Raw genomic sequence first — 144179 nt, forward strand, 5'->3', positions numbered from 1 at the left:
CAATATATTCACATACCTCATGATAGATGTAGCAACGTTACTTTCAGATACTTTTGTTCTCTTCTATTTCTTGCTGTTGTTTGTGTTTTATAGCATATACTCCCTAGTACTTAAGGAGTTGAACAAAATTTAAAGATTTCAGCAAGGATAGCTGACAATTTAAATTACACCCTCTCTCTTCCCTGCTCTCATACCTCATTTGTTTATATGTATGATTGCGTATTTTATTTGTTCTTGCTCTTCTAAAAATGCTTATATAAAGTAGAATTTAACACAGAGAATTGGGATTTGTGAAACTTAAATTCTGAACACACTTTAGTCACTACAACTGTAGTAGCATGAAGTCCCTTAAGTCATTGTGTCTGATTCTCCTTCACTTAATACTGCTATTGAGTGTCGTCAAGTCAGATTTTGACTCATAGCGACCACATGTGACAGAGTAGAGCTGCCCCGTAGGGTTTTCTAGGCTGTAATTTTTATGGGAGCAGATGGCCAGGTCTTTCTCCTGTGGAGTTGTTGGGTGGGTAGGTTTGAACCATCAATCAACCTTTCAGTTCATAGCCAAGTACTTACCCTTTATGCCACTAGGGCTCCTTGACTTAATACTTAGTAAATATATTAAACCAGTTGAACTCTGGATAATGTTATCTGGAGTAATTACCTAATGATTTAAAACATGTCAAAGAGTAGAACATGCTTCAGAAATTCTCAGAATGACTAATGAAAAGACTTTATCCATTCTATTTTATCATTCACCGGAAACAGCGAATTCCACCCTTTTCTCCATCAATAATGTTCATATATCATCTTTCATAGCTCTTCTCCCTTAGATAAAATTCTGAATGAGTCTACACACCTGTCACTGCATTTTGATACTAAATTCCATTTGAAAAACTCACGCAGGAATAAATCATATTGAATGAAACAAAGGTGAAGCCCTTTGTTTTCAGTTACTCTTCTGAATTTCTACACTGAAAAAGCAGGAATATTTGTTCTTGTCCGTACCAGGTGAAAACAAAATTATGAATGAAAAAAATTAAAGGTTTTTTTTAAATAAGATTCTGAATTGTTTATTAGAACTCTATCTGAGATTGAAATTAAATGCCATAAAAGGAAATCGCTAAATTGCTATTAAGTTTTTGCTACTAAAGAAGTGTAAGTGGCTTTGCCAGTAAATAGAATAATAAAACAGCAACTTTTACGTTCAGAGGTTTTGTGGCATATACAATCATAACTTCCTTTTCATAGGTCTTCTGATTCCGGTACAGTGGTATCCTCTGTAGGTTCAGTTGTTATCACTATAGGAATATTCTCAGATATCCAACCCTTGGGCGTCCTATTAAAGGACCTTCTGCCTGAAAGGGGATTGGTCAAGGCCATGAACCTGGGATCTGTTAGCATTAGTAGTTCAAAATCTGGAATCTTGAATTTAACCATTTTTGATGCTTTTTCAAAACCTCCAAAAGGGGTGGCGACTCTGGGAAATAAAAAGAAAAGTTAATTAATTAAAAAATTTATTTATCAGGAAATAGAAAACAATTTAATTCATGATTTTATGGCTATATTGTTATGTTCTTAGTAGTTATTAGTTTTGCTTACGAGGCAAACATTTCTACTTAAGGTTCATGCCTTTATGATAAAACAGGTATTTGTTATTAAATTAGTGTAAAGCCCCTTTGTTTGAACTCTTAATTTTGGACTATTCTGTGTACCCTGAGCTCATCACAAACATTTCTTGCCTCTGTGCCTTTGCAAACAATGTTTCTCCTGCTTAAGATATGCCCTCCCTAACTTCTCTCCACTTGTATATGTCTTGTAGCCTATAGATCCTAACTTCCACTCAACTATCCCAGCCCACATTTTCTTAGCCAAATCCATACAGCATCAGTTGTTTTATGTCAGTCATTTGCTGCTTATGATATGGTACTTTGTATTGTCAGCTTCTCTTTTTAAAAATATAGTTTTGTTTGGGTCATCTGTGAATTATGAACTCTCTGAGGGTAAAAAGTACTTCTTTTGCATCTTTGTATCTCCACTGCAAAAGCTTCAGGTCTTTCCGTTCATCTTCTGAATGAAGTCCAACCTCCTTATTTTGTCATTTAAGGCCCAACATAACTTTGTAGCTTTTTTTGATTTATGCTTCAACTTACTTATTATTTATTCAACATTAGGGATACAATCATGAGCCAAAGATAAGAAAGAAGACAACTTTACTACTGAGTTGAAGTAAGATGAGCTTATAGAAAAAGAGATGATCTGACTGATTAAAAAAAAAGAAAATTCTCTCTGCTTTGTGGAGAATAGCCTAAAAGAGGGCAACAGTGAGTGCACAAAGTCCAATTTGAAGGCTCTTACGGTAATCAGGTAAAGATATGGTGTTGATTTGGACCAGGTGGTAACACTGGAGGTGTTGAGAAGTGGTTGAATATATACTGAAGACAGAGTGAACAGGACTTTGCTGATGGTGGGAAGTATGAGGTAAACAGTAGAATCAAGGATAAGTCCTAGGTTGTTTACTTGAGCAACTTGGTGTACAAAGATGCCATTTACTGAAATGAGGTAGATTGGAGAAGGACCTGGTTTGGGGGCTGGAAATCAGGAGTTTGATTCTGACATGTTAATTTTTGTATGCTTGTTAGACATCTCATGGGAAATGTCCAATGGACTGGCTGAAATTCAGGGAAAGAGTTAGGCTTGGTAATATAATTGGCATTGTCAACAAGTAGATGACACTTAAAACTTTGGAACTACATATAATCACAGCCCAGAATGAGTGTAAATAAAGAAGGTAGCACTCCAGCATTTGTTGTTGTTGTTAGGTGCCGTCAAGTTGGTTCCAACTTATAGTGACCCTATGTACAACAGAACAAAACACTGCCCGGTCCTGCACCATCCTCACAATCATTGCTGTGTTTGAGTCCATTGTTGCAGCCACTGTGTCAATCCATCTCATTGAGGGTCTTCCTCTTTTTTGCTGACTCTCTGCTCTACCAAGCATGATATCCTTCTCCAGATACTGGTCCCTCCTAATAACATATCCAAAGTACATGGTGCTAAGGAGCATTCTAGCTGTATTTCTTCCAAGACAGATTTGTTCATTCTTCTGTCAGTCTGTGGGATATTCAATATTCTTCACCAACACGTAATTCAAAAGCATCAATTCTTCTCTGATCTTCCTTATTCATTGTCCAGCTTTCTCATGCATTTGATGTGATTGAGAATACCATGACTTGGGTCATGCACACTTTAGTCCTCCTCAAAGTGATATCTTTGCTTTTCAACATTTTAAAGAAGTCTTTTGCAGCCGATTGGCCCAGTGCAATACTGTCATTTGATTTCTTGACTGTTGCTTCCATGGGTGTCGATTGTGGATCCAAGTAAAATGAAACCCTTGACAACTTCAATATTTCCTCTGTTTATCATACTGATGCTTATTGTCCAGTTGTGACGATTTTTGTTTTCTTTATGTTGGGGTGTAATCCATCCTGAAGATTGTATTCTATGATCGTCATCAGTAAGTGCTTCAAGTCGTCTTCGCTTTCAGCAAACAAGGTTGTGTCATCTGCATATCACAGGTTGTTAATGAATCTTCCTCCAAGCCTGATATCACATTCTTCTTCATATAGTCCAGCTTCTCGGATCATTTCCTCAGCATACAGATTGACTAAGTAAGATGAACGGATATAACCCTGATGCACACCTTTTCTGATTTTAAACCGCATAATATCCTTTTGTTCTGTTTGAACAACTGCCTTTTGGTCCATGTACAGGTTCCTCATGAGCACAATTAAGTATTCTGGAATTCACATTCTTCACAATGTTATCCATAATTTGTTATGATCCACGCAGTTGTATGATCCACATACAAACTCCAGCATTTAGGGTTTGGAAAAAGGGGAGAAGCCAGCAATGAAGACTAAAAAGATAAAAATCTGGAGAACTTGATGATCTAAAAGTCAAGTTACAAAAGTATTTCTTGGAAGAGGGAATGATCAACCATTATCATATAGTATTGAGATGTTGAGTAAATTGGTAACTGAGAACTCACCACTACAGTGGAGTGGTGGCATACAGTCTTGACCAAAATGAACTCAAGAGAGGATGGGACATTAGGTAATAGAAACAATTAATATAGACAAGTCTTTCGTGAACATTTTTACTATGAAGAAAAAGCATAGAAATTGAAGATAATCAGATGGGGCCTGAGTAAAAGAAAGGATTTTTATTTAGGATAAGAGACTTTTTAATATGTCTATATGCTGAAGTGAAGTGGACTTGAAGCACTTACTGATGAAGAATAAAGACTACAGCCTTCAGCATGGATTATACCTCAACACAAAGAAAACAAAAATCCTCACAACTGGACCAATAAGCAACATCATAAAAAACGGAGAAAATATTGAAGTTGTTTAGGATATCATTTTACTTGGATCCACAATCAACACTCATGGAAGCAGCAGTAAAGAAATCAAATGACATACTGCATTGAGCAAATCTGCTGCAAAAGACCTCTGAAAAGTGTTAAAAAGCAAAGATGTCACTCTGAGGACTAAGGTGCGCTTCACCCAAGCCATGGTATTTTCAGTCACCTCATATGCATGAGAAAACTGGACAGTGAATAAGGAAGACCAGAGAAGAATTGATCTGTTTGAATTATGGTGTTGGCAAAGAATATTGAATATACCGTGTACTGCTGGAAGAAAGAACAAATCTGTCTGGGAAGAAATATAGCCAGAATGCTCCTGAGAAGCAGAGATGACAAGAGTTCACTTCATATACTTTGGACACGTTACCTGGAGGGACCAGTCCCTGGAGAAGGACTTCATACTTTGTAGAGGGTCAGCGAAAAAGAGGAAGACCCTTAATGAGGTGGATATGCACAGTGGCTGCAACAATGGACTCAAACATAGCAACGATTATGAGGATGGTGAAGGACTGGGCAGTGTTTCGTTCTTTTGTTCATAGGGTTGCTATGAGTCACAACTAAGGTGATGGCACCTAACAATATGCTGATAGGAATAATCCATTTTTGAGAGAGAAAAAACAAATAATGTAGGCAAGAAAAGAGACAACTGATAAAAAGTTCTAGATTGGGTGAGAGAAGATAAGGATCAGTAAACAATTGGAGGAACTGACCTTAGAAATAGGATGGGCAATTTACTAGCTGTTAAAACAGAAAAGACAAAGAATATGGGTTCAGATATACAACAGTTGGTAGATTCATTGGTGGAAAGATGAAATAGGTCTCTTCCAGTTGCTTCCAGTTTCTCAGAAATGTAGCAAGGGTGGTCATCAGTTGAGAGTGAGGACTGGAGTAGGGTACTGGAAATTTGGGGAGAGAGGTGTGAAATTGTCTTCTACGGGATTGGAAGAAGGAATTGGCTAGAAAATGTGTTGGATTGCCTGGCAGTGCTGAAATTAAGGTGAGACAAAATTGTGTGCTTTTCTTTAGCGACATTCAGATGCTCAGGTGCAGGTACAGAGTAGATGGATAGATTTGACCAGACTTGGAGCTTTATCACTTGAGTACCACAGTTAAAGAGAGGAGCAAGAGACACGAGGATGTGTACAATGGAGTAATAATAGTGATGGACTGTGGAGTCTGGGAAGGAGCCCTGGTGCCATAGTGGTTAAGCACTCAGCTGCTAACTGAAAGGTCGGCGGTTCAAATCCACCAGCAGCTCTACAAGAAAGATGTGACAGTCTGCTTCCACAAAGATTACAGCCTTGGAAACCCTATGGGGCAGTTCTACTCTGTCTTCTAGGGTTACTATGAGTTGGAATCGACTCAATGGTAATGGGTTTGGGTTGGTTAGTGAGTGGAACTAAAGAATTATTAAACTGTATTTTTTTAATATAATAATGAAAAGTAGAGATGCAAGGGGATAAAGAGTAGATTTTGGAGGTGGAACAGGTATTGATAATGACAAACTTTAAGGAAAGCCAACAGTGACTGAGGAGTGGTTGAAAAGGTGATTCTTAAAAATGATATAGTTAAGGACTTACTTGAAAGGGCAAAGAGTTCAGTGGATCATTTAAATGCATGTTGGAGTCACCAAAATGTGATTATAGGAATATTGCTGGAGAGGAGTGTTCTTTTGCAGTATACTCCAGAAGAGTATTCTCAAGTGAGGCAGATATTAAAATCTTCAATGCCTGAGGAGAATGACCACGGAGTGAATAGATTACCCCAACAATGGCCGTAGCAGATGGAACCGTGTCATATTAATATAGAATCTCATGTTTCCTTGGCCCATGATTTTATTTTCAGTAGTTTGCTCCTCTCTGAATAGCAGTACATTTCATTTTCTATTGAATCTTTTCTCAGGATGACTGACCTTATTGTGTTCCCACCTAATTGCTATGCAAGATATGGGTGATAACAGGTCACTGACTGGCTCAGTAACCTCAATCTGATGTATCTTAGCAATCAAATTAGCACAGGTTTTCCCATCCAGGGCCTAAAACCATTATTCTGGAGGTAAGAGAGATAAATTTGGAAAAGAACTTGTTAGATCATCGTTCAGGTACTTTATGATTACTTAATTTCATTAGACATAGTAATGATGAAAGCTAATATATGTTGAGCACTACTATGAGTTGGACTCAACTTGATGGCAATGGGTTTATGTGGCTGCAATGTGACGGCTCACTTTTATATGGCCTTTCTAGCAGTGGTCTTGTAACTCCAAGCAAATGATTGGGTGGTACTATGTAAATGAGGTGCTTGTTGTCCACTAAGGGGATTGGACAGTTTGCTAATAATGCAAATAAGGTACATGGTACCCTTGTGGGGGTGGGAGCATGCAAATAAGCTACATGAAACCCTAATGAGGGGATTGGTTAGCTTTGCCATCTGCTAGGCTTAAAAGACAGCCAGTCCCAGAGCAGAGGGTGGACGTCACTACCACCAAGAAAGAAGAGCCTGTAGTGGAGTGTGTCCTTTGGATCTGGGGTCCATATGCTGAGAACCTCCTAGACCCGGGAGACAGAGAGCTGTAACACAGGTGGTGGCACAAGGTGGCAAGAAGATGTGGCCAGCATGGCAGAGAACCGGTAGCAGCAGAACCAGGAGACTGGCAGGAGGTGGCACGGTGGGCTTCATAGCCCATGGAGAGAGAAAACTGAGCATTTTCAGGCAGGAGGATGCTGGCAGAGTGGGGTGCCTCTGGGTACTTTTCAGCAGAGCTAGGCTCGCAGACCCATGGAGCTAAGAACTGAGGCCTTCAAGCAGGAGGCTTGCTGGCAGTGTGGGGTGCCCCTGAGCACCTGTCAGTGGAGCTAGGCTTGCTGACCCATGGAGCTAGACAGCTGTACACCTTTGAGCAGGATGCTTACTGGCGGAATGCGGTGCCTTTGGGCACTTGTCGGTGGAGATAAAGAGCTTTGTAATACTTTCCCAGGCAGGGTAGAGGCCAGCCCAACCTAAGAGGCCTGAGGGGCTGAGCAGCCAAGGGTCAGGGAGAGGACTGCCTGTGGGCACAGCTGAGTAGTTGTCCTAACTGAAGAACTGCATCCTGAGTTGTTTCTGATCCTGAATTGTAACCTGTTACTTCCCTAAATAAACCCCACAATCATGAGTATTATCTGTGAATTCTTTGTGGCCATTACAATGAACTACTCAACCCAGAAGAGAAGTAGAGAGTGCTTTGGGAGGGATGGCTGAAGTCAGAATTGGTAAAAAGGCTGGAGAGAGGAGGTATGTCTGCTGTCTACTTCATATGAATCAGTTTTGGGCTGTTGATGGTGATTCTCCCCTCATGAAGTTAGAGGAGGTCAGATGCCCCCACCACACCATTTTTACAGTGCCAGACACTGTTTTAAGTGCTTCTCAGACTCTGTTGGTATATGAATCATCTGGAGTTATTGTTAAAATGCAGATGCTCATACAGTCAGTCCAGAGTAGGGCCTGTGAATTTGCATTTCTAACACGCTCCCAGGTGACGCTTGTGCTGTTGGTTTGTGGACTACACCTTGAGTACCAAAGCTTTACATGATTGTCTCACTAAGTCCTCACAAAATCCTACTAGATGGTTCTATTTATATTCCCATTTAACAGATGAAACTGAGGCAAAGGTAAGTTTAATGGCTTGCTCAAAGTTGTTTACCTATCAAATTGTGGAACCAGGATTTGATGAGGCAGCCAGATTCACCTGAGGCCTGCTTCACTAGTCACTATCCTATACTGCACCTCCCTAGAGAATTATTAAGGGATATTCATCCTTCTCAAATCACTTTCTAAGTACAACAGTGTGTTTAGGAATCTCAATCCACTTGAGCTGGCTGAATAATATCAAGCCAGGTTGCGGCCACATTCATGACAAAACTAGCTGATTGAATGTCCTACCTTTTATCATCTGATTTAGCACGTTGAAGTGTCTTTATGACTCAAATGTGATTCAGTACATAATTAACAGTTCTTATTCTTGAGTGTCCACAACGGAAAATATTTTATCATTTCAGAAACTTGCCATCGTATACCAATAGTTTTTGTTCATTTGTTGAATCATACAGAAAATTATTGATTGCTTGGTATGTCTAGGCATTCTACTGTGTGCTAGGGTCTCAAAGACTAAAAGACTGTAAACTCAACAACAAAAAGACAACCCTATTTAAAAAAATGAGCAAAGGACTTGAATAGATATTTCTCCAAAGAAGAGATACAAGTAACCACTAAGCACATAAAAAGATGCTGAACATCATTAGTCACTAGGGAAATGTAGATCAAAACTGCAATGAGATACTACTTAATACCCACTAGGATGGATATTGTAATAAAAAAACAAAAATAACAAGTGCTAGCAAGGATGTGGAGAAATTGAAACCCCCATCCATTGCTGGTGGAAATGTAAAGTTGCAGCTGCTGTGGCAAATAGTTTGGGGGTTCCTCAAAAAGTTAAACAAAGAGTTAGCATATTACACAGCAATTCCACTCCTAGGTATATACACAAAAGAGTTGAAAGCAGGTACTCAAACATACTTGTACATCAACGTTTGTTGCAGCATTACTCATAATAATGAAAAGGTAGAAACAACCCAAGTGCACATCGATAAAGGAATGGATAAACAAATTGTAGTACATACATACAATGGAATACTATTCAGCCATAAAGAGAAATGAAGTCCTGATACATGCCACCACATGGATGAACCTTGAAAACATTATGCCGAGTGAAATAAGTCAGACATGAAAGGACAAATACTGTATGATCCTATTTACATGAAATATCTGGCATAGGCAAATGCACAGAGACAAAAGGTGATTAGTGGTTGCCAAGGGTCAGGGAGAAGGAGGAATGGGGAGTTATTGCTTAATAAGTAATGGGTTTCTGTTTGAGATGATGAAAAGTTTTTGGAAATAGATAGTGGTGATGGTTATACAACCATTGTGAATGTAATTAGTATCCCTGAATTGTACAGTTAAAAATGGTTAAAATGGCATATTTTGTGTTATATATCACCACACGTCTGCCAGTTTGTCATGTTGCGGTGATAAGCATGTTGCTGTGATTCTGGAAGCTATGCCACCAGTATTCCAAATACCAGCAGGGTTGCCTATGGTGGATAGGTTTCAGCAGAGCTTCCAGACTAAGACGGACTAGAAAGAAGGATCTGGTGGTCTACTTCTGAAAAAGTGACCAGTGTAAAACTTCTGAATAGCAGCAGAACATTGTATGATATAGTGCCAGAAGATGAGCCCCTCAGGTTGGAAGGCACACAAAATATGACTGGGAAAGAGCTGCTTCCTCAAAGTAGAATCAACCTTAATGGTGTAGACAGAGTAAAGCTTTTGGACCTTCATTTGCTGATGTAGCACAACTCAAAATGAGAAGAAACAGCTGCAAACATCCATTAATAATTGGAACTTGGAATGTACGAAGTGTGAATCTAGAAAAATTGGATGTCATTAAAAATGAAATGGGATGCATAAAGATCGACATCCTAGGCATTAATAAGTTGAAATAGACTGGTATTGACCATTTTGAATCAGACAATCATATGGTCTACTATGCCAGGAATGACAAATAGGAGAGGAATGGCATTGCAGTCATTGTCAAAAAGAACATTTCAAGATCTATGCTGGAGTACAACACTGTCAGTGATAGGATTATATCTTTAAGCCTACAAGGAAGACCATTTAATATGATTATTATTAAAATTTATGCACCAACCACTAATGCCAAAGATGAGGCAATTGAATACTTTTACCAACTTCTGCAGTCTGAAATTGATCAAAAGTGCAATCAAGATGCATTGATAATTATTGGTGATTGGAATGCAGAAGTTGGAAATAAAGAGGAAGGATTAGTAGTTGGAAAATATAGCCTTGGTGATAGAAATGACGCACAGATCACATGATAGAATTTTGCAAGACCAACATCTTACTCATTGCAAAAACCTTTTTTCAACGACATAAACGGCGACTATACACGTGGACCTCACCAGATGAAAAATACAGAAATCAAATTGACTACTTCTGTGGAAAGAGATGATAGAAAAGCTCAATATCATTAGTCACAACAAGGCCAGGGGCCGACTGCAAAACAGGCCATCAATTGCTTGCATGCAAGTTCAAGTTGAAGCTGAAGAAAATTAAAACAAGTCCACAAAAGCCAAAGTAGGACCTTGAGTATATCCCACCTGAATTTAGAAATCATCTCAAGAATAGATTTGATGCATTGAACACTAATGAATGAAGACCAGGTGCATTGTGGGATGACATCAAGAACATCATACATGAAGAAAACAAAAGGTCATTAAAAAGACAGGAAAGAAAGAAAAAACCAAAACGGATGTTAGAAGAGACTCTGAAACTTTGTCTTGAATGTAGAGTAGCTAAAGCAAATGGAAGAAGTGATGAAATAAAAAAGCTGAACAGAAGATTTCAAATGGCAGCTCAAGATGACAAAGCAAAGTATTACAATGAAATGTGCAAAGACCTGGAGTTAGAAAACCAAAAGGGAAGGACACGTTCGGCGTTTTTCAAGCTGAAAGAATTGAAGAAAAAATTCAAGCCTCAAGTTGCAGTATTGAAGGATTCTATGGGAAAAATATTAAGAAGATGGAAGAAATACAGTCACTGTAACAAAAAGAATTGGTTGATGCTCATCCATTTCAAGAGGTAGCAAATGATGAAAAACTGATGGTGTTGAAGAAAGAAGTCCAAGTTGCACTGAAGGCATTGAAGAAAAACAAGGCTCCAGAAATTGAGGAAAAATCAGTTGAGATGCTTCCACAAATGGACGCAGTGCTGGAGGTACTCACCCATTTATGACAAAAAATTTGAAAGACAGCTACCTGTACAACAGATTGAAAAAGATTCATATTTGTGCCAATTCCAAAGAAAGGTGACCCAATAGAGTGCAGAAAATTATCATGCAAGTAAAATTTTGCTGAAGGGGTTGCAGCGATACATTGACAGGGGACTGTCAGAAATTCAAGCCAGATTCAGAAGAGGATGTGGAATGAGAGAGTATTATTGCTGGTGTCGGATGGATCTTTTGAAAGCACAGAATACCAGAAAGATTTTTACCTGTGTTTTATTGACTATGCGAAGGCATTTGACTGTTTAGATCATAACTAATTATGTATAACATTGTGAAGAATGGGAATTCCAGAATACTTAATTGTGCTCATGAGGAACCTGTACATAGACCAAGAGGCAATTGTTTGAACAGAACGACAGGGTACTGCGTGGTTTAAAATCAGGAAACGTGTGTGTCAGGGTTGCATCCTTTCACTGTACTTATTCAGTCTGTATGCTGAGAAACTGGACTATATCAAGAAGAGTGCAGCATCAGGATTACTGGAGACTCATTAACGACCTACGATATGCAGATGACACAACCTTGTTTGCTGAAAGCGACGTCGGCTTGAAGCACTTACTGATGAAGATCAAAGACTACAGCCTTCAGTATAGATTACACCTCAACATAAAAAAAAAAAAAAGGAAAACAAAAATCTTCACAAAGCTGGACCTATATGCAACATCATGATAAATGGAGAAAATATTGAAGTTGTCAAGGATTTCATTTTACTTGGATCCATAGTCAATGCCCATGGAAGCAGCACTCAACAAATCAAATGACGTATTGCATTGGGCAAATATGCTGAAAAAGGTACTCTTTAAAGTGTTGAAAAGCAAAGGTGTCACTTTGAGGACTATGGTGCGTCTGACCCAAGCCGTGATATTTTCAATTGCCTCACGTGCATGCAAAAGCTGGATAGTGAATATGGAAACCAAGGAAGAATCGATGTCTTTGAATTATGGTGTTGGCAAAGAATATTGAATACTCTGGACTGCAAGAAGAACAAACAAGTCTGTCTTGGAAGAAGTACAGCCAAAGTGCTCCTTGAAGTGAAGTTGAAGAGACTGTCTCAAGTACTTTGGACATGTTATCAGGAGGGACCAGTCCTTGGAGAAGGACACCATGCTTGGTAAAGTAGAGGGTCAGTGAAAAAGAGGAAGACCCTCAACAAGATGGATTGACACAGTGACTGCAACAATGTGCTGAAATAAAGCAATGATTGTGAGGATGGCGCAGGATGGAGCTTTGTTTTGTTTTGTTATACATAGGGTCGCTGCGAGTCAGAACCGACTCAACAGCATCTAACAACAACCTGTTATATATATTTAACCATAGCAAAAAAAAAAAAAAGACAGTAGTAGATCTTAACCTCAATGAACTCACAGAGAGGTGAAGAAATAAACTTGAGCGGAAAAAAAATGTCATGGAATAAGGTAGTTACTCTAAGGGAAGTACGTCTTGAGTGTAGAGGAGCTTAAAGCTTCTTAAAGTTAGAGCCTGTGATCAAGACCAGCTACACAATTTGGAAAGCCCAGTACAAAATGATAATACAAGGCCCTTGTTCAAAAATTACTAAGAATTTAAAGATAGTGACAGCAGAGTATTCAAACACGGGGACCTTCTAAGTGTAGTGCCCCACTCAACTGCACAGGTTGCATGTTCATTCTCGGGGTTTTAGAATGGTTATCCATTAGATTCAAGAGCCTGGAGTTCAGCATTGCTAGATTTAAGGTGAATTTCGTCAACTAATCATGTATGTATTAATTTTAAAAATGAATTTTAATCGTATATATACATATATATATATTTTTCCCCCTGAATTAAACTGAAGAACATACATACCTCTGCCTCTGAAATTCAATATTTGGGTTTGGCCTTTAGTGGAGTATGTTTTCCCATTTTATCCAGTTCTGTTTTGTTTTTTCCTCCCATTTGGTGGGTCGGTTTCTTCTCTTGAAAATGAAAACATTTCCTTCCCTTCCATCACCCATCCCCTACCTCCTACTGCTGATCCAGTGAAAGGTTGCTGTTTGGCAAGAGTTTCCTTTTCTTTTCTTTGGCACCATTGAGACTGTATCCTGTTTATTTGAATTTTCATCACCCTCAGCACACAAATTAAAGAGTCCATTAGTAGAGATGTTAAACATTCGAAATGAGAGACCACTTGTAAAATTTTTAAGATTTCTAAAAATAGTTTCACATTTTAGTCAAAGTTAGTGAAGCAAAAAAATTTCCACTGTAAGGTATGGAATATGCTACTGCATATGCATCTCTCTAATTCCTAACGGAAATTCTTAAAAGGTAGATTTGACTTACAATATTTTTACGCTTTGTTGTCTAGGTAGTGACTGGTAAACTTGTTTTTTTTGACTCACAATTAAGACATGCTTTTTTGTTTATGTTGATTGGTCGATAATGGGTACTACATATGTAAAAATTAATAGTTCTGAACATAAAATGCATCAATAATAATTACTGATTATTCTATAAGGTAAAGGAGTAGGTTAAATGTAGTGAAATTAAAATAATTTATTTTACTAAATAATGCATCTATAGGTACTTAACCATATAATCATAGAATTTAGTGCAACCCCTTATTTTACAGATGAGAAAATTAATATAAGGAGACCTGCCCAAAGTTACATATTCCCAAGATTGAGTATATTAGTAGCATTGCAAAAGTGAGTCTTTACCTAGCTTAAAATCCTCTGTTGCCATTTTCATTAAAAACGAAAATGTTTTTCACCTGAGGATTTTGTTCCCTGTATTTTTTTTTTTTTTTTTTTTATCATGATAGCAAAAACTTGGTATCACATTCCAGCAGTGTCACCCAGGGTAACTGAATTACCTGTTAAAGCTCCTGTAATCAGGCAATTCTGACCTTCCTTCGGGCTTGAAAAATTTAGGATATAAAGCCTCTAAAAGCTCTGGATCGCTGCTAATGGCCTGTTCCCAGGGAGACTGGTAGTACTTAGGGACAGCGGTGGTGTTGAATCTTTCAGGAGGAATTTCCTTCAGTGGTCCAGAATATCCTTTGGAAAAATATGACAAGAATAAGTAAACACAGGTGACTGAATGTTTTTAGGCTCCACCTAACATCTTACCATGTTTAGTTTTTCATTCTGGGGTAAACTTATGAAGACTGCATTCTTTTTATAGTCCTCAGAAAAAAATAAGCTGAAGGAGTTAGACATTTTAAAACCCCTTTAAGCTTATGGAATGCTAAAAAGAAACCACTTAATGTTTCATTTTTCCAGACTATACAGCTATTTCTTCCTTGACTATCTTAGTACATATTTCTTCATGTAAAACTAAGACTTATGTTCACCTCATTTTAAAAATTTATGTCCTTTACGTTAATTTATACGAAACTTTAGATACCACAATTAATTAGTTAATTTAAAAATATGTATTGAGTGCTTACTGTGGTCTAGGCTGTGGGGAAACAGCAATGAAGACAAAATCTTTCTCCTCTGGGAGTTGACTCTTTAGAGATGTGTGAACACCTTGCCCATCTTAAACTGCTTCCCAAAATCAAACCCGTTGCTGTGGAGTTGATTCCAACTCATAGCGACTTTATAGGACAGAGTCAAGGAGCGCCTGGTAGATTCAAACTGCCGACCATTTGGTTAGCAGCTGTAGCTCTTAATCACTATGCCACCAAGGTTTCCTTAAATTGCTGAGTGGTCTGTAAAATATTTAAGCTTCAAAAGGGCGAAGTAACTGGTTTTCTCTACCTTATTCAGCCCCTGGTCTCCTTATTCCCTGATATGTCCATCCCTTGTTTACTTTGTTCCTAACGATTTCTTACCTAGCTTTTCTGCGTCTGGCTTCACTTCTTCAATTCATCCATCACAAGAGCTAGAAATTTTCTGAAAGTACCATTTAAAAATCACACAGATTTCTGGCACAGAACTTTAAAACATTTTCACGCTTATCAAGTGAAAACTCCTCAAGCGTTTCCAAGGTGCAGCTATCTACTTCCCCTGTATACTCCTATAGCATCTAATTTCGTTGTGTCCTTGCAGGTCGCCCTTCTACCATATCAAAACCCTTTGCTATTTGATCAGTCCTACTTTTGGGTTCCCTGGTCTTCTTTTCCTTTCTCGAAAATGTTCTCAATTTTTTTTCTGTCCAACCATGCCTATCTTCTCTTTACACTAAAAAGTGTATCTCCTCCAAAAAAACCTTTCTTGAAAATTCCACCTCTAGGCAGTTATTCGAGGTTTATTTTGTTTTCTTCTGATTGCCTCTGGTTTCTAATGGTAATCTTTTTTTGATAGTCTTCTTTTCTCTGCTCATAAATACTGTTATATAAGTCTCAGGTATGGCCCACAAATCCAAATTTTTAGCAAAACTCATTCAAATTTTATACAGGTAGTCTGCAAACTGGACAATGCTCTTGAATTCCTTCTGCCCTCTCCTATTACTACTGCTCTGGTTCAGGCCAGTCCAGCTCTTCCTGGCTTTCACACTGGCCTCATATGAATGTCCTTTAACTATCAACCCCCCTCCCAGGCACCCTCCACACTGCTGCCTAGATGATCTTTCTCAAGGCCAACTTAACTATGCCACTTACTGCCCCAGTTCACGTTGCTATCATAGCTCCCCAAGATGAAGCCTCAATACTCAGCACAACACATAGGGCCCTACCCACCTTGTCCAGCCTCATCCGCTGCCATTCTTCTCTCACATTTTATGCTCCAGGAGTATGAATCTACTTGTAGCTGTCTTCATGTTTTGTGTCCTCTTATGCCTCCCTACTTGGTCCATGTTGTTTGTTCCCCGAATCTGGAAAGCTCTCCCTAATTCTAGTCATCTTTGAATTCCTATTTTAAGTCTTAGTTTGAGGTCATCACTTCTATGTGGCCATTCCTGTCTTCCCCAGGAAATCAAAGTTCCTTCCCTGTGTCTCCTTTTTGTACTTTATAAGCAGCCCCTGGATTATGAATGAGTTCTTTTCCTAAATCTGTCTTTAAGTCACATTTGTACAGAAGTTGGAACAGTTAGATGCAATTCGTATCTAACATCAGTTAGTCAAATGTTTGTCTTAGCATACAGCATATAGTGTACCTTTCTGTGCCTAAAAAAGTTAAAGAAGTACTTCCAGATACACTAAAACATCTTTAACATAATAATAATGGTTTGTTTTTTTAATGTAATTTTTATTGTGTTTCAGTGAAAGTTTACAAATCCAGTCAGTTTCTCACAGAAAAACCCATAAACCCCTTGCTACACACTCCCAATTACTCTCCCCATAATGAGACAGCCCGCTCTCTCCTTCCACTCTCTCTTTTCGTGTCCATTTCGCCAGCTTCTAACTCTCTCCACCCTCTCCACTCCCCTCAAGGCAGGAGATGCCAACATAGTCTCAAGTGTCCACCTGATCCAAGAAGCTCACTCCTCACCAACATCCCTCTCCAACCCATTGTCCAGTCCAATCCGTGTCTGAAGAGTTGGCTTCGGGAATGATTCCTGTCCTGGGCCAACAGAAGGTCTGGGGGCCATGACCACCGGGAATAATAATGTTTTAATGCATGTTTCAAAGTAGCGCCCGTTTGTTATTACGAATCATTGTATGTACCTCAAATTTTTAATATGATAGACTTTATGGGGGTTGGTTCATATCTCTGGGTTGTATGTGAGTCAGATGTTCGTAACCTGGGGACTGCCTGTATATATAACTCCATTATCGTAATTGCCACATTTTATGTCCTATTCTTTTCTTAGAGTTGATCTGAGGTGTGCGACATAGAAACTGGAAATTTTTTAATTTTATAATCTATATTTTTTAATACAGATTAAACCCTGGTGGCCTAGTGGTTAAGAGCTACAGCTGCTAACCAAAAGGTCGGCAGTTCGAATCCACCAGGCACTCCTTAGAAACCCTATAGGGCAGTTCTACCATGTACTATAGGGTCGCTGAGTCAGAATTGACTTGACAGCAATGGATTTTTTTATGGGATATTTTTTAATACCTGGAAATCCCTAACACAATTATTTTTATTTTTGTGTATTTTCTCCCAGTTTTTCTTCACTCACAAATATAATCTTTACATAACTCTAATTCGAGTATACATGCAACTTCGTATTTTATTTTTCTCCAATTTTTTCCTGAAATAAACTACATGTTCATAATCATTTTAAGGGCTTCTTAATAACCTATTGAATTGAAGGACTGTATTTACGTAATCTTTTCCCATTTTGAACATTCAAGATTTTCCAATTTCATTATTATAGGTAGCCTTACTAGTAAATTTTTCATATACTTACTTTTTTTGATTTGCTGAATTATCTATTTATTAATTAATAAATAAATATGTATTTATCATATAAATTATCTAACTCTCAGAAGTACTACAATTAGCAACACCATATGTCAACATTTCTTGTTTGAATTTTAAATATATATTTTAATATAACTGATTTCAGTTCAAAGGAACTTCATTCCTATAGTATTATGGCATCATAATACTGAGAAAAGCTGGCTTTTGGAAACATATTTGGTTTATTAATAAAAACTTAATTTGGCTAAATTAGAATAAGCTATAGTTTGCTTGTACTTCCAGCAATCAAGAAAAAAGGAAGGCCTCATTACTTTTGCTTCATGGCAAACTACTTGATAACCCCCAAACTTGGTTGAGGACTTTTATATAAAATGCAATGATAGATACACTGTTAATCCCAAATGCTAACTCTCCCTTTTCTTAGTACTATATTACACAGACATGTGGTAATATTTGAGAATTTGATATTTATCTTTAAATATCTGTATGATTTTATTCTTTAAAATTTCTCTCTCTATATAGATATGAATAGATATGTACAAATATATTTTTGACAGTAAATAAAATGCAGTATGATATTAAATTATATATACACAGAGAAAGTGAGACTATGAATATAATTTGAACATTTGTCTTATCTCCTGTCTTAGAGTCTGAATTCCTTGAGGGTAGAGATGAATTTTTCTATTCCTTTTGGAATTCTATTGTATATTATCATGATCATATAAAAGAATCCTAAATGAGGAGATTACCAGGTTGTATCAACATAAACTTTTCCTTATGTCCTCTCTCCTATTAAAATAAAAAAAAAAAAAGCCAAACCAAAAAAAGAAAAAAACAAAAAACCCACAAAATTAGATAGCAAGGGATTGCAATACAGTGGTTGGAAATAAAAGATAATATACGTATTTTATTACATGTCAAAGATGTCAGAGTGGATGGAGACAGGATTAAGTTTAACTGAACATTACATGTTAGGAACTATGCTTATATTGTCATACTTAATTCTCACAATAGTCCTGTGCAGAAAGATTTGTTTTCCATCTTTTACAGATTGAGGAAGCTGAGGCCCAAAGAGATTTATTTTCTTTCCCAACCCAGTAGTAAAAGAGCGTTGGGTGGGAAGAGCAAGAGGGTTCAATCCAGATCTGTCTGATTCTCAAGCTTGTTTCTCTCCTCATATGCTTAGCACTGTGTATGTAGAGCCTGTTATCTATTTTTCTGCCATAATCTTTGGTCAGAAGCTACTTGGGAATTTCATTATAATTCTTCATTTTAGAATTCTGTTAATTCTAATCACGTGCATGGTCTCCTTCAATGATAACTTATTAAACCTATCAATATATTTTTCTCACTGTGTTCAATAAAAATGCCCTTATAAATCTAAGTTCAGCACTGGCTGACATTCAACTTATTTTTATATAAGACTTAATATTATACGGCTGCTTTGACTTACATGTTTTCAAAAACAATATTGCTATTTGAGAAGATTTCTAGAAGTACTTTTGCTAAATTTACTGTTTTTTATACAAACTATTATATAAAACCCATTACCTTTGAGTCGATTCCCACTAATAGCAACCTTACAGACATTGCTAATTTCGAAATAAAAGTACTACTTTAAATTTAAAAATCAGCTTTATACACTACTGAGGAAATACCTGAATTTTCAAGGATATTTTCCACACCTTATTTGGAAAAGGTGTTATCTAAATAGATCAGATAATTTTTCTGAAAGGCATTGTATTTTAAAATCTAACAACATTTCCAAATAATATATACTGACTGGACTGGATAAGGGTTTGCTTTTCTTTATTTATTTGTTGTTTTTGTTGAAAATATACACAGCAAAACATACACCAATTCATCTGTTTCTGTGTGAACCATTTAGTGACATTGATTACAGTCTTCAAGTTGTGCAACCATTCTCACTCTCCTTTTCTGAGTTGTTCTTCCCCCATTAACAAAAACTCACTGCCCCCTAAGGTTCCTGTCTAAGATTTCAAGTTGCTGTTGATAATTTGATCCCATGTAGACAGCTCTTGAAAGACCGTAATGCTCAAAGCAGACATTTTTCACTAGTTAAGCCAAACTATTGTTTTGTTTTAGAAGACTTCAGGGGATATTTTTGGTTTAAGGCTTAAAGATTAACTCGAGGCAGTAGTTTCAGGGGTTCATCCAACCTTCATGGCTCTGGGAAGTCTAGAGTCCATGAAAATTTGAAATTCTGTTCTACATTTTCTCCCTTTTGATCAGGATTCTTCTATAGAATCTTGAATCAAAATGTTCAGTAATGGTAGCCAAGCACCGTCCAGTTCTTCTGGTCTCATGGCAAAGGAGGCATTAGTTCATGGAAGCAATTAGTCACACAATCCATATCCTCTCCTATTCCTGACACTCCTTCTTCCTTTGTTGCTCCGGGTGAATAGAGAACAATGGTTGTACCTTGGATGGCCGCTTGCAAACTTTTAAGACCCAAGGAATTATGCAATGAAATAGGAAGTAGAACAGAAACACTAAATAAGTTATTAGGCCAATTAATTGTGGTATCCCATGTAACCATGACCCTACACTTTCAAACCAAGAAACCAAATCCCATGAGGTTTTTGGTTGCAACATAAGCAGCCCTAGCTGCTACTCTTTTGTTTTTTTAGTCATTGTGGATTTTCTTTTCTTTTAAGGAAATAAACAAACATACACTCTTAAGGAACAGCATCCTAAGTTCTCATGGGGAGCAGATACTAACTGAAGCAATCTCCACAAGTTTACTTCACAGGAGGCACCTTAAATTTGGTACCAGAAGACCAAGGTTGGATCCTTGAACAGTATGACCTCATAGACACTCATAACCTTAGTTTCTTAGTTTGTAAAATCAGGATTGTAATAACTGTATCACAGAGTTATTGTGAAAGTAAAAAAGACAATACATATCAAAACAACTCATAAAGCCCTATACAAATACAATCTCGATATAATTACAAATGACTTAATTTAAAAAATAAGAGGTGATTGCTGACAAATACAAAGAATCATTTGAGAGAATATATGGCTACTACAAATTCTGGAAACGCTGGTGGCGTAATGGTTAAGTGCTAAGGCTGCTAACCAAAGGGCTGGCAGTTCAAACCCACTGGGCGCTCCTTGGAAACTCTGTGGGGCAATTCTATTCTGTTGGACAGGGTCACTATGAGTCAGAATTGACCCGATGGCAATGGGCTTTTTTTTTTTTTTTTTTAATGAATGTTTTGGAAACCCTGGTGGCATGGTGGTTAAGAGCTACAGCTGCTCACCAGAAGGTCAAATCCACCAGCAACTTGGAAACTCTATGGGGCAGTTCTACTCTGTTCCACTCAGTGTCGCTATGTGTCCTAATCGACTCAAGGGCACTGAGTTTTTTTAAATAAAAATTTTACGTGCCTCCTCTGAGTCTTTATATTTATCTTGAATTTATCCAAAAAAAGTTATTTAATGAGAAAAGCTGTGTCGTGTAAATACAACAATAAAGGCTTCAAATGACTTGAATCATACCTTTAGGTACACAGCAATTTTATTTGTAAGTTATTAGTTACCTGGTGCAATGTTTTCTGGATTTGGGGGGCTTCGTGGATCCGGAGTGTTGGGAGGAGTCGTTGGGGCTTGCTGTAAACCACCTTCCAAGTTGCTTCCATCCAGTTTCTCATTCTGCATAGCAATCCTGTGCTGTATATTTGATCAAAAGTAAACTCTACTGAAAACTCAAAAATGTAGGCACACTAATAGAAGATATCATTTATGCAAGTCTTCATTTGTATATTTGAAATTTTAACACAATGCCACTTCATAGTTTCATGGGGACTCAGTAGTTTTACCTGGTAAAACGGTTGAGCAGTTGAGTAAGAAATTATACTGATATCAATCTAAGAAATGTCTTATGATGACAATCCACTTGGTAATAATCAAAGCTCATATTAATTAAGCTTTAATATGTTCTGGGCACTGTGTCTAATTGTTCACAACATCCGTATGAGATAAATCTATTAAATTTTAAATGTTTACTAATCTGGTAATATAGATCCACATATTTGGCTTAGTCACTTATATTACCATTTTATTTTATAATTGGCCTTTAGATTCCTTAATATGCCTAAAGTTTTAAAATTTAATCTGAAATTTGAACAGCAGTCATACACGCCAAAGAATTTTTGCTTTTTAAGTTTCATGGGCTTGTAGAAGGAGAAATTTGTGAATTCTAGAAAATAAAATGCTTCAGAGAGGCATTTGTCATTTAAGTTTTAGGTGAATGTATCTTACCGTTATAATTTAAGATTTATTATATGGCAATAATATAGGACTTAAAAAATCAGATCAAACATTCAATTTACATTTTTAAAAGAGAAAAACAGACATTCTAATAGGGCATGTCCTTAGAAGTATGACTAAGTCTTACCCCTATAACAAAACTTGGCTTTAATTATACATGAGAAATGTGTTTATTTTAAAACAAGGCAGTATGTTTAAGAAATGTATAAAGTTAAATTATCTTTTGGCATTCAGAAAAAAATTAATGAAGAATAGAGCAAATAAAGGCCAATTTGACTTTTTTCTGTGTGACATATGCAGAAAATATTTATTAATGCTTTTTCATTTCTGTGTTTCTTTCTAAGATACTACGGTGAAGCACAACTTTACATTTTAATACTTACTTAACTTTATAGAAACTTGAGAATAAAAAACTATTATGCCCTAAAATTCAAATACTTATTCCATAAATCAAGGGCCTCACCTGATAAAAATATGAAGTGAATAAAACTTATCCCCATTTTCTGGCCTCACCCACACACGACCACTCCCAGATGACTTGCACTCATACTACTCTGCAGCATTCCAAACAAGTCTGCTTTTAAACCACTAAATCGTAGTCCAAATATATCCCTTTGTTCTTTTGCCCACTTTATCAAAACTCTCCTATAATCAGAGCAGATAATGCCAATGATAACTTGAAATCTTCATGAATAGATTACATTTGTAAAACATTGATAATCTGACTTGATTTGCAGACCTTCCAGTATTTGTTGCAAATACAAATTCTTCCTACTAGATAGGTAGGTCTGGATATGAGGCTAAATATAATATATATATATACACCAAACCCGTTACCATCGAGTCAATTCCAACTCATTGTGACTCTTTAGGACAGAGTAGAACTGCCCCAAAGAGTTTCCAAGAAGCACCTGGTGGATTTGAACTGCCGACCTTTTCGTTGGCAGCCGTAGCTGTTAATTACTACGCCACCAGGATTTCCAATACATATATAAATAAATAGATATATATTTTCAAAGAATAGTTTGAAAAAATATATATATATTATGTACATATATACATACATATATTCTCAAAGAATAGTTTTTTTTTTTTTTAACTAAAGAATTAGGTCTCTAATAGAATTTTTTTTTAAAAAAAGTATTTTGGAGAAGACCTAATAGTTATCCCTGACTGAGGTTTAATTTATAGCAAGAAAATTTAAACTTTAACATTTTTCAGCATATCCAAACACAAACCCGCTATCGTGTTTACTCTTGATTGCATACTGAATGCATACTAAATGCCTTGTACCCAGTCCTACCTATCTAGTCTCATTCTTGTCAGCTTTTAAAGTTACACTCCAGGCTTTAGTCAAACCAAACCATTTGTAGTTCCCCCAATATCATTTGTGCTTTCCTAGCTTTGATTTTTTGATCATGGGAGTCCCCTCATTACCATGGTCAAATCTGTATTAAAAACTACCCTTTCAGTGATCCCTCTCCCTAAATCAAGTTTTCTCTTCTTGGCACTCTGATATCATCTGGTATAGTTTGCCTTTTTAATCATTGTTTGTGGTCTGTTTTATTTACTAGCTTTTTAGATACATAAGGACAGAGAATTTCATCTGACTTCAACTTGTCACTTACAAAGTCTCATTCCGCACCTTATATGGTACAAGTAGTGAATATTTGCTGAAAATCTAGTGGATAAATCATCAAATCCAGCTGATTCTTTTGTTACTTTAATCTTTCTTACAATTTATCTTCTTTTTCACTTTACTCTTACGTGCATGTCTTCATTGTTCCTAATAGTCTACCTTGTGTTCATTTTCCACTAAGCATTTCCCTTCTAGTCAATGTTTCTGAGTATGAAATTACTCCAGTCTTTAGAAAATTTTCCTATTGTATATTGAATAAAACCGAAGCTCATGCCCAGTAATCAATACCCTCTACTCACCTAATAAATGTTACCTTTCATGCTTTCTTGAATCTTCCCACACTCCAGCTCACTGTTTCTAACATACGCCCTATCCATTCTTATACCATCAGTTGGCCCATGCTGTTTCATCTGCTTGGAATACCCTCCTATTCTTTATCAAACCAAATCCTAGGTTTCCTCTAAGACCCATCTTAAAGAGTCCCTCTTCCTTTCCACTATCTTAACCTCCTAGAAAGGCCTGCCATGTTTCGTATTATCGTACCACTTCAATAAGTCCTGTCCTACCTTCTCGTGACCTTTCTTGTTTGTTCCTGTTAACTGTGTTTTCTTGTTCCATTTATGTTATTTTGGGTCTCCATCTGGTTTATAATCTGGTTTAAATCTAGTTAGACTGCATCATTCTTTTTTAGTTCTAAGATAATATTAGGAGCCCTGATGGCCCAGTAGCTAAGTGTTTGGCTGCTAACTGAAAGGTCGGTGGTTCAAATCCACCAGCCTGAAAGAAAGATGTGGCAGTCTTTTTCATAAAGATTATAGCCTTGGATACCCTATAGGGCAGTTCTACTCTGTCCTATAGGGTTGTTATGAGCTGGAATTGACTTGTTGGCAGTGGGTTTAGTTTGGAAGATAATATTACACTTAAAGACTATTCTCAAGAATTGATTGCTGAAGATATATTTCAATGCTTTTCATTTGAATTTAGCTACTATCTTGAGTGTTTGACATGATAATTGACTAAATTTGTATCTTTAAATTTACTTCTGAATCTATACCAAAACAAAACCCAATCCCATTGTCATCAAGTCGATTTGTACTCACAGCAACCCTGTAGGACAGAGTAGAACTGCCCCATAGGATTTCCAAGGAGAGGCTGATGGATTCAAACTGTTGACCCTTTGGTTGGCAGCCATAGCTCTTAACCACTATGCTACCAGAGTTTTCTGAATCTGTACCACCTCTTAGAAAAGAATTTCCTGCCAACTCTATTTTTTTTATAATTATAAATAAAACACAGTTGAGATAGATATAAAAAGTTTAAATGTAAAATGTATGATAATTATCTTTCTTAAGTTCCCAGAATGTGTCCATGCAATGAATTTCACCTATACTTACAAATCATCCTACCTACATTAATTAAAAAAAAAAAAAATCATAATAGTGACCTTTGTAGCCCTTTTTTGTGGGGACAAATGAGCAGGAAAATCAGCTCTTTCTGGTTAGTCATCAATTTTCAGGAGACACCCTGCACCTCTGTTGTTATTATCAGGTATGAAAATAAAGCCTTATAATGCTTAGGTAGTGACTTATTTTAGTCATGACATAGCCTTAAATTATAGCTTTCCATCATGCGTGATTCCCTTTAGGAGAGGTTGGAAAGACAAAAGAAAATGTGTTTTTTCTCATTTCATTTAAGCTGGCCCTAAACAAAGCTAGAGCAGTATCTTATGGGTTTTAAACAGATAAGCTACATGACTTCTGTTGAAATAGCAATATAAATAAAAGATTTTTAGGTCTGTTTTATAATTCATGCCAAATACACAATGGAAGTTACTTTTTGAACCAAATATACATCTAAAATTCCATTATATTTAGTTTACTCTTATTTTGGGATTTCTTTTTGTAGTATGCTTTTCCTTTACCCAGTTTTAAGAGTTGTAGGTATTTCAAAAAGTCCATAGTCAATAAATATATAAGTAATCAGTTTATGAACTAAGCCTTCAAAATTGGTTTGTGTAGCAAGCAATGTTTATTTGTTTTTAAGAAAACATATTTCCTTTTGTTGTTGTGTGTCAGAGCTTTGTATGACTTGAATTTGTCAGTGACCCTTAGCTGTAAAATAAGCCCACATCTGTTCTGCATGCTAGCCAAAGCTCCACTTATATTTTCTGTTTTTAAAATAATACTTAATATTTGAACAAATGGCATCAATTACTAGGGCACTGGTTTATATCTTTATGATGTCCTCAACATTATAATAAGAAAGACCTAAAGATAAGTTAAATAATTATTTTGACAATATAGCTGAAGGAAGTCAATAAAAATAACAGCTCATTCTAGAAAATATAGTCAATAAATGACATAAATGCAGTATAAGTCATATAAAGATGACTCTAGAGCTAGGTTATAAGTAAAGAGCTCCACTTTACCTTTCGATATTGTCTCTCCATCATTAAACAGAAGCTGTATTTATGTATCATTGAGCTCCCAACATAGTATCTGGAATACAGTAGGCACTCAATAAATATTTTCCAGAAATATAAATGGATGACTGGGAATAGAGCTGGACCCAACATTGTTGTGAAAATTCCTGTCATATTAGGAATGCTCCAGATTGCAATCTAGTGCCTTGACAAATGAATGCATCATCACGTAGTGTAGCTCATCGTCTTCCTCAATGATTTATTGTTCAGGTAACCTTTAGAATTAAGATTAGAGACTACATAGATCATTAGAGCTGGAAGGTACCTTACAGAGTATTTGAATCCATGCCCTTAATTTGTAAATGAAAAAAACAGGTCCAAAAAGGCAAAGAAATTGGTTCCAAATCACATGGCTGGTGGGAGAGCCAGGACTGAACCCTGGTCTCCTCGTTCCCAGGCCAGGATTTACTTCAATTACACCATTATAGGTGTCGGTGCCAAGAACTCTTGAATTCTGAGAGCTAGGTTTCAGTCTTCTTTAATATGATGTTGCTTAAGTCAAATCAATATACTGCCTTGAATATCACTTTTTTTTTTATTAGACTTGAGGATATAATATGTAAGTCCATGAAACGTGACTTCTTTGCATACATTATTATTGTTTATTGCTCTGAGTTATTTATGAGCATTTAATTTTTTTTTTAGGAGTCCCTGGGTTTCAAAAATGGTTAAGCACTAGACCACTAGCCAAATGGCTGTTGGTTCCAACCCACCCAGTGGTGCCTAGGAAGACAGGCCTGATGATCTGCTTCTGAAAGGTAAGAGCCTTGAAAACCCTATAGAGCAGTTCTGCTCTGCACACATGGGGTTGCCATGAGTTAGAATTGATTCAGCAGCCTATAACAACAGCAACAACAACAAAATTGTTTATTTCAATCTGCCTCTTTTGGGCTATTTCACTTATGTAGTGCCCAATCTTTTAGGAAGGAGCCCTGGTGGTACAGTGGTTAAGCACTCGGCATCTAACCTAATGGTCGGCAGTTCAAACCCACCAGCCACGCTGTGGGAGAAAGATGTGGCAATCTGCTTCTATAAAGATGACAGCTTTGGAGACCTTATGAAGCAGTTCTATTCTGTCCCGTAGGGTCGCTATAAGCAGGAATCGACTTGAAGGCAACGGGTTAATCTTTTAGAAACACTGAAAAATTGTGAAGATATGTACTTAAAGGTTTTACTTGTAACTAGAACATTCAATCATGGGTATATAAGATTATTGAAAACATTTCGAAATACTGGTAATGAAAGGTATGTAGTGTTCACAAGGACATTTTAACTTTCATTGTACCTTCCTCCAGAACTGCAATTAAAGCATTATTCTTAGAGTATACGAAATGGAAATCAAAGCTATGGGAGCTGGCATATTCATTTGTTTCAGATGTCTAGACTTGTAGATGGCTTTTCAAAGAATTTCCTTGAGCCAGCTTATTTAATTCTTCTCTGTTGTTGTCATTGAAAGAATATGATTATATAACCAGACGACATCAGATGGGGTAGGAATTATTTTAGGCTTTTACTGTATTAGCCACAGACTTTTTCTGCTGAGAGGATACTGGGTGTAAGTAACATAACATTGTTTATTCATGACTTCAAATGAAAAACCCTCTCACAAATGTAAATATTGCAGTTGACTAAGATTTGATGTCTACCTGAATTAATAATAACTAGATTTAATCCATGAATGTTGAAGGATGTTCATTAATATGAAAAAATATTTAATTTAAAATGTTCTCTCAACATTTACTGTTAGCCAGAAACATAACAATAACAGGGGAAATTGAAATTTTGGGAATGAATACAATTTTGGTGTTTGTGGGTTGCATGTTAGTTTCTATAATGTGTTTTAGTAACTATGATAGAATATCTAAGTGAAACAAGTCTGTTTTCTACAAAGAAGTTAGCTATCTAGACAAAATAGCTTATTAGTAATGGCAGCTGGTAAGTTTTCAGGATTAAATTCTTAAGTAAACTTACAGACTTTTCATAACTATAGGAAGAAACCCGCAGTAAATAAATTGAATATTTGTTGCAGCCTCTATCATCTCTTTAGGTTTACAAATACTGCTCTATTTCTTTTTGATTCTTCATGACTTGTGTTTGATTTTTAAATCTATTGTCCCAAAGCTGGTTGCTTTCCTATTGTGAACTTCCTCTAAGATCTCTCTAGGTGACGGTTTAAATTAATACAATACGAATACAATGTGTATAATACACTGTAATTTATGTATTTGTTTATTAGCTTTCAGTTGAGGAAAACCTTTCTCCAAAGAGTTAAGTCCACTGGCTTTGTGGTCAGCGGGTACCAGATTTCTCTATACTATTTGGAATAAATACTTTGTGAGGAGATTGAACAGTGTCTGTAGTTTCCAGGCATGTTTCAGTGCCAGGATGTATTCAGCCAGTGAAATATTTGCACTTACTTTGAGGAGCTATGTGTTCTTTGGAAGTGTTTCCATCCCAAACATTTAACTAGTGGTGATAAGACCGTGGAAACATTCTGTACCACCTCTCTTCACTCCCTCTCCCTCCTCTTAGCAGAACAGACTGGTTCTTCATGCCAAATCTACAAGCTTGCCATGTATTTATTGAACTAAAAGGATATTCATATCAAATGTTATACTTCTTTTGTTTACCCACCTAAACTATACATTAGCATAAAAAAATTGTCTAACAGAACCAACTGAAAGAAAATATGTAAAATACTTGTTTGGGGTTCTAGTACAACACATAAATTTAGAAATACTGCCCATTCATTTAGACACCACCTGGTCAGGTTATACCTACGTTAATTTGCGCTTTAGTTTCATACTGAAAATTTTCATATGTGTATTTGTCAGATCTTCTTTGACGCATCTTAAATAGCCTGGCACCGCGGTTACCAAGGTGGGATAATTCTTCCAGCATGATGTCTCTGGGGATGCTGACTTTCTTGCCCAGGTCTATGCCATCTAAATCTGTAAAACAATATAAATGTGCATGAAAACCCCAAGGAAAGCATTTTTATCCTTTTCTAAATTTCATAATTTATTACATGTTATTTGCTAGTGTGGTAATTAAGATAGCGGCTCTTTCATCAGACACCCTTGGTTTGAATCCTGGCTCTATGGCTTTCTAACTGCCTGACTATAGATAATACTACTTATTTTCTCTAAATCTCAATTTCCTCATCTCTAAAATGTGGCTACTACTACTACTAATACCTACCACATACAGCTGATAGCATGATAAAATAAGAGGCTTTATATAAATCATTTACCATGATTATCTGGCACATAGAAAGAGTGAATGAACATTCACTGCCATTATTATTAATATTTAGTCTTTTCCTGGAGCCCTGATAGCACAGTAGTTAAGAGCTCCATAATGAGTGACTTTTCAAACAGTGCTGTCAGTAAGCTCTGTTTTGCTCCCCATATTTTTATGTCTCAGCTTGAGCTGTCCCTATTACTCGAAATCCTATTTTACCACCCCCACTCCATCCCAGTTCCCTGTCTCTGTCAAAATACCATTCATTCTGCATCCAGCACCAAGCAGCCAGTATACAGTAGGCAGGTGATAACTAATGAATGAACAAATCCTTCCAAATCCAGTCAAATATCATTTCTGTGCCTCCATCCCTAAAATCTCTACTCATAATTATTCATGTCCTTCTCTGTATTTCCATAACAATGAAATCACAATTACTTGATTCTGTTTTATGGATCACATTTTACTTTAGGCATTAACCTTTTAATTATTTAACAAATGAGTATTATTTTCTATTTGCAGCACTGAATGCCTTTTCCAAAGTCAAAAAGAGGAGAAAGTCCTTCACTCGCTCCTTTAATATAAGTGAGGATCTGGAATTATTCTCTGTAACCGACTGGGTCCTTTTGCCACTGTGGATTGCTATTAAATATATAGGGAGAAAATGAGCCATTAAAGAAATAAATAGTAATTTTGATTGAAGCAACAATCTTTGATGATGTGACACCCAATCCAGTGCCGTCAAGTCGATTCCGACTCATAGCGACCCTATAGGACAGAGTAGAACTGCCCCATAGAGTTTCTGAGGAGTGCCTGGCGGATTCAAACTACAATTAACCATAATTACTAGACTTTTTGGGTGCTTAGGGGGTAAAACAATAGGATTCCTTATTAAATTTTCTCCCTATTTTGCTTTGAAAAAATCAGTTTGTTTACATGTTTTGGTGTTACATGGAAAGGGGCTCCACTATTCATAAAAATCATAATATCAAAACTTCTGCTTCAAGGAAGATACAGTAGACATACTTTCCCCTATTTATCCACTAAATACAACAAAAAATCCTGGACATTATGTATAAAGCAAGCATAAAATTCTCCAAAAGACAGAGAGAAGAAGGCAGACCAGGTTAAATAAAAAAATCACTGATCATACCAAGAACTAGGAAGATCTCAAACTGAAAGAAAAAAGACCATCGATAGATGCCAACGCTAAGATGACAGAGATGTGAAAATTATCTGACAAAGATTTTAAAACAGCCATGATAAAAATGCTTTAACAAGCAATTAAAAATGTTTTAACAAAAAAAAAAGCTTTTGTAAAGAAATAGAAAGTCTAAGAAATAAAAGATATAAAGAAGAACCAAAAGGAAATTTTAGAACTGAAAATATAATAACCAAAATAAAAAGCTCTGTGGATGAGCTAAATAGCAGCAAGAAGGAACAAAGGGGAGAAAGAATCAGTGAACATGGAGATAGAACAATAGAAGTTACACAATCAAAACAATGGAGAGAAAATAGACTGAAAAAAAAAAATGAACAAAGCTTTAGGGACCTTTGGGACTATAACAAAAGAAATAACACCTGTGTCATTAAAGTCTCAAAAGAAGAAGAGAAAGACTGTGAGACTTACTTAAAAAGTACTCGAAGAAATAATAGCTGAAAACTTTCTAAATTTGACAAGAAACATAAGCCTACAGGTCCAGGAAGCTGAATGTTTCCCAAACAGGATAAACCCAAAGAATTCCACAAGACGAATCATAACTAAACTTTTGGAAACAAGAGAAAAAATATTGAAAGCAGCCAGAGAAAAATAACATTGTACCTGTAGGGGAAAAACAATTAGAATGCTAATGGATTTCTCATCAGAAACCATGAAGGCCTGAAGAAAGTGGCACAATAATTTTTAGGTGCTGGAAGTAAAGAATTGTCAATCCAGAATCCTTATACCTAGCGAAAACACATTTCAGGAACAAACGGGAAATCAAGACATTCTCATATGAAGGAAAATTGGGAGAATTTGTCGCCAGAAGACCCATCCGAAGAGACTGGATAAAGGAAATTCTCTAAATAGAAAGTAAACAATAAAAGAAGGAAACTCAGAACATCAGGTAGGAAGAAAGAATACAGTATGCAAAAATATGGCCGAATACAATAAGCTTTCCTTCCTTTCTCCTGAGTTTTTTAAATTATGTTTGATGGCTGAAGCAAAGCTGGGTTGGTACGGAAAACACAATCAATGTAATCTACAATATTAACAGGTTAAAGAAGAAAAATCGCACGATCATATCTTTGGTATCCAGGGCTAGGCAAAGAGTTGTTATATTTGGCATCAAAAGCACAATCCATAAAGGAGAATTTGATAAATCAGACTTCGTCAAAACTAAAAACTTTTGCTCTGAAAAAGGCCCTGTTAAGAGAATGAAAAGACAGCAGGGGGACAATATTTGCAAAGCACATTTTGACAGAAGGCTACAATATAAACAGAACTCTCAAAACTCAACAGTAAAAAAAAAAAAAAAGCAAACAATCCAGTTAGACTATGAGCAATAGACAGGGAGAAACATTTCATCGACAATTTTCAGAAGGCAAATAAGCATATGAAAAGACGTTCAACATCATTAGCCATGAGGGAGATGTAAACTAAAACTACACTAAGATATCACTATTTGCCTATCAGAATAGCTAAAATAAAAAAATAGTGACAACACCAATTGTTGGGGAGAGTGTGGAGAAATTGGATCACTCATATGTTGCTGGTAGATATGTAAAATGGTACAGCTATTCTCACCCACGTGTCTGTCAGTTTGTCGTGCTGTGGGAGCTTGTGTGTTCCTGTGATGCTGGAAGCTATGCCACCAGTATTCAGATACCAGCAGGGTCATCCATGGAGGACAGGTTTCAGCTCACTCTTCTATGCCAAGAAATATGGAAGACAGATACCTGGCCAACTGATGGAAAAGATCCGTATTTATGCCTATTCCCAAGAAAGGTGATCCAACCGAATGTGGAAATTATCGAACAATATCATTAATATCACATGCAAGCAAAATTTTGCTGAAGATCATTCAAAAGTGGCTGCAGCAGTATATCAACAAGAAACTGTCAGAAATTCAGGCCAGATTCAGAAGAGGACGTGGAACCAGGGATATCATTGCTGATGTCAGGTGGATCCTGGCTGAAAGCAGAGAATACCAGAAAGATGTTTACCTGTGTTTTATTGACCATGCAAAGGCATTCGATTGTGTGGATCATAACACATTATGGATAACATTGCGAAAAATGGGAATTCCAGAATGCTTAATTGAGCTCATGACGAAACTTTACATAGATCAAGAGGCAGTTGTTCGGATAGAACAAGGGGATACTGATTGGTTTAAAGTCAGGAAAGGTGTGCATCAGGGTTGTATCCTTTCACCATACCTGTTCAATCTGTATGCTGAGAAAATAATCCAAGAAGCTGGACTATATGAAGAAGAATGGGACATCAGGATTGGAGAAAGGCTCATTAATAACTTGCATTATGCAGACGACACAACCTTGTTTGCTGAAAGTGAAGAGGACTTGAAGCACTTACTAATGAAGATCAAAGACCACAGTCTTCCACATAAAGAAAACAAAAATCCTCACAACTGGACCAATGAGCAACATCATGATAAACGGAGAAAAGATTGAAGTTGTCAAGGATTTTATTTTACTTGGATCCACAATCAACACCCATGGAAGCAGCGGTCAAGAAATCAAGATGCATTGCATTGGGCAAACCTGCTGCAAAGGACTTCTTTAAAGTGTTGAAAACCAAAGGTGTCACCTTGAAGACTAAGGTGCATCTGACCCAAGCCATGGCATTTTCAACTGCATCATATGCATGTGAAAGCTAGACAATGAATAAGAAAGACCGAAGAAGAATCGACACCTTTGAATTGTGGTGTTGGCGAAGAATATTGAATATACCACGGGCTGCCAAAAGAACGAACAAATCTGTCTTGGAAGAAGTACAACCAGAATGCTCCTTGGAAGCAAGAATGGCAACACTGCGTCTTACGTACTTTGGACATGTTGTCAGGAGGGATCAGTCCCTGGAGAAGGACATCATGCTTGGCAAAGTACAGGGTTAGTGGAAGAGAGGAAGACCCTCAACAAGGTGGATTGACTCAGTGGCTTCAATAATGGGCTCAAGCATAATGGCGACTGTAAGGATGGCGCAGGACTGCACATTGTTTCATTCTGTTGTGCATAGGGTCGTTATGAGTCGGAACCCGCTTGATGGCACCTAACAAGAAGAACAGCTAGTCTGGAAAACAGTTTCATAGATTCTTTAAAACTAAACATGAAACTACCAGCAATTACACTCCTAGACCTTTATCCTAGTGGAATGAAAATTTATGTTCAAACAAAAACCTGTACATTAATGTTCATAGAGGCTTTATTCTTAATAAAGAATAAAAAATTAAAAACCATAAATGACGCAAACATCCTTGGTTAAGGACATCCATACCATGGAATGCTGAAAAGGAAAAAAAAAAAAAAAGAACTATTAAGACACACAACACCTGGATGAATCTCTGGAGAATTACATTGAGTGAAAAAGCTAATCCCCAAAAGTTACATACGGTATGATTCCATTTATATGACATTTTTAAATGAAAAAAAAAAAAAATAGAAATTGAGAACAGATTATTGGTTGGCAAGGATTAAGAGAGGATGAGGGCAAGAGGAAGGTAGGTGTGTCTATAAGAGGGCAACATGAGGGATCCTTGTGGTGATGAAAATGTTCTGTGTCTTAACTGTATCAATATCTAGGTTGTGATATTGTGCTACAGTTTTGCAAGATGTTACCACTGGGGGAAACTGGGTAAAAGGCACATAGCATTACTCTGCATTTTTTTTTTTAATAGCTGCATGCAAAACTGTAATGATCTTAAAATAAAAAGTTTAATTGAAAAATGTTTATAGCCCTTCCTAAAACCCTGGTGACATAGTGGTTAAGAGACCAGGTGCTAACAAAAAGGTCAGCTGTTCGAAACCACCAGGAGCTGCTTGGAAACCCTATGGGACACTTCTATTCTGTCCTACAGGGTTGCTATGAGTCAGAATCAACTCAACAGCAATTTTTTTTTTTTTTTAATGCAATGCAGAGCAGGTTTGTCTGGTTTCCTTATATGCCAAAAAAAAAAAAAAAAGCCTTGGTTTACAGTCCACAGGGGTGATAGAATAGCCTATGCAAGAGGAATAGAAGGAACAGAATAGAGTAAGTGAAGGTAGTTTACAACTGTTTCTTCAGGGACTATTCACCTTCATTTATTTCCAAGTGTTGGAGTCTGTGTCACTGTGTTTTTGGAACACGAAGGGAGGAACCGAGTTGCTTTTCCATGTGTCTGTGAATATTCCTCACATACAAGGGTGACAGGGATGGGCTCTTTCACCCTTATGATTCCGGAATCAAAATAGCAAGTGCCCTTTAGATCCCAAAGGATAGAAGTGACAAATCATTGCTTATAATAATTTGGTATAATATCTGGGGGAGGAAATCTCCTTAAAATATACCTTAAAATATTCAGTTGGCAGTGCAAAAAAAAAAAAAAAAAAAAAGAGAGAACAGAATACATAACACTGAAAATCAAAACCCACAAATTTTCTTTATCAAACCTTCTCTAGAATTACACACAAGTAATTTTTTTTTTTTTTTTTAATCTTTTACAGGAGCCCTGGTGGTGGAGTGGTTAAGAGTTTGGCTGCTAACCCAAAAGTTGGCAGTTCGAATGCACCAGCCACTCCTTGGAAATCATATGGGGCACTTCTGCTCTGTCCAGTAGGGTCACTATGAGTTAGAATCGACTCTACGGCAACGGGTTAATCTTTTAAAACAAATTTTGTTTTTTCCTGAAAAGCTTTTCTGACGGACATTTTCTGGAAATACCAAAGTCCCGGAGGAGGCAGCACCAGACAACGCAGAGATAACAGTCTTCACAGTAATGGAATCTTTCTCCTAAACAAGATTTTCAATAAGCAAAGCAAAACATGAAAGCAGCTTTGCCTCCTTTTTTGGTTACCAATTTGAGTGATTTGAGTCATAGTGAAGTTAAATGAAAACAGGACTAGAAAGCAGGAATAGCATATTACTGTCAGTTTCTGTAAGTTCTAAATTTCAAGCTGCGACGTAAGTTTAATTTCTGGGCCCTAAGACAAAAATTTGAGAACGTGTTCTTTCTATACCTTTCCTCTTCCTAATGGCCCCAATATCAGCTGCCTCTACCAACATTTAAAAAAAATAACTGTGTGACCAAAGTGAATGTCATCATCTTGATCCCTGCCTGAGATTTACAACAGTCTTCTGGAGTGTGTTTGACGGGAGCTAATCAATCACCTTTGTAATTGATTCAGAAACATGCATGTGACCTGACCTAGAGCAATGAAAGTGAATATAAGGAATTTTCTCTGGGTATGTTGTGCCAAAGATGCTTTCTTTTCCTGCTGGATGAAAACAAAGTATATTACCCAGGGAACTGCTAGAAAGTCCTTGGGGTTAATGATAGAACCAGCCTTGGAATGAAGCTTACCACCAGGAAATCAGAGTAGAGACAGATGAAAACCAGATCCTTGGTGGCATATTTGAGCCTCTGTATCAAGCCTTACCAGCATCACCTCTGAACTTTTTAGTTACATGATCCAGTAAATTTGCATTAGTGTTCAATTTAGTTGATTTTTTGTTTTCTGTTAATTTCAGCAAAAGCATCCTAGCTTATAGGTATTTCCTCCAAATCTTTTCACTGATTTAGGTCTAAAAGATATATTGAGATATGAGTCACAGAGAAACGTAAAGGAAGGCAAGCCCAGAAGCCTAGAAGTGGGGACTCCAAAGAGGAAAGAGAGAAGAGAGAAAAAGTATTAAAAAAAATGTGTATGCTCCTGGCCACAGACACATTTGGGTTCATAAGGCACATTTACCCCTCTTTAGCAAAGCACTGCAATCATTATTCCAGCTGCTACAAGGAGCAGATGTGCAATGAGAGCCATGGGGAACTTACCTGCCCTCAATGGCTGGGCACACAAGGAAATGAACAGCTGCTACAATCCACTGTCACTAGTATATTTACACTACCAAAGAGGAGAATAAGGCAAAAAGGAAAAGGAGAAGATGCTCAAAATAATTGACGAACCCTTAACTTCTTTTTTAACTCCTCAGATTCCATTCTGTTTCCTTTAAGCCTAAGTTTTCTCCCTCCTACTCCCTAGGTAATAGTTTGAGTGATCATCTGAAGGTATTATGAATCTCCGGGGCAAGAAGGAAACCTGGAGGAACAGGGGTTAAGAGCTTATCTGCTAACTAAAAGGTTAGCAGTTCAAATCCACCAGCTGCTTCTTGGAAACCCTGTGGGGCAGTTTTACTCTGTCCTATAGGGTCACTCAGCATACAGATTGAATATAAAAAAAAAAATTTTTTTTAAATAGGTATGGTGAAAGAATACAACCCTGACACACACCTCTCCTGACTGTAAACCAATCAGTATCCCCTTGTTCTGTCTGAACAACTGCCTCTTGATCTATGTAAAGGTTCCTCATGAGCACAATTAAGTGTTCTGGAATTCCCATTCTTCACAATGTTATCTATAGTTTGTTATGATCCACACAGTCAAATGCCTTTGCATAGTCAATAAAACACAGGTAAACATCCTTCTGGTACTCCCTGCTTTCAGCCAGGATCCATCTGACATCAGCAATGACATCCCTGGTTCCATATCCTCTTCTGAAACCAGCCTGAATTTCTGGCAGTTCCCTGTCGATATACTGCTGCAGTTGTTTTTGAATGATCTTCAGCAAAATTTTGCTTGCGTGTGATATTAATGATATTGTTCTATAATTTCCACATTCAGTTGGATCACCTTTCTTGGGAATAGGCATAAATATGGACCTCTTCCAATCAGTTGGCCAGGTATCTGTCTTCCATATTTCTTGGCATAGATGAGTGAGCGCTTCTTGCACTGCATCAGTTTGTTGAAACATCTCAATTGATACTCCATCAATTCCTGGAGCCTTGTTTTTCATGATTGCCTTCAGAGCAGCTGGGGCTTCTTCCTTTAGTACCATCGGTTCCTGATCACATGCTACCTCTTGAAATGGTTGAACATCGACTAATTCTTTTTGGTATAATGACTGTGTGTATTCCTTCCATCTTCTTTTGATGCTTCCTTCATCATTTAATATTTTCCCCATAGAATCCTTCACTATTGCAACTCGAGGCTTGAACTTTTTCTTCAGTTCTTTCATCTTGAGAAACACCGAGTATGTTCTTCCCTTTTGGTTTTCCATCTCCAGCTCTTTGCACATGTCATTACAATACTTTGAGTTGCCCTGTTCAGTTCTTTTACTTCATCAATTCTTCCTTTTGCTTTAGCTGCTCAACTTTTGAGAGCAAGTTTCAGAGTCTCCTCTGACATCCATCTTGGTCTTTTGAACAAATAATATGAGCAAATAAGACAAGCAAATAATATGAGCAAATAATACGAGAAGGTGGACTATATGAAGAAGAATGGGGCATCAGGATAGGCGGAAGACTCATTAATAACGTGCAGTATGCAGATGACACAACCTTTCTTGCTGAAAGTGAAAAGGACTTAAAGCACTTACTAATGAAGATCAAAGACCACAGCCTTCAGTATGGATTACACCTCAACATAAAGAAAACAAAAATCCTCGCAACTGGACCATTGAGCAACATCATGATAAACAGAGAAAAGATTGAAATTGTCAAGGATTTCATTTTACTTGGATCCACAATCAGCAACCATGGAAGCAGGAGTCAAGAAATCAAAAGAGGCATTGCATTGGGTAAATCTGCTGCAAAGGACCTCTTTAAAGTGTTGAAGAGCTAAGACATCACCCTGAAGACTAAGGTGCACCTCACCCAAGCCAAGGCATTTTCAATTGCATCATCTGCATGTGAAAGCTGGACAATGAATAAGGAAGACCAAAGAAGAATTGACGCCTTTGAATTGTGGTGTTAGTGAAGAATATTGAATATACCATGGATTGCCAAAAGAATGAACAAATCTGTGTTGGAAGAAGTACAACCAGAATGCTCCTTAGAAGTAAGGATGGTGAGACTGCATCTTACATACTTTGGACATGTTGTTCAGGAGGGATCAGTCCCTGGAAAAGGACCTCATGCTTGGCAAAGTACAGGGTCAGTGGAAAAGAGGAAGACCCTTAATGAGGTGGATCGACACAGTGGCTGCAACAATGAGCTCAAGCATAACAACGATTGTAAGGATGGCTCAGGACTGGGCAGTATTTCATTCTGTTGTGCTTAGGGTCGCTGTGAGTTGGAAATGACTCAACAGTACCTAACAACAACAACATAGGGTCACTATGAGTTGGAATCGACTGAATAGCAACAAGTTTGGGTTTTGGTTTGGGGCCAGAAGCACTGGATGCTAAATTCAGTGATGTGCTGAAGCTGGCTTGTACTGGCTTACAAGAACTGATTGATAAATTTTCAGGAATTCTGTGAGCTGGAAGATAAATAGAGCCAACACAAGCATTATAAAAATTAAATTCAATAGGCATAATAATTAATTAAAGTATATTTAAAAAGCAACAAATACTCAAAACTTACCATTCTTTCATTCTTTTACTACTTTTTACTATTATTTAAGCTCTTAAGTTTTTTTTTTTTTTTTTTAATATCTATCGTATCTGTATGGTGGAAATAATATATAATGGTGTCCTACTATGCATCTCTTCCCAACTCTGCATTCAGTGCTGCCTTGTTGGTAACTTGAAATTGACCATGGTAACCTGAAATTACACCATAGAAAGGGGCAGATTCTACAAATTAAGGCATTTCTTTTCCTCTCTGATGATCTGGTTGTTAAATATTTACTGGCACACTACTAGACACATCTAAATTACTTCCATCGGTGCCAGGAACATGTTAAGTCAACATTCCTTGTGTAAACAAACAAAAGCGTAAACTAAATTCTTCAAGATTTGTTTTCTTTCCCTTCCAATAGTTAAATCTATCATGTGACTGGAGCAGGAGTTCCATAGCCATTTGTATGAGTTGGAGAATCTAATGTATGAGCACTCTCATTACTTCCAGAGTGAAGAATGCTGTCAACTGAGCACATACAATCCAAGTTCAGCTGTTCCCTGCCCTTTACGGCAAACCCCTGCGCAGAGTCTTAACTGTGTTTAATCTTGATGCCTGATAAATGATATGTCTTATTCAGGGTACATACGCTTGCTCTCATGGCTTAAAAGTTTGTCTTTGTGGCATTAGATCATCCCTTGAAAATAATATTGCTAGGCATACTTTCCTATTGGTGTCGTTTACAGTGATCTAGAACTTTCCATTTATTTATAGGAATTAATCTATTAAATGTTGGTGCTGGTTCAAGGAAATCAGTGATTGTTTTTGAATAGCTTAATGTCTAATTATAGAGTGATACAGACATGTAACTTTAGGGTCTTGATCATAATCAAAGTAATTTCCACAAAAACTCACAATTTTTAATCCATTAGAAATATTAAATAATTTTTACCAGTATTTCTTCTCAGTTTTCTCAAATGCACAATATTTAAATTAGGGTGTGAAAACATACATTAACAAGCACAAATATTTTGACTTTTGAAAGTACCTTTCTTCCACTTTCATACTGTGGAGCCATATTATTAGGATTAATAGAAATCATATGGAAATTTTCATTTTATTTGGAGAATACCAGTGATCTTTGAAAATGAGATCAGTTCTTTCTTCAAACCTTACTTCAGTATGTAGTCATATGAGCAGACATTGGACTTAAAGTCTTCCAAAAGGAAACACACTTTTAAACATTTATTTCATAGATTAATATTCTGATATTTAGTCAACAAAGATTTATCCATCCATCCATCCATCTTTTTATTATAATCTACGTATCTAAGTAGTAATTTTAGATTTCAATTGTGCAATTCTCGATAATTATTAGAGTAAAAGATCACCATAAAATGGGACAAATATTTACAAAGTGGGATATATATATGACCTTTTCCCCATCAGGTAGATGGGTTAAGTTTTATGGGATTGCTTTACATATGAAGCCTCTCAAATTGGCTGACTAGAAGTGAAAGATATCAGAGGCCAGCCTATGCATACAACCTTAACCCCACATTGTGTTCCCAGCTAGAGTTCTGGTATATTGCTTCCAGAGCTGCTTGCTGGAACACACTTCTTAGTTTTTTAAGGCAACTAAAGAGAGCAGAAAAGGATAAACAAGGAAGAAGTCTTTATGCTCAACCATTGAAGGACTATCATTAGCCACCATCTTGGGCCCCCTCCCACTCCTCCCTGTGCAAAAGAAGAAATTAATAAATGCTTCCAAAAATATTTATTGAGTATCTACAATGTGCTGGGCCCTCTACCAGATCCTAGGGATATAAAAATGGAAAGAAAAAAAAAAAAGATCCCTGCTTACAAGAATTTATAGCTAATTGGGGTGATGAATGAGTGAATTATAGACAAAGTGTCTCTGAAAAGAAGAATTTCAATCAGACTTGCATACTTTGGAACAAATAAGGCAATGATCTACTGGTGACAGGATATTTGATGCTACGAAATGTGTACACAGGGAATCCTGTATTTTTTATTTGAAATTTTAATCCTGCCAAAGTTACATATTTGATTACATCCCTGAATGCCATACATAGTTTGCAAAGATACCCACTTGCAAATAATTGTGATAAAAATTCTTTTAAAACTGTTTCCCTAGGATCGTTGGCAACTGCAATTCTGGTAAAAAGGGCAAAACCACTGAAGGGAAGCTAGCTGAGGTTTATTTGCTTCAGGGTTGTCATGGATTGAATTGTGTCCCCCCGCCCCCCACCGCAAGAAAAAAGAAAAAGGCGTCAACTTGGTTAGGCCACGGTTCTCACTATTGTGTGGTTGTCCTCCATTTTGTGATTGTAATTTTATATTAAAGAGGATTAGAGTGGGATTGTAAAGCCTTTAGTAAGGTCACATCCCTGATCCAATGTAAAAGGAGTTTCCCTGGGGTGTGGCCTTCACTACCTTTTATCTTACAAGAGATAAAAGGAAAGCAAAGCTAGCAGAGAGAGGGAGATCACATACCGCCAAGAAAGCAGCACTGGGAGCAAAGCACCTCCTCCGGACCCAGGATCCCTGCGCCTGAGAAGCTCCTGGACCAGGGGAAGATAGATGACAAGGACCTTCCTCCAGATCTGACAGAGGGAGAAAGCCTTCCCCTAGAGCTAATGCCCTGAATTTGGACTTCTAGCCTACTATACTGTGAGAAAATAAATTTCTTTTTTGTAAAGCCATCCACTTGTGGTATTTCTGTTATAGCAGTACCAGATGACTAAGACAAGGGTGGTATCTCTATTTACTTAGAAGATTTAGCAAAGAGATTTTCTGTGCTCTTGCACAGGACTCTTCTGCCTGTTTATAAACAGCTGTCCTCTGTGGACTGAATACATCCATAAAACATACCTTGCTCCATAATGCATACATGTTACATAAAAGATGAAAGTGAAGATTTATTTTGAATAATGCCTGAAAAGACCAAAACATGACCAATAACCTTTCTCACACTGAATAGCCTGTGAATTTTTAAAACTTAATTTAGTCTAATATGATGTTGATGAAATGTTTATTGTCACTACAGAAAAAAAGTTTATTTTGAAACCCATCTGGGATTCTTCATTTTCCTGTTTCATATCTCTTGCCCTTGATTCTAGTTCTAAGATTATTTTATTAACGTTTCCAGAATGTGTTCTTAATTAAAATAGTATCATGTAATAGCTGTGAGAATCTATAAACATTTAAGAAATGATATTACCAATCTACTGACTTACACAAATTGGAAGAATTGTCTACTATTGTTTATAATATGTACATCTAGAGTATATTAGAGTGAAAAAGGCAAAAAAGAAAACTAAGATGATGGAATAGTATGGGTAGAATTAAACATGGCAGTTTCAAATTTGGTGTGAAATTGAATTTAGCCTTATTCTCTGCTGCTGCTTTTCTGGAGGGCCTTATGAGAGATTTAGAAATTGATGGGATGCTTAGAAAAATCTATGAATACACAAGGTCTGGCTCTATGCCAATTTTCAAACAAAACAAGTAAACTTTCCTTGCTCTAGTTTTTTTTTTTTTTTTTTTTGTAGTTCATCTATTAATTTTTCTGGAAATAAAACTTATTTCACACACACTTTTTTTTTTTTTAGGGTTTTCTTGGCTGTAATCTTTTCTTTTTTAAAATTTTTCTTGTTCTTTAAGTGAAAGTTTACAGTTCAAGTTAGTTTCTTATACAAAAATTTATGCACAAATTGTTATGTGACCCTAGTTGCTCTGCCTTTAATGTGACAGCATACTCCTCCTTTCTACCCTGTATTTCCCGTGTTCATTCAACCAGCTCCTGTTCCTTTCTGCCTTCTCATCTCGCCTCCAGATAGGAGCTGCCCATTTAGTCTCCTCTATCTGCTTGATCTAAGAGGCACACTTTTCAAAAACAGGTATCATTTAACATCTTATAGTCCAGTCTAACCTTTGTCTGAAGAGTTGGCTTTGGAAATGGTTTAGTTTTGGGCTAACAGAAAGTCCTGGGCTATGTCTTCTGAGGTCCCTCTAGTCTCAGTCAGACCATTAAGTCTGATCTTTTTTACTAGAGTATGAGTTCTACATCCAACTTTTCTCCTGCTCTGTCAGGAACTCTCTGTTGTATTCCCTGTTGGGGTGGTCATTGGAGGTAGCCAGGTACCATCTAGTTCTTCTGGTCTCAGGCTGATGGAGTCTCTGGTTTATGTCACCCTTTTTGTCTCTTGGGCTCATATTTTCCTTGTCTTTGGACACACACACATTTTTTAATAAAATAATTATAATTAAGACCAAGGGAATGATTTTAAACCTGATAGACTTATACTTAGTCCAAACTTACTAGTATCTTTCAACAGAATTTCAAGAGATATAACTGATAAACCCTCTGCTATGTTTCAAAAAACAAGCAAAAAAATCTGTTACCGTCAAGTTGTGACCCTACAGGACTTAGTAGGACTGCCCCATAGGGTTTTCAAGGAGCAGCTGGTGGATTCAAATTGCTGACCTTTTGGTTAGCAGCCATAGCTCTTAACCACTATGCCACCAGGGCTCCAAACACTCATTATCCGTAGCATCACTCTTCCTTTCTCTGCCTCTCTCCCTCAAACACAAGGTACATGATGAATTATTACTCTCAGTGTGGCCGAGTATTCCAAACAGTTCACAGACAGGAGACACAGAATAGAAAAATCACCTTCTTAGTTATCTAGTGATGCTATAACAAAAATACCACAAGTGGATAGCTTTAGCAAACAAATTTATTCTCTCACAGTCTAGGGGGCTAAAAGTCTGAATTCAGGGTGCCAGTTCCAGGGGAAGCCTTTCTTTCTCTGTCAGCTGTGGGGGAAGGTCCTTGTCATCAATCTTTCCCTAGGTCTAGGAGTTTCTCAGCTCAGGGACCCCAGGATTCCCAGGTCCAAAGGACATGCTCCACTCCTGGCTCTTCTTTCTTGGTGGTAGGAGGTCCCTCTCCTTTCCCCTCACTTCTGTCTTTTATATCTCAAAAGAGGTGGACCCAAGATACATCTTAATCCTGTAGATTGTGTCCTGCCTCATCAACATAACTGCTTCTAATCCTGCCTCATTAACATCATGGAGGTTGGGATTTATAACACATAGGATTACTACATCAGATCACAAACTGGAGAACAAACACACAATATTGGGAATCATAGCCCACCCAAGTTGACACACATTTTTGGGGAACACAATTCAATCCATTACACCTTCCTTTTAAAAAATCTCATATAAATTTAAGATAATACTAAATATTAGAAGAGTGTCATTTCAATAATATAGAATCACACCTGTAGCTAGAATTCTGTGGTTAGGTAAGTAAATAGATTTTGTGATAAGTATTACCTAAAAGGAAATATTGTGAAAGAATTCCCTCCCTTCCTGTACCCTAATCCTCCTTTTGAAATAAGCAAGACTTAATTTAGTCATAATCTTAAATGTTGTATATGTTCATTTTCAAACAGGTCTTAACTACTTAGAGCAAAATATATGATAAGTAACCAATTTAATTTAAAAAACCTGAGGAGAAAACCATACGATTCTTCTTTTTAAGGCCAGTGAAACCACTGCAAACTCGAGGGCCATAATCTAAGTCACCTTCTAGCTAGGTCATGGCTAGAGGCCCACTTGAGGCCCATTAAGATTTCATCAAAGCATCACAGAAGTAATTCTTCCAAACATTACAGAGAACTTATTTACAAAGCTGTTTTCAAGCGTAGTTAGCATTTGTGAATCATTGGATCTCTATGCAAATGATCCTTTATCTGGGCATTTTATTCATAAAGATACTCGATACTATCAAAACAGGAAATTTCAGGATTAAAATGATGACTCCAGGAGAATATATATAAGTTTTTTTTTATATATTTATATATATTTTATATTTTCACTCAAAGAAAGGGAAAAGAAAGTTATTTAAAGGGTAGCCCCAAATGAATGCATGCATTTCAAGTCTTCCCCCCATCCCTCTTATTCATGTTATCTAAGATTTGTAAACAGTTATGTGAGTGGGCATTATGAAGAATCACCTTTATAATTGGTAACTCCCACTTAATTAATTTAGATATTTGGGGAGGCCCACTCCCCCAGTAATTATCGTATCAATTATTCTAGCACACCCATCCAGCCTGGCCTTATTTCTCCTATTTACTCCCCACCCATAATAAGAACGTTAATATCAAAGTTTAAAGAAAACTAACAAAAAAAATGGGTTTCCTGTTTTCAGACCACAAAGTCTAAATTCTTTCCCTGAAATCACAAAAACAACCTGCCCAGTTCTCCTCTGTGTGCTGGGGAAAGCTGTTGATCAGTCATGAGGAGAAAGAAAGAAAACATACCAAAAAAAGCCTTCCCGAAGCCCAGATGAGAAACCTCAGGTGACAAGCAGCCTTATGAAGCACTGTGGTCTTCTCTGTTGGTGAAGCTCTTATTCTAAACTATCAGCAATAGTTGTGCTTGAGGTCAGGAGATACCAAACTCCCTGTTTTCTTATGATTATTTTAATTTCATCCCTTTTCCCCAACCTTTCTGGATAGGTGCCAATTGTTCTAGAGTGCCTCTTCTTATTTCAATCTTATTCCCTTCTTCTTTTTCTCTATTAACTTACTACTTCCTTTCCCTTTAGCCTTCCCTATCTCTCCCTCTTCCTTCACTCTTCAAGTTCCAAATGAGTTACTAAGTGAGAGAGGAACATGAATGGGGCTGGAGAATGTGGACAGGTTCAAGGCTAAACTGAGTAGGGCTAGTAAGTTTTTAGGGTACTAGTGTAGGCCACTTTTCTTGCCCCTACACTTGATTCATGCACGGATAATGGCAAAATATTTTTGTGTTTTTATCTGTCTTTTAGAATACCACTTGTTAGATGGTAGCAACTATGCTTCAGATATTTCTGTTTAAAGCATAGAAGCTTTGTATCACAATAGTAATACAAGACATCTGTATTACTGATGATGATGATGACCATGCTCATGATATGATGACGAGGATGGTAAATCTGAGAGTGATGCTGGGGGATACTTTTTAAAATATTTTTAGAACTGAGGTGTGTTTGCTTCTGTTAGATAATTTGACACCAAATCATACTTGTTGCTGTCGAGTCAATTCCTACTCATGGTGACCCCATGTGTTGCAGAATAGAATTGTGCTCCATAGAGTTTGGAAGCAAATTGCCAGGCTTTTCTTCCTAGGCACTCTGGGTGTGTTCTAATCATAAACCTTTTGGTTAGTAACTAAATATTTAACCATTTGTACCACCCAGGACACCTAACACCAAATTATAACTGATGCATAAAAAAAAAAAAACCCACTGCCACCGAATGGATGGCAACTCATAGCAACCCTACAGAACAGAGTAGAACTGCCCCACGGGATTTCTAAGGAGCAGCTGGTGGATTCAAACTGCTGACTTTTTGGTTAACAGCCGTAGCCTTTAACCACTACACCACCAGGGCCCCAGTGAATCCATAATGAGCAACAATTTATGGTAAATTTAGTGGCACCTGAGAATTATTCACCCTTGTGTTCATTCTATCTAGTTAAACTGTTAAAAGAAAAATAATAGTAGGCCAATAGTAGAAACTGACTGAAGTTTATTTGATATACTATTTGTAAATTGAGGCAACACTTCCGACTAGAGTCGAAAATGTTCCAAAGAAGAAAGATATTTCACAGGTTTTTATACTTCAGTTTATCACCAGGAATTATACATTGCCGTGCAAACAGGGCCAGAATAGAATTAAAGAAACAATTTGTGGTCATGAAGGATTCCATACAGCATTGTCTTGAAAAACAATTAAAATAATTACTGATTTACCCTACTTCATAGCTTCTAGTCTGACTTTTGGATCTGCTGCTTGTGGAAACTGGCTGCACACAGATAATTCTACAAAAGAGAATTGCCTAAGGTAAAATGTTCTTTGCTAATTGAGCTAGACTATCCTTTGACTTATGGGGCCCTGGTGACTGTGTGCTTAGGAACTCGGCTGTTAACAAAAAGGTCTACAGTTTGAATCTACCAGCTGCTCCTAGGAAACCCTATGGGGCAGTTTTACTCTGTCCTATAGGGTCGCTATAAGTCGAAATCGACTTGACAGCAACGGTGTTTTGTTTTTTTAATTCTTTGACTTGAAGGAGGCCTGGTGGCCCAGTGGTTAAACATTCAGCTGCCAACCTAAAGGTCTTTGGTTTGAACCCATCAGCCGCTCTGTGGGAGAAGGATGTGGCCATCTGTTTCTGTAAATATTAACAGCCTTGGACACCCTATGGGGCAGTTCTATTCTGTCCTATAGTGTCACCATGTGTCGGAATGGACTCAATGGCAACGGGTATTATTTGACTTAAAGGATAGTTTTAGGAGACCAGTTTCGGCTCAGAGTCTATAGTTCAAAGATTATCAGATGCTGATAGTTTGGGTAGGTCATTTTCAGCCTTCACGGAATCCAGAAACCTGCATTCCATGAGAGTTAAATATTAATTCCTCAGTACTGTAGACTATATGGGAGCCCTGGTGGCCTAGTGGTTAAGTGCTATGGGTCCTAACCAAAAGATTGGCAGTTCGAATCCACCAGGCATTCCTTGGAAACCCTGTGGGGCAGTTCTACTCCGTCCTGTAGGGTAGCGATGAGTCAGCATTGACTTGATGACAATAGTAGTAGTCTATATGCATTCCTTAGTAATTCTTGAAGGTTATTTCTCCTTCAGGTGGAATGATTACTGTGATGTAAAACTCCCCTTTCTGGTTCTTATATTTCCCCGATGATACACCTCAAAGGAGGCTCACCAGCTGAAGTCTCTCCCCAGCTACCAGAACTGGACTGAATTTTCACCTCATGTTTAGAGAACAACTCATGTAGCTGAACCATTGACATATTTCATTTTCTGTCAGGCTAAACATTTTTGAGAAGCAATAAAAGTAAAAAATAAGTGAATTATAATACTGGGGGAAAAAAAGAGAACCTGATGCATAAGGAGAGAGGGAGGTGGGAAAAGAGGTTTGAAAATGTCCTTATAAGTTCCTTTTTAAGAACGGTTCAGTCCGAATTTGACTAAATAAGTCTTATAAATAAGATCAAAACAGTGGCATGCTTTATTCTAAATTATCCAGATTTTTACTGCTGTGATGTGCTTGGGAGTTTGAAGGATTATTTCCAAAGTGGTTTCTCTGTAGTCCATGTATCATTAGAAACAGTGACACGCCTTCTAGCTCCAGATTTCTAAACGCCATGCCTTACGCAGTTCTACACAAGATGTTAGAAGACACAAGAGAGGAAAATGAAATATTTGAGCTGTTTCAGAAAGTACGTAACCATTTTATCTGAGAGCAATTAAGAAAGAGTCTGTGACTATCCCTCCATTATCTGGGCTGCTTGACATCCAAACAAAGGCAGAGCATGTGACTCTACTTAAGGGGACTGGAAATCTTCCAGTGACTTGGGAGGGAGGGCTTCCATAGACTTTACATGGCCAGATCTTGCTGGTGGTGAGATAGTAGCTTCCCCACCCCACACCACCCCCACTTTTGGCAGGCATATAATAATACTTTTCTTTGTATTTCATAAAAATAGCAGTTTTCTTTAAAAAAAAAAAAAGAGAGAGAGAGAAAAGATATTCTTACTCCTGTAGGTCTGTGTCAGGGCCAGCAGAGACTAGAATCCAACACCTGATTTAGTTGGGAATTAAATTTATTACTTGATTATGGTTATGATGCTTATGCCCCTGGCAACTATAAAATGATGACCAAAGTCCAGTCTTGAGGTAAACAGTTCGGTCTGAATCAAGCTAATTATCTGATTTTTGCTTTATTGACCAGAAAAACTACAAAAACAATTTTCAGGCAAACTACCTGAAACAGGAAATACAGAAATTAAAAAGCAATAAATAAATCAAACTTAAAAGGAAACATGGATTTTGGAATTTGGGATTAATATTAATTCAGTTCTGGGATCTGGTTCAGAATTCTCATTTTATTCCAAGTTGGTTTGATATGGTAGTAAAATGGAACCGAGTTGAATCCAGCACAGTAATACTGTATTCCAGAAAACAAAACTTAACAATAGGACTTTTTAGATGTGACTATTCTGTGTGGGTGGGAACAGAGGGGCACCTAAAGTCAACTTCGGTGGGTTTTATTCAGCTTGCTTCATGGAAGGTGAAACACAAAAACACTCTACCCCTGCTCCCCGCTGCCCCCACCAGATCTCAGGGCTCTAGGTTTCAATTCTCTTAAGGTGAAAGGTTACATTCCTTGTCAGTGGAGGGGAAATGAGGAAGCAACCTGAAAATCTCCACAAATATATCTAGAATGGCTCAAAGCAGCTCTTAAAAGAAACCTGGATCTTCTTAACTCTTAAAATTGATAATAGCCCTTGGCTCATGTACAGAGTTGAACTTCCTTTTTAACAATCAAAATGCAATGTAACAAGCTTTGCTTTTTAGGGTTATTTGGTAAAATTTAAAGAAAAGAACAGAGTGGATTAACACCTCGCATCTAATTCATATTATTATTATTTTTTAGTAATATGCTTTGAGACGACAAAAATGTTCTCTACATCCCTGGAATTTAATTAAAAGTAGATTTTCCATGTTCCCCTCCCCCAGAAAATATCTAGGTAAATCAACATCAATGACTGGATATAAAGACTGGTTTCGGGGTTAGGGAAATAAGCAATGAATACGAATTGCAACTTAGCAGTTTTTGTAAAAGAAGGAAGAGTAGAACATATTTTCAGTGATTTATATAACAGGAAGTAAAAGAAGTCAAGATGGACCGGTGGGATGGACAATGAGGATAAGATTGTATGAGACCTATCTTCAAAAAAAAAAAAAGAACCGAGAACGATATTAACTTATAATGTGAAAGGCAAGCCAAACAGAATGTACATCAGCTGTCAGATTGCTTCATTCCTTACAGCAGTTGTTCATCTGAAAATAGCTGTCAAATGAGAAAGGATGACTACAAAAGGATTAGAGGCCATAGACATTTCTACACACCCTAGCACTCCAGCTTCATTCTGACTGAACAACAAGAGTTTAGAGAAAGTAAACTACGGAATATTGAATAATGTTAGAAAGGCTCCGAACAATATTAATGCTAAGAAGGATTTTTATCAATACCATTTCCATGGATTTCCTTCATGATGGCTGATGCTTGCTGTTTCCTCTGCTTCACCATGGTATTATGGGATAGCATGGTATTTTGTTCCCTGTTAAAAATAAAGGGACGTTATTGAGGTGATAGAAGGAGCTCATTTGGAGCATATTAAGAGAGCATCTTTGTGCTTTAGTAAGAATTTATTGTTGTATTCTACAGAAAGACTCTCATTTGTAGTCCTTGTCTAGGGACAGAGCTTGCTATTCATTCACAGGCAACGCCACAGTGAACAGACGCTGATACTCGGAGTTTCAGACCCAGTCTTACCTGTACGTTAACACAAAGATTATCATACAGTGAGAAAACAGTGAAATAGCTGGCCTCCTCTCCCCGCCTTCTCTCTTTTCCACTTTTATTTTAATTTTTTATTGTTTCCTAGTTCTTGCTGGCCTTTATTTGTACCAGCATCACAGTATGTCAATTCCAGCAAGTATTAGAATAAAGAAAAGACACCAGATTACAGCAGAATTCCTTGGTGGTGGCATTTTAATATTGGCACCAACAGCTGTCCTTTAAAGAAAAGAATGCCCATTTTCTGAGTCACAACTCTGAACCTCCTTAGACAACTGACTAATAAAACATTTTAGGAAACATTATACTCACCTTACTGTTAGACCTTGCTTTTCAGTAGGGATGAATCCCAATTTGTGTAGGAAAGACTCCGGAGATGGAAAATGGATGGCACTTGGGCCCGATGGTTTTTATCCTTGAGCCTGGGACGGCATGGTCCCTAGATCTGATTCAAAGTGGGGACTAAGCCTTTCTGAAAAGACTGGCATCCAGCTGACATCAACTGACTATATATAGCACCAAATACTTCAGCTACTCATATCTTCCTGGCGAAAGAAAAGAATAAAGATTAGATTCTCTCCATTATGTTTCTAGTTTATGAGGTGGTTGAATTGAACGGCCATTCATTGGATATGCAATAGGTTTTTATTGAGCACCTTTTGTTCGAAGCTATAAATGATTTGAAATTTATTAAAGGTATAGCTCTATGCTCTTTACAGTTTAATTGAGGAGGTGAGAGACACATACATCAATTAGAACCAAATGGGATTAAGTGAACAACACCCCTGGGTGGCGCAAAGAGTTTGCAATCGACTACTAACCTCAGTGGAAACCCTGGTGGCGAAGTGGTCAAGTGCTATGGCAGCTAACCAAAAGATCGGCAATTCGAATCCACCAGGCGCTCCTTGGAAACTCTATGGGGCAGTTCTGCTCTGTCCTGTGGGGTTGCTATGAGTCAGAATCTACTCAATGGCAGCACGTTTAATGGTTATATTACTTAAGATTAAGGTCAAATGGGAGTGACAGAAAAAAAAAATCCAAAACAGTAGTTTGTTTCTCTCTCACATAAACTTAGTCCAGAGGTAAATAACCCAGGATTGGTGCAGGATGACATAATCATCGGGCTCAGCCACCTTCTAACTTTTTGCTCAATTATCCCTAACATGCAGAATCCTTCAACTTAAATGGCTGGTCCAGCTCCAGTCAGCATGCTCACGTTCCAACCAACTGGAAAAAGGAAAGAAAAGAGAAAGGCACGCAGTCTCCCCTTAAGAACACACCCTGATAGTAAGTGCTCATACTTCTTCTGTTTACATCCCATCAACCTGAACTTAGTTGCATAGCCATAGATAGCCCAAGAGAGGTTGGAAAATGTAGTTTTATTCTGGGTAACCATTTGCCCATTTACAATTCAGGAGTTAACTTTCTAGAAAAGAAAATGATGGTTATTGGGTAATGGTTCTCAGTTTTTGCAACAAGAATCTGACGTTATCGCTCATCTATCGCTTTATATCACCTATCTATCTGGTATCTTTGTTTTTTTCTACTAAAATATTAATCATATGAAGACTTTGGTCTTTGTGTCTTCAGCACCTTGAACCATGTCTGGTAAATGGTTGTTGTTGTTAGCTACCATTAAGTCGGCCGGCAACTCATGACGACCTCATGCACGATGGAGGAAAATGCTGGCTGGTCTTGCACCATCTCCAAGATCAGTGGCAGATAAGACCGTTGTGATCCGTAGGGTTTTCATTGGCTGATTTTCTGAAGTAGATCATCAGGCCTATCTTCCTTAGCACTCAGTATTCACTGAGTGAATGAACAAAATGAGTGGGTCAAAGGTTAATTATGGCGTGTATTAAAGATTTGGCATGGATTTGGAATTCTCTTCCTGTTATGTCAAACCCTTGAAGAAAAATAAGGTAGTAATAAATGAATAGGCATTTGAATACGGAAAGGTGGTGTCCACTTACGGGGGGAGTTATATTGTATGAGATTGAAATAGATTGTACATTTTGGTGCATTATTATAGGATTGATAGTTCAAGGTGGTAGATGGTAGGTTTAAGATAACTTACTGCCCTTGCTTCTGAGTACAGTCATTTGCCTTGAATTTGTTAATTAGCTACCGATGAGAAAACATTTAGCCAATCGATGAATTTAAATTCTCTCTCAAGATCCCTTAGATGTAGACACATAAAGATAAGGACATGTTACAATTTTATACCTTCCCGATATTTGGTAAAAGTTTGATGAATGTTAATTGTTCCTTTTGCTATTATTATTCCTGAATTATGAAAGGATTTAGAACTTCAGAACAATCAACTGCTTTATTCAGTAAAAAATAAAAATATATTCAGAAAGTCCCAGTTTTCCTATTTGGTCATCTTCATATGTTTTCATCCTATGTTATATACAGTTCTAAAGGTTGAAATGGTGTCTTTAGTAGACAATAATTCTTACATTAATTTTTGTTTCCAAAATGAAAAGAGATATTTTTAAACATTTTTAAAGCTTTAAGGGGTGCAATATCTTCTTGTTTTTGTCTATTTTTCAAATATCTTATACTTTAAAATTGTTTTGCCTCATTTTTAAAGCTCATGGATATATATATTCCTGCTAGTGTTCTCGTTTCTGAGTTATTTTTTCAGAACAAAAATTAAGACCAAATCATTAGTATTGTATTTTTAAGACAGGGTATACTATCCATGTGTTTCATGACACAAACGCTGAACTTTAAACAGAACTTTAGTGGTTATTTTTTAAAGCATTTTCACGTGGTCTATTCTGAAAGCCAATGCATTTTAATTTTAAATTGAGTCACCGTTAATACTTTTCTATTTCATCTGCACAGAGATCTGGCCCCAGACAAAATTAAGACTTTACCCAAATTTGTCATCTTACAATCTCCCTTTGTCTTCAGCCCCCACCAACCCATCCTGAGAACTGCTGTACTACCCTAGGGAATCAATCCTGTCCTTGAGGCTTCTCCCTAACCCCAATTTAAGCAAGGTAGTACTTTATCAGGAGCCCTGGTGACTAAATGGTTAAGAGCTCAGCTGCTACAAAAAGGTTGGCGTTCGAATCCACCCAAGGGCTCTGTGGAAGAAAGACCTGGTGATCTGCTTCTGTAAAGATTACAGTCAAGAAAACCCTATGGGGCAGTTCTACTCTGTGAGTTGAAATCAACTCCACAGCACGCAGCAACAGTGCTTTGTCTTTTTCTCAAGGACCTATGTATTTAAACGGATCTGTCCTAGAGAGGAAAGATGAGAGATCTTCACTGGTGGTTCATTGGTAGAATTTTCTCCTTCTCATGTGTAGCCACCACTTATTTTTCAGTGGATCACAATAGCCACTTCACAACCTATCATGGGAATGGTGCAGGACTGGGCAACATTTTATTTCATTGTGCGTGGGGTTGCCATGAATTGGGGCCAACTAGACGGCAGCTAACAACAACAACATCAAAAAAATAATGGTATTCTAATGGTAGAACTTTGTGCATTGGAAGGTTAGTGATGAAGAAGTTTTTGGCAGCATTTTTCACTACTCCTATAACCAGATTATTCTCTCTCTACTGGGGCTGGCCACAGTTGCATTTCCAGCTCTCTTACTATTTGCTAAAGGAGAAAAAAAAGACCAAATATGGTAAATTTTCCTGCCATGTTACTGCCGAATAAAAATCCACACCATTAAGACCCATGAAAGGAGCCTTATTTAGCCAATGGTAAACATGAGCACTTTAGCCAAGCGGTAAACACAGTCTATATTGATCCTCTCACTGGATATTTGTTTTTAATTCTGTTTCTCCTTGACCCATTTATAGTCTATATTAGGTGGCTGTGGGCAGTTAGAGATTAGGACAGGATCCGGGAAGGCCCAGGATGTGGGAACTGGCTGTCTGCTAGGTGGGCAGACAACACATCACCGTTGTTGAGCTTCAGCTCTGGATTGATGCACATACACCTCAAATAAAACAGCTACCAAGCCAGTGTTGAGTGGCAAATCTGAGGACAATCAGTTCTTTACCAGCCTTCAGGGGTTCAGATATAGTACTAACTCTGGGAGAAAATAATCCGTTTGGTGATAAATGTGGTGTAAACAACTCACAGCTGGTAAGGCTGTCTATGGAAGCATGAGTTTTGTTTCTTGCAAAAAGCCCTCTGCTTTCTCCTTAAAGGCTAACTGATTTGCTGTGTCTTCCATGTTTTTTTATTTTATTTTTTCACAGTCAAACAATTTAATAGAGTGGCTGTACAATTTTATGTTCCCACCAACAATGTACTTGTAACTCAGTTTCTCCATATCTGCACCAGCACTTGGTGATGTTATAAAATTTTTTGGTTTTCACCATTTTGATAGGTGTGCACTGAGAGATCATTGTGATTTGTAATTTCCCAAATGGCTAATAATGTTGGACAATTTTTCATGTACTTATTTGCTTTTTGCATATCTTCTTCAGTGACATGTCTGTTTATGTGTATTTTTCAGTTGGATTGCTTGATGTTTTTACTTTTCAGTTTTGAAAGTTCTATATGTATTCCAGAAACCAGCCCTTTCTCTGACTTACGGTTTGTAAATATTTTCTCCCCATCTGTACACAGACTTTTCACTCTCTTTTTTTCCCTAAAATTTATTTATTTTGTTGTGTTGTTGAGAATATACACAACAAAGCATATACCAATTCAATATTTTCTACGTGTACAACTCAGTGATACTGATTACATTCCTCATATTGTACAGCTATTCTTAATCTCCTTTTCTAAGTTGTTCCTCCCTCCTTAACACAAATTCACTGCCCCTTAAGGTTCCTGTCTAATCTTTCAAATTGCTGTTGTCAATTTGATCCCAAATAAATAGTTCTTAAAAAAAAGCATAATGTTCAAGGCAGGCCTTTTTTTACTAGTTAAGCTAAACTATTGTTTGGTTTTAAGATGACTTCAAGGGCTAAACTATTGTTTGGTTTTAAGATGACTTCAAGGGCTAAACTATTGTTTGGTTTTAAGATGACTTCAAGGGCTAAACTATTGTTTGGTTTTAAGATGACTTCAAGGGATATTCTTGGTTTAAGATTTAAAGATTATCTGAGGGCAATAGTTTCAGGGGTTCATCCACCCTCTATGGCTCCCAAAAGTCTAGAGTCCATGAGAATTTGAAATTCTGTTCTACATTTTCCCCTTCTGATCAGGATTCTTTAACGGAACCTTTGATCAGTGTTCAGTAATGGTAGCTGGGCATCATCCAGTTCTTTTACCCTCATAACAAAGGAGACAGTTGTTCATGGAAGCAATTAGCCACACGTTCCATATCGTCCTCCCATTCCTGACCCTCTTTCCTCTTCTGTTGCTCCAGCTGAATAAAAACCAATTGCTGTGCCTTGGAAGGCCACCTGCAAGCTTTTAAGACCCCAGGTACTACGCAATGAACTAGAAGGTAGAACAGAAGCACTAAACACATTATTAGGCCAAATAACTGGAAAGAAAGTGCTATGAAACCATGACCCTAAACCTTCAAATGAAGAAACTACATCCAAAGTGTTTGGTTGTACATAGCAGCCTCAGCAGCTAGGTTTTTTTTTTTTTTTTTTGTCTTAGTAAATATATGTGTCATACAACCTTTGCTAATTCAAATTTTTACAGGAGTACAACTTATTGACAGCAATTAATTACAATAATTGGCTGTCCAATACCCTTAATCAATGCAATATTTCTGTTGCCATTAACCCCCTTTTTCTCCTCTCTCCCACCTCTGGTAACCACTAATAAACTTTGTTTTCTATACATTTGCCTTTTCTTGTCTTTTTATGTAAGTGAGGTCACAAAATATTTGTCCTTTTGTGATTGGCTTATTTCACTCAGCATAATGTCTTCAAGCTCCATCCATATTGTACCATGTATCAAGACTTCATTTCTCCTAATGTCTGAGTAGTATTTCTTCCATAAGTTTTATTTTCCTATATTGAGAAGGATTCAGTTTACAACTGATCTCTTATCTAGGCCATAACGAGAGCAGAATAATTGTAAATAGTGCTGTGGTGATCATCCTACCAGCCAAAGTGGGACAGTACAAGACAGAATAAATGAGTTTGCAATTGGTCTCATTACAGTAAAGGCCTAAGGGCAACAACAACAATGGTAAGAGGAACAATTACAGCCACTAATAGTTAATATACCACCCATCTGTCAGTTTGATGTACTGCGGTGGCTTGTGTATAGCTATGATGCTGGGAGCTATGCCACTGGTATTTCAAATACTAGCAGGGTCACCCATGGTAGACAGGTTTCAATGGAGCTTCCAGACTAAGACGGACTAGGAAGAAAGGGCTGCTGATCTACCTTCAAAAATTAAACTTAAAAAAAGACAAACTCGTTGCTGTCAAGTCGATTCCAACTCATAGTGACATGAAAACCTTACGAATCACAACTGAATATTGTTAGATATAGTGCTGGAAGAAGAACTGAAACATAATGAGGATCCTGAAGACGACGCAGAACCTGGCAATGTTTTGTTCTGTTATACATAAAGTCCACATGAGTCAGAGCCAAAAGACAGCAACTAACAACAATTTAGTCAATGTTTACTAGCCATGGTTAGCAGATGAGAAATCTGAGGTTCTGAGAGACTAAAATCACCAAAGCATCATACTTGTATGTTACAGAGATGGAATAAAAAATTGGTTCTGTCTGACCCAAAGGCTTTTGAATGTTCACTATACAGTGCAGAAATTTCTGTCTTCCTTATCTTCTCTGAATATCTCTGTAATTATATCTACGTGACAAAAATAAAGCAGCAGAGTTGAAGACTGTCAGAATAGTTATTTCAATGTGGCTCCTTATTGATTTCCTTTGGAATTTAGCATCCCAACACTAGGTTTATTTTGGCCAAGGTATTTTTTAACTTACCACGTTTGCGGCTCTTTTCCAACTAATGTTTTTCTGGTTTGCAAACTTCTAGAGATCCTCATGGTGTCTGTTCTCAGGGTGCTTTTCTTTCCTTCAGCTGTGCAAATACTAAGGTTATTAAAATGCTGAACATAAACAAGTGGAAACATATGCCATTTGCTGTGCGGACCTCTCCTTCCTTTCCTGGCCCGAGTACCACATCATCACAAACACACTTACCACCGTCATTGCCAAAAATAAGCATCAAATCCAACCCTATCAAAATGATCAATTTATATGGAAACCCAGTGTTTTACCTGTCTGCCTTTTTAAATTTATTTCTTTTACTTAAGCACTTCCTTCTAGACTCTTAAATTAAGCCTTAGGGTAAGTCGGGGAGGAAATGAGGGGGGGCGGTAAGCAGAGCCTAATAATCAGCTTTTCAAGGACAGACTCTTACGTAATAGGGTTAGGAACTTGGAAAGAAATAGTTTTATATGCCGTAATATTAAGAAACAAGTTGCCAAAGCAAACCCGCAAATCATTTTTTTTCCTTTGCTTGCAGAATCCCAGCGTTTATTCAGAATTCGTCACATTTCCTTTCACAATTCTAGCCAGGCTGTATTTTTCCTATAGCCTGTTGAAACATTTTCTTTGACAGTTATCTCACCTGCAAGAAAATCCACCCCTTCTCTTACGTACAAATTTAGCATTTAAAAGTTCATTAAAGAAAATACAAAGATTTTTAAAAAAAGAATGTGTGACCCAGAAATGTAGAGGTAGAAGCTGGACCTCATAGCTACGTAGCATATGCCAGAGCACCAGCAGTGTGATTATAAAATAAGGACAATCATCGTATTGATTTTATAAGGCTGTTGCATGGCTTGAATAAGCGAATTTAGCACCAACCACCAACCCACTGCCGTCTAGCTGATTGTGACTCATAACAACCCCATAGGGTTTCCAAGGCTGTAAACCTCTGTGGAAGCAGATTGCCACATCTTTCTCCTGTGGAACCTCTGGTGGTTTTGAACTGCTGACCTTTCAGTTAGCAGTTGATTGCTTTAACCACTGTGTCACCAGGGCTCCTTGACATTGCCTAGTATGTAAGTGTATAATAAATGTTAGCCATTAAAAAAAAAAAAAAAAAATTTATTATTATTATTTTATTATTGCCCTCGAAAAATTTAGTATAATCATGTGAAGGATTATATCATCAAAATATGTGACGTTGCTTTAAATAATAATGGCTTAATCAGTATTTACAGATGAGACAGAGAGTCATGCCTCATGCCGAAGGTCACACATATGTCATGCCGAAGGTCACACATGTGTCATGCTGAAGGTCACACATGTGTCATGCCTAAGGTCACACATGTGTCATGCTGAAGGTCACACATGTGTCATGCCTAAGGTCACACAAATAGAAAAAATAGAATGGTTCCTTAAATGGAGAAAGACTTGGATGTGACCTGAGTTGTGGTATCAATTCACACATATCAATAAAGCATGTGCTGATAGGAAGAGGGATTGCTACGAAATACAGCATCCAGAAAGGAACAGTGAAGGGGCTGGTGTACTTGATTAGCAGATACCCTACGTGGGAGTGATTTATCAGTGTACCAGAACCTGATGCCATTAATGAAATTTGCATTGTATAAAATCTGTGTTGTCCTTGTTCTGCTCCTGTACTCTCCATACAAACTTCCACTGATCTACTGATGCCCCATGTATTTTGCCTGAATTCAAACTCACTTATTTTCTTTTCATTAAACTATGCTACATTTTAAGAGTAAAAATTTGGTGTCTAGTAAATGTTTGCTGAATAAATGAATGAATTAATAAGAAAAAGTAAAAAAGAAAAAATTGGAAAAGAACCAGGAGAGCAAAGTTCAGGAGAAAAGAGAATTTTAAGGCACTGTCAAATTCTGCACAGAGGCCACAGAGAATAACATATGGAAAAGGTCATTGGATTTGGCAAGAAGTAGGCCACTGGCAGAATTTAGAGACACTGTAGTAATTTGTAGTAACATGGTTGTTACAGAGCCCAGATAGGAAGGATTTAAGACAAGAATGAGTGGATAGAAAATGTAGGCATCAAAGGGAAACTATGCATTGAAAAGGACTGATCACGAACTAAAGGAGAGATATAGCTCATTTGTTAGAAAGGAAAGCAAGTTGAATGTGTATGTTTTGAAAGAGGGAACTTGTGAACTTTTTTGGAGATAAATGAGAACCAAAAATTGATATATAAAACAATAATAATTCTGATGATTTCAGATTTGAAGTGGTATACTTCCTGATAGGTGTGAGTCTGTGATGGCAAATCAGTGGAAAGAAATCTTCATAGAAAGGAAGTATGTGACATGCAAAGTTCAATAGGAAATATGTGTTGAGGTTTGGCATCAGGGACAAGTGGTGGCCCACCAGGAGGTATTTCAGTGTACTATCACCAGGATAAATTTAGCAGAGACATGGATCTGGGAAGGTCTAGAAATGCCAATTTCCCTAGATCATCAGTCTTAGTGAAGCTGTGCCCTCATCAGTTCACTGAAACCAGTTTTGAGACAGTCTCAAGTGGACCTCCTAGATGCTAGACCCTGACCTCTCTCCTGGCCTTTGTCACCTGGACTTACAAATTGCTACTAGAACTTCCATATTTGTGTCCTACAAACAGCTCAACACTTACATGTCCCAAACTTGGTTCATTACCATTCCTCTCAAATGTGTTCTGCATTCTGAATTCCTGGTCTCAGAGAATATGGCATCACTACCCACCCAGCTGACCAATCCAGGAATCATTCTAGAATCCTCTGTAAGGCATCCTAGAATCTCCTTTCCCCCTTTACAATCTAATCAAGCACTTACTTAAGTTACTTTTAGGCTGAGGGAGTGGACGTCTACCTCAACTCCACCCCTCTCAACCAAAGGAAAACCAAAACCAAACCAGGTGCCATTGATTCCAACTCATAACAACCCCAAATGAAGAGGAGATAATAATCTGATTTGTTAGATCTCAAGACACAGATCTGGCCAGGTTAGATGATGACCATGATCAAAACGTGAGAGTTTGTACAACTAGGTGCTGCTTTCATTCTTTCCTCTCTTATCACAAGCATGCAGTGACTGTACTCCAAGCCTTCTTGCTCTTCTCTTCTGTTTTTCCTTTTATGTGACTGACAAGACTATATTAAAGATGTTTGGGCTTGGGATTGGGAGGCTTCAGAAAGCCAAAGTTTTGCTAACAATAGTTTTTTCCCTCTGCCAGGTAATTTTCTTTCCTTAGTGAGTCTCTACTGATTTTTCTACAGCCTCTTTTTCACAAATATTTCTACCTCCTTCAAACCTTCACTGCCCTTCCCAGGTAGAGCTTGACTTGAACTTGGGCTGCTCACTTTTCTGGGCTTTCCTTGTGTTATGTTCATATATTTAATACATCTATTATTGCACTTAATCTCTAACAACGCTCTAAAATTTTATTCCCTGGTATATTGTGTCACTTTGTGGTGCCACTACTTAAAATACTACTATCTTATTGTAGACATGTGACAAATATTTGTTGAATAACATAGCGTAGTGTTTGGCACACAACGGGAATATAATGTATATTAATAGCTTTCTTCACCACTCTTAAGTTACTCTTCCGTTTTCCATTGTTATCGTCTGATCCCATGATATACAGTTGTGAGGAAAAGAGTGGTGGTGGTTAGGGAGTCTTTAACTCTCTTATTATGTATCAACCCTCTTGAAGGTGAAATGGTGTGCATGTTATGCAAACACAGCTTCAACACACCTCAAATAAACAAGTATCTTAAGTCAAAAATGCATCTTCAATATGTCCTCTTTCTTGAAACGCTTTCTCCCTTAATTCCAGCAAGCCATATATTCCTGGTTTTCCTACTCTGCTCCTTCTCAGTTCATTTGTTCATCAAGTATTTATTGAGAAACTGTAATATACTAGATATTATTCTAGGCACTACACAGGAAAAAAAAAAAAAAAAAAAAAAACTCCATCCTGTGGAGCTTACATTCTAGTGGTAGAGAAAGACACTGAACAAAATAAACACAAAAATATTCCGAATGTTAGATAACGATAAGTACTAAGAAAAATTAACAAAGCAAGTGTTGTGGTTTTGGTTATGTGTCAACTTGACTAGGGCATGATTCTCAGTGATTTGACAGATATTATGTAATCATCTTCTGTTTTGTGATCTGATGGGATCAGCCAGTCAGTGGAAAGGGGAGTTTCCTTGGGGGAGTGGGCTGCATCCAGTATGGTGTTATGGCAAAGCTCACCCTCTCTCGATCCTGCATCTTACTTATCTTCCTCTGACCTCTGGCTCTTGGGATGTGACCCAGCAGCCTGCCGTCTGACCTGCAGATATTAGGATTTGCCAGCTTCTGCAGCCCCATGAGCCAGCAGCCTACCATCTGACCTGTCAATTTTGAGTTTGTCAGCCCCTACAACCACGTATCAGAATCCTCCATCCTGACAGCTGATCCATGGATTTAGGACTTGCCAGCCTCCTTAACTGTGTGAGCCATTTCCTTGAAATAAGTCTCTCTCTATATACATATTTTTGGAGCCCTGGTGGTATAGCACTTAAGAGCTGAGATTGCTAACCAAAAGATTGGCAGTTTGAATCCACCAGCCACCCCTTGGAAACACTATGGGGCAGATCTACTTTGTTCTATAGAGTCACTATGAGTCAGAATTGACTCGATGGCAATGGGATATATATATATATACACACACTTCACTAATTTTCCTCCTCTAAAGAACCCAGTGTAAGGTATTTGGTACCAAGAATGGTTCTAGAGGAAGCAAAATTGTAAGGCTGAGTTTTCTGAATTGGTTCCCAAATCTAGCTAGTCTTAAAGGAACAATGACTCTGCCTCTAGTAGGAAAGAAAAAAAAAAAAAAGGCACTGCTTATTCATGATGTGAGGTGTCAATAACCCTGTATAACCCAGTGCCATTGAGTCGATTCCGACTCATAGCGACCCTGCAGGATGGAGTAAAACTGCCCCATAGAGTTCCCAAGGAGTGCCTAGCAGATTCAAACTGCCGACCCTTTGGTTACCAGCCATGGCACTTAACCACTACACCACCAGGGTTTCCAAATTTCTATTGAGGTGTCAATAGAAATATGCAAAGTATCATCACCTGTGGATCAAATACGTGTAAGAGACAAGGTTCTGGGTGATTGCATATTTATTATTTTTCCACAATTTTGTCAGAATGAGAAATATAAGAAAGCTGGTTGGTTGACCCTACTTTCACTAGGAAAAGTGATCAAAGAAAGGGATGAACTCAAAGCTTCGGAGTCACACCTCAAGTGCCACATACAAGCTCTGAAAGTTAGTACTTGTGTCCCGAAAGAAAGCCTTATTTCTTGTAGTAACAGAGCTGATATTGCTGAAAACCAAACTCAGGGTCTTATTGTAAGAATGGCTGAATTAAAATACCAATTGAATTCCCAACCTTGAATGGTGTCTGAAGTTAAAGTGAGGGCACTGATAGGGAAGAAATGGCATCCTGGAACTTGGGATGAGGACATATACCAGCAGATAATCAGGAAGCTGGGGATATTGAACCTCTAAATTCCATAGAATCACTCTTGCTAACAGAACCATCCATCTTACATCTGAAGAGATTACTCCATCTTTGTCTGCTAAACCACTCTCCACATTAAAACCATTATTCCTTCTACCACTATCTGATGAGATTAACACAGATGTGTGCTAGACTTAAGTCCCAGAGAACCCCAAGAGGTGAAGTACAAAGCATAACCCAGGAGGAGGTATGCTACACTCTGAAAGAACTGCTTGGTTTTTCTAATATATACAAACAGAAACTTGCGGAATATGGTGTAGGAGTGGCTATTAATGGGTGTGGGCTACTAAAGGTGCAAGGAGCTTAAAGTTGGATCAGTCTGAGTTTATTGATATGGGCCTACTAAGCACATATTCCTCATTCAGTGTTTCAGCTTGAGAGGTTAAAAAAGGCTCTACTAGTTTATTTGGTTGGTTCACTGAAGAAAAAAAAAAAAAAAGCATGGATTAAATAGTGGCCTACATTAATCAAGTTGAAATGCCAGACCTGCCTAGAAGAAGATGTCCAAAGGCTTATGGAAATTGGCATGTTCGTGTGGATTTATCAGGTTGGATCCACAAATTCACCCATGGAGTGCCCAGGGGACACACCTTTTACCAAAACAATCAGGAACAAATTTGTGAAGGGAGCCCCAGCATCCTTGAAGATGGCTGTGATTATTATTTTATGTAAGTCAGATTTGACAGCAGCAACTGCTTTAATTGAATTGAGACACCTAACTACAATGAAGCTAACTAGACCCCGTGGTGGTAGGGGCCAAGTAGTGACACTTAATTGACAAAGTCAGGGTGGACATGGTTACTGTATTGGACAGCAGAGTCAAAGCAGTAATCAGAACCGTCTGACTCATGAACTTATGATGTTAGCTACTTAGTCATAGTGTCCCTAGAAGTGAAATAGATGTGAAATCTACTAAATATTTACTTGAACTCTATAAGCAGAAGAATTCTAGGTTAAGTGAACCACAGCCTAATTTGAATTGCCAGAATAGAGAGTCATAGCCTCTCAGTCACTTCCCAGAATTGAGCCAGTTTACAGACTCACAATCCCTTGAATGAAGGAGAGGCCAGGTCCCCTTGAGGAAGGACCCCACTATACTGCCAAAAAGTCATACTGTTAATCTTTCTCCCAGCCTTCCTCAAAGGGATCTACAGCCTTTTACGAGAGTGATGGTTTATTGGGGAAAAAGGAAATAATCAGACTTTTTGCGGGTTACTAGAAACTGGCTCTGAACTGACACTAATTTCAGGAGACTCAAAACATCACTGTGGCCCACCAGTCAGAGTAGGGGTGTATGGAGGTCAAGTTATTAATGGACTTTTAGCTCAAGTTCAGCTCACAGAGGGTCCATTGGGTCCCCGAACCCATCCTGTAGTGATTTCCCCAGTTCCTGAATGCATAATTGGAATAGACATACTCAGCAACTGTCAGAACCCCCACGTTAGATCCCTAACATGTGAATATAAGTAAGTATGGTAGGAAAAGCCAAGTGGAAGCTGTTAGAATTGCTTCTACATAGGAAACTAGTCAACCAAAATCCATACCACATTCCTGGAGGAATTGTAGAGATTAGAACCAACATAAAGGACTTGAGGATGCAGGAGTGGTGATTCCCACCACATCCACATTAAACTCACCTATTTGGCCTGGGCGAAAAAAGAAATAGATCTTGGAGAATGACAGTGAATATCGTAAGTTTAACCAAGTGGTGACTTCAATTGTAGCTGCTGTTCCAGATGTGGTTTCATTGAGCAAATTAATACGTTTCCTGGTAGCTAGTATGCCTTTTTCTTGATTCTGGTTTTAAAGAGAACACCAGAAACAGTTTACCTTCTGGTGCCAGTACTGCCGTTGCCAGCAGTACACATTCACTGTCCTTACCTCAGGGATCCATCAACTCTCCAGTCCTATGTCATAATTTAGTCGGCAGGGAATTTTATCTCCTTTGCCTTCCACAAGCTGACATGCTGGTCCATTACATATAAAATTATACTGATTGGACCTAATAAGAAAAAAGTATCAATGACTGTAGACTTATTGGTAAGACATTTGTGTGCTAGAGGGTGGAAAATTAATGTGACAAAAATTCTGGTACCTTCTACCCCAGTGAAATTTCTTAGGGTCCAGTGGTGTGGGGCATGTTGAGATATTCCTTCTAAAGTGAAGGATAAGTTGTTCCATCTGGCTCCTCCTACAACTAAAAAGGAGACACAATGCCTGGTGGGCCTCTTTGGATTTTGGAGACAACATATCACTCATTTGGGTGTGCTACTCCAGCTGTTTATCAAGTGACTTGAAAAGCTACTAGTTTTGAGTGGGGCCCAGAACAAGAAGGTTCTGCAATAGATTCAGGCTCCCGTGCAAGCCACTCTGCCTCTTGGGTCATATGACCCTTCTGATCCAATGGTGCTTGAATTGTTAATGGCAGATAGAGATGCTATTTGGAGTCTTTGGCAGGCCCCTGTTGGTGAATCAGAGTGCAGACCCTTAGAATTTTGGAGCAAATCCCTGCTATCCTCTGCAGATAACCACTCTCCTTTTGAGAAACAGCTTTTGGCTTGTTATTGAGCATTAGTAGAGAACGAACACTTAACCATGGGCCACAAAGTCACTAAGTAGCCTGAGCTGCCCATCGCGAACTGGGTGTTGTCTGACCCATGGAGTTATCAAGTCAGACGTACACAGCAGCACTCCATAATTAAAAGAAAGTGGTGTATATGAGATCGGTTTCAAGCAGGACCTGAAGGAACAAGTAAGTTGCATGAGGAAGTGGCCCAAATACCCATGGTCTCCCCTCCTGTCAAGTTACCTTCCTTCTTCCAGTCATCACCTATGGCCTCAAGGGACATTCCTTAGAGTCATTTGACTGAGGAAGAAGAAACTCGTGCCTGGTTTACAGATAGTTTTGTGCAATATACAGGCACTACTTGGAAGTGAATAGCTACAGAACTGCAGCCCCTTTCTGGTACCTCTCTGAAGGACAGTTGTGAAGGAAAATACTCTAAGTGGACAGAACTTTGAGCAGTGCATCTGGTTATTTTGCTTTTAAGGAGAGATGGTCAGATGTGTGATTGTATAGTGATTTATGGGTTGTGTCCAATGGTTTGGCTGGATGGTCAGGGACATGGAAGGCACACGATTGGAAAATTGGTGGCAAGGCTTTATGGGGAAGAGGTATGTGGATAGATCTCTCATGTGAATGCTTAGCAAAGGCTGACCTCGGAAAAGGAGGATTTTAACGATCAAATGGAAAGGATGATGCATACTGTGGAAACCAATCATACTGTTTCCCCAGCCACTTCCTTCACTGGCCAATGGGTTCATGAATAAAGTGGTCATGTTTCATGGGCTTCACAACATGGATTTTCTCTTCTCAATGCTGACTTGGCTACAGCCACTGCTGCATGCCCAATGTGCCAGCAGCAGAGAGCAACACTGAGTCCCTGATATGGCACCATCCCTTGAGGTGATCGGCCAGCAACTTGGTGGCAGGTTGATTACATTGGATTACTTCCATTACGAAAAGAACAGTGTTTTGTTTTTATGTGGGTAGACATTTTCTCAGGATAGGGATTTGCCTTTCCTGCATGCAATGTTTCTGCCAAAACTACCATCTGCGGACTTATAGAATGCCTTATCCACGCCCATGGTATCCCATTCAACATTTCCTCAGGTGAAGGGGCTCACTTCACAGCAAATGAAGTGTAGCAATGGGCCCATGCTCATAGAATTCACTGGTCTTACCATGTTCCCCATCATCCTGAAGCAGCTGGATTGATAGAACAATGGAATGGCCTTCTAAAGACAAAATGACAGTGCCAGATACGTGGCAACACTTTGCAGGTTTGGGGACAGTGCTCTCCAGGAGACCGTATATGCTCTAAACCAGTGTTTAATACATGGTGCTCTTTCTACCATAGCCAGGATTCACAGGTCTAGGAATCAAGGGGTGGAGATGATAGTGGCAACACTCAGTATTACCCCTAATGATGCAGCCACAAAATCTTTGCTTCCTGTCCTGGTGAACCTACGCTCTGTAGGTCTAAAGGTCTTAATTCCTAAGGGAGGATGTCCACCTCCTGGAGACACAACACAGATTCTACTTAACTGGATGTTAAGAATGCCAGCTGGAATCCTCAAGAAAACTACTGAAACTAATAGAAGAGTTCAGCAGAGTATCAGGATACAAGATAAACATACAAAAATCAGTTGGATTCCTCTACACAAACAAAAAGAGCATCGAAGAGGAAATCACCAAATCAGTGCCATTTACAATAGCCCCCAAGAAGATAAAATACTTAGGAATAAATCTTACCAGAGATGTAAAAGACATATACAAAGAAAATTACAGTACACTTCTGCAAGAAACCAAAAGAGACTTACATAAGTGCAAAAACATACCTTGCTCGTGGATAGGAAGACAACATTTTAAAAATGTCTCTTCTACCAAAAGCGATCTATATATTTAATGCAATGCTGATCCAAATCCCAACTACATTCTTTAATGAGACGGAGAAACAAATCACCAACTTCATATGGAAGGGAAAGAGGCCCCAGATAAATAAGATATTACTGAAGAAGAAGAACAAAGTGGGAGGCCTCACTCTACCTGATATTAGAACCTATTATACCACCACAGTAGTCAAAACAGCCTTGATCTGGTACAACAACAAATACATAGACCAATGGAACAGAATTGAGAATCCAGACATAAATCCATCCACATATGAGCTGCTGATATTTGACAAAGGCTCCAAAACAGTTAAGTGGGGAAAAGACATCTTTTAAACAAATGGTGCTGGCATATCCATTTGCAAAAAAAATGAAACAAGACCCATACCTCACTCCATGCACAAAAACGAGCTCAAAATGGATCAAAGACCTAAATATAAAATCTAAAACGATAAGATCATGGAAGAAAAAATAGGGACAATGTTAGGAGCCCTAATACATGGCATAAACAGTATACAAAACATTATTAAGACTGCAGAAGAAAAACTAGATAACTGGGAGCTCCTAAAAATTAAACATCTATGCTCATCCAAAGACTTCACCAAAAGAATAAAAAGACTACTTACAGACTGGGAAAAAGTTTTTAGCTATGACATTTCCGATCAGCACCTGATCTCTAAAATCTACATGATACTGCAAAAACTCAACTACAAAAAGACAAATAACCCAATTAAAAAATGGGCAAAAGATATGAATAGACAATTAAAGAAGACATTCAGGTATCTAACAGATACATGAGGAAATGTTCAGGATCATTAGCCATTAGAGAAATGCCAATGAAAACTGCAATGAGATTTTATCTCACTCCAACAAGGCTGGCATTAATCCAAAAAACACAAAATAATAAATGTTGGAGAGGCTGTGAAGAGACTGGAACACTTATACACTGCTGGTGGGAATGTCAAATGGTACAACCACTTTGGAAATCAATTTGGCGCTTCCTTAAAAAGCTAGAAATAGAACTACCATACGATCCAGCAATCCCACTCCTTGGAATATGTCATAGAGGAATAAGAGCCTTTACAAGAACAAATATACGCACACGCATGTTTATTGCAGCACTGTTTACAATAGCAAAAAGATGGAAGCAACCAAGGTGCCCATCAATGGAGGAATGGATATATAAATTATGGTATATTCACACAATGGAATACTACGCATCGATAAAGAACAGTGAGGAATCTGTGAAACATTTCATAACGTGGAGGAACCTGTAAGGCATTATGCTGAGTAAAATTAGTCAGTTGCAAAAGGACAAATATTGTATAAGACCACTATTACAAGAACTTGAGAAATAGTTTAAACTGAGAAGAAAACATTCTTTTGTGGTTACCAGAGGGGAGAGGGAGGGAAGATGGGAGAGGGGTATTCACTGATTAGTTAGTAGGTAAGAACTACTTTAGGTGACAGTAAAGACAGCACACAATTCAGGGGAGGTGAGCACAACTGGACTAAACCAAAAGCAAAGAAGTTTCCTGAATAAACTGAATGCTTCGAAGGCCAGTGTAGCAGGGGCAGGGGTTTGGGGACCATGGTTTCAAGGGACATCTACATCAATTGGCATAATTAAATCTATTAAGAAAACATTCTGCATCCCACTTCGAAGAGTGGCGTCTGGGGTCTTAAACACTAGCAAGCAGCCATCTAATATTCATCAATTGGTCTCAACCCACCTGGACCAAAGGAGAATGAAGAACACCAAGGACACAAAGTAATTACAAGCCCAAGAGACAGAAAGGGCCACACGAACCAGAGACTATATCATCCTGAGACCAGAAGAACTAGACGGTGCCTGGCTACATCCGATGCCTGCCCTGACGGGGAACACAACAGAGAACCCCTGAGGGAGCAGGAGAGCAGTGCGCTGCAGACCCCAAATTCTCATAAAAAGACCAGACTTAACGGCCTGACTGAGACTAGAAGGACCCCAGTGGTCATGGCCCCCAGACCTTCTGTTGGCCCAGGACAGGAACCATTCCCAAAGCCAACTCTTCAGAAATGGATTGGAATGGACAATGGTTTGGAGAGGGATGCTGGTGAGGAGTGAGCTTCTTGGATCAGGTGGACACTTGAGACTACGTTGGCATCTCCTGCCTGGAGGGGAGATTAGAGGGTAGAGGGGGTTAGAAGCTGGCAAAGTGGACACAAAAAAGAGTGGAGGGAGAGAGAGGGCTATCTCATTGAGGGAGAGTAACTGGGAGTATGTAGCAAGGTGTATATAAGTTTTTGTGTGAGAGACTGACTTGATTTGTAAACTTTCACTTGAAGCAGAATAAAAATTATACACAGAAAAAAAAAAATGATGGATTACCAAGAGACATGAGGAAACTTTTGGGGAGATGGAAATGACTGTTGTCTTGATTGTGGCGATGGTTTCCCAGGTATGTTTATGTGTCAAAACTAATCCAATTTTATACTGTTTATGTGGGCATTTATTATACTTCCATTATAAAGTTGGGAGGTAAAAAAAAAGTGAGAGGCAGCACTGCATTGTGATTACTAGTGGCATGGATACTGCAGTCTGGGTTCAATCCCCAGCTTCAACACTTATTAGCTGTGTGACTTTGGGCAAGTTATTTAATGTTGCTATGTTTCAGAGTTCCCTCATCTATAAAAGAGGAATAAACAATAGCACTGACCTCAAAGTGTTATTCTAAGGATAAATTAGTTAATATACGTAAAGCACTCAGAACAGAACACCATGTAGTAATTGCTACATAAAAGTTTGCTATTATTACTACAATTTCAAAATTAATCACAATGAAAACAGTACCTATCAAAATATTTTAATTGCAGCCAGATTCATGCTATGAAAGAAGTCATACATGAAAAGAGAGAGTAGAGGGAGGGAGCAGGCTGCCTCATTAGTGGGAGAGCAATTGGGAGTATGTAGCAAGGTGTATATAATTTTTTGTGTGAGAGACTGACTTGATTTGTAAACTTTCACTTAAAGCACAATAAAAATTAGAAAAAAAAAAAGAATGCCACCTGGCCACTTTGGACTCCTCATGCCTCTGGATCAACAGGCAAAGTAGGTAGTTACCCTTCTGGCTGATGTGATTGGTCCTGATTACCAAGGTGAAACTGGATAGATATTACATAATGGAAGTAAAGAAGGCTATGTCTGGAATACAGGAAATCCCTTAGGGCATCTCTTAGTACTACCATGCCCTGTGATTAAAGTCAATGGAAAACTATATTAACCCAATTATGACATGAGTACTAATGGCCAGGAAGGAACCTTCAGGAATGAAAGCTTGGGTGACACCGCCATGCAAAGAACCACGACCAGCTGAGGTGCTTGCTGAAGAAAAAGGGAATACAGAATGGGTGGTAGAAGAAAGTAGATTTAAATATCAATTACAGCCATGTGACCAGTTGCAGAAACAAGGACTACAATTGTTATGAATATTTCTTCCTTGTTTTGTTATGCGTGTATGTGTCTGCCTATATACATATATGTACACATATATACATATAAAATATTTTTGTTCTCTTCCCTCCCTTATCCCATTACTTACGAAATATAAGATGTAAACAGGGCTAGTGCATTTTCGGTTGTACATATGTTAGTTGTATTATGTTAGGTGCAAATATGATTTTATGATTGTTTTTATTTATTTTTTTTATTTAGAGATAATGTATGGTTTGAGGAGGTGCGTAGAGGTGCAAAGTTGAGAAGGGGTGGACTGTGATGATTAACTTGACTGGAAACCCTGGTGTCGTAGTGGTTAAGTGCTATGGCTGCTAACCATAAGGGTTGGCAGTTGGGATCCGCCAGGCGCTCCTTGGAAACTCTATGTGGCAGTTCTACTCTGTCCTATAGGATCGCTATGAGTCGGAATCGACTCGATGGCACTGGGTTTGGTTTTTTGGTTTATCAACTTGACTAGCCATAATTCTCAGTGATTTGGCAGATATTATAAAATCATTCTCCTTTTTGTGATGTGACATGAGCGACCAATCAGTTGAAAGGGGAGTTTCCTTGGGGGTGTGGCCTGTATCCAATATGTATGTATGTTCTGGCAAAGCTCGCCTTCTCAATCCTGCATTGGATTCGTCATCCTCTGACCTTTGGTTTTTAGCACATGAGCCAGCAGTCTGCCATATGAACTGCAGATTTGGGGATTGACCAGCTCCTGTAGCCCCATGAGCCAGCAGTCTACCATCTGACCTGCCGATTTTGGGTTCCTCAGCCCCTGCAACAATGTGAGTCAGAATAAGCCTCTAGCCTGCTGCCTCACTCACCAATTTGAGACTTTCCAGCCTCCACAACTGTGTGAGGCATTTTCTTGAGATACATCTTTCTCTTTCTATGTGTGTTTATATGTATATATACACACTTCACTGGTTTTGTTCCTCTAGAGAACCTAGCCTAAGACTGAAAGGAAGGCAGGCAGTGTTGTTGGGGAAACAGGTTATAATTTTAGATAGAATGGCCAAGGAAGTCCTCACTGAGAAGGTGTCATTTGAGTAAAGAAGGAAATACAGACTGAAGCCACCAGGTTATATTAGGGGAAGAGCATTCCAACCAGAAGGAACAACAAGTGCAAAGACTTTGAGGTGGGAGCATGGCTGGCCTATATGAGAAGTGAAGAGGCTACTACGACTAGAGCAAAAAACGGGAGAGTGAGGTTAGGAGATTGGTTAGGGAGGTAATGTAGGTCTCACGAGCCAACCATCCTAAGGATTTTGGTTTTAGTCTAAATGAGATAGGAATTTGTTAAAAGATTTTGTCCTGAGAAAAGACGTGATGTGACTTTAGTTCTAATAGGATCACTGTGGTTGCTCTGTAGAGAAAACACCATAATGGACCAAGAGTGGAAGCAGGGAGACCATTTAGAAAGTTTTTGCAGTAATCTAGGCAAGAGATGGTGGTGGTTGGTACAGCATGGGTAGCAGCGTAGGTGGCAAAAAGTGGTCAGATTATGATAACATTTTGAAGGTAGAGCCAATAGGATTTGCTGATAAATTGAATATAGGGTGTGAGAGGAAGAAATGTTTCCAAATTTGGGATCCTGCGTAACAGGAAGGATGGAATTGCCATGCTCTGAGATTTGGAAGACTGTGAGAAGATTGGGCTTTTGGGGAAATGTCAAAAGTTTAAATTTGGACATGTTAATTTTGAGATGTCTGTTAAACATCCAAGTGGAGATGTGAAGTAGCTAATTAGATATATGAGCTTAAATTTCAGGGAAGAAATCTGGGATGGAGCTATAAATTTGAGATTTGTCAGGCCATATATGATATTTAAAGGCTTGAACCTGATTGAGATCCTCTTTGCTAGGCCCTATTCAGCAATCTAAAGGAGCCCTGGTGGGGCAGTGGTTAAAGGCTTGACTGCTAACTGAAAGGTCAGTGGTTCGAACCCTCCAGTCACTCTGTAGGAGAAAGATATGGCAGTCTGCTTTTGTAGAGACTACCAAAAAACCCGAACCAAACCTGTCGCTGATGAGTTAATTCCAACTTATACCTACCCTATAGGACAGAGTAGAACTGCCCCATAGGGTTTCCAAGGAGCAGCTAGTAGATTCAAACTGCGGACCTTTTGGCTAGCAGCCGAACACTTAACTACTATACCACCAGGGCTCCCCATAAAGACTACAGCATAGGAAACCCTATGGGGCAATTCTGCTCTATCCTACAGGGTCACTATGAGTCAGAATTGACTTAACAGCAATGGAATTCAGCAGCTTGAGCTCCTAACATTAAAATGCCCCAGAGCTCAGTGTTTGGGCCTCTTCTTTTTCTGTCTATGCTCAGTCCCTGGGTGATCCCTCCTTCCTTCCTCTTTCACTCACACTCCTTGTCAAATCTGCTCAGCCAATTCATCAGCAAATTCTTGTACCTTCAAAGTTTATCCAGTAACTGACCCATCTTAAGACTTCCACTGTTACCATACCGGTCCATCTCTTGTCTGGATTAATGCAGTAACCTCATAAATGATCTTCCATTCTCACAATGATCTCACTTAAGTCTGTTCTCAAAAGGTAGCTAGAGTGAATCTTTTAAAAATTTAGATGAAAGTGTTTAACTCCTCTGCTCAGAATCCTCAGATGGCTTCCTGTTTTACTGAGAGTAAAAGCCAGTGCCTACAATGGCCCATACAACACTGTGGTTGTTGTTAGTTGTTGTGCAGTCAATTCCATTTTAGCTCCTAATAACTCACTGACCACATCTTTATTCTTCTCAGTCTTGTCCATGTTGCTCTGACTTCCTGGCTTCTTTGCTTTTCTCGAACACTTTAGGCTATTTCCTCTCTTGAGACAGTTTTCTCCAGAAATCTGCATGATTCTCTTCCAAAACACCTTGAGGTTTTTACTTAAATGCTACCTTCTCAGTGATGCATTCCTTGACCACACTATTTAAAAAATGCAGTGCCTTTTTTCCTAGAACTCTCTTTTCTTCCTTGATTTATTTTCCTCCATGTTTATTGTTAGCTAACATGTTAATGTAAACTACATGAAAGCAGGCATTATTGTCTGATTTATTCTTCACTCTATCCCTAGAACCACCAACAATAGTATCTGACATATAATTGGCATTTGATAAATATGTTTCATATAACTGAAGAATGAACAAAATAAACATACAATCTAAGCAAAAACAGTGCCCATATTGACTACTGCTTCAAGACTAGTCTTCTAGGCCCTTTTCTCTCATATTTCCCTCTAAACCAAACCACCAAACCCATTGCTGTTGAGTTGATTCCCACTCATAGTGACCCTATAGGACAGGGTAGAACTGCCCCATAGACTTTCCAAGGAGCACTTGGTGGATTTGAACCACCAACCTTTTGGTTCGCAGCCGTAGCACTTACCCACTGCTCCACCAGGGTTTCCATATTTCCCTCTAGGCCCTTCCTAAATAGAAATAATGAAACATCCATACATGGAACAGTAGAAAGATGTGTAGTAGGGACCCAAAATGGGTCATATTGAGTGGCTCCTTTATGTCATGCTTATTAAAAAAAACCAAACGCATTGCCGTTGAGTCGATTGCAACTCATAGTGACAGGAGTAGAACTGCCCCATAGGGTTTCCAAGGAGCGGCTCGTGGATTTGAACTGCTGACATTTTGGTTAGCATCCATAGCTCTTAACCACTAAGCCACCAGAGCTCCAATTAAGGACATATATAGAAACGAGTAAAATGTTGTTTTTGTCTTTCAGGAATTCAAAAGTCCAACTGGGGAGAAATATGGGTAAAAACAGATGAACGTGAGTCCCTGGATGATTCTAAAAGTTAATGTGCTCTCTGTAACCAAAAGGTTGGAGATTCAAGCCCACCCAGAGGCACCTTGGAAGAAAGGTCTGGTGATCTACTTCTGAAAAATCAGCCATCGAAAACCCTACAGAGCACAATTCTAGTCTGACACACAAGGCAGGGGTCTCCATGAGTCGGAACTGACTCCACGACGACTGAAAAATGGACCAAGAGAAGCTTTAGGACACTTAACGATTGGATCCCTGGGGGATGCAAATGGCTAAGTGCTCCGCTACTGGTTGAAAGGTTGGTGATTCGAATCCACCCAGAGGTACCTTGAAAGACAGGCCTGAAGATCTGCTTCTGAGAGGTCACAGCCTTAAAAACTCTATGGAGCAGTTCTACTGTGCACACATGGGGTCGTTGTGAGTCAGAATGAGTCAGAATCAACTCAATAGCAACTAACAACAACAAGGGGCTGGCAAAGGAAATGACCTTTCCTTCCTGTAGGAGAGGCTTCTGTAAAGGTTGAAATTGTTTTCCCATATCTTTTGGGATGTCATATTGGTGTTTCTTTTGAATACAATGCAGCGCTGAGATGGATCCTGAGTTTTTTCTGGTTACGTTCACAAATAATAACAATACATGATTACATGGCATGTCATGAAAGTTTGAACAGACTGCTGTGGAAACCCAAAGCACAGACTGGCTTGCTGTGGTGCCTCTGGAAGTTTTCCAAGTTCAGCAAGCTGCCAAGCTGGTACATTATATCCCACTTCTTTTGACACTCTCATATAAGGTCAACTTCTCCATTAGGCGCTGTACCTAAGGCTCACAATCCTTTCAGGGGCCCATGAGATTGTTTTAATTTCTTTTAATCAAAAGAAAAAAAATGAATATAATCCAGTCTGGATTATATTTAATTGTATACCAGCACAAAAATTATGCAGTATAATTTTTATTTTATTTTTTTATGGAGGAAGGTCTCATGAAGGCAAATATGCCTGGGCCCCAGAAAAGTCATAAGGCAGCCCTGCCCCCAGAACTTATTGGTGGAGCTCCTTCTAGGTTTCCTTTTCTGCTTAATGTCTGAATAAATGAAGATGACAATTTTTTCTTATTTTGAATAATCTCACTGCTTCAGTTTTGACTGCTTACTGTTGGCTCTGCCTGAATACCAACTGAAAAGTGATGAATCCGCCTGTCCACTGTGCTTTCTCCACACAGGCAAACTTTTATTACCAACTCCTGAACGTGAGATAACTCCCTGGCATCTGCCCTGCACTGGTGAGTGATCCTACTGCCTTTTTTTTTTTTTTTTTTTTGCACAAAACATGAAGCCTTGTCAAAATAATAATAATTAGTTATTACTTCAGTTTTGGGCAGGTAAAGAAAAGAAGGAAAAAGTGTCTAACATTTATTCTATGTTGAAAGGAAGCTTATTGGTTCAAGAAGAGAATTTTTCTTTTCATTGTGGTATTTTATCTAATGTTTAGTACTAAACCCCGCAGAGTACTAAACATTAAACAAAACCGCACATGAATTCTTGAGTAAAATCCATTCAGTGTTATAAGGGACAATGCCTTCAATAGTGTATCTGAAGAACATGCTTGAAATATTCTGACTAGAAAAGCCAAGGATATAATAATAGATTCAATGAAAGATGGCAATGAGATGCCATTTTGCACCCATAATATTGGAGAAAAAAATAGGAAATAGGATATTAATTGCTAGTGAGGATAGGGATAAATGGAAATTGTCATCCATACCTGGTGGAACTGTAAAGTGGTAGGACCATTCTGGAAAGCAATCCAACAACTAAATGGGATAAGGGTTAGGAACAAGGGGAAAAAATAATAAAATAAAAAAGAGCATTTGCCTGAACCAATAACAAAAATGTTCCATGAAACAGAGTGTATGACCTCATTTCTGTGTACCCGAGGTTTAAAAAAAAAAAAAAAAAAATCAATGAAGGCATTTCTCTGGGAACTTAAGCCAATACTATCCGAAAGTACCACTTTATGTAGACCGAATATGATGTTGGAGTCCCTGGGTGGCACAAGTAGTTAAGCGCTCGATTACTAACCAAAAGGTTGGAGGTTTAAACCCATCCAGAGGTGCTTTTTGGGAGAAAGTCCTGGGGATCTGCTTCTGAAAAGCCGCATCGATGAAAATCCTACGGAATGCAGTTCTACTCGGCACACGGGGCGTCGCTCTGAGAGGGAACTGACTCTGCAGCAATGGGTTAGTGTGATAAAAATAGCAGGATAGAATTAACCTAGAGGGTGAATGTTTATCAGTGTTTTAGATTTCCATTCTCAATATCAATAATCCCCCTGATTTTTTTTGTCAAGATGTGAATGGCAATCAGTTCAAGACTGACCACAATTAGTCTGAGATCCTAACTGTGGGTGGTCTCTGTTGTAACTGAAAGGAAATAATATTTTATTTTCCATGGGGCTCAACTATTCACTAGTTATTTGACACTGAGCAGTTAACCTTTTAGACCTACAATTTCCTGGCCTGTAAAATGGGGAAAATAGTACCTACTTTCTCAGGTTGCAGTACCTGGCACATGTAGGCACTCAGCAGCTGGTAACTATCACTATTTATTCAAGAATTAAATAAATGCAAAAAGCCTATTATCTAGTCTCACCACAAGCAGTACTAGTCCATCTCCGCAGTTACCTTCTGCCAAGGCAAAAACTACAAAGGAGCGTCAAGCCTGCTTATAAACTTGGAAGCGTACCCAGCCGATATCAGAGAAGTGTGCAATGTTGTTGTCAGTTGCTGTCAAGTCAACTCCGACTCACAGTGACCTTATGTATAACAGAATGAAAACTCGCCTGGTCCTGTGTCATCTTCACGATCATTGGCATGTTTGAGTTCATTGTTTTGGCCGCTGTGTCAATCCATCTCAACAAGGGACTCCCTATCTTTCGCCAACCCTCCACTCTACCAACCATGATGTCTTTTTCTAGCGACTGATCTTTCCTGATGACTTGTCCAAAGCCAAAGTCTCATCATCTTTGCTTCTAAGGATTGTTCTGGTTGTATTTCTTATAAGACTGAATAAACCCAACCAAACCGACTGCTGTCAAGTTGATTTCGATTCATAGCGACACCATAGGGCTTCCAAGGCTGTAAATATCTTCAGAAGCAGACTGCCACATCTTTTCTCCAAAGAGTCACTGGTGGTTTCGAACCGCTGACCTTTTCAGTTAGCAGTCAGTTGCTTTAGCCACTGCACCACCAGAACTAAGACTGAATAAAAAAAAGACTGAATAGGACATATAAAATTTTAAGCTGTGGTAATATTAATTGGCTTGTTAACTGTAACAAGATTCTAAGTACAGCTCCTACAGAATATTTTAATCTTACCCCCAAAAAAACCCACTGCCGTCAAGTCGATTCTGACTCATAGCGACCCTATGAGTCTTAGGACTGATTTTTCTTTTTGAGAGCATCCAAACGAATTGGTTGCAAACAAACTTCTAAGCAGTTGAATGAATTCATTTAATGTTGCTATTTGGTTGTTGGAAAATGTCTTGTTTCAAAATAATTTCAGTTTTGCCTAACTGATTCACAGCAGTTCTTTCTGACTGTAAGTACCAAAAATGACTTTCTGGTTTTTGATAGTCAAGAGATAAGCGGTAGACAGTATAATAGCCCTGCGAAGATGTCCATGTCCTAATCCTTGGAACCTGCGAATATGTTACTTTACATGACAAAAGGAATTGTGCAGATGTGATGAAGTATTTTGAGATGGGAGATTATCCTGAATTATCTGGTTGGAAAAGAGCCATTATAAAAGGAAGGCAGAAGGGTCAGAGTTAGAAAAGGAGATACGACAACTGAAGCAGAGGTTGGAGTGATGCAATTTGAAGATGGTGGAAGGGGCCACTCAAGGAATGCAGACAGCTTCTAGAAGCTGAAAAAGGCAAGGAAACTGATTTTCCCCCGAAGCCTCTAGAAGGAATGTAGCCCTGCCAACACCTTAATTTTAGTCCTATAAAACTCACTTTATACTTCCAACTTCCAGAACTATAATACATGTGAGACAAAACCTCCACAGTGCTGTATTCTTTACCTGGCTTTCTCCCTATAGTGTTGCATCATAAAATTGTTTCCTTTGCTGGGATCCCCCACCTCAGCTTTGCATTTGAATCCTGCTTTTGCTTAGAGTTTATGTATGTATAAACCCCATTGTGCCTGCTAGTATGATTAAGAATGCTGTGGACATAACTTGTATGAACTCTCTACTTGTAAACCCCTTTAAAAGTAACCTGCCTGCCCACCCTTAGTGAGCAGTCTTTGCAGCACTAAGCATCCACTGACTCCATTTCCTGGTACAATGAAATAAACGTGCCTGTTTGTTCTCTCACCTCGGTCTCTTTTTTAATGGCCAATATGAGTCATGTCGAGTAAGAACCTGGGGTTTCCACCCATTAACACATGTGTGTTATGTTAAGCCACTAAGTTTGTAGTAATTTGTTAGAGCAGCAATAGGGAACTAATACACCATGCCATCAACATAGAGGAGAATGTTTGTCATCCTACTGAACATTGCATCCAGTCCTTTTACAAATGGAATCAATGAATCTGAATAACGGAGTTAATTCTCCTGGAATCCATATTGCTGGGGTCCATGGAGGTTGGAATGACCTATTCAACCCATTGTCCTGAGATGTTCTTTTAAACTTGAGCCGTGAGGAAACTGGTTTCCTAAAACCCAAACCAAACCAAACCAAACCCACTGCTGTTGAGTTGATTCTGACTCATAGCCACCCTGTAGGACAGAGTAGAACTGCCCCGTAGAGTTTCCAAGGAGCCCCTGGTGGATTCGAACTGCCGACCTCTTGGTTAACAGCCATAGCACCTAGCCACTACACCACCAGGGTTTTCTTAAATCAAACAATAGCCTAATAAATAAAAAAAGCTTAGACCAATTGGCCTTAGGCATTGGGCTCTTTTGAAGAATTATCTATGCACAGTCAGTTTTGAGAAACAGAAATTCCAAGCTTAGACTAGAAGCTGTATTTGAAGGTAAATTGTTATTGTATAAACACTGTTCTGGCCCCATTTCTGTGGCAATGTTGCTAAGATGGGGTATAAGAATCTTTGCAAGTTCTTTCTTCTTGGAAACCGTTTTGACTCCCTGGTCGAAATGTTACCCTGATTTGCAAATCACGTGTTAAATAAACTCCAACTGATTTCTATTATTGGCTTAATATGATTTTTGTTTTAACAAATCTGTACATGAAAATCCTTTTTATCTAGTAGCTACTGCATTTGTACTTTCATGAATTACTTCTCTATTTCTTTTCTCTTCTTCCTCTTTTGGTATCCCCCTTTCTCCCTCCCTCCCTCTTCTCTTCCTTTCTTTTTGCTTGCCTGATATTTGGTGTTAACACATTTTCACAACATGAAAAATGTAATGTTTTATTAATGCCAGCTATTTTTTTTCCTGCTTATTTTCCATCTTTACCCAGTGCTCATCAAATGACTGAAGAGTCTGTCCAGTGAAAAAAGAAAAGGACTAGAAAGACCCTTCTCCGCTCTGTTAAGGGATCTCTGAGTGTTGGATTTCTATATTCCACAAATGGATTCTCACTGGCCAAGTGGGTGGGTGGAGATAGTAATAAAAAAAAAAAAAAATTCCCCAATTCATTCTGATAATTTCCCAATTGAAAATCACTTAAATGAATTGACTAGAAAGTTGGGGTCCTGGGCCTGCTGAGGAAATAATCAGAAGATTCCAGTTGCTTTTAAGTTCAGGGAGGTGTGTCCATAGAGAAGTATCGCAGCTACCACCATCATCTTTATTGTTATTTTTATCATAGCAGCTATCATTTCTCTACTCATATAAGATTCAGAGGTTGTTCTAGGTGTTTTACAAACATTATTCATTTAATCCTCACAATATCTCGGATAAGTACTATTATTATCATTTCTGTTAAAAAAAAAAAAAAAACAAACCCATTGCCATGGAGTCAGTTTCGACTCACAGCAACGCTTTAGGACAGAGAACTGCCGTATAGTGTTTCCAAAGCTGTAATCTTTACAGCAGGAGCCCTGGTGGCAAAGTGTCTAAGGGCTTGGCTGCTAACTGAAAGACTGGAGGTTGGAACTGTTGTAGAGAGAAACTCTCAAATGCTGAAGAAGTGAAATAAAGGGTTTTATTGAAAGTATAAGAAACATTCAAAGGGGGAAACATTAGCCCATACAGGGTGAAGACCAACAAATCCAAGCGGTGGCTGCTTTCTGGGGATAGATATAAGGTGGAACCCAGGAACTAGGTTACAATATTCTGATTAGAAGTTGCAGATCAGAGTCACATAACTGGGATGGGGGAGGGGGAGACTTAACAGTGATTGGTTGGAAACACGAATTGGTTTAGAATCTTCATGGAAGCAGACCACCACATCTTTTTTCTGCTAAGTGGTTGGTTAACAGCCAAGTGCTTACCACTGCACCACCAGGGCTCCTGTATACTTGGTACACAGTATTTACAGGCTATTCAGATTGGTTAGTTTAAATATGTGACTAAAGGGGTTTTATAGGATGATTAAAAAAAAAAAAACAAGGTAATTATTTTTAAAATTTCCAGAGGGCTGCTGAGGGGACTTTTGATAAGGAGTTTGTGTCGAGACTCTCCCTTAAGAACATTGAAAATGTTTCTGTTGTTATGTAAAGTATAAGGTTTGAGGTGGCAGGGGAAATTGTTTGTTATGTACTTAAGTCTTCTGGCATCAGGACATTCCCTTAGCTCAAAGAGAAAACAGTTACTTAGCCACAGGCTTTTAACTCTGTACAAGGGTCAGTGATTGTTAAGAAAGTTAGTATTACTGTGCGTCAAGCTGGAGTCTGAACTCGGGCTCAGACCAGTTGTTTTACTTTGGTCAAGTGCTTTGATTTTAGGGCTCTTGCACATAACCTCCTGGGTAATGCAGAAGCTGGAGCTTGTAACAAAATGGGGTCAGGCCTACTCTAAATATGCCAGGCACCTCTGTTCTGAAGCTTTTATTCAGAACCCCAGCGCTCCATGAGAGAAAGTTGTGGCAGTCTGCTTCCATAAAGATTACAGCCTTGGAAACCCTATGGGGCAATTCTTTTCTGTCCTACAGGGCCAGTATGAGTCAAAATCCACTCCACTGCAGTGAGTTTGGTTTGGTTTAGAATCCTCATGGAAGCAGACCACCACATCTTTTTCCTGCTAAGTGGCTGGTGGGTTAGAACAGCTGAACGCGTAGCTACTGCACCACCAGGGCTCCTGTATACTTGGTACACAGTATTTACAGTTAAAAAAATATATATATATATATATACTTTAGCAGTGAATCTATTAGCAAAGCAAAGAGAAAATCCTGAATAACCAGTTTAACTGATTTTGGGAGAGATTCTACTCCCTGTGGGCAGAAAAATTTGAAAGAAGCCATAGAATCTCTGGAACCAAATTAGAAATCTGGCAGCCAATTATAAAATGCATATGCACTATTTCTCCACTCCTCTGGACAAAAATCCTTTACTATTTATGTATTTTACAAGGGTTTTTGGAGGAAATACTCTGTGCCAGACACTAGACACCCTGGGTATACAAGGGGGAATATATGTAGCCGCTATACCAGCTTTAAGGAACCCTGGTGGCGTAATGGTTAAGTGCTCAGTGGCTAATCAAAAGGTTGGTGGTTGGAACCTACCCAGCAGCTCCCAGGGATAAAGAATTGGCATCTCCTCCCCATAAAGATTACAGCCAAGAAAAACCTGTGGGGCAGTTCTGCTCTGTCACACAGGGTCACTATGAGTCAGAATTGACTCAATGGCACACAATCACAGCAGCATACCAGTCTTAAGGCTACAGGGTTGTGTTTATGAGAGGCTTCTTTATATGGATAACACAGCTAATTGTTTCATTACACATTTTAAAGACCAGTCCTACCGTGAACTGTAGCAATGGAAATTGTCCTCTGTGTAAAGAAGGACTCAGGTAAATTTAATCATACCCTTAATAAACAATGGGGAACTACTGCACTTCTGAAGAGTTTGTCTTTTACCAAGTTTATTAAGCAATTAACTAAAGAAAAAAAAAAAGGTGATTGTCAGAGTCTATGTATTTGGAAGCATTTTTCTCTTTTAATGGCTTGTTTTTCACATTTATTTTGAATATCTGAAAATTATGAATTATGAAGTATAATCGAAAAATAAGTACTTGTGAACTCATTGCCCAACTTAAGAAATAGAATATTATCAATACTCTAGATTGAATGCCTGTTCCTACCCACTCCATCTCCCTGCTTACTTAGAAGCTACCCACTGTAATGAATATTTTTAAATCATTCCCACAATTTTCTCATGCATTGCTAAACTATGTAGTTTAATTTTGATAATTTTGGAATTTTAAAAATATTAACAGATTGTATACTGCTTTTTTTTTTACCAAAATATATTTCTAAGATTCATCCAAGCTGTGTTGTTGTTGTCGTTAGTTGCCTTTTAGTCAATTCAGACTCATGGTGACCTTATGGTGTAACAGAATGAAACAGTGCCCAGTCCTGCACGATCTTCATGATTTTTGATATGTTTGAGCTCATGGTTGCAGCTTCTGGGTCAGTCCATGGCATTGAGGGTCTTTCTCTTTTTCGTTGGCCCTCTGCTTTACGAAGCATGATGTCCTTCTTCAGGGACTGGTCTCTTCTGATAGATAACATGTCCAAAGTAAGTGAGACAACGTTTCTCCATTCTTGCTTATAAGGAACATTCTGGCTATACTTCTTCCAAGACAGATTTGCTGGTTCTCCTGGCAGTCCAAGGAATATTCAATATTCTTCACCAACACCGTAATTCAAATGTGTCAATTCTTCTTCAGTCCTCCTTATTCATTGTCCAGCTTTCTCATGCATATGAAGCGATTGAAAATACCATGGCTTGGGTCAGGCGCATCTTAGACATCAAAGTGAAATCTTTGCTTTTTAACAGGTCTTTTGCAGAGGATTTCCCCAATGCACTATGTCATTTGATTTCTTCACTGCCACTACCTTGGGCATTGATTGTTGTCTAAGTAGAATGAAATCCTTGACAACTTCAGTTTTTCCCCATTTATCATGATATTGGTTATTACGCTATGTACAGCTGCAGTTATTCATTTTACTACTGTTTAGTACTCCATTGTATGAATACAGGTATACCACACTTCACTAATTCATTCTGGTACTGATTTAAAAAAAAAAATGGTACTGATAGCTATTCTTTTTTCCTCCTTTGAAGCAATGTTCCTGCCAACACTCTTGTACATGTCTCCTGGTGCACTTATGCAAGAACTTTTCTAGGGTTATAAGCCTATCAGTTAAAATGATGGCTTAGAGTAATTGTACCAGTTTATTTTCCTACTAGCAGTGTATAAGAGTTCTATGTACTGCATCTTCAGTAACAGTATATTAGACTTAAGATTTTTGCTACTCAGGTGGATATAAGATAGTATCTCGTAGTTTCATTTGTATTTTCCTGGCTACTGAAATGAAGCTGGGCCTCTTTTCTAATGTTTATTGAACACTTGCGTGTATTTCCTCTTTTTTTACCTCTTCTGAGAAATATCTGTTTATGTCTTTGCCTATTTTTCTGTTGGGTTATTTTCATCTCCGTTTTAAAGAACTGTTATATAATTCTGGTTTCTAACCCTTTGTTAGTTATTTATGTGGCAAATATCCTCTTTCAATTTTTTTTTTTTTTCCAATTTCTTTTCGATATCTTTTGGATAAAAGTTTAACCTTTTACGTATTTGAATGTATCAATCTTCTACTTTATGCTTGGTGCTTTTCATTCTTTTCTAACCTGAAATCTAACCATTCTATTCTATTTTCTTCTACAATTTATAAAGTTTTTCTTTTCACATTTAAGGCTTTACTCCAACTGAAATTAATTCTGTGTGGGGTAAGAGGTAGGAATCTAATTTTATTTTTATACTCATAGGGATAACACTTAATCTGGCTTCAATTATTAAATAGTGCATCTTTCTCTGCTGACTTAGAAATTCAACTCAGTCCTATGTTAAGTTTCTGTAACATGTTTGGGATGCTTGTGTGTGTTTCTCTTATTTATGTTCCATTGGCCTGTTTCTGTCCCAATATCACTTAAACTCTAACTTTATAATACATCTGTATTTGACAATGCGAGTACCTTCTTTCTGTTCTTCCTCTTGAAGAAAGTCTAGGCTCATCTTGGCTCTTTGCTCTTTTATATTTACATTTTCGAATCATTTTGTCTACGGTAAGAACTGTGAGGAGGCTGAGTTTTATTCTACTTGTAAGCCAACAAGTTGGCATGCCACAGTTTCAGGATGCTGGCAGGAGACCTGAACTCCTGCATCAAAGATAAAGGACTTCATTTAAGGCAGCAGAGCAAGCAGCATGAGCTTCACATTCATATCAGTTCTCCTTGCCTCCAGGTCCCAACGGGGACAACATGGATGGGCTCAGGTGGCTGCATGCGTGGGCTTTGGGTTGCGTTGCAGAAGTAGAATCCTGAGCTTAAGTAGACACAGTGAACTTGCCCTGGAGTCCATTCTGATTCATGGTGACCCTATGGATGTTGGAGCAGAATTGTGCTCTGTGGCTGATTTTTTTAAAGTACCGCACCAGGGCTTTCTCCTCAGGCGCCTCCAGATGGGCTCAAAGAGTCTCCAACATTTCAGTTAGCATCTGAACGTGTTAACCGTTTGTACCACCCAGAGACTCCGAGCTTAAGGAACCTGAATCTTGCATTATAGGCAGTAAGCAGGCTTGCCTTTTGCTCCAGAAAGAGACATTATCTTTTTCATGCTGAACAATAAGCAAAATTACCCTTTGCTCTAGGGGGAGACACTATATCTTCCAAGACTCTTCACTATACGAACATTTTGACAAGACTGGAGCAAGGGCAGCCAGTGTCTCTGTTTGTTAAGACTTGTAGAAATGTGAAACTCCAGGAAGAATTGTCTCCTATCAGTTAAACTTTGTTAACGTTTTTGTTGATTGAAATTAAATTGAGACAATTGACATCTTTACCATATTGATTCCTTTATTTCATGAGCATTGTGTTCCTTCTTTTTTTTTGTCTTCGATCTTTCAAGTTTTATTATTATATTTTAAGATTTTGCATATTTTTTGTTAGGTTTATTCCTAGATACTTAATAGTATTATTTTTTGCCATTGTCAACATACTGTCTTAAATTTTTAAAAATATTTTATTATTTAATTATCGCGTTGATCATTTGCTGCTGATGTATGGAAACCAACTGATTTTTGGGTATAGGTTTTACCTTCAGGAACCTTGTTAAGGTCTTTTGTTCTAGTAATTCATGGACTGATTATTTTTGGCTTTGTATGTGACCAATCATATCATTTATGAGTAATTGCAGGTTTTTTAACTCCATTCCAATTCATGTATCGTTTATTTTTCTTATACTGCTGCCTAGTACCTTTAGTACAATGTTAAATTTGAAACAGTGCTAACAGGCGTTCTTATCTTTTTCCTAATTTTAGAAAGAATATCTCTAATGCTTCACCACTGAGTACAACATTTGCTGTAAAATTTGATAGATAGCCTTTATCCACTTAAGGAAATTCTCTTCTACCCCTAGATGCCTAAGGATTGTTTGAATCATGAATAGATAACTGAATTTTATAAAATTATTTTCTCTATCTATCGAGATCATTGTATGATTTTTTTGCTTTAGTCTGTTAATGTAGCAAAAAAAGAAAGAAAGAAAAAAAAAAACAACTAAATCCATTGTCTTCCAGTCGATTCTGACACATGGTGACCCTATGGACAGAGTAGAACTGCCTCACAGGGTTTCCAAGGAGCAGCTGGTGGATTCAAACTGCCTACCTTTGGGTTAGCAGCTGAGTTCTTGGCTAGCAGCCACCAGGGCTTCATTCATGTAGCAGATTACCTTAATAGATTTCCTAACATTAAAACTCACTTCCATCCCTGTGCTAAACTAGACTTTTCATGATATATCTTCTTTTTATACACCATTGGATTTGTTTTGGTAATATTTTGTTTAGGACTTTTGCATTTATTTCCATGAGTGGTACTGTAATTTTCCTTTCTCTGTCTTTTTACCAGTTTTGTTTTTAACTCTATACTAGTTTCAAAAGCTTTTGAGCTGAAGTCTAAGATACTCCACTGGTCCCACCCTGTCTGGAGCAAGGTAGAATGAAGAAAACCAAAGACACAAGGGAAAGATTAGTCCAAAAGACTGATGGACCACATCAACCACAGCCTCCATCAAACTGAGTCCAGCACAACTGGCTGATGTCTGTCTACCACCACCGACTGCTCTGATACCCATTACCGTTGAGCTGATTCTGACTCATAGCGACCCTATAAGACAGAGTGGAACTGCCCTGCAGGGTTTCCAAAGGGCAGCTGGTGAATTTGAACTGCTGACCTTTTGGCTAGCAGCCAAATGCTTAACCATTGTGCCACCACGGCCCCTGACAGCTCTGATAGGAGTCACAGTAGATGGTTCCAGACAGAGCTGGAGAAAAATGTAAAATGAAATTCTTACAAAAAAAAGACCAGACTTACTGGTCTGACAGAGACTGGAGAAATCTTGAGAGTATGGCCCCTGGACACCGTTTTTTTTTTAATTGTGCTTTAGGTGAAAGTTTATAAATCAAGTCAGTCTCTCATACAAAAAGTTATACACACCTTGCTGTGTGCTCCTAGCTGGTCTCCTCTTAATGAGACAGCACATTCCTTCTGTTTACCCTGTATTCCCCATGTCCATTCAGCCAGCTCCTGTCCCCCTCTTCCTTCTCATCTCACCACCGGACAGGAGTTGCCCACATAATCTCAAGTGTCTACTTGAATCAAGCTTACTCCTCACCCATATTATTGTCTATCTTATAGTCCAGGCCAATGCCAGTCTATAGAGTTGGCTTCGGGAATGGTTTCAATCTTGGGCTAACACAGGGTACGGAACCATGACTGTCAGGGTCCCTCCAGTCTCAGTCAGACCATTAAGCCTGGTCTTTTTACAAGAATTTGAGATCTGCATCCCACTCTTCTCTTGCTCCATCAGGGATTCTCTGTTGCTGGACACCGTTTTAACTCAGTACTGATGTCACTCCTGAGGTTTACCCTTCAGCCAAAGGTTAGACAGACCCATGAAACAAAAAGAGGCAAAATAAGCACACAAGCCCAGTGGCAAGGATAAGATGGCAGGTGGGGGCAGGAAAGCTGGTAACAGAAACCCAAGGTTGAGAAGGGGAGAGTGTTGACATGTTGTGGGGTTGGCAACCAACGTCACATAACAATATGTGTATTAATTGTTTAACGAGAAACTAATTTGCTCATTAAACTTTCATTTAAAGTACAATTAGAAAAATTTATACTAGTTTCAAAGAAAAAATTTGGGTAATACTTTCTTTTATTCTATTCTCTGTAATATTTTGCAACTGAGTAGAATTATTTCTTCTTGAAATTTAGGTAGAACTTGCTAGCAAATTTCTGGGAAGATTTTACATTATCAAACGTAAGGGTTTTTTTTTTTTTTCTTTTTTTTGCATGGTTGTAGGCCTTTTCAGATTTCCTATTTCTTCTCTAATAACTTTTGGTATTATATTTTTCTTGAATTTGTCTATTTTCAAGTTTAATGGCACAAAATACTTTTCTTTCAATTATTAAAGTTTTCTCTTATTATTTAAAAAATTTCTTTCATTCCTTTAACTCTTGATTTATCAGAATTGTGCTTAAAAATTTGCAAGTATAAGGGGCTATTTTCAGCTATCATTTCATTTTTAATTTTGTGTTCTTGTGATACACTATCTGCTGTAAAAAAAAAAAATTCCAAGCCTGAAAGGACTTAATGCAATACAAACCTATTTCTTTATTTCTTGATCACTCGAAGTCCAGAGTGAATGTGTCTGATTGGACAACTCTTCTATACGACACAGAAAGCAAGCTCCTTCCCTTTTATATAGTGAACATTTTCAGTATACAAACTCCAATGTTTCTGATGAAAGGGAAGCAAGAGACTAGATGATTGCACAGGACATTCTGTGGTCAGGCCTGAAAATGGAAGCATTACTTCTGTCTACATTCTATAGGAAAGAGCTAAGTCTCTTAAACATAAGAGGGACTGGAAATGTGGGTTTACTGTATGCCCAGGATGGAGAACTCAATCAGATAATGGCAATCACTAGTAATTCTTACCATAATTTCTAAAGTAATTTACATTATGGCCAAAAAATGCATTCTGTATGATTCCAGCTTTTAGAAAAATTTGAGACACAGTCAATTTTGTAAATGTTTTGTATGTGCTTGAAAATAATGTATATTTGCCAATTATTGGATGTTGTTGTTAGGTGCTGTTGAGTTGGTTCTGACTCACAGCGAAAAAATTAAAAATATGACTAGTCAAGAAGAGATTAGGAGAAAAGACCAGGCAGAATTGGAGGAAAAAGTTCATACAGAAATAAAGAGTGTAAAATTCAACTTAAGAGTTAAATAGCAGATAGATACGATAGAGGAGAGAATTAATAAAATGGGAGCTTTTTCCACAGAAGAAGAAATTACACAAAAAATGAAAATACACCTAAAAAGATGGGGGTAGGGGGAAACAGTTACAGACACAAGAAAAACAGAATGAGAAAGTCCAAAATATGTCTCAGTAGAGTTTCAGAAAAAGAACCTGGAAAATTCAGTAACAAGAAATTGATAAACCCATACTTAATATCAGACAAAATATTCTTTTAAAGATAAAAACATTACTACTGATATAGAAAGGATTCTATATAAGCAGAGTCCTGGTGGTGCAATGGTTAAGTGCTCAGTTGCTAACCAAAAGATCAGCGGTTCGAACCCACAAACAAACCTGGCAATCTGCTCCCATAAAAATTACAACCTAGCAAACCCTATGGGACAGCTCTCTATTACATTGGTTCACTGTAAGTCGGAATTGACTCAATGACACCTAACAACAATAACACTATAAAGGTAAAATGACATAATCGAAGCATATAGCATTGGTAAATTTATATTTTTTAATATCATAGCCCCAAAATATTAATTAAAAGAACTACAAAGAGAATTGACAAATCCTCCAGCACTGTGGGGAATTTCTAATAACTTATCTCTTATTCACTAATGCATAAAGTAGATAAGAAAAGTCGATAGGAAGCAAATAATTAGAGCAATAAAATTAACAAGCTTGGTCTAATATATATATATATGTGTGTGTGTGTGTGTGTGTGTGTGTGTGTATGCCTGTATCCAATAATGGAAACCCTGGCAGCGTAGTGGTTAAGTGCTATGGCTGTTAACCAAAAGGCCGGCAGTTCATATTCACCAGGTGCTCCTTGGAAATGCTATAGGGCAGCTCTACTCCATCCTATAGGGTCACTGTGAGTTGAAATTGACCCAATGGCAGTGGGTTTTTTTTTTGTTGTTGTTATCCAGTAATGTTATTGGGAGGCACCAGTCCCTAGAGAAAGACATCATGCTTAAGTAGAGGGTTTTCTTTTTTTTTACTTCTTTCAACATATAAACATGCTTATTTTATTTTCTCTATATTTCTAATATGTTTTTTATATTTATGCACTTTCAGTATCCAAATTCGTATTGCTTATGATTTCTGTGACACTTGTTTATAGTGGCTTCGTTTCTCCTAGATTTCGTCATTTTTTTTTAATTTTAAACTTTTATTCACATAATATATGATCTGTTGAAATTCTCTAATGTTTGGGGTTGGAGGCACATTTGTTCAGAGAAGATATGAGTTTCTTTCTGCCAGGTATGTGGGGAAATTAAAAATTTCACCTTGTAATTTTTTCTTTACATGTAAGCAGTGTAAATTATGATTGTAAATCCATACTTGGTCCTTCCAGTGACTACAAATTGTCAGGAGAGCTTTCCTTCCCCCATAGTCAAGTCTCTGCCAGTTTTCCTTGCTGCTTGCCTCTCTGAGGATTTATTTATTTATTTATTTTTCTAGTTAACTCTTTCTGAGTGCTTAGGTCTTAGTGGGAATAGGTTTTATGCTGGCTGTTCACCAAGAGTAAGCTCACAGTGAGAATGCATAAGTTTGAGGCATCCTGGATCCTCAGACACCACAGGGAATCCAGTTGCTTCAGTTTTCACTTCTCTCTCTAGATTCATGCTCTTTCTTAGTTCCTGGCAGCCTCTTCCATTCATTTAAAAGGTGTTTCTAGTATTTTACCTAGCACTTTTTCAGTGAATTAAGAGCAGGACCAATGAATTTGCATCTTAATTTTTTACAGGAAGCATTAAAATACAGTTGAAAAGTGGTACAGGTATTTGCGAGAGAGGTAATCATTTATTCAGCCAATGCTGGGTGCATCAACGAAGCTGTTGTTGTTAGGTGCCATCAAGTAGGTTCTGATTCATAGCAACCTTATGTACAACAGAACGAAACACTGCCCAGTCCTGTGCCATCCTCACAATCATCGCTATGTTTGAGCCCACTGTTGCAGCCACTGTGTCAATCCATTTCCTTGCAGGTCTTCCCCTTTCACTGACCCTCTACTTTACCCACCATGATGTCCACTTGCTATCAGCAGGGACTAGTCCCTCCTGATAACATGTCCCAAGTACATAATACAAAGTCTTGCCATCTTCCCTTGGAAGTACCAGTGAAGAAATCAAACAACATATTGCATTGGACAAATCTGCAAAAGACCTCTTTAAAGGGTGAAAAAGCAAAGATGGCACTTTGAGGACTAAAGTGAGCCCTACCCAAGCCGTGGTATTTCAGTCACCTCATGTACGTGCAAAAGCTGGACAATGGATAAGAAGATTGAAGAAGAATTGATGTCTTTAAATTATGGTGTTGGCAAAGAAGATTGAGTATACAGTGGACTGCCAGAAGAATGAACAAATCTGTCTCGGGAAAAGTACAGCCAGAATGTGCCTTAGAAGGGGAGAATGGAGCTGTGGGTCCCTGGAAATGACTCCATCAGTTGTCAGAAGTGGATGGCATACAGATTGAAATCACTATAAAAAAAATTGTCACAAGGCCTGTGAAAATCCAATGCTTACTCTTCCACTGAGTGACCTTGTTAACCTCTCTGATGTCAAGCCACACTTTTGGGGCTTGAGTTTTCCCATCTTTAAGATGAAATTATTTGTCTAGTACATATCTTTGCAATCAGTATGGGTTGCAGATATTCTGGTAGATATTGATCTTTCTTACCCTAGTGTGTTGCCTGGGACAGCTTGAGGCCCTGCCAGTCATTTTTAACCTCTAGCAGTCTCATCTGCTTACCAGTGCACCATACAAATATCATTTTTCATATTGCACTATGTTAGACACCTAGTGGCACAGTGGTTAAGAGCTCGGCTGCTAACCAAAAGCTAGGCAGTTCGAATCCACTAGCCACTCCTTGGAAACCCTGTGGAGTAGTTCTACTCTGCCGTATAGGGTCGCTGTGAGTTGGAATCGATTCGACTGCACTGGGTTTTTGGTTTTATGTTATGAAAAAGGTTAAGAAACATGGTTCAGAAGATCTTCTAACAGCAGTTCTGTTCCTAAAGGTCTTGATTTGAAAGACTGGTTATTAATGTAGGAATCTTTGGGCACTTTTTCATTCAATGAGCATACTGTGTCCAAGAGAAAAGGGGATGGATTTTACATAGAGTTGCTTTGAACTGAAATCTTCAAAAGGAATTTAGTATCTTTGTAAATGAGAAAAATCTCAAGAATTTGGTTCTAAGTGACTTGTTTGGAGCCAGTAATACCATTTGAGGAAAATAATTCTGATTATTTGAATGAGCCAAGGCCTTCGACGGCTTCTTGGACACAGATTACAGTTGCTGATAAACTAGTTTCATTGTGCTTCTTCACCTCCTCGCTTCTTTTCCATGAGTACAGTGTTAGAGAGGCAATTTAGAGGTCAACTGAGGTGACCTCATGTCCTTTCCCTTCTTTCATTTGTTTATATTTCATAATCGTGTTCCTTTGTTTTACTTTATATTTTCAATTCCCCTGTTTCCTTGGTATTTTAAACAGTTTGAAGAAACAGAGCCTGGTTTTGCTTCCTAAGGCATACCCATAAACCCTGTCGAAAGCAGTGGTTTGTTTTGCTAATACCTGAAAGCAAGAGCCCAACAGGCTTTCCTTCTGAATGTCTAGCTTGAGTTTGAGTCATGCCTTAAAAAGAATGTTCAGCGCTCAGCAACACAGAGTTTAGTCTGACCCTGTAGTCCCATTGCTTACATTGGGATGTACTCTGCTTTCTAAAAAACAGACCCCTGTACTTCACCCCAGACCTACTGAATCTGAGTCTCCTTGACTAGAAGTCAAGGAATCTGCAGTTTTAACTTTGGGGGCCGCTACTCTGGAAACAAGAGAGAGCACAAAGAATTTGACTGGAAAATGGGGAAAAGGTTGAAGAAGCCGTCACACAAGAGTTATTTTTATTTATTCTTGAAGGATGAACTGAATATGTGTTTGATGGGGAAGACTAGAGTAGGATATTTTAGTCAGAAGGTGTGACATGAGTAGAGGCACAAGAGAAACTCCATGGTGTATTTTGGAGAGCTGTAAATGGTCTCATGTGACTAGATAATAAGATGCACCATTCAGGGTGGGGTGTGGAGATAGAAATAACAGAAAATGGCTCTGGAAAGTAGATTGGGATGAAATCTGTGCATGGTCTTGAATGATAAGGAAATGTATTTTATTTCATAGGCAATAAAAGCCATCAAAGAATTCAGAAATATGACAATAATGTGATGAGGCTTTCATTTTATTATTCAACTGTGGCAGCAATGTGGAGAACAAGCTCAAGGGAGAAGAAACTGGAGGCAATGAGATCAGTTAGAGGAGATTATTAGAGTACAGCATATGAATGATTATAAGGCAGTAGCTGAGGGAATGGTGAAAACGGGGATAAATTTGGTTCATTCATTTACTCAACAAATATTTTTTTGACTATTTTGAATGTGGTAGGCCCTGTGCTAGCTGCTAGGAAAAAAAAAAGAATATTCCAAACCAAATAAGAAATGTGTCATGTGTGTGTTTGTGTGTGTGGGTGGGTGCATGTACAATTGTGCACATGCAAGGGTATCGATAAGATGTATAGACATAGAAAAAAATAGAAGGAAATATTTAAAAAAACTGTGGTATCTTTTTGTGGAAGGTTTCTTTACACATTTCTGAAATTTGTAAAGTACCTACAGTGTGGGTGTATTACTTTAAAATTTTTTATTTTAATTTTGCTGTTTAAAAATACATATGGTTCTTGCCTCCCATGACCCTAGTGAGAAGATAGCTATGTGAACAAACAACTATATAGCAATAAGGTTATTGTTATAATAAATGAAAACACCAGTTGCCATTGAGTTAATTCTGACCCCATGTGTGTCAGAGTAGAACTTTGCTCCACAGAGGTTTCTATGGCTGATTTTTCAGAAGCAGACCACCAGGCCTTTCTTCTGAGGTGCCTCTGGGTGGACTCAAACCTCCAACATTTCAGTTAACGTGTTGCACTCCCTAGGGACTCCGTCGTTGTAATAGAGATATGCTTAAAAAAATCAGTGAAAATATATGAGAAGCAACATCTGAGCATACCTTTGGAAAACAAGGAAGTCTTGGTCAGAATTTTGGTGGAAGCTAGGAGTGGTAGTTTCAGAGGAAAGACTCAGGCAAAGGGAGCAGCCCTGGCATATTAATCTGATAGGTAGATTCTGAATAGTCTTGTATTCTTTGAAAATATGTTTAAAATTGATTTTATAGTCCATTACGAAAATGTAAACAGGAAGAAGATGGGAAAATTTTCACTCCATGGAGGTCCCCTGTCATCCGTTCAGAAGTTAGATTGAGGTGGTGTGGGGGATTCCGTAGTGAGAGTGGATTGTTAGTCCTTAACCCATAGGGTTATTGTGAGGATTAAATGAGATGATTTATGGAGGACACTAAAAATAATACGTGGAACTAACTAGAGCTAGTTATTGTTTGGATTTTCAGGAAAAATAAAAGGATTTTGGCCTTAAATAATGAAAAATGTAGCTGTGTGAAACTCTTCATTTATGAACAAAAAAATTGTTTGTTAATTACGATAGAGAGGTTAACATTTCTATTTACGTTTTGGTGGTGAACCAAAATGATGCAAAACAACTAGAGTCTTCAATAGGAAGCATAATTGATAGCCCAGCCAGGTTTTTAAGAATTTAGTTCACGGTTGTTCGGAAACCTAAGATGACAAAGTGTAAACCTGTGACTGTTTCTCAAGTCAGCTATTGTGTCCATCATGGCGTATCTTGGGAATACCTTGGTCTTTTCCAGGCATTGCAGGTTATTTTGGATTTCCCGGCTAGACAGTTTGAAGTCACTTTTCTCTTTTAATGTCCTTAACCATTGTTTCCTTTTTCTTGTAATTAAGCATTCTCAGACCAAGAAGTTAGCCAACAAACAGAAGTGGAAGCCTGCAATATGATGTTTTCTCATTTGCTAATGAGTCATGTCGGTCATTTCCTTTTGGTTTCCTAAGAAAAGCAGCAAAAAAAAAAATGGACAGTTAGGTTTTCAAGTTTTAGTGATTTTTTTCTTCTTAGATGTAAGAAATGAGTCGGTTTTAAAAGAGATAGGTGGATATGTTTATAAGTGTGTTTTTTTTCTGAGAGAGTAATGAATCACATGGTCTGATTATGTAAATATCTACCTCCTCTAATCATAAAGGGGCCAGGTGATTTATATATCACTTCAGATCCTTATAATTATTATTAATAAGAACTAGTATATTTTGAGTGTCTTACTCTGTAACAGTCATTGTTCTAGGTACTTTTCACATTTTAAAGTATTTACTATGCACCACAGTACTACGAGGTTGTTGTTGTTAGGTGCCATCGAGTTGGTTCTGACTCATAGTGACCCTATGTACAACAGCATGAAACACTGCCTGGTCCTGCACCATCCTCCCAATGCTTGAGCCCATTGTTGCAGTCAGTGTGTCAATCCATCTCATTGAGGGTCTTCCTCTTTTTCTCTGACCGTCTGCTTTACCAAGCATGATGGCCTTCTTCAGGGACTGATCCCTCCTGACAACATGTCCAAAGTATGTAAGACGTAGTTTCGCCATCCTTGCTTCTAAGGACATTCTGGTTGTGCTTCCTCCAAGACAGACTTTGTTCATTCTTTTAACAGTCCGTGGTATATTCAATATTCTTCTCCAACACCACAATTCAAAGGTGTCAATTCTTCTTCAGTGTTCTTTATTCATCATCCAGCTTTCACATGCATAGGAGGTAACTGAATACACCATGGCTTGGGTCAAGTGGACCTTAGTCTTCAAGGTGACATCTTTGCTTTTTAACACTTTAAAGAGGTCTTTTGCAGCAGATTTGCCCAATGTAATGTGTCTTTTGATTTCTTGACTGCTGCTTCTGTGGGTGTTGATTGAGGATCCAAGTAAAGTGAAATCCTTGACAACTTCAATCTTTTCCCTGTTTATCATAACGCTCATTGGTCCACTTGTGAGGATTTTTGTTTTATGTTGAGGTGTAATCCATACTGAAGGCTGTGGCCTTTGACCTTCATCAGTAAGTGCTTCAAGTCCTCTTCACTTACAGCAAGCAAGGTTGTATCATCTGCATATCACAGGTTGTTAATGAGTCTTCCTCCAATCCTGTTGCCATGTTCTTCTTCAGATAGTTCAGCCTGTTGGCTTATTTGCTCAGCATACAGATTGAATAAGTAGAGTAAAAGGATACAACCCTGACGCACCCCTTTCCTGACTTTAAACCACTCAGTATCCCCTTGTTCTGTTTGAACAACTGCCTCTTCATCCATGTACAGGTTCCTCATGAATACAGTTAAGAGTTCTGGAATTCCTATGCCTTTGCATAGTCAATAAAACATAGGTAAATATCTCTCTGATATTCTGTTTTAGCCAGGATCCATCTGAGATCAGCAATGATATTCCTCATTCTATGTCTTCTTCTGAATCCGGCTTGAATTTCTGGCAGTTCCCTATTGATGTATTGCTGCAGCCACTTTTGAATGATTGTCAGCAAAATTTTACTTGCATGCGATATAGTTCCATAATTTCCACATTCGGTTGAATCACCTTTCTTTAGAATAGGCACAAATATGGATCTCTTCCAGTCAGTGGGCCAGGTATCTGTCTTCCAAATTTCTTGGCATAGATGAGTGAGTACTTCTAGCACTGCATCGGTTTGTTGAAATATCTCAATTGGTATGCCATCAATTCCTGGCACCTTGTTTTTTGCAAGTGCCTTCAGTGCAGCTTGGACCTCTTCCTTCAGTACTATCTGTTTTTGACCATATGCTACTTGCCGAAATGGTTGAATGTTGACTAATTCTTTTTGGTATAATGACTTTGCATTTCTTCCATCTTCTTTTGATGCTTCCTGCATAGTTTAATATTTTCCCCATAGAATCCTTCAATACTGCAACTTGAGGCTTGAATTTTTTCTTCAGTTTTTTCAGCTTGAGAAATGCTAAGTGTGTTCTTCCCTTTTCGTTTTCTAACTCCAGGTCTTTGCATGTGTCGTTATAATACTTCACTTTGTCTTCTCGAGCTGCACCTTGAAACCTTCTGTCCATTTATTTTACTTTATCATTTCTTCCATTTGCTTTAGCTACTTGACATTCAAGAGCAAGTTTCAGAATCTCTTCTGATGCCGTTTTGGTCTTTTCTTTCTTTCCTGTCTTTTTAATGACCTCTTGCTTTCTTCATCTATGATGTCCTTGATGTCATTCTACAACTTGTCTGGTCTTCGATCATTAGTGTTCAATGTGTCAAATCTGTTCTTGAGATGGCCTCTAAATTCAGGTGGGATATACTCAAGGTCACACTTTAGCTCTCGCCGACTTGTTTTAATTTTCTTCAGCTTCAACTTGAACTTGAAGCTATGAGGTAGGTGCTGTTATAATATCTTATTTTACAGATTAGGTAATCTGCCTTAGTAAGCAACGGTTTGACTCAAGAGTCCATGAGCTTAACCCCGAAGCTCTAGTGTATATTGGTTATTCTAAAGAATTGATAAAAGAAAATAATATGCTATAAGGATTAGGCTTGCAGATGTATATTAAGATAATTTTGAAATATATATATGTTGCATTGGTGGTTCAGTGGTAGAATTGCCAGCATCTATGCTAGAGACCAGAAACCCTGGTGGCGTAGTGGTTAAGTACTACGGCTGCTAATCAAGAGGTCAGTAGTTTGAATCCACCAGGTGCTCCTTGAAAACTCTATGGGGCAGTTCTACCCTGTCCTGTAGGGTCGCTATGAGTTGGAATAGACTCAACAGCAGTGGGTTTGGTTTTGGTTTATGCTAGAGACCTGTGATGGGTTGAATTATGCCCCTCCCCCCCAAAATGTGTGTATCAATTGTGTGATTTTCCTTTATGATGTAAATCCTGCCTCTGTGATGTTAATGGAGGAGGATGGGCGGCAGTTGTGTTAGTAAGGCAGGACTCAAACTACAGGATTGGATTGTGTCTTGAGGCAATCTCTTGAGATATAAAAGGCAGAAACAAGCTGAGAGCCGGGGGACCTCATACCACCAAAAAAGCAGCACCTGGAGCAGAGCACGTCCTTTGGACCCAGGGTCCCTGCTCCTGAAAAGCTCCTCGACTAGGGTAAGATTGAGGATGAAGACCTTCCTCCAGAGCCAAGAGAGAGAGATAGAAAACCTTCCCCTTGAGCCAACGCCCTGAATTTGGCATCCTACTTTAATGTAAGGAAATAAATTTCTCTTTGTTAAAGCCATCCAAGTGTAGTATTTCTGTTATAGCAGCACTAGATGACTAAAACAGAATTCGATACTGGGAGTGGGGTGCTGCTCTAACAGATACCTAAAATGTGGAAGCAGTTTTTGAAACTGTGAATGGATAGACTTGGAACAGTGGCAGAGGACCAATGCGGCAGAGGAGCAGTAACAGCAGAGAACCAGCAGCAGCAGAATCAGGAGACCAGCTTGAGACGGTGCTGGAACCATCCCACTGAGTGAGAGAGCTGAGTGCCTGTGCGCAGGAGGCTTCCTGGTGGTGTGAGGTGCCTCCGGGCACTTAACGGTGGAGCTACTGAGCTTTGGAACACTTGCTCCAACAGGGTGTGAGGTTGGAGGAGCCAAGAGGCCAAGAAACCAGGAAGCAGAAGCTGAAGAGACAAGGAACACGAGAAGCTGAGCTGCCTCAGTCTCAAAAGGTATGGCCATGACCTCAGGGGTTTCAAAGGGTGGAGCCATGGCCTCTGGTGTTTTCAAGGGTGGAGTTTCCACTCAGATGGACTAGGAAAATGGTGCACCTAAAGCCAAGGGAGCAGAGTTGCAGTCCCAGTGGGCCTGGAAGGCAGAGCTGAAGCCCAGGGCCGAGGGGCCTCCACTCAGAATCTGGAAAATGTGGCTAATACCTAGAGTCTGGAGGGCAGGGCCATTGTTCAAGTCGTCTCAGAGAACAGAGGATTATTTTCAAAGTCTTGAGGGCTAATGTAGTATGTTCTGCTGACTTTGTTAGTGCCTGTTATGCCTTCTTTCCCTCCAGTTTCTCCCATTTGTAATGGAAATGTCTAGCTTGTGCCTGTTCTGCCATTGTACCTTTGAAAGAGATCACTTGTATTCTAGATTTCACAGATGAAGAGGAATTTTTGGATTTTGGACTTGGAGTTAAGACTTTTGTTATGATACGATGGGATGAATGTTTTGCATGTTGTAAGAATGTGGTTTTTTGGGGGGCCAAAGGATGGAATGTCATGGATTGAATTATGTCCCCCCAAAAATGTGTGTATCAGTTGGGCTGGGCCATGATTCCTGGTATTGTGTGATTTTCCTGTATGTTGTAAATCCTGCCCCTGTGATGTTAATGAAGGAGGATAGGCGGCAGTTGTGTTAGTGAGGCAGGACTCAAACTACAGGATTGAATTCTGTCTTGAGGCAATCTCTTGAGATGGAAAAGAAACAAGTAGAGAGACAGGGAGACCTCATACCACCAAGAAAGCAGCACCAGGAGCAGGGCACGTCCTTTGGACTCAGGATCCCTGCTCCTGAGAAGCTCCTTGACCAGGGGAAGTTCAAGGACAAATACCTTCCTCCAGAGCCAACAGAGAGAGAAAGCCTTCCCCTGGAGCTGATGCCCTGAATTTGGACTTTTAGCCTACTTTACTGTGAAGAAAAAAATTTCTCTTTGTTAAAGCCGTCCGCTTGTGGTATTTCTGTTATAGCAGCACTAGATGACTAAAACAAGACCCTAGTTCCATTCCTGGCCAATGCACCTCATGTGTAGCCACCGCCTATCTCTCAGTAGAGGCTTTCATGTTGCTATGATGCGGAACAGGTTTCAGCAAAGCTTCCAGACTAAGGCATACAAAGAAGAAAGGCCCGGTGATCTACTTCCAAAAATCAGCCCATGAAAATCCTATAGATCACAGATCACAGTGGTTCGATCCTCAGCATATCATGGGGGTGGCACAGGACTGGGCAGCATTTTGTTCCATTGTGTGCATGTGGTTGCCATGAGTTGGGGGCTGATTCAATGGCAACTAACAACAACTCTCTCTATATATATGTGTATATGTATACACACACACAAATAAGTGTCTCATTACATATCTTTAGTAAAGTGTGGACGAAAACATTATATTTTTAAAAGTGCTTTACATATGTTATTTCATTTGATACTCACAACAACCGCATGAGTAAAACAAGAGAAAATTCTTTTGTCCCCATTTTCAAATGAAAAAATGAGGTTCAAAAAGATTGTATTACTACTCAAGTTTGTGTGGCTTGTAGTAAATTTGGATAGAATCTAGATCTGTCCAGTGTTTTCTCCACCATGCTATTTTCCTCCTTTCATAAACATTAACAATACCTTTGCAGGATAGAAGTGGAATAAACTCTTTTTGGAAAATGAGTTTATTAATGAATGATAGAAAGGTACAAATGAAGGTGAACATTGACTATTAGTATTAGATTCAATACCAAGTCTAAATTCCCAAATTTTAAGTGAGGAGTGGTTGTTGTTGTTAAGTGCTGTCAAGTCAGTTCCATTGCAACCCACTGTACAAAAGAATGAAACACTGTCCAGTCCTGTGCCACTCTCACAATCATTGCTATGTTTGAGCCCATTGTTGCAGCCACTGTGTCAATCCATCTCATTGATTGTCTTCCTCTTTTTTCACTGACCCTCTACTTTACCAAGCATGATGTCCTTCTCCAGGGACTTGTCACTCCTGATAACCTGTTCAAATTATGTGAGACAGAGCCTTGCCACCCTCACTTCTAAAGAGCATTCTGGCTGTATTTCTTCCAAGACAGATTTGTTCATTCTTCTGGCAGCCCATAGTATATTCAATATTCTTCACAAACACCATAATTCAAGGGCATTGGTTCTTCTTTGGCCTTCCTTATTCATTGTCTAGATTTTGCATGCATTCAGGCAATCGAAAGTACCATGACTTGGGTCAGGCACATGTCTTAGGTTGGGATCTCTGGAGAGGCAAAACCAGTGACTATATGGACTCTTTATATATATGTATATATGTGTGTGTGTGTATGTATATATAGAAAGGGAGAGATTCATCTCAAGCAAATGGCTCACACAGTTGTAGAGGCCGGCAAGTCTCAAGTCTGTGGGTCAGGCATCAGGGCGGAGGCTTTCTCTTACATAACTGCAGGGGCTGACTAACCCAAGATCGGCAGGTAAGACAGCAGACTGCTGGCTCACAGGCTGTGAACGCTGATGAATTCCAAGATCAGCAGGCAATATGGAAGGCAGCTGGCTCAAGTCCCAAGAACCAGAGGTCAAATAATGATAAGTTGGATGCAGGATTCAGAGTAAACAAGTGAGCTTTGCCAGAAAGTCCATATACTTATTGGATGCAGGCCACACCCACCCGCAAGGAAACTCTCCTTATAACCGATTGGCTGATCACATCAGACCACATCATGGAGGATGATTATATCATTACATAACTGCCAGATTACACATTACATAACTGCCAAGTTACATTTTTACATAACTGCCACGCTACATCATTACATAACTGCCAAAGTACTGAGAATTATGGCCCAGGTAAGTTGACATACAATCTTAACCATCACAGTCCACCACTTGCCAACTTGGCACCTGTACACATCTCCTTAAATCATATAAAAACCACTGCCATCCAGTCGATCATATAAAAACCACTGCCATCATATACAATCTCTAAATAAAGACAATTACAAAGCCATACTTGTGCCTAACACCATACAACTAACATGCATACAACCAAAAATGTACTAGCTTGAACCTTTTATTGTTATAAATAGAAAAAAAAAATTTGATGCAAACATACAAGGAAGAAATACTCATAACAGTTACAGTCCTCATTTCTACAACTGGTCATATGCTCATAACTGGTATTTAGAACTACCTTCTTCCGTATTCCCTTTACCCCCAGAAAGCACCTCAGCTGGTCATGGTTCTTTGTCTGGTGGGGTGACCCAAACCTTTATTTCTGAAGGGTCTGGACCATTAGTCATGTCAAAATTGAGTTGCTGTAGTTTTCCATTGATTTTAATCACAGGGCATGGTAGTACTAAGCAATGCCCTGAGGGATCTTTTATAGTCCCAACATACTCTTTTTTACCTCAGTGATACAACATCAATCTGATTTCCCCTTAGTACTCAGCATCAATCACACCAGCCAGTTTTGGTAACTCTCTCCTTTGCCTTTTGATCCGGATGCATGAGGAGCTAAAGGGACTGGGTGGCATTCTTAACATTCAGTTCAATGGAATCTGTGTTGTGTCTCCAGGTGGGAGCATTCCTCCCTTTGGAGCTAAGACCTCTAGACCCACAGAGCATAGGGTAGCAGAGACAGGAAGCAAAAATTTTGCTAGTACATCAAATAGTGATTGGTGCCACTCCCATCTCTATCCTTTGACTACTGGAATCATGAATCCTAGCTAAAGGAAAAACAGAACACTATATTGGACATTGGTTTAGAGCATATACAGCCTCCTGGAGAACATTGCACCAACCCTGTATAGTGTTGCCACTTACCTGGCACCATAATTGTGACTTTAGAAGGCTATTCCATCATGCTATCAAACAAGCTGCTTTAGGATGATCGGGAACATGGTTATATCAGTGAATTCCGTTAGCATGGGCCAATTGCTGCACTTCTTTTCCTGTGAAGTGAGTTTCTTTATCTGAGGCAGTGTTGTGTGGGATACCACGACAGTGGATAAAACATTCTGTGATCCAGTTTTGGCAGAGGCATTGCATGCAGGGAAGACAAATCCGTATCCAGAGCAAGTGTCGATTTCAGTAAGAACAAAACCCTGCCCTTTCCATGATGGGAGTGGATCCAATGTAATCAACCTGCCACCAGGTTGCTGGCTGATTGCCTTGAGGAATGATGTCATATAGGGGGCTAAGTGTCGATCTCTGCTGCTGGTAGATTGGGCCTTCAGCAGTGGCTGCAGCCAAGTTGGCCTTGGAGAGTGGAAATCCATGTTGCTGAGCCCATGCATAACCTCTATCGCTGCCACCATGGCACTTTGTTCTTGAGCCCATTGGGTAATGGCAGGAGTGGCTGGGGAAATAGGATGACTGGTTTCCATAGCACGTGTCATCCTAGCTACTTGATTGTTAAAACCCTCCTCTGCCAATCTGGAAGGCATTATGCTGAGTGAAATTAGTCAGTTGCAAAAGGACAAATATTGCATGAAACCATTATTATAAGAACTCAGAAAATAGTTTAAACAGAGAAGAAAATATTCTTTGATGGTTATGAGAGGGAGGGAGAGGGGTTTTCACTAATTCGGTAGTAGATAAGAACTGTTTTAGGTAAAGGGAAAGACAACACACAGTGCAGGAGAGGTCAGCACAGCTGGACTAAACCAAAAGCAAGAAGTTTCCTGAATTAACTGAACACTTCGAAGGCCAGCATAGCAGGGGCAGGGGTTTGGGGACCATGGTTTCAGGGGACATCTAAGTCAATTGGCATAGTAAAATCTATTAAGAAAACATTCTGCATCCTACTTTGGAGAGTGGCATCTGGGGTCTTAAACGCTAGCAAGCGGCCATCTAAGGTGCATCGATTGGTCTCGACCCACCTGGAGCAAAGGAAAATGAAGAACACCAAGGACACAAGGTAATTATGAGCCCAAGAGACAGAAATGGCCACATAAATGAGAGATTACATTAGCCTGAGACCAAAAGAGCTAGATGGTGCCCGGCTACAACCGATCCCTGCCCTGATAGGGAACACAAAAGAGAACCTCTGAGGGAGCAGGAGAGCAGTGGGATGTAGACCTCAAATTTTCATAAAACACCAGACTTAAGGGTCTGACTGAGACCGGGGTACACAGAGGTCATGGTCCCCAGAACTTCTGTTAGCCCAAGACAGGAACCATTTCCAAAGCCAACTCTTCAGACAGGGATTGGACTGGACTATGGGATAGAAAATGATACTGGTGAGGATTGAGCTTCTTGGATCAAGTAGACACATTAGACTATGTGGGCAGCTCCTGTCTGGAGAGGAGATGAGAGAGCAGAGCTGGCTAAATGGACACAAAAATAGAAAATGGAGGGAAAGAGTGTGCTGTCTCATTAGAGGGACAGCGACTAGGAGTATATAGCAAGGTGTATATAAGTTTTTGTATGAGAGACTGACTTAGTTTGTAAATTTTCACTTAAAGCACAATAAAAATTAAAAAAAAAATAATCCTCCTCTGCCAAGGTCATCCTTTGGTGAGCATTCACATGAAACACAAATATCTTCACTTATTTGGACTATTCAGAGAGGTCTATCCACATAACAATTCTCCATAACTCTTTGTCATCAATTTTCAAGTATAGCCATACTATTGATCACAGCCTACGAATTAGTATACACTTGCATATCTGGTCATTTTTCCTTCCAAGAAATGTGAACAGCAAAGTACACTGCTCAAAGTTCTGCCCATTGGAAAGAATTGCCTTCACTACTGCCCTTCAAGGAGGTCCAGAAAGGGGATGCAGTGCTAACTTTCTCCACATTTGAGTGGGCTTGCTTAACACATAGAATCATCTGTAAACCAGGCATGAGTTTTGTCTTCCTCAGTCAAGTGATCATAAGAAACTCCCATGAAGCCTTAGGTGCAGACTGGGAGAGGACAGGTAATGTGACAGAAATGGAGACCACAGGCATTTGGACCACTTCCTTACGCAACTGTGCCTTCGGGTCCTGCTCGAGCCTGATCTCGTATATACCACTTCTATTTAATGAAGAAGTGCTGCTGTGCATGTCTGACTTTATGACTGTGTGGATCAGACAACACTCAGCTCATGATGGGTAGCTCAGGATGGATGGTGATTTGGTGGCCCATGGTTAAGTGTTCAGTCTGTACTAAGGCCCAGTAACAAGCCAAAAGCTGTTTCTCAAAAGAAGAGTGGTTATCTGTACAGTATGGCAGGGCTTTGCTCCAAAATTCTAAGGGTCTGCGCTGTAATTCACCAATAACGGCTTGCCAGACATTCCAAACAGCATCTCTATCTGTCACTGACACGTCTAGAACCATTGAATCATCCAGATCATATGGCCCAAGTGGCAGAGCAGTTTGCATGGCAGCCTAAATCTTGCAGAGCCTTCTCTTGTTCTGAGCCCCATTCAAAACTAGCAGCTTTCCAAGTCACTTGATAAATAGGCCAGAGTAGTATACCCAAATGAGGGTTACATTGCCTCCAAAATGCAAAGAGGCCTGCCAAGCATTGTGCCTCTCTTTAAGTTCAGGGAAGGGCCAGATGTAACAACTTGTCTTCCATTTTTGACAGAATATCTCAACGTGCTCCACCTCACTGGACTCCTAGAAATTTCACTAAGGTGGAAGGCACCAGAATTTTTGCTGGAATTATTTCCCAATCTCTAACACGTATGTGGAGCCCTGGTGATGCAGTGGTTACATGATATGGCTGCTAACCAAAAGGTCAGCATTTCAAATCTACCGACTGCTCCTTGAAAACCTTATGGGGCAGTTCTCCTCTGTCTTTTAGTGTAGCTATGGGTCAGAATCTACTTGACAGTGATGGGTTTTAGTTTTTTAGCACGTAAATATTTTACCAATAAGTACAAAGTAATTGACACTTCTTCCTTACTACATCCAGTCAGCATAATGTCATCAATGTAATGGACCAGTGTGATGTCTTGTGGAAGGGAAAGACAATCAAGGTCCTTGTGGACTAAATTATGACGTAGAGCTGGAGAGTTGATATACCTCTGAGATAGGACAGTGAAGGTGTATGGCTCGCCTAACCAACTGAAGGCAAACTGCTTCTGTTGTTCCTTCAAAACTAGAATTGAAGAAAAGGCGTTTGCCAGATTAATAGCTGCATACCAGGCACCAGGAGATGTATAATTTGCTCAAACCATGAAACCACATCTGGAAGAGAAGCTGCAATTGCAGTCACCACCTGGTTGAGTTTATGATAACCCACTGTCATTCTCCAAGATCCATCTGTTGTTTGCACAGGACAAATAAGCTAGTTGAATAGAGATGTGGTGGGAATGACCACGATTGCATTCTTCAAGTCCTTGATGGTGGCAGTTATCTCTGTAATCAGTCTAGGAATGTGTTATTGCTTTTGATTTACTATTTTCCTTGATAGGGGCAATTCTAATGGCTTCCACTTGGCTTTTCCTGTCATAATAGCCCTTACTCCACTTGTCAGGGATCCAAAGTGGGGGTTCTGCCAGTTGCTGATTATGTCTATTCCAGTTATGAATTCTCTGCTGAGTATATCTATTTCAAATATGCATTCCAGAACTGGAGACATCACCACAGGATGGGTTTGGGGACACACTGAACCCACTGTGAGATGAACCGGAGCTAAGCCTCCATTAATAACCTGACCTCCATAGGCCCCACCCGGACTGGTTAGCCATAGTGATGTTTTGGGTCTCCCTGAATTAGTGTTGGCTCAGAGCCAATGTCCAGTTCAGAGCCTATGTCCAGTAACCCCCCAAAAGTCTGATTATTTCCTTTTCCCCAGTGAACAGTCACTCTTGTAAAAGGCTATATAGATTACTTTGGGGAAGGCTAGAGGAAGATTAACAGTATAAATTTTTGGCAGTGTAGAGGGGCCCTTCCTCAAAGGAACCTGGCCTCCCCTTCAGTCAAGTATTTGTGGCCCTATAAAGTGGCTCAAGTCTGGGAATGGATTGAGGGGCTATGACTTTCTGTCAATTCAAGTTAGACTGCCATTCACTTGACCTCGAATTCTTCTGCTTGTATAGATCAAGTGCGTATTTAGTAGATTCACCATCTCTTTGACTCCTAGGGATACCATGACTAAGTAGCCAACGCCCTAAGTCCATACGAGTCAGAGTATTCTGATTACTGCTTTGACTCCACTGTCCATTATGGTAACCACACCCATCTTGTCTTTGTTGATTGAGTGCCACAACTTGTCCCCTACAACCATGGTGTCCAATCAGTCCCATTGTAGTTAGGTGTCTTAATTTAGTTAGGGCAGTTCCCACTGTCAAATATGACTTACATAAAATAGCAATCAAGCAATCTTCAAGGATGCTGGGGCTTCCTTCACACATTTGCTCCTCACTGTTGTGGTAAAAGGTGTGTCCTCTGGGTACTCCATGTGTGGGTCAGGCATCAGGGTGGAGACCTCTCCTGATGCACATAGCTGCAGGGGTGACGAACCTAATATCGGCCGGCTAGATGGCAGGCTCCTGGCTCATGGGAGGTGGCAGCTGACGAATCCCGAGATCAGCAGGCAATATGGCAGACAGCTGGCTCAAGTCCCAAGAACTGGAGGTCAGAGGATGACAAGTCAGATGCAGGATCCAGAGCAAGCAAACTAGCTTTGCCAGACTGTCTATATATATATATATATAGGATGTAGGCCACACCCCCTAGGAAACTCCCATTACAACTGATTGGCTGATCACCTTAGATCACATCACATAGGATGATTACATTATTATACAACTGCCAAATTACATCATTACATAACTGCCAAACTACATCATTATATAGCTTCCAAACCACTGAGAATCAGGGCCCAGCCAAGTTGATACACAACCTGAACCATCATACCCACCTTAGTCCCCAAAGCGACATCTTCACTTTACAACACTTTAAAGAGGTCTTTTGCAATAGATTTGCCTAATTCGATACATTGTTTCATTTCTTGACTGCTGCCTCCATGGGTGTTGATTATGAATCCAAGTAAAACGTAATCATTGAGAACTTCAGTATTTTCTGTTTGTCATGATGTTGCTTATTAGTCCAGTTGGGAGGATTTTTGTTTTCTTTATGTTGAGGTGTAAACCATACCGAAGGTTGTAGGCTTTGATCTTCATCAGTAAGTGCTTCAAGTCCTTTTCACTTTCAGCAAGCAAGCTTGTGTCATCCGCATATCTCAGGTTGTTAATGAGTCTGTCACCAATCCTAATGCCTCATTCTTCCTCATAAAGTCTGGTTTCTCAGATTATTTGCTCAGTATACAGATTGAATAAGTATGATGAAAGGATACAACCGTGGCACTCACCTTTTCCTATTTTAAACCATGCTGTATCCCCTTGTTCTGTTTGAACGACTGCCTATTGTTCTATGCACAGTTTCCTCATGAACACATTAGGTGTTCCGGAATTCCTATTCTTCACAATCTTATCCATAATTTGTTATGACCCACACAGTCGAATGCCTTTGTATGTGAATAAAACCCATGTAAACATCTTTCTGATATTCTCTGCTTTCAAGCAAGATCCAAATGACATCAGCAATGATATCTCTCATTCCATGTCCTCTTCGGAAACCCTGGTGGCGTAGTGGTTAAGTGCTATGGCTGCTAACCAAAGGGTCGGCTGTTCGAATCCACCAGGTGCTCCTTGGAAACTCTATGGGGCAGTTCTGGTCTGTCCTGTAGGGTTGCTATGAGTCGGAATCGACTCGACGGCACTGGGTATGTCCTCTTCTGAACCCAGCTGGAATTTCTGGCAATTCCCTGTTGATGTACTGCTGCAGCTGTTTTTGAATGTTTGTCGGCAAAATTTTAGTTGAATGTGTTATTAATGATATTGTTTGATAACGTCTGCATTGTGCTGGATCATCTTTCTTTGGAATTGGCACAAAATGGATCTCTTCCAGGCAGTTGGCCACGCAGCTGTCTTCCAAATTTCTTGGCATAGATGTGAGTGAGTGCTTCCAGTGCTGCATCCGTTTGTTGAAACATCTCAATTGGTATTCCGTCAATTCCTGGAGCCTTGTTTTTTGCCAATGCCTTCAGTGCAGCTTAGGCTTCTTCCTTCAGTACAGTTGGTTCTTGATTATATGCTACCTCCTGAAATAGTTGAATGTCGACCAATTCTTTTTGGGACTTTGACTCTGTGTATTCCTTCCATGTTCGTTTGATGCTTCCTGCTTTGTTCAACAGTTAGCCCATAGAATCCTTCAATACCACAACTAAGGCTTGAAGTTTTTCTTCAGTTCTTTCAGTTTGAGAAATGCCAAACGCATTTTTACCTTTTGGTTTTCTAACTCCAGGTCTTTGCACATTTTATTATAATACTTTACTTTGTCTCTTGAGCTGCCCTTTGAAACCTTCTGTTCAACTCTTTTACTTCATCGTTTCTTCCATTTACTCTAGCTACTGTACATTCAAAAGCAAGTTTCAGAGTCTCTGCTGTCATCCATTTTGGTCTTTTCTTTCTTTCCTGTCTTTTTAGTGACATTTGTCTTTCTTCATGCGTGATGTCCTTGACGTCATCTCACAACTCATCTGGTCTTCGGTCATTAGTGTTCAGTGCACCAAATCTATTCTTGATATGGTCTATAAATTCAGGTGGGATATACTCAAGGTTGTACTTTGGCTCTCGTGAACTTGTTTTAATTTTCTTCAGCTTTAACTTGAACTTGCATATGAGCAATTGATGGCTGGTTCTCAGTCGACCCTTGACTTTTTTCTAGCTGATAATACTGAGCTTCTTCACTGTCTCTTTCCACAGATGTAGTTGATTTGATTCCTGTGTATTCCATCTGGTGAGATCCATGTGTATAGGTGGTGTTTGTACACTAAGGGTGGTTAGAGCATTTCATTTCTTTTGAGGAATCAAAAGATCCAGTCTTACCAGCCCAGTTTCAGAAATTGCACTTCTCGAGCATGAATATTTAATAAGTTAAACTATTCCCTTCATCTGCCTGTTGCTTCCTTTTATCTTTTGAAGAGATTTAAATGTGTTTATGAAGAATTGATTATTGCATTCAATTTGGTATAAAAGCATTCCAAATCTGATCTTTTAATGAGTGTAATTGTTATCATTCACTGAGAGTAGCTTTGATTTTTATTTTTTAATAATATTTCATTGTGATCATATCATAAACTTGTACAGCTTATGTAATCCCTGGTGGTGTAGTGGTTAAGAGCTACGTCTGCTAACCCAAAGGTCGGCAGTTCAAATCCACCAGGTGCTCCCTGGAGACTCTATGGAGTAGTTCGGCTCCATCCTACATGGTCACTATGAGTAGGAATCAACTCAACAGCAATGAGTTTTTTTTTTTTTTTTTTTTTATGGGAGTACAGTTTATATCTTGTGCTTTTCTTTGTTTTTCAAATGGAGGTTAAGCAGTTTGCCCTGCTCGTACAGTGTATTAACAAAATAATAGTGTTTGAAACATTCTAGATCCATTCTTCTTTCTAAGATGCTGCTTAGGTTCAGTGAAGAACATTACCCCCAGGCAAAATGCTTTTCTGTAGGTTACTCTGTATGTGAGAAAAAAAAAGACATACCCTGGGTTTGTTATAAATCTAGGAAATAAGTATGGGAGAAGATATATACATGAAATATACAGAAAGACAAGACAAGGGAGAATGGTTTGGGGAGTAGCTAAAAAAAAAAAAAAAACAGCACAGTTTGTTTCTTGCTGATTTTTTCTTTCTGAAGACAGAGCGGAACCATTATGCTCTCACAGGCCTTAAAAGACATGCCTCCTGATGAGCAGCCAAGGATAGACGTGCTGTGGCAACATTTGCTGCTCTTCCTCTTTGAGCTGAGTTTTGCCTACAGTTAAATCAGAGCAGAACTTGAAAGCAAGACTAGTTAATGAAGTCACATAAAGTTGGTCTACTTATTTTTTACTTTAATATTCCCAGATTTATTCCAGAGTACTGAAAATTGGAATGGTCTTGTAGGAAATAGTCTTGGAACTTGATTTTGAGGCCTCATTTGTTCACGTGAGATACAGATGGGCCTTGGAGCAGAGAGAAATACGAGATGACAGTGGCTTTTCCAGTTGCTGTTACAGTTCCCATGTAGACATCACTCCACAAATTCCTTCATATTGTAAAGTGAATGGGGCAGTCTTCTTTTTGACATATGCTTCTCAGCATACAGCATTTTGTGATTTCTTGTTTTGATAGCTGCCTTTGATATTCACTCTATCTCCTATACAAAATTTGTCATTGTTCGGAAGGGAGATAAAAGAGGGAGGGCAGTAGAGGGTAATGGAAAGACCATCCTTCCTTGACCCTGTCCCCAATATGTAGTCTATATATGCATTTCCCAAAAACAAGGAAATTTTCCATTTTCCTATATTTTGTTTTCTGTTTCTCCTCTATGTTCTTAGAGCACTTAATTCATACTTCTGACATGGAATTTGCTTTCTAATACATGTGTTTTGTATTTGTCTCTACTGTTTGGTAATAAGTACCACAGTATATTCATCTTTGTATCATATTTCTAACACCTAGACAATTATTCCTTGTACATAATAGTTTTTCAATAAATGCTTGTGAAGTGATTCAATAAAATCAATATTTGCATATATTTTCTCTATTATTATTATTTTTACATTTTCTCATATATTACTTTTATAAGGAAAACAAATAAATCATGTTCTTTGAAGCACATTTGGGAATGTACTAATTTTCAGGTCATTCCTTTCTTTTTGTTGATGACAGATGTCGTACGCAGCTAACAGCCAGCTCCTAAGAGACTTTAGGAATCATACCAGAAGCAGATACTAATGAACCCCAGATGCACATCTGGAAGGGAGGCCATTATTGGTTGATTATCACTTCCAATGGTGATCTCTGGCTAGGTCCAGAAGCTGTGTTCTTGACTGTCAACGTTTTGGTCAGCCTCTATGCAGTGGCTTGTGAGTACAGTCAGCTGTCAGTGATGATGATAGATAAGGACATACTAGACACTATATTTTCCACATGCATTATTTCATCTAATCCTAAGGTGTAAGTACAGAGAAGGCATGTGTCCTTCCTAAGGTCATGCAGCTAGCAAGTGAGGGAACCTGGGTTTTAAACCCCCACAGTTTGACTTAATAGCCCTTGTTATTAACCATGACATAGTCTGTTCTTATCAAGTAGTTTCCTTTTCTGGAAAAGAGAATGAGATGAAATGATGAGCATCACGTTGACTTTCCTCACAAAAATAAGATTGTTTATTTAATATGTATGTTTAAAGATGCTTTGTCTATTTGCCTAAATTTTAATAGAAGTGACCGCTAATGTTTTGATTTGTATGTATAGGAAATACCAGTATATGTAAATGATTTAAAAAGGGCAACACAGTAATGAACCCCGTAAAATTAAAATAAATACATACTATTTTATTCCACTGTTACAAAAGTTCTTACCTTCTTAATCTCTTCCTTAATTTTTCTACAAGCCAGAAGAGGAAGTATTCCACAGTTTCTACATGTACCATTTAGAGATATTGACTACATTCTTCGAATTGTGCAGCCATTCTCACCCACCTTTTCTGAGTTGTTCGTCCTCCATTAACATGAATTCACTGCCCCTTAATGTTCCTGAAAACCCTAGTGGTGTAGAGGTTAGGAGTTTGGCTGCTAACCAAAAGGTCAGCAGTTCAAATCCACTAGCCGCTCCTTGGAAATGCTATGGAGCAGTTTTACTCTGTCCTATAGGGTCGCTATGAGTTGGAATCAACTCCACAGCAAGGGGTTTGGGTTTTTTTTTTTGGTTTATGGTTCCTATCCTTTCAAGTTACTGTTGTCTCTTTGATCCCATATAGACAGTTCTTAAAAGAGAATAATGCTCAAGGCAGACATTTTTTACTAGTTAGGCTGGAGGTGAATAGAGACCAATTGTTGTGCCTTGGATGGCTGCTTGCAAGCTTTTAAGACCCCAGGCACTACACAACTAACTAGGAGGTAGAGCAGAAGCACTAAACATGCTATTAGGGCAATTAACTGGAATGTCCCATGAAAACATGACCCTAAATCTCCAAACCAAGAAACCAAATCCCATGAGGTTTTTGGTTGTACATAAGCTTTTGTTGTTGTTGTAAATATTATCTATCACACTTTTGCCAATTCAACTTTTTACAGGTGTACAACTTACTGACAGTAATTACAATAATCGGCTGTGCAATCCCACCCTTAATCAATTTGATATTTCCATCAACAACAACCACCACAACGACAAAAAATACAGATTTCAGAGTCCTATCCCATAGCTACTAATTTACATTTAAAAGTAGCATCTCGCTTTCTGATGTGCAGACAAGTTTTGGAGCTACTGATCTAGGAGTGCAAATACCCCAGTGCTTTCCAAACCAAGCTATTCGAACTATGTTAATGTATCACTGTAGTGCCTAGGGCCTATGGTTGAAATTGGTGAGGGAGTGGGATTGACTGGGGGAAATATGTGAGAAGCCAACAGCAGAAATTAGTAGATAAGCCCAGAGACACAAAGAATTCTGTTTCGTTGCAAGTGGCCATTCAAGGTACAGCAATTGGTCTCTATCCACCTGGAGCAACAGACGAAGGAGAGTCAGGTATAGGAGGAGAAAATGGAATGTGTGATTAATTGCCCCATGAACAAATGCCTCCTTTGCCATGAGACCAGAAGTGACTGATGACCGATTACCATTACTTAACATTTTGATCAAAGATTCTGTAGAAGAATCCTGCTCAAAAGGGGTAAAAATACAGAACAGAATTTCAAGTTCTCATAGAATTCAGACTTTCTGGATCCATTGAGGCTGCATGAATTCCTGAAAACATTGCCCTGAGATAATCTTTAAAGCTTAAGCCAAAAATATTCCCTCAAGTCTTCTTTAAATTAAATAGTAAAAAAAAAAAAAAAAATAGTGCAGTCTAGCTTAATTAGTAAAGAAAATCTGCCTTGAGCAGTGTGTTCTTTTAAAGAACTATTTCTATGGGATCAAACTGACAACAGCAACTGGAAAAGTTATGTATTTTTATGCAAAGAATGCATGCCCTGTACTTTTGTTTGCCAACCACGCCCCACCTGAGGTGTTTTCATAAGCATGCTATGCTAATTTTCTTAGTAAACATACAGTAAGTAGGAAGCTTAGGGGCCAGTGAGTTTACGTTAATGGAGGGGAACAATTCAGAAAAGGAGGGTAAACCTGGTTGCACGACTTGAAGAATGTAATCAGTGTCATTGAATTGTACATATACAAATCGTTGAATTGGTATATATTCTGCTGTGTATATTTTCAATAATAATAGAATAAAATTAATTATTTAAAAAAGAGGAAATATTAATTTTTATCAGAAATATGAAATTCAGAAAGATACCTTTAGGGGGATATTTATAGGCATTCTTGAGAAGAATTTTGTGGAAACTTCAGTCACTCTATAACTTTTGGCAGTCTTCCTTTTCTTACAATAACACTTCCTACAGAGTTGCTGTGAGTTGGAATCGATGGCAATGGATTTGTTTTTTTTTTGGTTATAGAAATAACAAATACAGAAGATCAAATTCTTAATTATTATATTATCTTTCAAAATGAAAGTTTTAACATCTAGCTCAATTGGCATAACATAGTTTATAAAGAAAATGTTCTGCATTTTACTTTGGTGAGTAGCATCTGGGATCTTAAAATCCTGTGAGCGGCCTTCTAAGATACTCCACTGGTCTCACCCGTCTGGAGCAAGGGAGAGAGCGAATGAAGAAGACCAAAGACACAAGGGAAAGATTAGTCCAAAGGACTAATGGACCACAACTACCACAGCCTTCACCAGACTGAGTCCAGCACAACTAGATGGTGCCTGGCTACCACTGCTGACTGCTCTGACAGAATCATAGTAGAGAGTTCCAGACAGAGCTCGAGAAAAATACAAGACAAGGTTCTAACCCACAAAAAAGAAAAAGAGATCAAAATTACTGGTCTGACAGAGACTGGAGAAACCCTGAGAGTATGGTCCACAGACATCTTTATAGCTCAGTAATGAAGTCACTCCCGAGGTTCACCCTTCAACCAAAGATTAGACAGGCCTGTAAAACAAAATGAGGTGAAGTGGGCACACCAGCCCAGCGGCAAAGACAAGAAGGCAGGAGGGGACAGGAAAGCTGATAATGAGGAACTCAAGGTCGAGAAGGGGAGAGTGTTGACACATCGTGGGGTTGGCAACCAATGTCACAAAACAATACGTGTATTAATTGTTTAATGAGAAACTAGTTTGCTTTGTAAACCTTCATCTAAAGTACAAATGAAAAAATTAAATTAAAAAAAAAGATTTGGTAGGAAAAAAAATGAAGCTTTTGTTTTTGACCTGCTATTTTATCACACACATAACTTTATCTTGGACCTCTAGCTAAATTTTTGATCATTTTATTCTTTACCACAACTTCTCTGTACAATGTATTTTTTAATCCTTAAAGTTTTATCCTTTTAATCCTTAAGGTTTTTGGTTTTCAAAATAAAAAACACAACTCAAGTTGATTCTGAATCCGGAAACCTAAGCTCTCAAGTCCCACATTTTGCCTTCTACTTGTTTACAACAGTAGGTCTCAGTGGTGAGCAATTTTGCCCTCAGGGGACATTTGGAAATGTCTGGAGACATTTTTGGTTTTGGCTGTCACCACCTGGAGGGGAAGATGCTGGTGGCTTCTAGTAAGTAGAGGCTTGGCGTGCTTCTACAATGCACAGGAGATCCCCCCGTTGTTATCCAGTCCGAAGTCTACAGTGCTGAGGCTGAGAGGCTCTGGTTTATAAAAACCCATGTTATCAACACGTCGCTGAAAAAAGTGGTCTTTTCTTGAATGAGTTGGTTTGATTTGAATTCTCTTGCATTTTGAAACTGAAAGAGACATAATTGATTCAAGGGCAAATGCAGTGTATTCTAGGAGCCAAGGAGAATCACCTGGTCCAATCTTGAGAGTTTCAGCGAGGGCTTTCCCTGGGAGGTGAGATTTGAGTTGGTGTAAAGCATATGAGGCAGGACCATTTTGGTCTCACAGGAATGGGTACAGATACACATAAGGTAGGCAGGACTGTCGCTGAGAAATCATTCCCGCGCCCTGAACAATGCTCTGCTCCACGCCATAAAAGAAAGGTTGTGCAGGGTAGGAAACTCCAACAGAAGCTAGTAGTCCAGGGAGGCATTATACATATTAATTTTGAAACACCTGCCTGCTTTACATAGATAATATGGGTATACTTTTCCAAATACCTTACATGTCAATTCCAAAACCAAATTGCACTAAATTGTTGTTTTTGCCATTGAGTTGACTCCGACTTGTGGCAACTGAATGTGCAATAGAAGGAAACATACCCTGGTCTTCTGCCATCTTCATAATCCTTTGTATGCTTGAGTCTATTGTTCCAGGCACTGTACATTTTGAATGCCTTCCAACCTAGGGGTCTCATTTTCCAGCATTATATCAGAAAGCATTCTTGTGATCGATAGGGTTTTCACTGGCTAATTTTCAGAAGTAGATCACCATACTTTTCTTCCTAGTCTGTCTTAGTCTGAAAGCTCCCTGAAACCTGTCCACCATGGGTGGCCCTGCTGGTATTTGAAATACTGACGGTGTAGCTTCCAGCATCGCAGCAACATGTAAACCACCATAGTACAACAAACTGACAGACAGGTGGTTGAGCCCTAAATTAAGGATAGTCAGTTCAAGAAATAGTGAATGTTCTGTATTTGGGAATGGAAAACAAGGAATCTGTGTTTGGTGTCAACACTTAAGAGGTGTCACTAACTACTGCAGGTAAGTTGCTAAGTGTTTTCAGGGTCATGGAATTTGTATTAATAGCCTTGCACGAGATGTATTAATCAGTAACAACAACAACAAAAGCCTCAGAATGCTTGGAATAAGGAGTATTAAGTAAAATTTATTCTCCTACTTTGAGATAAATATTTAGCTATATTCCCCCAGAAAATAACATTTCTTTGTACTAATCCCTAAATTGGATTTTAGGCAATAGAATAGAAACAGCTGTAATTTTCTGATGAAATAAATAAACTTTTTCTCCTTTTGGCTAGATATTTTAAATTTCTGGACCCAATTGCTGGAGTCCTTGGGTGGGGCAAATGGTTAAGTGCTCAATTACTAGTCGAAAGGTTGGTGGGTCGAAGCAACCTAGAGGCACGTCAGAAGACAGGCTTGACAGTCAGGAAGACTGCCTTGTTCATGGGCGTCAGGTCAGTGCTAAAAAAAAAATAACCTGCTTCTTGTAGGAAATTTCTCCTTGACCCCATCTCCAGCATGTGGTCTGAGTGGAATCTGCCTCATCTTATGTGGCTCCAAACTCCTGGGCTACACTGAGTCTGGACAAGGAGAATTTTTCCTCACAGTTTTTTTTTTTTTTTTTTTAATCTGGATGGGGAGAGGAATGGAGGTAGGTGAGGGAGGTGACACTTCTCTGGCTGGGAAGATGTTCATATGGGAGCCAGAGGAAGCCATGGAAAGTTGTAGTGGTAGGCACACTCAGAGTGTTGGCAGAGAGGAGGAATCCGACATACACACAGAGATGAAAGAGAGGGAGCAGCAGCATTCATGTCCTTGGTCCAGTTGCCCCTGAGCCAATTCTGATCTTATCCTTCTGCCAGTTTGGTTTCCTGAGCCAATAAACACCTCCCTTTCCTTTGCCTAAGCTAGTCCTAATCGGGTTTCTGCAACTTCCAACAAAAGAAACCTGACTGATATAACTGTGAAGGGGCAGAACCAAAATTCAAATGGATTCTCCTACCCAAATTTCCATGCTATTCCTGCCACACCACAGTGTCTCCGTGCCTCTACTCTGGAGCCCTCTGGTCCTTCTGGAATCAACATGTCATGGTCATGTATCCTGACAATACTGGATAAGTTCTGCCAGGTGCAAGCTTCTGGCCTTCTCTCTTGGTTCTCATGATTTATGCTTTCTGATCTTTCCAGGCTGGTATTTCTGGTAAGAAAAGCCAAATCTCCAGGTAGACTCGGGAAAAGCTAAGTTCTGAGCTGAAGTAAGTTGTTCAGATCTTGCAGATTTAGAACTGGCTAGAACTCTTTGTTTTTAATTTCAGATATCAATCAGTGGTTAAGAGCTACGGCTGCTGTTCAGAAGGTCGGCAGTTCAAATCCACCAGCTCCTCCTTGGAAACTCTATGGGGGAGTTCTACTCTGTCCTATAGGGTCGCAGTGAGTCAGAGGCGACTCAATGGCAATGAGTTTTTTTCCTTTTAAATAATTAATGCCAAAAAATAAAAACATTAAGGATTTTTTCAAAATGGATTTTAATGGTCTCCCAGAAGAGAGATTTTTAGAAATGTAGCCAGCTTGTTTAACTGTATCTTTTCTTCACCCTGTTCACTAAAGAAAGATGGCTCATTCTTCCTGCTTCAGCAAGCAGTTCTTTGCCCTGTTTAATAAATGTGTATGCTACCTTTGCATATTCCAACATTTTTTAAAATCTTTTCTCTAGCTCGGAAACCCTGGTGGTGTAGTGGTTAAGTGCTACGGCTGCTATCCAAAGGGTTGGCAGTTCGAATCCTCCAGGCGCTCCTTGGAAACTCTATGGGGCAGTTCTACTCTGTCCTATAGGGTCGCTATGAGTTGGAATTGACTCGGCAGCACTGGGATTGGTTGGTTTGGTTCTCTAGCTCATTCTACTTGTTCTAAGGAACATGATGGTTATTTGGATATCTTAGAATCCTTGACCTAGACTCTTTATTCCCAAATAATATTTTTTTTAAAGTAGATTTCCATTGAGAGAAGTATTTGTGTATTTATTATATATATAAATAATATAGACTTTATCTGTAATAAATTGCAAAGTTTGTTTTTGCATAGAAGTAGGACACTGAATTAAATGACTTTCTTCATGCTCCATAATTCTGATGATATTCTTCATGATAACTGTCTGAGACTGGCAGGTCCTTTTTAACTCTGTTCAATTTAGAGGTGAAGAAATTCATTAAGAAGAGGCTACATAATGCACTTTATAGTCAGAAATGAACATATGTACAGGATACATCATTTATGACAAGAAAACATCTCTGCTTACTTGTACTTGGCCCTTTGGATATAGCCATTTTCATTGATCTATTAGCAAAGCAACGATAAAAATAACAATTTTTTTGGCCCATTTGATATAAACACTCATTAAAGAACATTAGAGACCAAGCCAACCTAAGATCCATAAACTCAGTTAAGAGAGTGGCCAAGGTTTTAGCAGATTTTCAAAAGGGCAAGTCAAATTCTGCTTGTGTTCTCATTGGCCTGTAATGCTGTGTGACAGGATTCTGTGCCAAGCCAGCCTTAGCAGTCTCTTTTTTCCTTACATGCTCAGAGTCTCTGCCGACATCAATAAATTACAAACAATAAAAGGGCAGTAGATCCTTGCCTGAGTTTTCAAGTTACTCATTGGTCTTGCTTTATGGGCTTTCCTTGAGTATATATTTTATTTATTTTTCTTTGCAAGCCACCTGATTTCTCCACTCCTGGCTTAGGAAATGTGAATGGTAGGGAGGCATGCCATTGGTTCACAGAGAACACATTTGCTACTTGTGCCCTTTGTTTTATTTTTATTGTATAAAGTGTAAAGTGCCATGCAGTTACAACATTTGGTTATTTATACTCTGGGGTTAAAGGAGGTAAGGCTTAGGCCTTTTTTTTTCTTATCCCTATTTTTCCTATAGCATTTCTGCTTTGCTAAACTCTTTGATCCCCAAATTTTATTTGCCAGAAACTTGGTCTGCATTGTTTTGTTTTGGTTTGTTACTTAACACTGTTTTTTAAAAATATAACTTATTTTTGTTGTTGTTGTTGAGAATATACACAGCAGAACCTACACAGATTCAACGATTTCTGCATGTACAGTTCATTGACATTGATTACTTTCTTTGAGTTATACATCATTCTCACCCTCCTTTTGTGAGTTGTTCCTTCCACATTAACCTAAACTCACTGCCCCCAAAGTTTCCTGTATAATCTTTTGAGTTGCTGTTGAAATTTGAACCCACGTAGATAGATCTTTAAAAGACTACAATGCCCACGACAGACATGTTTTACTAATTAAGCTAAACGTTGTTTGGTTTTAAGAAGACTTCTGGCGATATTTTTGGTTTAAGGTTTAAAGATTATCTCAGGGCAGTAGTTTCAGTGGTTCATCCAGCTTCCACGTCTCCAGAAAGTATGCATTCCATAAGAATTTGAAATTCTATTCTGCATTTCCCCCCTTTAGATCAGGATTCTTCTATAGAATCTTCGTTGGTCTGCATCTGATATCTGGTTTACAAATGATATCTCTGGAAAACTGGAATTTGAAACTGATAGCTTTTAGATCTGAAATAATACATTGTTGTTAGTCTCTGTTCAGTCAATTCTGACTCATGGCGACCCCAGATAAGCTATAGGGTTTTATGTAGAATTCACGTGTTTGTCCTCAAAGAGAAGCAAACATTGAATGTGATAAACCAAAAAAAAAAAAAAGCCAAACCTGTTGCTGTCGATTGGATTACAACTCATAACGACCCTATAGGACAGAGTAGAACTGCCCCTGTATTGTTTCCAAGAAGCATGGTGGATTCGAACTGCCAACCTTTAGGTTAGCAGCTGAGCTCTTAACCACTGTGCCACCAGGGCTCCTTGAATGTGAAACCTGCTTTAAAGTTGGTGGATAATTGTGAAGAATTTGAGAAATCATACCTTTCTAAAGAAGAATTCGCTAGGGCCTTTGAATAGCTGAAAACCAAATGAATAAAATTATTCTAAATACATGGGTTACTTTTTCCTATGTCATAAAAACCAAGTATTAATTATGTGTCAGGCACTATGCTAAATACTTGTATTTTTGTTGTTGAACCTTCACAGCAGTGTGCATGGATTAGGCATTAGTAACCCCATTTTACAAACAAGAAATCTGAAGCTTTTTGCTGTTAAGTAGCTTTCCCTCCACCTATGGCTGGAAAGGAAACCTTGGTGGTGTAGTGTTTAAAAAAAAAAAAAATTTTTTTTAAAAGAGCTACAGTTACTAACCAAAAGTTTGGCAGTTCCAATCCAACATTGGAAGAAAGGTGTGACAGTCTGCTTCTATAAAGATTTACAGCGTTGAAAACCCTATGGGGCAGTTCCACTCTGTCCTATGTGGTCACCAAGTCAGAACCGACTCGATAGCAATGGGTTTGGCTTTTTGGGTTATGGCTAGAAAACAGAACCAGAATTGGAAGACAGGTCTGTGAGATTTTGAAATCTACATACTTAGCCCCTATGTTATGCTGGTTCCTTTTGGGGGGGTTATTAATAACAATAATAATTGTTAGTTGCCATTGAGTCAATTACCACTCATGGTGGCTCCATGTGTGCAGAGAGTAGAATTGCTCCACAGGGTGTTCAAGGCTGTGACCCTTCAGAAGCAGATCACCAGGCTTGTCTTTCAAGGCACCTCTTGATGAGTTCAAGCCAACAACTTTCAGCTAGTATTGAGCGCTTAACCATTTGTTCCATGCAGACACCCCTTAAAATAATAATAATAATGATAACAAAAAACAAATATCAAATCTACACTCTATATTGAGAGAAAGAGAACTGTCTGAAGGTCTTGCTCTTTCTAGTCAGTAGTCTGAATCTTAGTAAATTAGGCAATTCAGCAATTTAGGAAATTAATCTTTAGTAAATTTAGTAAATTCATGTAACCTGATCTAAAACTAAAAATTTTTGTTTTGTTTGGTGACAGTTTTTAAATGTAACCAGGAGATTAGGACACAAATTCATAAATACCAGGCTGAACACAATTTAAAAAAGATCCCGGCACACTTATTTTCACCTAGACAAAGGGCCGTAGTTTGAAAACCTGTTTGTGTCAAAAAATTTGTACCCTAACTCTTGAATTAGCTATTCTAGTACCCATGTTCAAATAGCTACCCTCTCAAAAGAAAGAAAAAAAATTTTCTAGAGGAGGTATTAGTAATTTAGTTGTAAAAATACTATAATTAAGAATGGATTATATTTGCTTTTTGCATCTTTTTTTTTTTTTTTTTTTTTCTTAGTCACCTGTTAACTGTTAGCTGCTGGTAATCACAGAGAAGAAATTATCTTATATTTTCAGGATTTCTTAGTATTATTAAAAAAAAAAAGTATTATTAGGTCATTGTTACTAGATAGAAGGAAGTTGAATGCTTGGAATTTAAGTGACTTACTCAAGATTATAACAGTGAATCATTTACTTAGGCAAAAGAAGAGGAGGGAACTTCCTGGTTAGAAGTATTTATTACACACCTCAGACTCAATCTACTTTCTCTATTGTTTGTCCTTCAACCGGCAAGATTTAGCGCAGGGTTATGTGGGCTTGTTCTTGGGTGTGACTACCACCGCTGCTCTCTAAAAAGGCATCGACTTGAATTAGGATTTGTTCCCATGGTCGGCAGACAAACCTCAGAGGTTTATTTTGAGATTTTATATCTACGCATGAAGATGACGTGTCAGTTGCTAATTTCTTTGGACAGACTTTGCCCTAGGAGTTGATTGTTCCTGAAGAACGAAGGCTTTGAACTTCAGGCAGCCTTGAGTCAAGCTGCAGGTATCAAGAATGGAGATGGTATGACCCATTGCCCTCTTGTTTTGAAACATAGTTTACACCCACTAGGTGCCTGCCTGGAATGATGTAATATTTCAGGGGACGCACTGTTAGCTCTGACTCAGACAGGGATCGCTGTTGTCTGGATTTGAGGGATTTCTATAATGCATTTCTCATGAAATAAGATCTTGTATTTGTAGTACTTTTAGAGTTTTGAAATGAATTCTACATATGCCTGATCATTCTTTTTTATTGTTTTAAAACAACATATATATCACAATATTTGTCAATTTAATGTTTTTCATGGGTACAATTTAGTGCCATCGATTACATTCATCAGGTTTGCAACCATCACCAGTATCCATTGCCAAATTTCCATCACCAAAAATAGAAACTCCTTTCTTCCTAAACAATGAATCTCCCTTTTTCCTCTCGCCCCAGGTAACCACTAATAAACTATGGTCTCTATACATTTGCCTGTTCTAACTATTTCATATGGGAGGGACTTACTGATCATTCATAGTTGCCAAGTTTGTGTTTCTCTATGTCTGTTCTCAATTCTATACCATCTGCTGTGTCATTTTTTCAGTAGCACAATTTTTCTCTTAACACTGGCTTTACTGACTTATACTTTGATGTCTTTCATGAGATAAGCCAGAGATAACCCCAGGTGGATGGGAGCCCAGGCCTCTTTTTTTGTTGGTGTCTCATGTTATTTTTGTTGTTGTTAGTTGCCATTGACCCCATTCTGACTTACGCTGACACAATGTGTGCACAGTAGAACTGCTCTATAGTGCTTTTAAGGCTGTGATCTTTCAGAAGCAGATTGCCAGGCCTGTCTTCTGAGGTGCCTTTGCGTGGCTTCAAAATGCCAACCTTTTGGCTAGCACTCAAGCACTTAACCATTTGGGCCACTCAGGGACTCCTTCGGCGTTTCACAGTACAGCAGATATTAATAAAAAGCCTCTCCTTCTTTAAGTATCACCTTTCACTTCCTTTTCACAGAACCCTGCAGGGTCCCCATGTATTGGCAATGCTGTTGATTAAATCAGACTTGAACTTTTAAAAACACTAAGTTCTTCTGGTCATTTCCTACCTTCCTTACATAATAACAGTTATTGCACAACATCAGAATAGATGCTCTTAGTCAAGCAATGTGATTTTGGTTCCTGTTGGAATTGACTCAATGGCAACAAGTTTGGTTTGGTCCACGTCCCATGATATTCCTCAAAGCCACTGCACATCTGTTAGTCATCCTTGGAATGTACTTCCACCTCCTCCCTGACTACATCTTGTGTCTCCGTTTAAAAATACTTTAGAAATTTCTTCTGTGGTGTTCTTTAACTGCCCACAATACTTACCGAATGAATTTATTGTTTTCAGAGAGCGGAGAACAGAAATAAGACTAAGAAAAAGGATAAGTACGATCAGTGTAGCCCTATTCCTTGCCATCCCATCAAAATAGAACATCCACTTTCTCCCAACCATGTATGCCAGCATACCTGCAGCTGTAATGTTATATTTTGCCTTCTTTCCTATTATAAGAGATGAATTGTCCACACACCTCTTTAGAGTCAAATCCTTTGCTGGATTCTGGAGCCCATCCTGTCTTTCCTGCACTTACCCCTCTCTTCTCTCCATTACTAGTGTTTTCTCTTTCTCCTGGATTTTTCCTGTCAGTCTACAAACATCAAACAAAAACAAAAAATTCACAAAAAGAAATAAAATGTAACAAACCAAAATGTCTCCCTTGACCCTATATGCCTCTCTAGCTATTTGCCCATTTCTGTGCTCCCCTTAGAGCCCTGGTAGCGCAGTGGTTAAGGGCTCAGGTGCTAACCAAAAGGTCAGCAGTTCGAATCCACCAGCCACTCCTTGGAAACCCTATGGAGTTGGAATTGACTGATGGCAACGGGTTATGCTCCTCTTTTAAATCAAAATTTGTCTACACTTGTGGCTCTCTCTCTTGAACCTACTCCATTCAGGTTTTTGTCCTCACTGTTCCAATGAAAACCATTTTTTTCCCCATGATCACCAAGTACTTAAGGCAAAAACTTGGGAGGCATCCTTGACATCTGTCATGGATTGAATTGTGTCCCCCCGAAAATATGTGTGTCAGTTTGGCTAGGCCGTGATTCCCAGTATTATGTGGTTGTCCCCCATCTTGTGATTGTAATTTTTTGTCAAAGAGAATTAGGGTGGGATTGTAAAACCCTTACTAAGGTCACATCCCTGAATGAAGTGAGGCAAACTGGTCAAGGTCAGGGTCATTCTAAGTAGAAGAAACAGTGAGTTTCCCTAGGGTGTGGACTGCACCACCTTTTATCTTACAAGAGATAGGAGGAAAGGGAGGCAAGCAGAGAGTTGGGGACCTCATCCCACCAAGACAGAAGCACCGGGAGCGGAGCAGATCCTTTGGATCTGGGGTTCCTGCACAGAGGGGCTCCTAGTCCAGGGGAAGATTGACAAGAAGGACCTTCCTCCAGAGCTAACAGAGAGAAAGCCTTCCCTTGGAGCTGACACCCTGAATTTGGACTTGTAGCCTACTTTACTGTGAAGAAATAAATTTCTCTTTGTTAAAACCACCCACTTGTGGCATTTTTATTATAGCAGCACTTTTTAGATGACTAAGACAACATCTCTTTCCCTTGCCTTCCATATCCAAGCCAATACTGAATTCTGCCTACGAAATAGCACCCAAATTCTGCTACTTACTCCACTGTCACCAACTTAAAACCTCCTTGTCCAATTGATCATCACCTCTCTCCTGGACTACTGTAATTGTCTCCTGACTAGTTGTCTGCTCCCACTCTTAGTCCCTACAACCCATTCTTCTCACAGTGGACTGTTCTTTTTAATTTCTCAAAACTCTTAATCAAGTTCCAGCACTTGTTGAACAAACTTAGAGCACTTACCGTGGCTCTTAAAAGGCTCTGTGTGATCTGGCTTCTTCTTTCACTACTCTCTCCCCTTTACTCCTCCTCTGTTACAGTGAGTCTGGCCCCTTGCTCTTTCTTTTGCTCTGTGCTCATGCTCCCAACTTAGGCCTTTCTACTTGCCATTTCTTCTACTTAGAATGACCTTGACCAGATTGCCTCACTTCATTCAGGTTCTCTGCTTCTCTGGAACCTTATCGGAAAGTCTTTTTCTAACGATCTAAAATAGCATACCATTGCCCACTATCCCCTTAGCATGCTTTACTTTTCTTCAAAGCACTCATCACTATCTGAAACTATTATATATATATATATATATATATATATATATTTTTTTTGTCTCTTTCTGCTTGCAACAGTGGTCAGCAAGCTATGACTTGTGGGCCAAATTGCATTGCCATCTGTTTTGGTAAATAAAGTTTTATTGGAACACAGCCATGGCCATTTGTTTACATATTGTCCATGACAACTTTTACACAACAACAGCAGAAATGAACAGTTGCAGCAGAGACTGTATGGCCCAGACAGCCTACGACATTTATCAATCCCTACACTAGAATGCAACCCCCATAAGGGCAGGCAATTTGTTTTGCTCCTTGCTGTATCCCTAGTGCCTAGAAAAATATCTGACACTTAGACAGGATCAATAAATATTTGTTAAAGAAAGAAAAACAGAGTGGATGGATGGATGGATAATCTATGGCACGATCTTGTTCCTCACTCTCTCTAATTCAATCTTCCTCTTTCTCATTCTAGTCTCTCAGTTCTCCATAAACTCTTCTCTGATTTATTTATTCCATTAACCTTTTCCTACACGCTCATCAAATTTCTAACTGAAGAATCTCCAAAAATAGCTAAAGAAATTTAGGAAGTAAGAATTAGGAGAATTTTTTTCCTTTGGCAATAGCAATAAGGATATATCCATTTCCCTTTGTTAAGATTTGTGTCATTGTGTTCATTTTAGAGCAAAAATGATCAGGAAGAAAATGATATTTCTTTTAATATTTATTCTACACAACTAAGCATCTAGCATAGTGTTCAATACTATTGGTAATTTTCTCTAATAATGTTGCATACTTTTGCCACATGGAATTTGATTTCTATAGAGCAATTCTCTTTTATATTTTGTTGGCTGGGCAGTTTTTATTATTAGTGTGGCATGTGCTTATCTCCAATTTTTGCCCCTGAAGCTTTATCCAAAAACTAAACTGTACTGGCACGTGCAGTTCTTTTGATTTTATAATTCATCCATGCCGGAGATAGTTTCCATGCTAACGTTGATCTCTTGCAGATGTGGAATAAAACCTGTAATAGATAAGTAAACTTTCTATGTCCATAGTTAAAACAAAAGAAAACAAACAAAAATATCTGCTGGATCTGATTATTTCTAGGTGACTGACTAAAAATTCTGTGAACCTGTGGAGTCTGGAATGTACTGGCAACAAAGAGCCCAGGTTATCTATTGGGATCTTGAGTTGTGTTTTTGAAATAGGATGTTAAAACTCTAATGTGTCCAAAAATAATCTCAAGTGTGGGTTACTATAGTCCCTCAGAGAGGGAAATTCACAATTGCATAACATCTGAAAAAAAGTAAAAATACGTGACTGTGAGTATATAATTATTTATGTGCTATGCGTGGATGCAACACATCTGATCTGTCAGAGCTGTCTTGACGGTCATTTTTTTTTTTTAATTTTATTGTGTTTTAGGTGAAATTTTACAATGCAAATTAGTTTTTCATTCAAAAATTTATACACAAATTGTTTGGTGACATTGGTTGCAATCTCTGCAATGTGTCAGCATTTCCCCCCTTTCCCTTTCCACCCTGGGTTCTCCATGTCCATTCGTCCAGTTTTCCTGTCCCTTCCTGCCTTTCTGTCTTTGGCTTTTGGCAGGTGTTACCCATTTGGTCTTGTATACTTGACTGAACTAAGAACCACGTTCCTCATGTGTGTTATTGTTTGTTTTATAGGCCTGTCTTATCTAAGGCTGAGAAGTGGACTTTGGGAGTGGCTTCAGTTCTGAGTTAGCAGGGTGTCCAGGGGTCATCGTCTCAGGGATTCCTCTAGTATCTGTCAGACCAGTAAGTCTGGTCTTTTTTTGTGAATTTGAATTTTGTTCTACATTTTTCTCCCTCTCTGTCCAGGACCCTCTATCGTGATCCCTGTCAGAGTGGTCTAGATAGCAGCCAGGTATCATCTAGTTCTTCTGGGCTCAGGCTGGTGGAAGTTGTGGTTCATGTGCTCCATTAGTCCTTTGGGCTAATATTTTCCTTGTGTCTTTCTTCATTCTCTGCTCTGAACATAATGGGACTAATAGATGTATTGTAGATGGCTACTCACAAGCTTTTAAGACCTCAGACACTACTTACCAAACTAGGATGGACATGGTCATTTTTATGATTAGATTCCCATACTTGAAGAGACCATCATGGTTTCTTGGCCAATGTGATTTGATACTTTCTTATCAGAGATAATGGTGAAGGTATTCAACCCTTCTCTCTGTCTAGCTCTGACCTCATTTATTTCATTGAGTCTGAGGTTTACTCCTGATGGGTCTTCAGTTCACATTCAACCTCACCCATAGCTCTATAGCTTCTTTGTTACAGTGGTGATAATGGAGGAGAAGTCAGATGAAGATATTTATTTCTAAATAACTAAATATATTTCTAAATTTATTTCAAAATACAAAACGTATAATTAAAATATTATCTTTAATCATAATAGTATCCCTAAATAACTTAAAAAAAGAAATTTTTTTGTTCTAGTTGTTGAGAATATACAAAGAACATATACCAGAATATAAACTGGTCCAACAATTTCTACTTGTACAGTTCAGTGACATTGATTGTATTCTATGAGTTGTGCAACCATTTTCACCCTTCTTTTTTCTGAGTTTTTGCTTCCCAATAACATAAACTCACAGGCCCCTAAGTTTCCTATCTAATCTTTCCAGTTGCTGTTGTCAATTTGATTCCATACAGATCTTAAAAAGGGCATAATGCTCAAGGAAGACATTCTTTATTAGTTAAGCTAAACTATTGTCTGGTTTAAAAAGACTTCAGGAGATATTTTTGGTTTAAGGCCTGAATAATTTTGATGCATCCTTGTTTTCTAATACTGAGCTGGTAAATGCAACTAGGACACTGAAAAATTAAATCCTACACCATTTAATGGCAAGTTTTTTAAGTTGTTTGTTTTGTTTCAGAGCTCCAATAGATTGTTTCAGTTTATTGTTCATAAATCTCTCATTAGGTACTCAAACTAAACTAAACTTACTAAATCTACCAAGTTTATTAAGAATGTTTATCATTTTTTGGTCAAATGGAAACTGCATATTATATGGCAGTATGATATAGCTTAAAGAAATCAGTTTATGGGAATCAGGAGATCCAGCTCTGAAATTGGTTCTATTGTGTGATGCTAAACAGGTTGTATCCATCGATAAAGAACAGTGATGAATCTGTGAAACATTTCATAACATGGAGGAACCTGGAAGGCATTATACTGAGTGACATTAGTAAGAGGCAAAAGGACAAATATTGAATAAGACCACTATTGTAAGTTCTTGAGAAATAGTATAAACTGAGAAGAACACATTCTTTTGTGGTTACAAGAGGGGGGAGGGAGGGAGGGAGGGTGGGAGAGAGTTATTTACTGATTAGTTAGTAGATAAGAACTACTTTAGGTAAAGGGAAGGACAATACTCAATACAGGGAAGGTCAGCTCAACTGGACTGGACCAAAAGCCAAGAAGTTTCCAGGATAAACTGAATGCTTTGAAGGTCAGTGGAGCAAGGGTGGGGGTTTGGGGACTATGGCATAAGGGGACTTCCAAGTCAATTGGCATAATAAACTCTACTATGAAAACATTCTGCATCACACTTTGAACTGTGGCATCTGGGGTCTTAAATGCTAACAAGCAGCCATCTAAGATACATCAATTGGTCTCAACCCACCTGGATCAAAGGAGAATGAAGAACACCAGGGTCACAAGATAACTATGAGCCCGAGACAGAAAGGACCACATGAACTAGAGACTTACATCATCCTGAGACCAGAAGAACTAGATGGTGCCCGGCCACAACTGATGACTGCCCTGACAGGGAGCACAACAGAGAACTCTGGAGGGAGCAGGAGAACAGTGGGATGCAGACCCCAAATTCTCATAAAAAGACCAGACTTAATGGTCCAACTGAGACTAGAAGAATCCCAGCGGTCATGGTCCCCAAACCTTCTGTTGGCCCAGGACAGGAACCATTCCCGAAGACTACTCATCAGACATGGAAGGGACTGGACAATGGGTTGGAGAGAGATGCTGATGAAGAGTGAGCTATTTGTATCAGGTGGACACTTGAGACTGTATTGGCATCTCCTGTCTGGAGGGGAGACAGGAGGGTAGAGAGGGTTAGAAATTGGCAAAACGGTCACGAAAGGAAAGACTGGAAGAAGGGAGTGGGCTGACTCATTAGGGGTAGAGTACATGGGATTATGTAGTAAGGTGTATATAAGCTTATATGTGACAGACTGACTTGATTTGTAAACTTAAAGCACAATGAAAATTATTAAAAAAAAAAATAGGTTGTATCACTTCTCTGGAGTTTGGTTTCCTCATCAGTAACAGGAAAGAGTTGCATTAAGTGATGTCTTCCTTTCTAGTGTTAATAGTCTCACATTCTCTTTTAAGGCTTTTGAGATGTATGTTGTGGAAAAAAATTCACAAGATGGAATCCAGGTATATATTCCTATTTCTATTTTTTATACTTATTTTCAATATTTCCCTCAAAGAAGAATAAAATTAACTTTATTTAGCTTATTCGTCTTTTGTTATTCCAAAGGCACACCCAACCGTGGAGTCAGTGAGAAAATATTCAAACATTTGTAAACAATCAATTTTCCCAACTTGAAGTCCAACTCAGCAGAAGCTTAAACAGGGCAAGGCAAAGAAAACAGACAGCCCTGGCTCCGAGCACTGTCCAAAATCAGGATTCTTTGTTAACTGTGATTTCTTTATATCTCTTTCTTCTACCCAACCCATATGACTTACGGCAAAAAGAGTGGAGAAAGATAATGCCACTGAGTCATTGAAATATATACTTCAGCATAATGATTTAAACACTGTGACTTTGTATTAGGCTGATCAGCAAGTGTGGTCATAAAGCAACTTGACCCAATATCAGGCTGTACAAACTGCAAAGGACAACCTAGTGTATTGGTATGAAGACCAAGCCTACTGCTGAAAACAACTTAGGATGCTAGTTGGAAAAAATCTTGATAGTATCTCTGAGCTGGAATACTCAGGCCAGGAGTTGAATGAAGGTAGAAACACACAGGCAAGCAGAATACATCTTTTCAGGGTATTTCCTGACCTGGATGAACTTGAGCATCAGGTTTTATAGCTTTGCAGTTTTATAGGGATGAAAAACAAAGCCCAGGGCTTGCCTGTTCTGAGAACCTTAGTAAGAGACACACCCTCCGTAAGGCTGGGATACCAAAGGACAATATCCTTTGTGTAAGGGTGAAGCAGAAACAAACCAGCATGTGCTGTGTGCGTTGCCCTTCCCTAGGTCTTCCAAGAAAAACTACCTGTATTAGACTTTGATGATAAGCAGAGTTTTAAAAAAATCCCCTGGGAATTTCTAACTGTAAACTAGTTCTCACATGTGTTTGAAGGTGAAATTACCGCTCTCTGTGGCAGCTGGAAAAATCTTAAACCAAGAGTTAGTTTCAGGTGGTCCTCAAATAGTAGTGTCCAGGTATTTGACAGAAGTAAGTAGGAACTCTTTTTCCCAGGCCTCAAAGAGTCTCCACAGATAAAGGCCCAAGGAAGGTAAGCAGCTTAAAAAAATAAATTTGCAATACATATAAGAAAACAAAATACTAAGAGTGAGGCCTAACATATAAAAGGCAGAAAAATTGTCAAACATTTCAAATATTGGAATTAATAGACACAGGATAAAAGAAGTGTGAGTTACATATTTCAAGAAATTAAAAAGGGACTTAGTCTTTGGAAACGAAACATAATTGAAATTAAGAACTCAATGTATAGGTTGAATATTGGATTAGACACCGTTCAAGAGAGAATTAATATACTAGAACTCAAGATATTATCCAGAATGAAGTCCAGTCAAAGAAAAGGAAAATATGAAGGAAAGGCTAAGGGACATGAAGCCAGTATAAGATGGTCTAAAATACATCTAATCAGTGTCCCATGAGAAGAAGACAGAAAATAGGAAAGAGGCCATTTCTGAAAAGATAATGGCTGAGCTGATAAGACACACAAATGGCACAGAGGTTAAACCCTCGGCTGCTAACTGAAAGGTTAGTGGTTTGAACCCACCAGCCACTCTGCAGGAGAAAGATGTGGCAATCTGTTCCTGGAAAATTACGGCCTCGGAAACCCTATAGGCAGTTCTGCTTTGTCCTATAGGGTCTCTAGGAGTTGGAAATGACTTGACAGCACACAACAACTACAATGAAGTCCAAACAGGATGAATACTAGGATAACTGTACCTAAATACATCATAGAGAAATGTCAGAGCATTAAAGACAAAAAGAAAGCCTTTTTTTCCCCCAGGGAAAACACTAATCGAGTCTTATTAACATAACAGAGGCAACCCATTTCCAAATTATAACCACAGGTATAAAACCGAAACCAAGCCCATTGCTGTAGAATCATTCCAACTCATAGACAGGACAGAGTAGAATTGCCTCATAAGGTTTCCAAGAAGCACCTGGTGGATGTGAACTGCTGACCTTTCGATTAGCAGCTGTAGCTCTTAACCACTGTGCCACCAGGACTCCAACCACAGGTATAGAAGTTAGGATTTACAACATATATTTTTGAGGGACATAATTCAATCCATAACACCAGAGTAGGACACAAATTGAGGAGATAATCATCTTCCCTCTTTAGGCAAAATCTAGGCACGTGCTGTGGAGCAAGCACAGAGTAGCCCTTCAGAGCACAGTCTCCCCTTGAATGGTGCCAATAACTCAGGTGTGTTGGGAGATACACCCTGGGCATGTGGATTTGCTATTTGTTAGTTTGGTTTTAAGAAGTTAAGAAACTTGCTCAACGTTATGAAGCAAGGAAGTAACAGAACTGGGATTTAAACCCAGGCCATCTGACTCTAGGGTCAAGCTCTTAACCATCATACTACGTTGTGAGTAACACCCCCCCGCCCCCCCAAAAAAGCCAGTGGGTAGTTTCTGGAATTAGACATCTGGGCCAATCCCTGGTTTCTCCAGCATGTTCAATAGAGGATAGGATTCATGGCGAGTATTCTATTGGACAAGGCAAGGAGTGTGTCTGCTTTGTTCATCAGTGTACAGTCAGTAGCTGTTCTATGGTAGGTATTTATTAAATATTTGTAGGATGAGGAAAATCAGCTGGATTGTAGCGTAGGACGTCCTCTCTAATCCGCTCTGGAATTATCTACTCTGTACAAATTAGTAGGGTGTACAAGCCAGAGCAGAGCTATTTTAAATTGTTTTGTTTCTAGGGATGAAAAAGAATGACATTTAATGGACTCATAGAGTCTAAAGGAATATCCATTTTATAGATAAGGAAACAGACCCAGAGTGATTAAGGGACAAGGCCGCACCATCAGTAAGGGTTAGGGCCAGTGTTAGAATAGGCAGACTAAGTGTATCTGAGAGAGAGAGACAGAGAGAGATTGATTCAGCATCAACCAGCTTGTCCAAAATATAAAAATCACAAAATTAAAAAAAAAAACTCTAATTTCAGCATAAATGGAAGTTATATGTCAATGAAAATAAAAGTATTATTTAAATTACATAATGGGGGTAATGGTGGCCCTATAATCTTTTCTGTGTTTGGAGCCTCCAAAGATCTGAACCCTGCCCTAGCCAGAACCAGGACAGGCTCAGACCCCCTGTCTGCCAGTCCATGCATTCGTTACTCTTTCTCCTTTTGGCAGCATAGAGCTATTGTGCCACCACCTGAAAGGATTCTGAAAGAAATGCTGAAGTTAGGGTGGGGTAGGGGGAAGGAATGTGGATGACCAGATCCCAACTGATTATTCCTTGTTCCATGCTTAGGGAGGCCACAAGTGCCACAAGGAAGAACTGGACTCATTAGTCATGTTATTGCCTTTGTCACATGTACTTCCTCCCTTTTTCTCTTGCTTCCAGCTTCTTCTTCACCTTACTTCCCAAACGCAGCCAACAGGTTTTACCTGGAATTTTCAGTCATGTTACAGGATTGTTGTGAACCTGATGACACTGAGTAAGCCAGGGTAATGCATTTTCTGTTGGTAGCGCAGAACCAGGGCCTGATGCTATTCTTAAACTATTGTCGTCTTTCTTTTCCTTCCTTATTTTCTAATTCATGTCTTTTTCCACAGTCAGAAAGGTCAGTCTGTTTTTAGGGGTTGTGGGTGGTAGGAGAGTGGGGAGGTAGTGGGAAACTCTGTCACAGAGGCTGGTGGACCCTCCTGTTTTACTCAAGTAGGGGACTGAGGAGGTGCCACTGGCCCACTCCCATCTCCCACTCAGTCTGGCCGTCCTAGGAGGAAGACTGGGGCACGGCCCGCCAAACCTCCCTGAATCACTATTGACATTTTCTTTAAGTTTTGTTTACAAACATGTATCGCCACAGGTAAATGATCCAAGCCCTGGAACCAGGAGTGGGTTCAGGTTTTGTGAGGCCTGAAATGTGTACAGTTTGGGGAAACCCTTTATGAAGAAAAGACCTAAAATTGAAGATATAAAATTAATCACAGGGCTTTGGAAGGGACCTATATAAATCAGGCCCCAGAAATTTTAAATTATATTAACTTCATGGCAAATCTATTTTTATCTGTAACATAGAATGGGTATGGCAGGGCTTTTGAATTTGGACTAAACAATTTTATTTTGTGATCATGAATAAACTACGAGAACAATTATTTCATTTACCTTTTCCACTTCTTCAACACTTAGCCATAGCACTTCTCATGGTAGATAATTGGTCCAGGAATTGTGTTTAAGTTTATTAAACAATCATACAGGCAGGCATTGTGCTAGGTTAATGGGGTTTCTACGTGAGTGCTGTGGTAGTAGCCTGGGCAGGAAGCCAAAGGGACGTAAAAGAGAACAAGGTCAGTTCTAATTGGGGCAGAGGCAGGGTGATCAGAAGTCTTCAGAGACAAGTTGACCTTGAACTGAGATGAGTATAGGTGTGGGGATGGTGTTGAAGGGTATTTTAAGCAGGGAGAACATCGTGAGCTGAAGACTGGGGGATTGAAACCACATAAGGAGTTCACAGAATTGCAAGTAGTTTGGTATGAGTGGATTATGAAGCACAAGAGGAAGGAAGGGGGAAGGCAGGCAAAGATGCAAGTCCATGCTAAGGAGTTTGGATTTTAGTCCGCAAACAGTGGGGAGCCATTGTTGGCTTTAAAGCGAAAGAATAGGATGGTTTGCATTTTTGTAAGATTATTCTGGCACCTGTGTGAAAAACTGATTGGAGATGATGCAAGCAGCAAGACACTTAGGGCACTGTTGTAATTCTCTAAATGAAAGGCGATGAGGGCCTGAGCAAACACTGCAACAATGGTGGAGGGTAGGGCCAGGCAGATAAATGATGAATGCTAAGAACGTGTTCACTGGTTTGATGACTGTTGAGTAAGGGCTAGGGTGAGGGAGAAACCAGGATAATATTTTCAGTTCTGGCTTGGGCAGTTGGGTGGGTGGGTGGTATTACCAGGCACTAAGGTGGGGAATGGAGGAGAAAGAGCAGTCTATGGGGGTAAAGGGAATGAATTCTCTTCTGGATGTGTGAATCTAAGATGTTTGAATGTCATTCAGGTAGTAAAGTCTAGTGAGTAGATTCAGGGCTGGAGCTGAAAAGATATTTGGAATCAGGGTTGATATGGATTATCTGTCACCATCACATATGTGGTAGTGATTTAAGTGGTTAGTCAAAAGCAGGTTACCCTGGGAGAGCATTCAGCGAGAACATTGGGCTGAGTGAGGGTGGAGCACCGACATTAAGAACAGACACAGGTGACTTAAGTATTTGCTCTTCTGGAAGTTTTGGAAACTTGCTTTTTGTTTCAAATCACGACTAATTGCTCCTGTGCCATTTCCAAATTATTCTACCAGTTTCTTCTACGCTCTGGCTAATAAATATTGTGCTGCTACCCTTCTTTTCAGACTCAGCTCCAATGTAGCTTTCTTCATTGAGGACTGGGTGGCCCTGCTGTGTATATTCAGTGTGTGTTGTTATCTGCCATTGAGTTGGCTCTGGCTCACGGAGACCTTATGTATAACAGAAGAAAACATCGCCCAGCCCTGCACCACTTTCTCGATCCTTGGTATCTTTTAATCCATTTGTTGTGGCGATTGTGGCAATCCATCTCTTTGAGGGTTTCCCTTGTTTTCGTTGGCCCTCCACTTGTGCCAAACGTGATGTCCTTTTTTAGCAATTGATCTTTACTGCACATAGCCCAGTTTATTTTAATTGTTGGTTTCATTTTTTGTCTCCCTCACTGCGAAGGCAGGAAGTCATTGTCCTCATGCTGACCTCAGCGCCCCCTCACAGTCAATAAATACTTTCTGAAGTGGTATCTGTGGAGTTAAGTAGGTGTCTGCAGGTGTTTGCCTCTAGGCAAGAGAGCTAAATGGGTATCGAGTTAAGTCCCCTGGGAAAAGACTTTGCTAAGCAATAAGCCTTTAGGCAAAAGCAAATTTTTTTAGAGTATTTGTTCTCTATAACAGCATACATGATAAGAAAAGTAATCTTTCAGCAACAGAAGTGTCATTTATTAAAATCATTGTTTAATAAATCCTGTCATATAATTTTTGGAGAGTCATGTTGGCTTCATGTTGGTTTTATTTAGAAGATTTAATTACTTTCCTGGCACCAGATCGTTGATTTTTGTGGTACAGAGATTAAAAGCCCAGGCTCTGAAGTTTGACTGAATTTGAATCCTGAATCTGCCACTTATAAACGTAAGATCTTGGAGGGGCCACTTAACTAACCACTTTGTACCTTACTTTAAAAACTAAACTAAACTAAACCCATTGCCGGGAGTCACGTCCAACTCACAACAATCCCTCAGGACAGAGTAGAACTGCCCCATAGGGTTTCCAAGGAGGGGCTGGTGGATTTGAAATGCCCACCTGATGGTTAGCAGCCAAGCTCTTAACCACTGCACCACCAGAGCTCCTCATGTGTAAAATGGAATTCACAGTAGTAACTAGAAACGCTGGTGGAGCAATGGTTAAGTGCTTGGCTGCTAATGGAAAGGTTCTGTCACTCCACAGGAGAAAAGACTTGGTGATCTCCTGAAAAGGAAATCTTATGGGCAATTCTACTCTGTTCTATACGGTCCCTATGAGTTGGAATCCGCTTGATGGCAACAGTATTTGATCAAGGAATCTTTTTCTTTTATCCCCTCTATGGCTTCCCAGGACTTTTAGGAGAAATTTCAAATTCCTGTCATAACCCACAAATCTATGTAACACAATTCAAGAGCTATGGTTTGCCTACCTCTCCAACCTTTCTACTTTCTGTTTCTTGATCACAAGGAGTCCTTTCTTGTCTGCTGATCTTACTGTTCTGTCTGCCTGAAATGCTCTTCCTTCATCTTTACATGGCGGACCGTCTTATTTGGAGGTCTTAGCTAAAATATCAAGTGCTTAGAGAAGGCTTTTCCAACTCTTCTTTCTAAGGGGAAACCCTGGTGGTGTAGTGGTTAAAAGGGCCAGCAGTTCAAATCATCCAGGCGCTCCTTGGAAACTCTGTGGGGCAGCTCTACTCTGTCCTATAGGGTCGCTATGAGTCGGAATCAACTCGACGGCACTGGGTTTGGCTTTCGGTTTTGGTTTCTTTCTAAGGTGGCCTTCTCAGTTTTTCCCTGTCTCTTATCTGTTGCTTATTTCTTTCCTGGCACTTATCACTGTCCTGGAGTATTTTAACTTAAGAATAAATAAAGAAATGCTCAGGTTTCTCATGCATAAACTTGTTTAGTTTATTGCAGGGTAATCATGGCAAGGCACGCAAGTAAGACTTCAAGACATTCATTTAGCATTAGAGAACCAGAATTAACATTTACAATGTAAGTTTAAATGTTAGGGTCCAAACCCTTAGACTTCACCTTTTACTTTTAACAAGTGGTCTCCGAGAGGAGACTTGACCACCCTTTGAACTTATAGGAAGTGACTCCTACCTAGGGAGGGTCCAAGATTGGCTGTGGTGAGCAGTATCTCAGCAGGCTCCTCAGTCTTCAGAGAGCCAGAGAGACTTCTTGCTTCTGCCTTCTCCAAAAATGAGACGAAATCCGTGGGTTTATATACCATACATTCTGTCATATTGAACTGTAATTGGCTTCATTGCCAATCAGGAAATTGTTGTATTTTGTTAATTTATAGAGATCTGAATTATTACAAATTAGGGAGTTGTATATTTCTGTTATTTACTACATATGTTCAAGGATGAGTTAATTAACTTAAAATTACGAGAACTGTTTGCTGACATATTTATGTTAACTTTTGTTAATTTATAGAGATTTGATTAATGTTACATTCCATTATGACAGAGTGCAAGTGCACAGCCCAATTTATGTAAGTTATTTTACAATGTTGAGGAGCTCAACAATGCAAATAGCTATTTTCAACAACATAAATGGTGATTATACATGTGGACCTTGCCAGATGGAATACACAGGAATCAAATCAACTACAACTGTGAAAAGAGACGATGGAGAAGCTCAATATCATTAGTCAAAACAAGGCCAGGGCCGACTGGACCATCAATTGCTCATGTGCAAGTTCAAGTTGAAGCTGAAGAAAATTAGAACAAGCCCACAAGAGCCAAAGTGCAACCTTGAGTATATCTCGCCTGAATTTAGAGACTACCTCCAAAATAGATTTGATTCATTGAACACTAATGACTGAAGAACAGATAAGTTGAGGGATGACATCAAGGACATTATATATGAAGAAAGCAAAAGGTCATTGAAAAGACAGGAAAGGAGAAGACCAAAATGGATGTCAGAAGAGACTCTGAAACTTGCTCTTGAACTTAGATAGCTAAAGCAAAAGGAAGAAATGATGAAGTAAAAGAGCTGAACAGAAGATCTCAAAGGGCAGCTCTAGAAGACAAAGTATGGTAATGAAATGCGCAAGGATCTGGAGTTAGACAACCAAAAGAACATGCTGGGCATTTCTCAAGCTGAAAGAACTGAAGAAAAAAATTCAAGTGTCAAGTTGAAATGTTGGAGGATTCTATTGAATGACACAGGAAGCATCAAAAGAAGATGGAAGTAATACACACAGTCACTGTACCAAAAAGAACTGGTTGACATTCAACGATTTCAGGAGGTAATATATGATCAAGAACTGATGGTACCGAAGGAAGAAGTCTAAGCTGGACTGAAAGTATTGGCGAAAAACAAGGCTCCAGGAATTGATGGAATATCAACTGATATGGTTCAACGAATGGGTATAATGCTGGAAGTGCTCACGAACCTATGCCAAGAAATTTGGAAGATAGCTACTTGGCCAATGAGTGGAAGAGATCCATATTTGTGCCCATTCCAAAGAAATGTAATCTAATGCAATGCATAAATTATTGAACAATATCATGTATATCATATGCAGGTAAAATTTTGCTGAAGATAATTAAAAAGTGGTTGCAGCAGTATATCTACAGGGAATTGCCAGAAATTCAAGCTGCTCTCAAAAGAAGACTTGGAACAAGGATATCATTGCTGATGTCAGATGGATCCTGGCTGAAAGCAGAGAATACCAGAAAGATATTTACCTGTTTTATTGGATATGCAAAGGCATTTGACTGTATAGATCATAACAAATTATGGATAACATTGTGAAGAATGGGAATTCCAAAACACTTAATTGTGTTCTTGAGGAACCTGTACATAGACCAAGAGGCATTCATTGGAACTGAACAAGGGAATACTGAGTGATTTAAAGTCAGAAAAGGTGTGCGTCAGGGTTGTATCCTTTCACCATACTTATTCAATCTGTATGTTGAGCAAATAATCTGAGAAGCTGGACTATATGAAGAACAACAGGACAAAAGGTTTGGAGGAAGACTCTTTAACAACCTGCGTTGTGCAGATGACACAACCTTGCTTGCTGAAAGTGAAGAAAACTTGAAGCACTTACTTATGAAGATCAAAGACCATGGCCTTCAGTGTGGATCACACCTCAACATAAAGAAAACAAAAATCCTAACAACTGGACCAATAAACAATCTCATGATAAACGGAGAAAACATCGAAGTTGTCAAGAATTTCATTTTACTTGGATCCACAGTCAACATCCATGGAAGCAGCAGTCAAGAAATCAAAGGACATGCTTCCCTGGGCAAATCTTCCACAAAAGATCTCTTTAAGGTGTTAAAAAGCAGAGAAGTCAGCTTGAGGACTAAGGTGCACCTGACCTAAGCCATGGTATTTTCAATCAACTCATATACATGCAAAAGCTGGACAATGAATAAGGGAGGCTGAGGAAGAATTGATGCATTTGAATTATGGTGTTGGCAAAGAATATTGAATATACCATGGACTTCCAGAAGAACGAACAAATCTGTGTTAGAGGAGGTACAGCCAGAATGCTCCTTAGATGCAAGGATAGTTAGCCTTTGTCTCGCTTACTTTGGACATGTTATCAGGTGGGACCAGCCCTGGAGAAGGACATCATGATTGGTAAAGTAGAGCGTCAGCGAAAAAGTGGAAGATCCTCAACAAAATGGATTGACACAGTGGCTACAATGATGGGCTTTAAACATAGCAACGATTGTGAGGATGGTCAGGACTGGTCAGTGTTTTGTTATGTTGTGCATAGGGTCACTATGAGTTGGAACTGGCTTGATGACACCTAACAACAGTAACACAACATTTACGACCTACTTCACATACTTCTATTATCTATTTTCAAGCTTAGAATAACTTTTCAAAGACTTACAGTTAATTGTTAAAAAGCATTATTTAAATTTCTGTATTTCTAAGTTCAGAGATTTTCTGTTTCTAACCTCATAATATAAGTGACTTACTCATAATATAAGTGACTTATACATAGGTGTTTAAAAGCATTATAAAAACATAACAGTGTAAAAAAAATTATAGAAGCTTACGTAATAGTGACTTACCCATATGTGTTTTAAGAACATTACAGAAGTAGATATGATTTGAGAGCATACAGAATGCATATATAACAATTGCTCTCTGTCTTTCCTTCTAGAAGTAGCTCCATGAGGGCAGAGACCTTATCTACTGTTGTCACTATTGTAACTCTCGGGCGTAGTGTAGTATCTGGCACAAAGCAGAAACACAATAAATATTTGTTGGAAGAACTGAATGAATAAAAGCTACTGTGGCAAAAATTGATCTGGGGGTCAGAAAACCATAGTACTCTCTGTTTGTTGGAAACGCTGGTGGCGTAGTGGTTAAGTGCTACGACTGCTAACCAAAGGGTTGGCAGTTCAAGTCCGCCAGGCGCTCCTTGGAAACTCCATGGGGCAGCTCTACCCTGTCCTATAGGGTCGCTATGAGTCGGAATTGACTCGATGGTGCTGGGTTTTTTTTTTTTTTTTTTGGTTCTCTGCTTATTGATTAATTCATCCAATAATCATGTATTGAGGACATACTATTAGTCATCCATGTATTCGCTAGGTGTTGTTTTATAAATGAGCCAAAGATGGCCTCTGTGTATTTGCTCAAGTTGTTTAGTTTTTCATAGCAAGCTGAGTCCAGCTTGCCCAAAAAAAGCCTGCTGGTGCCAAACTCAAATTTGTACACTTCCAATTCTTTAAAAAATAGCCCAGATAGATTTCTGGTGACTTAGAGCTTGACTGTTTTACATATACTGTGGAAATGCACCTAAGGTCTACTAGCCCAAGAAAAGATAAAAGCCTGTAGTTACAAGGACCCTAAGGTGCTGCTAAGGAATCCTGGTGGCAATGAGTAAGCGCTCACCTGCTAGCTGAAAGATTGGTGGTTCGAACCCATCCAGCGGCTCTGTGGGAGAAAAGACCTGGTGATAATGCTTTCGTAAAGATTACAGCTAAGAAAATCTTGTTGGACAGTTCTACTCTGTCCCATGGGGTTGCTATGAGCCAAAATTGACTTGATGGAACCTAACAACAACAAGGTGCTGCTGGAGTCCCTGGGTGCAACCAGCTAACCAAAAGGTTGGTTTGCATCCACACAGAAGCACCTCCAAAAAAAAAGAGCCTGGCAATCTACTTCTAAAAAATCAGAATTGACTCAGGGCAACTGGCTAAGGGGCTGCTACCTTCAGAGTTCTCTGATCCAGAGACTCCTGCACCTTGCTGCAGGAGGAAATTACCTAGAGCCACATAAGCTCCCCTTTCCTTTACCTCTTCCCTGGGGTTTTTATATCCTGTTCCCCTTCTAGTGGCTTCCTGCAAGACCTCCTGCTGCAGTAGGCCTCCTCTCCACCACCACCATATGTGGCTGTAATGTCTTATTGGCCCCAATAAATAGCTTATTGTGCAATGCTGCTATCTCATGGTTGGTCTTATCTTTTTCCTGGATCAGCCAAGGACTTCCTTGAACTCACTACAGTGTTGGAAAATAAAAGGTGAACAGATCATTGTCCCTACTCTTGACTATAAGTGAAATATTATGGAAACACAAAGGAGGGGGTGATGAACAATTTAAAAAACCAAATGCTTTGTTGTTGTTAATTGCTGTCATGGATGGAATTGTGTCCCCCTAAAATATCTGTCAATTTGGCTAGGCCATGATTCCCAGTATTGTATGATTGTCCACCATTTTGTCATCCGATGTGATTTTCCTATGTGTTGTAAATCCTATCACTATGATGTTAATGAGATGGATTATCAGCAGTTATGTTAATGAGATCTACAAGATTAGATTGAATCTTAAGCCAATCTCTTTTGAGATATAAAAGCGAAGCCAGGGAGGGGGTGCAGGGAACCTCATACCAGGAAAGAAGTGCCAGGAGCAGAGTGCATCCTTTAGACCCAGGGTTTCTGCCTGAAGAAGCTCCTAGTCCAGGGGAAGATTGATGAGAAGGACCTTCCTCCAGAGGTGACAGAGAGAGAAAGCCTTCCCCTGGAGCCGACACCCTGAACTTGGACTCCTGGCCTACTTCAGAATGCTCCTTAGAAGCAAGACTCGTGAGACTATGTCTCACATACTTTGGACACATGGTCAGGAGGGATCAGTCCCTGGAGAAGGACATCATGCTTGGTAGAGGGTCAGCAAAAAAGAGGACAATGAGATGGATTGACAGAGTGGCTGCAACAATGAACTTAAGCATAATAACGATTGTGAGGATGGCGTAGGACCAGGCAGTGTTTCGTTCAGTTATATATAGTGTTGCTACAAGTGGGAGCCAACTGGATGGCACCTAACAAAAACAGCCTACTAGACTGTGATAAAATAAATTTCTTTGTTAAAGCCATCCACTTGTGGTATTTCTGTTATAGCAGCACTAGATAACTAAGACAGTTGCCATCAATTTAAGTTGATTCTGACCCATGGTGAGCCGGTGTGTTACAGAGTACAACTCCTATAGGGTTTTCTTGGCTGTAATCTTAATGGAAGTAGCTTGCCAGGGCTTTTCATCTGAGTTACTGCTGGGCGGATTCAAACCACCAACCTTTAGATTAGCAGCCGAGCACAAACCTAGGGACCTTACCAAATGCTTTAATGAGTGACTTTTGAGCTGCTTCTCAAAGGAGCCCTGGTGGTGCAGTGGTTAAGAGCCCAGCTGCTAACCAAAAGTTTGGCAGTTCAACTCCACCAGCAGCTCCTTGGAAACTCTATGGGACAGCCCTACTCTGCCTTATAGGGTCACTATGAGTCAGAATTGGCTCAATGGCAGTGTTTGTTATTGTTGAAGGATAACCAGGTTCACAAGGCAAGGAAAAGAGAACATATTACACAGAGGGAAGCGTATGGTCAAAAACGTAAAGAAAGGAACATGAGCAGCAGGATTGGGGAAATGGAATATTGGCTACTTTAGAGTAGTGGTGACAACTAGAGCTGCAAAAATAGGTTAGTACTTGATAAGGTGGAGCTGAGTCTTCAGAAAGAAGGGAAAAGAAAACCATTTTAAATAGTTTAAATAGTTCAGCATTGACAGATTTGAGCTTTAGAAATATAGTTATTGAATTCACCAGTGAAATCATGTGGACCCAGTACTTAATGTTTTTGAAGATTATTAATTGTTGCTTCAGTTTCCCTAATAGATATAGTCCTATTCAGATTACCTGTTTCTCCTTGTGTAAGTTTTGGTACGTTGTATTTTTCAAGGCATTGGTCTATTTCATCTAAGTTATCAAATTTGTCCCCATAAAACCAAAAAGCCAAACCCTGGTGGTGTAGTGGTTAAGAGCTATGGCTGCTAATTGAAGGGTCAGCAGTTTGAATCCACCAGGCACTCCTGGGAAATTCTATGGGGCAGTTCTACTCTGATCTATAAGGGTGCTATGAGTTTGAATTGACTCAACAGCAATGGATTTTTTGGTTTGATTTATTGCCATCAAGTTGATTCCAACTCTTGCGACCTTATAGGACAAGGAAAAACTGCCCCATAGGGTCTCCAAGGAGCGGCTGGTGGGTTTGAATTGCTGACCTCTTGGTTAACAGCCAAGCTCTTAACCACTGTACCACCAGGGCTCCTTATCCCCATAGAGTTGTTTTTTCATATTGCTTTATTAACCTTTCAATGTCCATGGAATTGGTTGTGATCTTTCATGTCTGTTGTTAGTAATTTGTGTCTTCTTTATTTTTTTTCTTGGTTAGCCTGGCTAGAAGTTTATCAATTTTATAAAGAACCAGCCTTTGGGTTTTTTTTTTTGTTGTTTTTGTTTTTAATTTTCTCTATGAATCCCCTCTTTTTAATTTCATTGATTTCTGCTATAATTATAGTTATGGAGGGGGAGAATGGAACTAGAGGCACAGAAATGTAGAAAGATGCTATTTTAATAGTTCAGGTGATAGTGATGAGTGCC

At 38.8% G+C, this 144179-nt stretch overlaps 1 protein-coding gene across 1 annotated transcript; it reads right to left on the minus strand.

Moving 5' to 3' along the window:
• Positions 1-1048: 1048 nt before the first annotated feature.
• On the minus strand, positions 1049-57414 carry MYOZ2 (myozenin 2). Its single transcript, XM_003410418.4, has 7 exons — positions 57214-57414; positions 50622-50854; positions 49982-50070; positions 28798-28967; positions 21166-21295; positions 14158-14341; positions 1049-1477 (listed from the first exon to the last, which is right to left on the minus strand). The coding sequence occupies exons 3-7, from the start codon at positions 50055-50057 to the stop codon at positions 1243-1245; spliced, it is 795 nt and encodes a 264-aa protein (XP_003410466.2). The 5' UTR covers positions 50058-50070; positions 50622-50854; positions 57214-57414; the 3' UTR covers positions 1049-1242.
• Between the last annotated feature and the right edge of the window lie 86765 nt (positions 57415-144179).

Source organism: Loxodonta africana, chromosome 5 (assembly GCF_030014295.1).
Source record: "Loxodonta africana isolate mLoxAfr1 chromosome 5, mLoxAfr1.hap2, whole genome shotgun sequence".
Lineage (NCBI taxonomy): Eukaryota > Metazoa > Chordata > Mammalia > Proboscidea > Elephantidae > Loxodonta > Loxodonta africana.

What these genes read in the sequence shown, in the direction of transcription:
- MYOZ2 (XM_003410418.4), bottom strand. Translation starts at nt 50,057, where the DNA reads ATGCTATCCCATAATACCATGGTGAAGCAGAGGAAACAGCAAGCATCA. An exon ending in GAAGGAAATCCATGGAAATG is followed by an intron (nt 28,968 to 49,981) that starts GTATTGATAAAA and finishes ATTGTTTTACAG; the next exon opens with ATTTAGATGGCATAGACCTG. An exon ending in TCCAGAAAACATTGCACCAG is followed by an intron (nt 14,342 to 21,165) that starts GTAACTAATAAC and finishes ATTTTTCCAAAG; the next exon opens with GATATTCTGGACCACTGAAG.